This window comes from Lycorma delicatula, chromosome 9, assembly GCF_047948215.1.
Source record: "Lycorma delicatula isolate Av1 chromosome 9, ASM4794821v1, whole genome shotgun sequence".
Classification (NCBI taxonomy): domain Eukaryota; kingdom Metazoa; phylum Arthropoda; class Insecta; order Hemiptera; family Fulgoridae; genus Lycorma; species Lycorma delicatula.
Window position 1 is genome coordinate 89,878,451 of NC_134463.1, and position 144,179 is coordinate 90,022,629.

Consider the following 144,179-nt stretch of genomic DNA (forward strand, 5'->3'; position numbering starts at 1 on the left):
ATGTCAAGAAACATGGATAAAAATTTGGTCGCAATTGATCGAATACATTCTTGTTTATCCCGAACAAACTAACACCCTCTTCCTCTTGATATAATACTCGTAGTGTACAATATGTACTTGGCTCTTTATTTTTATTTTTCTATATTTTATTTTATCTCATAATATTCTCATTCTTAACCGTTACATTCGGTAATATTTTAATTGTGCTACAATAATATTAAAATCAATCGGCATTGTTTTTTTTATCACTTCGAAATAATGCGGTTAGCTTATAACAGTTGCTTCCAGATGACCGCCATGTTATAGCCACTGAAATATAGAAATACTGGAATGGGCACTGCCAATGTCCAACGTGAGCGGAAAACGAACGTGAGACAGATATATTTAGAGGTATAGTTTTCATTGTCGCATAGTGCAGCGCATGCGCATTGTACCTAACTTACCGTCCCTTCAGAAAGTGATTCCATAAAACTTAATTGTAGTTAATATTAAGTGATAAAATCTCATAATTCTATTTAATTAATAGAAAAATTTCAATGCTTATGAATATTAAATAAATGTTGAGTTAATCATTGTATCATATAAATGTTTTTATAAAATCTTTCTACAATAACTTGAATTATGAAAGATAACTTGTGATTTGTGATGAGAGTTCGTCACAAACTTTTTGAACGGACTGTTGACAAAGAGAGGTATACCTCTAAATCAGCTGTCTTTGTTGGCACGGATTTCTAACGCTAGTGCCCATTCCAGTATTTCTATATTTCAGTGGTTAATAGCGGGATTGTACTGTATTTATAAATTTTTTTTTTTTATTAACGTATTTCTTATTATTTTTTTTCTATATAAACTCTTTCACAAAGATCTCTGCTTTATTAGAACGTATGAATGTATATTTATAGAAAATCATCAAAAATATATTTAATAAATTTTAAGGATAGAGAAGCATTTTAACTATCTTGGTCAACTAATACTATTTTTTTATTTATTTAATAATTCTTTTATTATACTTTTAATTGTTTTAAGTAAATTTTTCGTGAATTAAATACGTAAATATATTTTAACGAAGCAGAAATCTTTGCGAAAGATTTAAACGTAAATAAAAATGAAAAACAATGAACAAACGATTATTTTTATAAATAATAATAATAAAAATATTTTTAATTTAATCAGTAAAATTTAACTAATGAATCAATCGATAGTATGACTAGTCGATTATTAGATCGCGTGGCAATAATAATCGAACACAAAATGCATTATTTATCTCATACAAATATAATCCATCCGTTTATAAATTTTACGTATAGATTTTTAAATTATATGGATATAACAAGGCTGGTTCTGTTTTGTTAAAAAAACAACAAAAAAACTGAACTGGCTAAGTTGTCAAGGCTGGGTTGAAGTTGTTTCAGCAACTTTGAATTCCCTCTACTCCACTCTTTACCGTAGTTTGCGAGTATAACTCCCGACCCGGTAAAATGTCGCACGACCTTCATCAGCCTCTAACAACAGCCTGTAACTTGACTAACTTGCTAGAGTTTTTGTGACGTCATTGCATTAAAGAACAGAGATCAGCACTTGTTATTTATATAGTTATTGCAATGAAACCTGTTATATACTTGAGCGCATTCTTTGTTTATTTGATTAAACTAAAAGCAGTAGCGGTTTTATTTTTATTATTTGCAAATTACTCAGCATCATACCCATGTAAATCAACTTATAGGATGATGTATAATATTTGGACGTTTTCACTATTAACAATTGCATTTATTGTAATATTAAGATATGAAGAGACTATAATGTAAGGAATATTTAGACAAAAGTTCAATTATATATGTATTTATTTCAATAATAAATACTGAAATATTTACTTTACGCTAACATTGAGACCCGTCATGAACTACTCTTATAAAACCAAGGAGAATACAGACGTAATCTACAAGATTAAAATTTTTATTGGAATCTTAAAAACTGAAACTGCGGGTTGTTTCTGATGCACGGTTACACACACAACTTAATTAAAAATATTTATCATTTTAATTAAATATAATATTTTTTTCGTTTATTTAATTCAATGATTCTAACTAAAGCGCACGCTCGCATACCGTATTTAATTTGCGTGGGTGTGGCGGTATTATCGGCAACGATCGGCACTAACTAAACTAATGTAATTTCATAACATACAAAGAACAAATTTCGCTTGCACGGTCGGCAGACTGGTGTAGCCGTGAGGTTTAACGCACCAGGAATTGAGTCAACCGGGTAATCGAGTTCGAGACACATCCAGATCGAGTCACTTTTTTACACTTTAAATTTTATTGATTTATTTAATTCTATCGCTCATCTGTGATGTCACAACATAGCGGACGATCAAAAGTATTTTTTGGGGTGGGGGTGCGATTTTGCAAAAACGTTTGTTTTTTTTAAATATTGTTATTTTTTATTTCCTAACTAATGTGTCTAAGAAAAATATCACCTTAATTAGACGAAATCTCGAGATACTGAGGATAACCTTACTCTACAGCCTTGACCTTTTAAGTGAAACTTTAACGTCATCAATGCCCCATATATAGAAGTAATCTAACCGAGTTTAATCAAATCAGTCCAGTAGTTCTGAAGATATAAGGTGATTTAAGAAGCCAACACCGAACACACGTACATACGAACATTAACATCTGGAAAATTTCCATCCGGCTTTTTTTGGATTTCTTAGGTGTCAAAACTTCAAGATCCGATGAAAACCTCATATACCCAAATTGGACCGATTACAATACTTTCCTTTCTAGAACTACAACGCTAGACGGGAAAGTAATACGATACTGTCATAAAATTCAATTATAATTTTTCCCTTTTTTTGTGACATCTGCAGCAGAAATAAGTCTTTTGACGAAAATTTAAAAAAAATATTCTTAAAAACACCACTAACTGATTTCTAGGCTAGCGTCATAATAATTATTAATAAATCAATATATTTAAATTAAATAAAAGAAAAAGTTAAAAAAATATTTTATGCAAAACAAAAAAATCCCTTTTGGCACACCGGACGGATGGAAGGCGTAATATGTGTAAGTACATGCAAATGAAGCGTTGCAAGTACAAGCGTCACACGGTTGCATGTACGAAACATTCATTAAGAATATTCGTAACATAACAAGCGTATTTAAGTTTTTCTTTTTATATTCAACACGCTTTCGTCTATTTCCTGTAAAGATGAATAGGATATCTGTTGACAAGGTATGGTAGAGAATTCACACATAGAACAGAGGCTTTCACAATTTTTTTTTTGTGAAAAACGCTTTCGCGTTATCATTGTCCGAAATATAATTTTAATATCATAAGTAATATTAAAAAAAAAACTTAACCGCAGCCAACATACCGACATTGAGGTAGATTACAACGGGACTAAGTAGGGGATAAAAAAGATTTCCACCTTAAAGTTAAAAAAATTTCAAATTTACTCAATACAACAATGGTTGCATGTGAAAAAAGTTTCACAGTTCAGCATATGACAAGCTCCCTCTTCTTACAATTCCAGCAGCATTTTGGTCCAGAGTTGGTCATATCAAAAATTGTTACAGACAAACGTTTTAGGTAATGTTTAGAGGACTAACGGACCTTTTTAAACCGATTCGATACTGTGCCTATTAAGGGAGATATGATTTTTTTTGTCTTCACCAGTTTGTTTAAAATTTAATTTTGATTGCGATAAAAAACAATCTATTTAACTTTTAAAAAAATAAGCAATTAAAATATTCCTCGGAAATAAGCCAGGAAGCCTTTTTTCAAATTGCGAAATTTAAATGAACGATAAAAGAAAAAAAATCCCTTTCGGCACGCTGGAAGGCGGAGGTAGATTTCACTGGTGCCAAGTAGGAGGATAAAAAAGATTTAGTACCTCAAAATTTTTAGGCCCTTATCCAAAGAAGAGTAGAAACTTTAAACGAATTCGATATTTTACGTAATAAGGAAGCTATAGAGATACTTTGTTTTCCGACAAAGCCCCCTATTTCACCAATGTTAAGTAGGGGATAAAAAATATTTCCACCTTAAAGTTAAAAAAAACTTTAAATTTACTCAATATGACAATGATTGCATGTGAAAAAAGTTTCACATGTTTAACTTACGACAAACTCCACCTTCTTACAATTTCAGCAACATTTTGATCATCCCTTGCCGTAAGGGTTGGTCATATTAAAAATTGTTTCATACAAAGGTTTTAGATAATGTATAGAAGACTAACGACCATTTTAAACCGATTTGATACTGTGCCTATTAAGGGAGGTATGATTTTTTTTACTTCGAAACCACATTTTTCCACCGCCTGAGCCAGTAGTTGGTGATATCTAAAAACTTTACTTAGATATGTTTTAGGCCTTTATTCAGGGAATAGTACGAACTTTAGACGAATTCAATATTTTACTTAATAAAAATGTTGTAGCGATATGTTCCAACCCCATGGTCTGATTTTGCCCATTAACGAACTCGACCGAGTTTTGGATCCTTATATTTTATGTATCAATTTGTAAGTGATTAGCGCAGAATTACGGCAGTTATCATGTTCACAAGAAAGTGAAATATATATATATATATATATATATATATATATATATATATATAAACTTTCTGACGGTGGTTTTGGGGTCTGCGGGATGTGAAACGCGAAAATAAGTCGAAATTTTCCGGAAGTCGAATGATGGTACCCATTACAATAGGTAGTTTTCTTATGAAATCTACCTAAAAGTTATTAAAATATGTTTATTACATATATGTCTAACAACAAAATCATTTGTATAATCTAGCAATCTATCACTTCAGAAATTTATTGTTTCCATTATTAATTTTTAATAAACGTATTACTTTCAAAGCTATGTAGTTACATTATATACCTACACAATACACTACATAAGGGAAAGTATGCTAATGCCGGTCAAATTCTTCATGAAGAAATTTTTGAAAATCTTGATGTTTCATGAAAACTTCCAACAAAAAAAAATTTAGATTGAAAAATTTCAGAAGCATAATGTATGTACATATATACTTATGTTGGCCTATTTTTTTTATAGATATCATCGGATGATGGATTGATATGAATTAAATTTTGCATGATGATTTCTGTGTTTGAAGGATTAATGCCTCACATATAGAAATTTAAAGTTTATCTCAATCGGTCAAAAGGGCAGAGAGGTAGGGGACTTTATGGGTTATATATCACAAAATTTTAATCAAACGATACATAAATTTTTCACTAATTTAATTCCTCTATGTATGTAGGTAAGTCATTTGCTGATGGTATTTGATCTTACTCAAACCCCTTTAAAGGGATGGAGGCTAAAAACTGTTTTTCTTTTCTTTTTTTTCAAGTCACTTTATTGTAATTATTAAATGATTATCAGTACATTAATACACAATGTATTACTTTGATATATTTTTATCGATACATTTTTATGAAATTTTGTAAGCTAACTTCTGAATACGAATCACTGTCATTTAATTTTGGTACAATTGGTCAAGATGATGGAGAGATATAGTCACCATTAATCCTGTACCTCAAATTGCTATTCAAAAAGTAAAATAGTTTTTTTTTTACAATCAATCATTATTTGAATATTTGCATACTTTAATATTCTACTTAATTTTTCTTCTATATTGTAGTCTGTCGAGCTGTCAGTAGTGTGAGTTGCAAACCAAAATATACCTATTCATGTTTTTTCCATTAATATATTTCAATATTTTCATGTCATTTTTAGTTTTTAGTTTTGTACTGATTGTTTTTATTAATTATTTTGGGATTTGGTTAAATATGACTTATTTTTTCTCAATATTTATAATGTTGGTCCTATTAATTTATAAAATTAACCATTTGTTCTATGTACAAGTATAATCACAATTATTACATTTTAAATTTATCTCCACACAACTTTACAACTTAACAAGACTATTATAAATTTATAGCTAGAGTATAGCTCTGTATGTAACCAAGATATGATCAGAAGATCATTTAGAACATTAAGAAATTTATTAAAAGTAGAAACTAAAGTAGTATAATAATCTTTGATATTAGCCAAAATAATACTGTCTGTACCAAAACAGTTCTGTTGTCTAACTTGATTAAAATGAACAGCTTACATCCCACTTTAGTATCCTAAAAAGTACTTTCTGAAGTTATCTCAAAGTATAATATTGTATATTTTATGGGAGCACTGATATTATATAATAATCTGAAGCTTGGTGATTGATTAAGATTCTTCAAAGAAAAACAATATACATTGTTGTAAATGTCACCAATTTGGTCATCCTATAAAATTTTATCGTTTTAAGAAGATCCCCAAAAATGTTTATACCTAAAAAAAATGAGTCTGGTTTATAAATTAATTTCCTCTAATACATAAATTCTATATTGAATAAAATAATACAACATGCAATAAACACTCATAAAACATTATAAAACATTCATTTCTTTACCGACTCATTCACAGAAACAAATAATTTTAAAATTATTGAATATTAAATGATTCATTTTCAAAATTTTACCGTTAAATTTACTGAACAACAAAATGAAATATCATAACACTAATATTACTAGTAGTTAAAGGAATATTAGACCTTGCTCATTTTATACTTTTTTTTTTCTGTTTAGCCTCCGGTAACTACCATTTAGATAATACTTCAGTGGATGATATGTATGAGTGTAAATGAAATGTAGTCTTGTACATTCTCAGTTCGACCATTCCTGAGATGTGTGGTTAATTGAAACCCAACCACCAAAGAACACCGGTATCCATGATCTAGTATTCAAATCCGAGTAAAAATAACTGGCTTTACTAGGACTTGAATGCTGGAACTCTCAGCTTCCAAATCAGCTGATTTGGGAAGACGCGTTCACCATTAGACCAACCCGGTGGATTTGTTCATTTTATACTGACTTCACCAAATCAAAGTCTAAATGAAATTTAATAAATAATATAAAAATGAGAGTATAATGGGGGTAGGTAGAAAGGGCTTGTATGATTGCAATGACTGAATGCTAGCAATACCTAGATCACACTACAGGGATTGAAACTAAAAAAAGAAAAAAACAATATTTTGAAAGCTGTAGTATGAGCAGTCCCCATAGTACCCAAGGAAAGGTGTATAGGATCCCTTGTCAGTGCTGTTAGAGGAGTTGATGAAGACCACATATACAGACTGTCAGCAATGATGATGGCAGAAATTCTCTCTCCATTCTCCACAAGAATGATATGACTGAATCTAATATACTGTCATCCAAATGACTGATCTAATAATTTTTAAGCTCATATTCAGTCATTAGAATTAATTATCAACAAAATTATATAATAGCATTGTTTCTAACTTCAGTGGTTACTCATCTCACAATTATATAAAGAGACAATATCTTTTTCATTTGTCTCCTATAACCGTGAAAACTACTGAACCAATCATTACAAAATTTTTACTGCACCTTTCTTATAATCCCCTGAATATTTACCACAGTTCAAACCCCACCAATCTCACTCTTACATAAATCATTAAAAAACATAAAAATAAATAACCTAGATATTGTCTATTTCTTTTAAAACCTTCTCCTTAGCAAAGGTTGGCAGTCTATGTAGCCATCTTCGAACATGATGAATTTTACACTGAATAAGCCATACCATGTGAACTCAAAGGAATATCATTCACTATCTTTAATGCAGAGGTTTCTGTTGTCTTCTGCATCATAATGCCATTGACCATTTTTGACTCTTCCGCCTTTTGGGGCTATTTTCCGCTTCAAGGACAATAGAGTGCCCTAACCTCTACCCACTCTTCCCCACCCTCATAGAACCTGTTGGCTCTTGGTAGAGGGGATCTTCTGATTCCGGAAGAAACTCAGGCCTTTCATTCGTTTGCTGCCTGCATATAACAGCGTGTTATAAACAGCTGTTGTCCCTTCTCTGCCAAGGGGAGGTGAATGTCAGGATTTTATCATCATTGTGACTGAGGCTGTAAACCTCAGTTAGTGCCTTCCCAACCATGATGTTCATTATTCCTCGAAACAGTGCTTAAAATTTTGCCAGTTAGTTTAATTTTGTACTGACTGAATCTTCTACAGACAATTACAATATAAAAATCTAGTTTGCACTTAATTTTAATTTTAATTTTATTAATTCAGGTTTCTTGCCATTAGATGGAACTTATCATGAACTTAGATGGAACTTTTCAACATCTTCATTGTAGAAGGCAAGATATTTGTAGACTTTTGTTTTTTAGAGTCAAAGAGTATTTATTTATATGTACAGAGGTGCTTTAAGTGCGCAGGTATAGTCATAGGACAATGTTCTATAATCATCCTGCAGTTTGTGCACATTGTGGGGATGAGGACAAGTGAGATGAATGTTCAAAGAAGTCAGAGGATCCGACTTATGTGATTTGTAAATGTCTTTGGAAGAATCATAAGCACTCTGTGAATAACAAAGATTGTGGTTGTTATCTGAGAGCTCTCTATATGTATTATAATTCATTACTGTCAGATGGTTAAAGTTGGTCAATTATATGCACAGAGTGCTCATATTGTCCAGATTGAGGTAGGTGAAATTACGTTGTGTAGAGGGTTGGATGCTATTTTGCTGCAGCATCCATATACTCTGTTGGGTGATCTGCCAGTTTTTTCTCATTGGAAGAGGCTCTGAAAGTATGTAAGTATTACTGTGGCTCTGAAAGTATGTCTGCTGTTGTGTGCAGAAGAGAACTTGATTTTGTCTTTATTTGGCAGCTCTCAAACAGTCTGTGTGGATGTTCAGAACTTGCATCTATGTTGCAAGTTCATATTTTCATTATAGAGATCCTGCTGATCATTATATTGAAGTCTGGGATAAAATCCTAAGATTCTGTAACACTTAGTGCAATCCTTATTTGTGCAGACGTGAATGCTAAGTCACTGTTGTGGCGTAATGATTTCACCAGTGATGGTGGTGAATTAATAGAAGGCTTTTAAGCCCACCATGATCTACAGACATTTAATGTACATGGTGAGTTACCCACCTATGCAGGTATAGTAGATGGGCGGCGGCTATTTGGTGGAATGAATATCTACGTTACTGTTGGTAGGTTTATTGCTGCCAATGTTTGTAATTGCAAGGTAGTTGATTGCTCAAGTGACAATTGATTGATTGCTTATGAAATTGCTGGTGGCTTGAGTTAGTGCTACCGATGTAATGTTCCAGTTCAGCAGGGTCATTTCCTGCACAGGATGCGGACTGGAAAAAATTTGTTTACTTTCTTTTGGTTAGGCTTCGTGTTTTGGATCGGAGTCTAGAGGTCTTCGATTTAGAGGAGCTGACATTGGGTTTGCCAGCGGCTTTCATTGATCAGGGTTCAATTCCTTGTAGTTCCGTCGAGAGAGGCTCGCATCGTGGTGGAGTAGGGAATTAACAGCCTTAAAAAGGGTTGTCTGTCAATTACGGAGACCGTCTCAGTATGAGGGTGATCCGGAACGGCAAGGAGTCCTTGTTGATCTCATTATGGGGTGATCTCATTGGAGTGGATATGAGAGTTTTCACACGTGTATTTAATAAATTGTTGTTTGGAGGCTACTTCCCCGTGTGCTGGAAGAAAGGGATTGTGAAATTGTTGTTAAAGGTGGCAACAAGGATCCCGCTGTTAGTTCGTCGTATAGGCCTCAGAAATTACTTCCTTTACATCTAATGCACTTTTGATTACAATCAGAACATGTATTTTGCTATTCAAGTAAGCGCCAAAATAACGCGATAGAAGAGTACAGCACCAGAATAATGATGAAGACTACCATCTGTAGTTGAAAATGTCTAGACATAGATAAAAATCTTAATACCATAAATTTGTTCTATCATTTTTCCATTACAGAGAAAAAATGTAATAATAAATAGTTTACGAATTTTTCTCCAATTATTTGAACCTTGTCGTCTTCTTGCTTACTCCCATGTAGGCTTTTGTGTTAAGAATAGTTAAAGAAATCTTATTTTGACAGTAGTTTTTTAATTTTAAAATATGATAAATTGATTCTCTTTAATACATAAATGTATATATTTCCTCTAAACCATATTCATTTTCTAAATTTAATATTTCTGTTGTGGCATTTCTAGAAATTGACATCAGTTTACGACACGTGATTATAACGATAAGTTCGGTTAGGATAAGATTTTTAGGTTATGTTTTTGTCGTGGTTCCTTTACCTCTTGCGTAGTTAAGTAACTAAGAAATTTCAATAAGAAATGGCTGATGAAGATTTTGGCGCTATAATTAACTGTTTCAACAATTCTCTACCTACGAAGAAGATAACTATTTGTAGTGAGAAAAGACTAAGTGATGTTCTGACTAAAATCCTTGATATTTCATATTCCTTCTCAGATGATACTATTCTTGATAAACTTTACTTACATTTATCTGGAAAATCAGGAAAAGGTTTGAAATATTTTTTTATTAAAAATTAAATAATGTTTGTTTATTTATTTTGTGTAAAATTTCTTTTGGATTTCTAACTGGTTGAAAATTCACGAAACTCGTGTAAGTCGAGTGTTTTAGCAGCATTGTTTAGCAGTTATAAAATTATACGTTTAGGTAGTGTTTGATTATTGCCTGTATAGATAAATGTTAAAACCATCTTATAAAGTGGATTGAGTATTGTAAGTTAAAAATGTTTCTAAACAAATTAATTCAGAAAATCAAGATAGCGTACTTTTTGCTTTATCTAGTAAGAAAAAAACGAAAAGGTGGGATAGTCCATATTTTGAATTGACATTAACTAAGTATAGGTAAGTCATTTATAGAATTAGAGATAATTGCAATACATAGTAAGTATATTAGGAATAGTCATTACTACTACCTGCCTTTATTTAAAAGGTATTTTTCCAAATTAAGGGTGCATAGTTAAATTTCAAAAATATATATTTAAACATCTTAATAATGCAGTCCAACATTACATTAGCTCAATGCTTTTTGTATAATTGTTTACTATAAATACGTATTTGTTCAATGATTCGATAAAGGCCTATGTTTTTTAAATCTGGCAGATCTCCCCTATAAATCTTTTTTTTCTTTAAAGATATTAATTTAATTTAAAAGATCTGCTAAAAGCAAGACTTATAGACTGTTTTTCATGTAAATGGCGTGTCTGCAGATCTTAACTATTTGGGATATAATGTTACTTTATTAAAGGTAATCTCAGTAATTACTTGATCAATTTTAATTTAGTTAATACTTTAATATACCATAGTAGATATGCTTAGGATCATGGAAACACAAACCCTAAATGTCAGAAGCAGGTTTGACAGCAGGTGACCCGTCTGTACCTATACATTTGAAAACTACTGCTGTAAAACATATCCCAGTGATTTTTTATCTTACTTAACATTCGTGTTATTTTATGAAGATGTATTAGTTTAAACACCAGTATCATCTTTCATGATATTACTGTTCAGAAAACAGTACAGTTAAGCATGCAGTCACTGCATCCATCATTCTGTGCAATGATTGTGACCAGAAATATGACTTTTGCTTTGTATTATCTTGATATGAATCAAAGTTGCCTTTATAGAATGGCATAACAGTAGAATCACAACTTTAATATTTAATTTCTGAAGTTTCAGAAAACAAGTTCTTTACTTTTGGAATTGATATTAATATTTTACCACTTAAAAGAAGATAGATCCTGGTCAATAACATTATGTACTTAAAAAACTTATTTATCTTGGGTAGTAAATCATTGTTCAAATTCATCCACATATTTCTGTGTATCAAATTAAAGAGGTCATTTTGAGGTGTAGTGGACAATTATTTCAAGATTAGTATTAAATAAATCATTTACTTTTTTTTGTTATCAGTCATTTTACTGGTTTGATGTTCTCCATTATTTCTGTTCTGTGTTAATCTTTTAATATCATCAAAATTATTTTTATTTTATGTCTGCAGGTGTCTGTTTTATATATTCCAAATTTCATCTTGTATAATTTTTTGTCGGTTATATATTCATTGTTACAAAATTATTTGCCTTTTATGATTAATCCACCACATAAGTTGGAAAATTTATGCTGTAGGATATGAAATTGAAATTTTATAGCATATGAAAAATATCATTCAAACCTAGATGAAAGGCTTATATGCTATCACTCCATGGAGATTGACTTTATGTCTTAATGTAGAAACTAATTTATTTTTACAAAATTCCACTGAAGATTTCTCTCCTCACTTATTCATCACGAGATCTAATCATTTTAAACTTTAGTCAGCTCACCTAATTTTCAACATCTTCCTGTAAAACACACGTATTTCAAGGGCCTCATTTTTGTTACTGTCTGTTTTAACTACCACAAAGCATTACATGTTTTAGAGATATCTTTTTAATTTTTAGATAAATATTATTTCTTTTTTTATTAAAGCTCTCCGTGCTTGTGCCATTTATTCTTATTTATTTCCCGACTGAATTTGTCTTGTTACTAGGAATTTCTTATAACTCAATTTTGATTTTGTTTAAAAGAATGATATCTGTGAACCTTTTTTTTTTTATTCTTTCTCACTGGATTATATCTCCGTGCTAAGATTTGTCCTTCAATTCCTGCTTCTTTATTTCTTTCTGGTGTACAAGTTGAAAAACAATGAAGACAGATTATATCTCTGTATCACACCTTTCAGGGCAGGGCTTGTCTTTCTTCTACTTTGATAACCGCTTACAATTCTTGTAGATATTGTATGTCTTCTTTTATTTAAGTTCATTTCTGTTTTAGTACATTATTCTGTTCTAAATTATCAAATTTTTTCTGTAGATCTACAAATGCCATGCAGGGGGATTTATGGTTCTCAAGCTTGCCTTATATCTAATGTTTGTGAGTTATTCTCTAGTTTCATAAAATTTACATACCATTGTGCATAGTGTATACAGTCCTGCTTCTCTTAAGCAATATGTTAATCTTGTTTTTGTTTAAAATTTTAAAACTCTATCAAATTTAGATCTCAAAACTGAGTCTTGTCTGATATAATTAATGATTATTTTTCTTCCTTCAACCCTTCTCTTTATTTTTCCCATTGAGTAGTTCCTCTTTGTATGTTTGTCTCCTTTTTTTATTCTACTTAACAGTAATGTTCCATCCATACCTTAGTAGTAATAAATGTAGTAATACATTTTAGACTTTTTCTCATTGTTATTTCGTTTTTTGTACGCTACATACGTCTTTACAGTTTTATAGCAGTAATATTTTTTTCTGCTTTACTGCATCTCTGTATCAACCAATTTTCATTTGCTACTTTGCACTTTCTATTCTATTAAAGTGCTTAGAAATTCAGTTTCCTAGTTTCTTCATCTATAGAATTTTTATCTTTTCTATTAACTGTGGAAATTTCCACCTATAGTCTCTACTTGTTCATTAATTAGTTATTAAGGTTTCATTTGGTATTGATGGATTTATTAATAGCTAAGTAAAATTAAATAATTTTATTGTTTATTATTAAGTTGTCACTTTTTAATTAAGTTTATATTTTCCTGTTTAATGTATAGTTTGTTTTCCAGATGAATTTATCAATCGAGATGAATTACTGATTTCTTGGTTATCAACTGTAATTGCAAAATGGCATAATATTAAGAAAACAATCAGGACATTTGCATTAAAAATTGGAGGAGTGGTTACCAGTTCTCCATGTGGTTTGAGACGAATGATTGCTTCTAAATTGTTAACAAGTATCTGTGAACTGGCTAGAAATGATGAAAATGATTTATCTGTTAATTTAGCTTTTGTTGAAATGTTGTGTGAAGTTGTTAAACATGTAGAAGGTTGTAGATGGTTTCTTAAATCAGGTATAAATCTTAAATTTATTTTTTAATTTGTTGAAAATAAATATAATTAATGAAATTGTTGGTACTTGAAGATGGGAGAAGCGAGAGGTTTTCTTTGCTTTATTCTGTGAAGTATAGTTTACTGATGAAAGAAGCGAGTGTAAGCTTTAATAAATTTATTAAATTGGGTGGAATGCTATTTATCCAGATTGACCTTTGTAAAACTGAATCTGATTAATTGGAAAATTAAAAAAGGTTTATCATATGTACATAAATGGTTGTATCATCCAGTTCATTGCAATAGACAAACATTCATATAATTTTTGTGTGATGACCTTGGATTCAAGTTGTTTAGCTTTTAACTGATCATCTTTTCATATGGCCTCTATGATCTCACAGTTTAAGAGTGTGGTCTCTTTGATTGTCAATCAGCATAATATTTAATCTGTAATTTCCAATTGTGTTACCATCAGCCAACAATGTTACACATTATTTTGACATTTTGTAGCCTGGAGCTGTCTTTGACAGGAAATTAAAATTTTCCCAAGAAAAGCTTTCCATAGAACGCCTGTTTAGACATTATAAGCGGGGTTTATCATAATCTTTCAAAACATCAAATTGTTGAATAAATTCATATGCTACTGGAATGTTTACTGATAATTTTTCTCCTTAAATTTCAAGGTGCTGAATTTCATGACAGTTTAAAATTTCAAAGCCACTCTGTACTTGCTTAAAAAATTTCATCTCCATTTAAATTTCTTATTAAAATAACAGATTTTTCTACTAGAATTGGTGTAGACATTGGTTCTCCAAGGAATTGCTTTTGAACAAACCACTAGAAAAGAGCCTGACCATCTCTTTGATGCTTTTGACATTGTCTTCCTGGAAAGATTTTGTTCTTTTTCAAGTAGCGATATGTAATTCATAATGTTGATTCCATTTTTCTTAAAGAATGAAGCAGTTGATGCTCCTACAACCTATTCATTTGCTAAAGATTTACCTGATTCACCAAGTTTCTAAGACTTCTAGTTTTTCTTTGATTGATAATACAACTGGTTTTCATTTTGTTGCATTCACGATGTTGATAAATCTTATTGATATTAACATGTGTGTTAATAGCACTAAAATTAACTTAAATTAATTATACATATGGGACCCTTAAATGAGTGAATTTTTTCAGGTTTATCACTGTAGCCTTAAAATATCCCAGTGTTTAACTGTGTGATTTCATCGTGACATCATGATAATCATACAGCTTACTCTGTGTAAAATTATAAAGCTTAGATAAGGCAAAAATATATTAAAGATGTCATTTGTTTTAACTTACTGTGTATTCTCAGCAGAAAAAAACAAATATTATTACATTGTAATTCAATGCTTGATTCAATTATTATGTTTCTATCAGTCATTTCAGAAGTTAATTTTATAAGTTTAACACTGGCCTAAATTTACTTATGTTTTTGTGATATACAAATTACAAAAAAGTCAATTAAAAAGTTCAATAGAAATAACACTTCCTGTTGAAGAAAAGCTTTGTTTGAATGATAGTTTAGATTTTTTAAATAGGGTATTAATTTTTTTTTTAAATTGCCTAGTGCGGATCTGAGCACTAAATCCAGATGGTTTGACAACTAGAAAATCAACATGCTGAAAAAAATTATATTATATTCTTTTTCATTCTTTCCTTATATATTATTTTAAAAGTACTAATTTAAGGAACGAAAAATACATAGATTGTATAAAATCACCAAAAAAAAGAAAACTATTTTTACACCCTTTTCTTAGGTATTTGCAATTTAAACTCTGACAAAACAAAAATAATAGAAAACATTATTTTGGCTTTTAGCCCAGTCAAAGCTAGGCAAATCGAGTGAAATAAATCCTGGATTTTGAAAATTGGGAAGTTGTTCCTCGATACCTTAGTTTGAAAAGAACAAAAAGTCCAAGTGATAGGGGGTGAGCTCAAAGAGAGGGTCTTTAAAGGTGACTTTTTTAAGTTTTCGCTTATATCTCGGAAGCAATCTCTTATAGCAAAAAATTGAAGCTGACAAAATTTCCTACAAAAATGGTCCTATGCATTTTTTACATAGGACCAATAGTTTCAGAGTTATAGGGCTGAGAAAGTAACAATATTTCCAAAAATCATGATTTTTTCACATTTCATTGTTAAATAATATGCTTAATGGATATTGAATATTAACATTAGTAATGAAAATTATGCATTATTAAGAAACAGTTATGTTGCCAGGGTCATAATAATCAAACAGTCATCTCGGCAGGGTCTTTGGAGAGCTTCTTCATCCAGGCATTCGTTGTCTACTGGAGAGCTGTTGGTGCAAGCTCCCTGGCAGTTCCCACGTACTAGTGTAGTCGATTCTCGCTTTGTGACATCCACAATGCGTCCCACATCCTGACATACAATTAAAATAAATTGTGCTGAGGACAGAGGGAAGGACAGCAGGTTCCATGGTCATAAGGGCTGAAGATTTCCATTGATGGCTTTGTCCAACCCCATTCTGTAATTGATAGCTAGTTGCCCAAATAATTTTGAATTTGGAGATGTACTCTGTGAGAGTGCTGCTGGGCAGAGCCTCTTGTGAGTGGCAAGGATGGTAGGTCTGGCTTGACCTTAGTGGTTGACTTGAGGAAAGCCAAGTATCAGTGGTTGTTGAGATCTTGATCATGGGCATGGTACAGTGTGAGGAACATGTGCTCCCTGGTTTCAGTGACCTCCTGTGGTGTTGAAGAGGACTCCTAGAACTCTCTGGATATAGCTTTGAGGCTGCTGTCCCTGCTAAACAATCTGACGATCATTGAATATTCCTGAAGAACAATCAGGCTTTCCTGAAGATGGATGAGGTAGTGTCACACCCACCAAACCCATGAATGAATAGGATACTTTCAGCGAAGTCAAGTTTTTGCAACTCCAAGGAGGAATATGTACTGCTTTCCACTTTCCCTCTCCCTGGTTTGACGAACAGAATGTTGGTTTCCAGTGGAGCTAATGCTGTTAACAAGACCAGCAAATCTAGTCTTTGTCTGAGACAGCTACATTTTCATTGGATACTGCTTTTTCTACTCCACATCATACAATTGTGGTGCTTAGACATTGTTGTTCAGCAATTTTTTTGCTGTTGATGGTGTCTATGTAGCCATCAAATGCAACAGTGGAGTGTTCACTATAGTGTCTCTTTATTTAAGTCATATACTGGTTGAAGACAACAGAGAAAGTTGAGCCTGTCTTCCACTTAAAGCGCTGTAACGGAAAGCCACCATCGATCACATTTATGCTGAGCTTGAGATCCGAAGTGTTATCGTGAACTGGGAAAACTTCATATAAACCTTACTTCTTTGTCTTTCTCTCCTGCTGTCGTTGAAAAGAGCTAAGGGAAAAAGATACCAACTTGTAACACAGGAGGCCCTGTAGATCTTTGTCATCATTCTTGGAAATTGCAACTTGTTGGAATGTGAGAAGTGGATCCACAACCTCCACTACATTATTATTGATAGTGTTGCTCATGGAGGCCAAGCATAAGTGTTTTTTTCGAGTCTGTTTCATATCTCTGAAGTTTTGTCCTATCTCCTCTCTCATTGTGTTCTTTCAGTCTTCCAGGGCACTGTGGCAATTTACATCACAGTTTGCAACAATACCTGTTGCCAGGGATACCGGTACAGGTAGTTCTGTAAGGGAGGGTACTGAGCAAACTACTGAAAGAGCTTTTGCCTGTCTTCATCATCTCTTGTTTGCCGTGATGCACAGTAATCCACTTGCTGCTCTCCTGTTGAGAAGTGCAAACTAGCAAAATCTTCCAATGCAGAATGAATTGAAGTTGATGTGGGTGCCCCTTCAATCCACTTTGCCAACATAACATTAGTTATCACTTGCCTTATAAGCCCTCCATGGGTCTTATGGGTGCATTATAGTGATTTCTATAGTCATATTAGTCCAGGTTCCTGATCCAGGACAATCTGATCTTCTACTCACTACAAATTTTTTGGCAAAATGTTGGAAGTTGTGGGGATGGGAAGAGCATGCATATCCTGTAGATATAAATGGGCACATTTGGCATAGCGCAAGTGGCTACTTGCATGAAAGAAAGGTATCATTTGTTGGACAGAGAACAGGTGCAATTCCTAGTTCCTAGAATGTTTTGCTTAGACGAAATGTTTCATTAGGGCTGTCATGTAAAAATATTGAACCCACATGGCAGCAGTGAGTTCCTTCAAGGATAAAAGTGCATTTTTCATTTGTTGTTGGAGGAGGGCCAATTGAGCATTTTGCTTCATATCTTGGGTAAGCTTGTCATTTTTAGCTTTGTCAACAATTCTGTGATTTATCTCTTCTGTTCATCTGAGACCTCCAGACTGTTTAGAATAATTTTGCCAAAGACAATCTGTACAGCTGGTGCCCTTATACAGCTCTGCTAAAGCCATGGCCAGTTAGCGTTTTATGTACTGAATTTGCAGCAAAGACAGTACAAAACACTTCTTTCAGACCACTTCCAGACATTATGTGGCCAATACATCCCAAATACGATATTAGTAGGTGAAAGCCACCCAATCTTAATACGGCCCTTGATGTAAAGTGGCTGATCAAAAGTCACGTAGCAAGTCCTCATTCACTGCTGATGGCACTGGGTGGCTGCAAATTTCAGGATTGTGTAATTGTCTCTCTGGAGACTCTCCTTCATTCAGACCCCACATATAACCCTTACACTCAGGGATGCCCTCAATCCTGAGCCACTTACCAACGATCCATAAAACATCTGAGAATTTGGGAAAAGGAAAATCTGGAACAGGGTAGTGCTCATGTTCTCAACAACAGTAGCCTTCAGCCCAGTTTTACCATTGTTGTCATACATCTCCAGTGAAAGGATCCTTAATGTGCTAACTTCTTAAGCAGAGGGGGCTGTTCTCATCCTCAATCGGCCAAGCAGGAGGAAGCTTTCATACTGGGTGAGGCACTTGATACTGCCCATGCTGTGGAATGTTTTCAAGGTGTCCAATGTGCCAATGTTATAGTAAGAATTGTCAAAAATGTACTAGCTGATTATACCTGGTGGTATGGGTTGTTGAGGATTGTGAATGGCAATCTCAACATTTGAGCATCATTATATGAGGCAATGAAACTCAAATTTACTAGAAAGTTCACCAAGCTCTTAGCACCAAATTTCCGATGTATTAAGAAGGCAATATCATGCATGATAGCGGAAACAAAAGAAGGAGTGCGAACAGCAGTTATGATGGAATGGGAAAGATGCAGTTCTCTTCTCTTAGCGTTCACTTGATCCTGGGTCCTTGAACTTAAAAGTTTTTCCATGAAAACAGAGAGAGTAGAAGGGACCATCTGCTCTGCCCCATTGAGGAAACCATCACTTGCAGGGTAACGATTGGTGTCGTAAGCTTGACTCTGTGGATCTTCTGTATTATAGCTGCTGCAGTTCGAACCATTCTCAACATTCTTCTTCTGGAGTTGTTCCCCCTCGAACTGCTATCATATCATGATGCTTTCAAAATTTTGTGACCCACTTGCCGAAACCAAAGCACAGTCTTGTGCTGGGAGTGCAGCTGGGTGATTATTCAATGATCACTATATGTCTCCTTCAGTTTATCTTTGACTGTTTTCACCGATTGCTTTTCCTTGGTAATTGTGTCCATCACCTCATCTAGGAATACTGACAGTCATCTTTCTCATTGAGAAAAGTGAAAATCTCTTCCATAGCAGTTGCCACATAATCATTGGCAGGATGTCCTCTTTTTTCACCGGTTTAATGTTTCCTTGAAAAGAATGTTCTGCAACAGTTGTCAAATCGCCTAAGTTGCAACCAAATCACCGACATACTGATCCATCTTGATACTTGATCTTCCCATTCATCCTTGCGTTGAATGGCAGCATCCAAAACATTTTTCTTTAACTCTGTGCTGCGTACCTTGCAGACTGATGTTGGACAGGTTTTTCTTTTGTTTCTGATGATTCATCATTACCCAGCAAAAAAAAATTTGGCTCTGAAATCAAATTTAGGTGCACTGGAACAGCGAGAGCACACTTGTGAGGTTGTGGGCTCATTTCCCAAAAAAGCAGCATGGTGTTTGATCTGGTGTAATTTTTTTGACAAGAAGTGTGAACAACTTTATGGGTTTTGTTTTTGAATTGGTCTTCTTTACCATTTTTCCTTGAAATGCTGGCCCTCAGTAGCCCTTGCATTCCTCTTTCACTAACAATAGTACTATCACTCTTTAATAGTATAATCACAAATCAAACTCCTCTCGGCCATTGCTATTTCTTCAGGGCTCTGAAATGTAATAAGAATGAGCAATTAGGACTACATCATGAAAACAAGCTGTAACACGATAGTTGTGCAAACAGAGAAACAAGTGGGAACTTCTGGAAGAACAACAGCAAGAGTGTTAATCAATACTATCTTTTATCTTATCAGTTTCTCTTCTTTTTCCACTTTCATTGTCTTGGTACATGACAAGGCTGGCACAGTAAGTAGGTAGGCGAGTTCTTATTCTGCTCCTACTTTCTCTTCATCCTCAGGTCAAGACTGGTTTGGAAGAACTAAAAAGGTCCCCTCAACCCATAGGCCTTAAAAGGATCCGCGATGAGGCATCTTCTTGCATCCCAACACAGAGCAAAGGTGTCGCCAGGGGATAAATGGCGAAATTATAAATAGGAACAGCATTTTATTACTCTTACAGCTTAACCTATTATGCTGATCGCTAGCGCTCTTACGGTGGAAACATTAAAACCGTTTACATTAAAACCTATATCAGGCGATCTATGTCAGATCCATTAGTCTATGCCTCAACCCAAACCAGCCCCTCAACTCCTCTCGAGCAGCTGCCCTTGGAGGAATGTCTGACACCTCCCCATCCCTCTAGCCATTGGCCATTGTTCATCTCTTCAATCTAAAAGCTGCTAATTTGAATACTATTGACTATATCATTTTATTTGCATATTATGTATGAATGCATGCATTTAAAACCATTTACAATGAAGGAAAATGCAGTAAGTAGTAATAAAATGCAATAATAGTCTGAGTAAATATGAAAATTTCTGAAACTCATAGCTCCAAAACTGTTGGTCCTATATAAAAAATGTATTGAATCAGTTATTTAGGAAATTTTGCCAGCATCAATTTTTATGTATACAATTTTTGGTTACAAGTGACAGTTTCAGAGATATGAGTGAAAAACTAAAAAAATCATCTTTAAAGGGCCTTTATCGAGCTCACCCCCTCCCCAACCCACCAGGACCTTTTGCTTTCTTCAAACTTAGGTAACAAGGAACAACTGTGCCATTTGTAACATTTGATAAATATAATATTCAAAAATTATCAACGAGACCAAGATCAGGAAAGTATTAATCATATCAGAAAAATTAATCGCATTTCTGTAGTTGGTAAAAACGTACCGAATCCAGTAGAGACATTTTCAAAAGTCTGGGATTTATTTTTCTCAATTGGCCTTTTTGTGTCTAATTTGACTGGGTTATTTAAAAATAAATTACCTTTGTCTATAGGTATTATTATACCAAAACTATTCTTTCGCAGTAATAAACAGAAATTCAATGCAGTCATTCATAAAATTAAAATCTTCAAGAAAATATTTATTTTTCGCATAACAGCAAGTAGCAGACACACCATTGTGTCATTTAACAAAATTAAAATTAAATTGTATATGTTAATTACCCTCCTCTATGAATCATGAGACATTGCCGTTGGTGAGGGGGCTTGAGTGCTCAGGGATACAGAGTAGCTGGACCGAAGGTGCAACCATATCGGAGAGGTATCTGTTGAGAGCCAGACTAAGGAATGATTCCTGAAAGAGGGCAGCAGCTCTTTCAGTAGTTGTTAGGGGCGTGAGTCAGGACGACTTAAACGGCCGTATCAACATCACTCAGTCCTCTGAGTACTGCGCAGCTGAAAGCAATGGAAAACTACAGCTGCTTTTTTTCCAAGAAAATGTGGCTCTCTGCATTTTCATATAGAAATAATGGAGGCGCCTTCCTTGGTAAAATATTCCGGAGGTAAAATAGTCCCCCGTTCGGATCTCCGGGTGGGGACTACTAAGGAAGGGGTCACCAGAAAATTAAAAAATAACATTCTACGAGTCGGAGCGTGGAATGTTAGAAGCTTGAAAAAGGTTGGTAGGCTAGAAAATTTAAAAAGGGAAATGGGTAGGACAAATGTGGATATAGTAGGAATTAGTGAGGTTCGGTGGGAAGAGGAAGGCGACTTTTGGTCAGGTGATTTTAGAGTAATTAACTCAGCGTCAAATAATGGGCAGGCAGGAGTAGGTTTCGTGATGAACAAGAAGATAGGGAGGAGAGTGGAGTATTTCAAAATGCATAGCGATAGAATCATTGTAATAAGGATAAAATCAAAACCTAAACCGACAACGATTGTTAACGTCTATATGCCTACAAGCGCCCATGATGATGATGAGGTAGAGTGTGTATACGAAGAGATTGATGAAGCAATTAAACACGTAAAAGGAGATGAAAATTTAATAATAGTTGGAGATTGGAATGCAAGCATTGGAAAAGGCAAGGAAGAAAATATAGTGGGTGAATACGGGCTGGGCAAAAGGAATGAAAGAGGGGACCGACTTATAGAATTTTGCACGAAGTATAATTTAGTAATTGCCAACACCCAATTTAAAAATCATAATAGAAGAATATACACTTGGAAAAAGCCAGGCGATACTGGAAGGTATCAGATAGATTATATCATGGTTAAGCAAAGATTTAGAAATCAACTCGTTGACTGCAAAACTTACCCTGGAGCAGACATTGATAGCGACCATAATTTGGTGATAATGAAATGTAGATTGGGGTTTAAAAACCTGAAGAAAAGGTGTCAGATGAATCGGTGGTATTTAGAGAAGCTTGAGGAAGAGGAGGTAAAGAAGATTTTTGAGGAGGACATCGCAAGTGGTCTGAGTAAAAAAGATAAGGTAGAAAATGTAGAAGAAGAATGGGAGAATGTTAAAAAGGAAATTCTTAAATCAGCAGAAGCAAACTTAGGCGGAATAAAGAGAACCGGTAGAAAACCTTGGGTTTCAGACGATATATTGCAGCTGATGGATGAACGTAGAACATATAAGAATGCTAGTGATGAAGAAAGTAAAAGGAACTATCGGAAATTAAGAAATGCTATAAACAGGAAGTGCAAACTGGTGAAAGAAGAGTGGATTAAAGAAAAGTGTTCAGAAGTGGAAAGAGGAATGAACATTGGTAAAATAGACGGAGCATACAGGAAAGTTAAGGAAAATTTTGGGGTACATAAATTAAAATCTAATAATGTGTTAAACAAAGATGGTACACCAATATATAATACGAAAGGTAAAGTCGATAGATGGGTGGAATATATTGAAGAGTTATACGGAGGAAATGAATTAGAAAATGGTGTTATAGAGGAAGAAGAGGAAGTTGAGGAGGATGAAATGGGAGAAACAATACTAAGATCTGAATTTAAGAGAGCATTAAAAGATTTAAATTGCAGAAAGGCTCCTGGAATAGACGGAATACCTGTAGAATTACTGCGCAGTGCAGGTGAGGAAGCGATTGATAGATTATACAAACTGGTGTGTAATATTTATGAAAATGGGGAATTTCCATCAGACTTCAAAAAAAGTGTTATAGTTATGATACCAAAGAAAGCAGGGGCAGATAAATGTGAAGAATACAGAACAATTAGTTTAACTAGTCATGCATCAAAAATCTTAACTAGAATTTTATACAGAAGAATTGAGAGGAGAGTGGAAGAAGTGTTAGGAGAAGACCAATTTGGTTTCAGGAAAAGTATAGGGACAAGGGAAGCAATTTTAGGCCTCAGATTAGTAGTAGAAGGAAGATTAAAGAAAAACAAACCAACATACTTGGCGTTTATAGACCTAGAAAAGGCTTTCGATAACGTAGACTGGAATAAAATGTTCAGCATTTTAAAAAAATTAGGGTTCAAATACAGAGATAGAAGAACAATTGCTAACATGTACAGGAACCAAACAGCAACAATAACAATTGAAGAACATAAAAAAGAAGCCCTAATAAGAAAGGGAGTCCGACAAGGATGTTCCCTATCTCCGTTACTTTTTAATCTTTACATGGAACTAGCAGTTAATGATGTTAAAGAACAATTTCGATTCGGAGTAACAGTACAAGGTGAAAAGATAAAGATGCTACGATTTGCTGATGATATAGTAATTCTAGCCGAGAGTAAAAAGGATTTAGAAGAAACAATGAACGGCATAGATGAAGTCCTACGCAAGAACTATCGCATGAAAATAAACAAGAACAAAACAAAAGTAATGAAATGTAGTAGAAATAACAAAGATGGACCGCTGAATGTGAAAATAGGAGGAGAAAAGATTATGGAGGTAGAAGAATTTTGTTATTTGGGAAGTAAAATTACTAATGATGGACGAAGCAGGAGCGATATAAAATGCCGAATAGCACAAGCTAAACGAGCCTTCAGTAAGAAATATAATTTGTTTACATCAAAAATTAATTTAAATGTCAGGAAAAGATTTTTGAAAGTGTATGTTTGGAGTGTCGCTTTATATGGAAGTGAAACTTGGACAATCGGAGTATCTGAGAAGAAAAGATTAGAAGCTTTTGAAATGTGGTGCTATAGGAGAATGTTAAAAATCAGATGGGTGGATAAAGTGACAAATGAAGAGGTATTGCGGCTAATAGATGAAGAAAGAAGCATTTGGAAAAATATAGTTAAAAGAAGAGACAGACTTATAGGCCACATACTAAGGCATCCTGGAATAGTCGCTTTAATATTGGAAGGACAGGTAGAAGGGAAAAATTGTGTAGGCAGGCCACGTTTGGAGTATATAAAACAAATTGTTGGGGATGTAGGATGTAGAGGGTATACTGAAATGAAACGACTAGCACTAGATAGGGAATCTTGGAGAGCTGCATCAAACCAGTCAAATGACTGAAGAAAAAAAAAAAAAAAAAATGTTAATTACATTTTTACTGTTATAAATATCAGTTTGTACATTTAGATTTAAAAAGTCACAACACGTAAGTCTGTGGATTAAAAAAAAAATCAAAATTATTTTGGTAGTCTATAACTGATATAATTTAGTGAAGAATTAAGTGCAAACAATGGCAGTACAAATTTTATCTTTATTTGTCAGTGTTTGTAATAAATAATCTGTATTATTTTTTTCATTATGCAATGGTCATATTTAATACTGGAGCACATTGTTCTGTATGGCTGAATAAAACGTTTTTGATGAATTTATTATTTTTTTTTACTTTTTTTTAATAGCTTGACCAGATTTGTAAGTAGCTAAATTTCTTAATTTTATCATAAAATTATTTGTAACATTAAAAAAATCATTTATAAACAATCGCACAAAATAAAGATTTTTCTTAAGATTCTGCAGTCAGTGAAGTAATATATAAAGTAATATGAGATTTGGAATTGTACATTTAATATGTATACATTAATTAGTCTTATTGGATGACAGTATTTTTTGATAATATCAGCAATCATCCAACATTAATTGAAAATAACCAGTAATCGTAGTAGATTAGGATTGGGCTGACTGAACTGACATTTGTCCAAGTAATAATTAAATGAAATAATTTTTTTAAAAATGTTTTGGTAATCTAATAAAATTATTTAAGAGTAAAAATTTGTCTGTTTTAATCGCATATTTCATTCGTTTTTTTTTTTTTTTGTTAAAAACTTACGTTAAACTGTTCTGATAATTAATTAATAAAGGTATACTCTGTGGTATTATTACTTTTCTTTGATATCTCATCTAGAATTATTTAAATATTCCATAATTTGTATTTTTCTGATTTTTCTTTTTCATATCTTCACCTAACATACTGTTGTTATAAATAAAATTGTAGTATCTTGATCACTGCCGTGTTTCCATTATTTGTTGTTGCTTATTGATGTTAATCTAATCATAGAGTTGTGTTTTAGTTATTCTGGTTTGTCAGGCTTTTCATTTTTTGATACCACAGCTGTTATTTTCAAAATACAATAAATTGTAATAAGGTTATTGAACTGCCTACTTATACATATTTCATTTTTATCAAAAACTTGTTCTGTTTAGCAAATAACCGTAACATTGCATTATTTACAATGAATAAGTAAAACCAAATTCAGTACTTAAATGTGGAATAGTAAAAATAGAAATGCAAAATGGTTATGCATTTTAAATTTTTTATTGAAAATTGATTGTATTACTGGAAAAAATTATTATAAAAAATAGTTTAATTATATATTGGAATATAGTGTAAAAAAATGGATCTACTTTTTTATTACATTAAAAATTGGTTGTTGTGTATGATACAATTTGTGTCTTCTGTTGCAGTAAAAAATGTTAATATTTTATAAAAAGATATATACAACTCATTTTTTGATTAAATAATCATATTTTGCTTGTAATATATGATATTTTACACTAATTTATTTTTTTACAAAATTATGTCTGCTTATATTTGGTTTTTTCTTTTATTAGGTAGTTTCTGTTCTTAGATACTTTTTTTTATGTATTAATCAACCAGTTACGTTGATTTCTAGAAAAAATTATATCTAAATTTTTTAGGAAAAAAATTTTATTTATTTAAAATAAAACTTCAAGTATTTACTCACTAAAAGATACGATTTATGTTAAGATATATAGAGTTTCATTTTGTATGTTAAATTCATTATAAGAATTTATAAATATGTAATAAAAATTTAAGAAGATAATTTTTCTTCACCTATTCTCAAAAATATCATCTAACAAATTCCTAATATCTTATAAAACTGTTTTTGACAAATAAGACAAAATGTTTTTGACCAATTGTATTCCATTGGATACAAAAATGAACTGATTTAGAGTTTATTTTGAAGGATCAAGGAAAACTATAGTAAGGGCTTTGCAAAGTAAAAAATTATAAATTATAGATAAACATGGAAAGTGATGTAATCCATATTAATGTGTAAAAATATAACTTTTATACAAACTTTAATATAATAAAACATAGTGTAGTATTAAATTTAATATTGTAACATAACATGATGTAAGCTTTGCATAGTTAATAATAATAGTAATATTAACTATACAAAAAAAAAGTTTACAAAATAATAAACATATAACTCCTAAATAAATGTTTGCAGATATACTTTATTAAATGTTAAACAAAATATGTCAAAATTTCTGGTTTAATTAATAAGTTTTAATAGCTACTGTTTAAAAAGATAATTAAAGATTTCAAAGAAGAACATTTTTTTTTACACACTTAACATAATTTATATATCCTCAAAATTATAGACTTTAATCAGATATCAGCCTCATTAAAAAAAATACATTTTTATGAACATGATCAGGAATTAACCTTAACCATTTGGAAATGCAGAGATACCACACGCTTTTATTTTTTTATTAAAAATAGAAACTTAATCCATTATCATAATCATAGGCCCAATTATTTATTACAGTGTGTTATGTAAAATAGTTTTGTTGTCTGTTTTGATTCTCTGATCTGATAGAGTATTATTTATTTAGAGATTATAACTATTTTTATTTTCTTTAAGCAAATGTTATGTTATATTTAAATATAATGCATGGAAGCACCAACATTTTTATGTTACTAAGTTACTAAAAATCAGTCTATATGAATCATACATACCAAAACAAAAAAAAGATTTAATAAAGATTTTTACGTAAGATATGATTTTTGCTGTAAAATAAGGCACATTTGTTCTCCCTTTAAGCCTTACTGCTCAGTCAGTTAAAAAATATCAAATTAAATTTATGCTGTTATATCTAAAACAATTCTTAAAGTTTGCTTCTAGTTAATTACTTTAATTTGGAAACCGTAACCAAACGATGGCTTTATAAGATTTTCAGTATAACATTAGAAACTACACACTCATGAACTCCATATCTTTTTTACATTCGATCAGAGATTAATAAATGTCACTTATATATTTCAATAACTTTTTAATTTCTGTGCTTTGTGTAAAAAAAAATATACCTTTTAATACTTGTACATAATACATTATCTAAATAAAAGTGAACATAAAGTTTCAGAACAGTTTTCTACATGTTTATAGAAAATGTAATATTTCTATGTCTTCAGACAATTCATTGGTTCTGCCGTATAACTGCTTATAATCAAGCTAACTTTAGTGAACAAACACCAGAATTTTTCCTTCTGGGATTAAGCTCAAAGAAAAGAGGATAAGTTTGACTTTATAAGTAGGTAATATTACTTCCTCAGCTACCTAAAATGGTGAAACATTATTGGATGTGTGGTCAAAACTGAACAACTTCACATTTTTATAAGTATGGTGCTGCAAATAACTTGATTATAATAAGGTTTCATCTCAAGTTTATTAAAATTGGTTATCCAACTATATTGATTTATTTTGTACAATATTCTACAGATTCCATGTACTATACTCAACTGTATTAGGCCTATATAAATCAGCATCCTTTGTAGATAGTTAAACCTTGTAGCTTGTCGCACATCAGGAATGATAGAGCAGGATGTACTAACTTAAAAGCAAATAACAGAATAGTGGCTAGGTGTGTTGTAAAACCAACAATACTAAAAGGTCATTTGCACGATTGACATTAGACTGTCAGTCTTTCACATTGTAAAGCAAGTGTTATTCTTATTTACAAACTTTATACGTGAGCAATGTTAGTAATGAATTTTAAAGTGTACATGGTTTCAGCTTTATAGTCAGAAATGAAATTAAGAAAATGTTGCATATAAATTCCTATTTTTCTTTTCATGTGCCTTTCCTTTATAAAAACAAGTTATCTGGTATAAATTGCAGAGAAAGTTAATTTCTCTTCATCTCCAAAAAAAGTTCATCTTTTCACTTGATTGTTCAGTTGATGAAAACAAATATAAAAGTCATGACAAAAAATATGGAATTTTTTAAATTAATATACAATTTTATTTATCACAAAAAATTCAAAAATAGTTAATATTCCAATTATTTTTTAATAGTATTTTCATTATCATAACTTGAAAACTCTGTTACAATTCCAAGGAAATAATTTTTTCTTAATATCAAAACTGTATTAATAAAAGGAAAAAATATCAATATTTTTATTTCATGCCCTACTAGTGTAAAATGTAAGCAGATAATTAAATAATTGCTGCATTTTACAGATAAAATTTATAACCTGGGTTTGTTTATGTCATTAACAACAACAAATAAAAATGAATTATTGTTACTTTTAAAAATAAACATGACTTATTAAAACTTTTTTTGAATGCATAAAACTATGTAGTAATAAAGGAATTATTTAAAATAAAAATTAACATCATATATTATATACCAAAATAAGAATATAAAAATAATCAAATGTAATAACATAATGATGGAAAATACCTTAATTACAGTTTTTTTAAATCAATAAAAATATTAAATATCTTCTTATCTCATGAAAAGATAAATGGAAAGGAAAAATTATTCTTTTATAGAAAGTTGGGTTTGCTTAAAGTTTACATTATTTATGTACTTTACCTTTACTTGTTAAGTGTATTTTTTTCTATCTGAAGTGTTTACAAATGGTTGACATACGATAAAGGAAACTAAAAATCAAGTGCTTCTTTTTATCTTAAAATTAATACTCTTATAAATGAAAGATAAAAATACTTCTCTAAAAGTGAAACATAAATCATTAAGTAATATTATTATTAAAATAAAAACTTAAATTAAAAAAAAAAAAAACTTTCTTGTCTAGATGGGTAAGTATAAAGTATTTCCCTTCTATAGCTGTAGAGGGAAAGTATTGTAATCAGTACAGTTTGGACATGTGCAGTTTTTACTGGATCTTGATGTTTTGACACCTAAGGAACCCAAAAAACCAGATGGAAATTTTCTGGATGTTAATGGTTGTATGTACATGTATTCAGTGTTTGCTTCTAAATCACCTTATATGTCCCTGTGGGACTTGAAGGTGATTTTATGAATTGTGCCACTTGCAGTACTTGATCAGTACTATAGGTAGCATACAAAAACTTGGTAATGTACTTGAAATAATAAAATTTTAAGAAAATATACTATAGCTTGTTTTAATAGTAAATGCGCTATGTAAATGAAAAGTACTGAAGGTAAAACAATTTTTTTTAATTCCAATCACTTCTTTAAAAAAAAAAGTATTAGTTTACAAGAGATTATAGTTTTATTAAAAAAGGAATAAATAAATCAGAAATAAAATTGATTAAATAAATAAATTTTTAATAAACAAAAAAAAAAATCAATTTTTAAATAAATTGATAAATCAAAACTCTTATCGACCCAATTTCATTTATATGTAATACATATTACATTTCCAAAAATAATACAATTCTTTTGATTATTAATTGTTTAATAAATGAAGTAAGAGTTTTGTATCAAATTTTTCAATTTTTCGCTTATATGGAACGCCTAAACATTGTTTATTATCTATTATTGTATATCTATTGTCTGTGACATATATTTAACATTTAATTTTTTTTTAAACAAAATTCTAACTTATAACAGATTTTGATAATGGAAATGTAGTGTCTTACCTTTTTTGATATCAGTACCACTTTGTTAAACAGTTTTATATTACAGAAATTTTTGTTTTTTGAATAGAAGAAATGATATCTGTGAGCTCTTACCGTACGGTTTACAATTTCATTGTAATTTTTTTGGATTTCATCTACTTTAATTGCAAGCTGTTAGTTCACATTTTTCCTGCATGTGAAGTTTAGTTGGTTGCACTGTAGATTGGTGTTGATCATAGTGCTGTCCTGATTATGCCCATATACAATGCTAATTTGGCCATGCTGTAAATGACAATTGATGTTTATAAATAAGACTTGTTATATTGATTATATAAATAAATTCTAATGTAATATTAATTATATTTCATTTTACATTTAATTAATTTACAGAATATTTAACAGTATTAACAGTATATTAATTATATTTTAAATACATTTCATATTAAATATATATATATATATATATATTTAATTTAATTTTTTAATTCACTTTCTATGTATAATTTATTAAAAAAAATTTTTTATAACCTTTTGATACATCTTAGTATTTTCTGAACCGTGATAGCTTGCATCATATGATGGAATGTACATGGAAAAATGGAGGTTTCAATTTTCTTTGATGAGAAAAGAGTAAAACATTGATTTACCCTGAGCCATTTAACTAAATATAGATGAAATTTAATCCTTAAGCCTAGCCTTAGCTTAATTTATTAAGCCAATGCAAGTTGGCTTGCTGTTGGAGAAGGATAAAAATGACAAATACATTTTGTGTAATGAAAAGTAATTAAAGAAAACTGTATAACTTATTGATCAATGACTATATAATAGTGAAAATAGCTTTAATATAAAGAAAAATGCATAAAAAGCTGGTATTACCAGTTAGTGTATGTTTTTTTAGTGAATGAAAAGTTGCAATCTTTCATAAAAAAACTATACCGTTATAATGAATTACATCCGTTTCTTTGTTTTCATGTTTTTTTTTCTTTTTCACTACTACTTCTTTGGCGGATATTCACTTGATTCCCAAACAGAAGTCTTTATAGTCGTTATCAGTTTAACAAAAGGTATAGAGTGATTACCCAATTAAAATTCTTACAAATACAGAGTGTATCGCGAACTTCTCCTCGAACATTCATAACCTATTCTACTTGTGAAAATACTAGAAAAAATTCATGTAAACATATGTTCTAAAATGTTTCATTACAGCTAGTGAAAGATTTCATTTGGATTTCAGTTACCCTGGTGAAATGTGGTTGTATTGAGATTTTTAGGATGCTAATTAAGAGACAAAACTAGTGATTTCTTATGATTTTGACCTGAAAGATCGAATAAAATAGGTCCCAGAACTGTTACAGTAGTTGAGAACTGAGAGAACTTTTACAGAGCTGTACAGTAGTTTTAACCAACAAATTGGGATAAAAAAAACCCTGTTTTTTGTGTTTGACGTACAGTAACTTTATTAAATGGGTAATAAACACTTAAAACTTTAGAATAAACAAAACTTGTAGAGAATTTATTCGGAACAGAATGGTGATAGATAAGTTGAATAAAACAAAAAAGTTAGAAAAATTTGAATTTTATTTAAAAACAGTATGCTAGAACAAAGTGGTATGCATTATACGAAGCAGCTTATATAATAAATAACACTGATTAGCTGCTTTTTTTTATGGCTGTCCTTAAGTTGCTCAACTTCATCCATGAATTCCTAAATGAGAATGTACTTTTTATACAATATTTTTTCTCCATCCCTAGAGACAGAATTCTAAAGGTGTTAGATTAGGCAATCAGGTGGCCAAGAATGTGAATCTTCACAACTGATTCAAATTGGAGGGTTCTAAGGAAAATGATGATTTAAACGAGTGGAAACAACTCAAGAGAAGTGGGGAGGTGTACCATCATGCTGGATACTTTGTGTCTTATTGCTAAAGGAAGATCTTCAAGCAGCTGTGACAATTCTTGAAAAAAATGCAAGTAGACCTCAACATTTAAACGGCCAGTTAGTATGAATGGTCCAAACAGCTGATTGTGAAGAAGGCCACACCATACATTTATGTTTGTTTTTTTTATGCTAATCTTTTAAATAATTTTTTTTATGCTAAATCGATGTGAAAATTGTCTTCCGCCATTCCATGAGGATTTACTTCTACCCATGTATGCTCATTGCGTTTGATATCACGTCGAGTGAAATTTGCCTCATTGGTAATGAAACTGCATCGATAATAATTTCATCAATAACAGCATTGTTGTTGACACCATCTCGAATGAAATTTGCCTCATTGGTAAGCAAAACATAATTGTTGAGTTGTCAATTTGTATTTCACTAGTTGCAGAACTCAAGCGAAGCAGATCATCTTCTGATTGTAGATGTTGAACTGGCTGTAAGACTTAAGATGATAAGGATAAGACTTGTTTTGTTTAAGTCTCCAAACCACAAATGTGAAATTCCAATCTGCTTAGAAAGATGTTTTGTAGTGATGCCTGGATTACACTGAACTGCATTGATAATAATTTCATTAATAACAACATTTTGTTGGACAGATCATATATTTAGCTGGTATGAATAGTAGTAGTGAACCAAGATTGTGAAAAGTCGTGCTAATTGTTTTGGATTTGAAATCCTGCGATTCAGAAAACATATTTCATATTCTACTGCAGCAGCTGTAACATAACTATTACACACACCCAAAATGAATACCATAGTAGCATATTCCTCTGTTGTAAATAAGTATGGCATTAATGCAATGGCAAGTCAATCATGTTCAAACTAAAATTCAAAGAAAACCTTTGCTAATGACAGCACAGTTCACAGTATTCAATATACTTAATGTACCTTACAGAATAATTTAAGCACTAATAGAGTATTGTCGTTGATCAGTTGTTATTTTATTGCCAACTTTGAAGTAATAATTTTTCAAACAATTTATTGTATTTCTGCTATTAGTAAGATAATTATTATCTAAATTTTGATTTTATTTTACAGTTGTGTAATTTCAAAACTTCAAAAAAAAATTTTTTTAACAGCTTTTGACAGTAAATTTTATTTTTACAGAATTTTCACATGACCAAAAATGTATTTGGATTTTATTTACATTAAATAAGTCCTTTGTGACAAATGTAGTAATGTACTGTTTCTAAATAAAATTTTATTCAACATATCTTATAAAACATTTTGTTCAGAATTAAATTTTCTGCAACTTTTAATTGAAAGTTTTGTGTGTTTATTACCCATTTAACCAAGTTGTTCATCAAACATAAAAAATACGGTTTTTTAGTTCAATTTGTGTTCACCCCAGATTTCTCATATATGAAACTACTTCATATATGGTTCTGGGTCCTAATTTCAGTACAACCTCATTTCACCAGAGTAGCTGAAATCTCAATGAAATCTTTCAGTAGCCATAACTTGCAAACGAAGCATTTTAAGATATGTTTATATGTACTTTTTACATTATTTTCACAGCTAGAATAGGTTATGAAAGTCCCGGGAGAACTTCATGATAACATCTGTATATTATTTATATACATTTTGAATATCATGTAATTTACAAAATAAATAGATTATATGTCACAAACAATAATCTTTATTCTATATTGAAACTAATGGAAAAATTATGAAAAACTTAGAATTGATTATTGCTCGAGAGATACAATTACAGAATCAGTAATAAATTTTATACAAAGATTATTTACAATTTATCTGCTACTTACCAAAGGAAACTAACTTGTCATTTTAACAGTGAATAATAAATAACCTAGCTCCCAGTTAACAATGAATTCACAACACAACTTCTTTGATTTTTAGCTAGTATACTCTTGATTTATCGTGCACCATGTACACCTCAAGCCTTTTGGTTATCCTGATGTAATAGCATTACAAGAACTCATCTCCTTGTTCACTAGTGCATAATAATTTCAAAACAATACCTGTTGTCCCAGCTATTATTTTATTTTCTATATGTCTCTTGATTTCAAACTTTCTATTCTGTTCTAGAAATTCTTTCCATTGATCCTCTTTGGTGTTGTATCTCGAATTTTTCTCTTTTTTTATTTATTTGTCGTTACTCTTCTTTATTCTTTCTCTTTCTCTCTCACTTTCCATCTCTAGAGACTTCACTACAATTACAATGGAACCACATAGCCTATGTTATTCCTAAACATATATATCCCATCCTAAAAAAAATAGAGATTGGCCCTCTGTAATACCAGTTTAACATATATTCTAAAAGTATTTCGTATCATAGAATGTTGTACTTTTTAGAATTTTATTACCTAAATGCCACCTGCTAAAGGAAAATTTCATTATATTAGAATGTAAATGTGCAATATTCTTTCACTTGTTGATTACTATCCTCACCACTGTTAATGAAATATGATTAATTTGTTTTTAAAAATATTCTGTGTTTGTGTTTTTAAATGTCTTGTATAAATTTATTTCAAAATTATTTATCCAATCTTAGCAAAACATTTGGAGGTTTGGAAAACAAAAGTTAATGACTATTTTAATTGAAAATCTTTTGAATCGCCTTACATTTTGCAACACTAATCTGGTTATTGAGATAGGTGTCACTGATTTGTTTAAAATAAAAAATCTCAGCCATATAAATTTGCGTTAGTCAAGGTTAGGTTTATTTTATTGCCTACACAGACTAGCATAAGGTGCAGCCATTGTTTCTATTTATTTATTTATCTTATGGATATACTTTTATTTATGTTTGTATTCACTTTTTAAATTTCAGTTCTCAGAAACTGAGAGTTATTATTGTGACCTAATTATTTTTCCCATTTTCACCTTGTAACTGAAAATAAGAAAAAATCTTGAATGATATTTGTACTCTTAACTTTCTTTCTCTCTCTCTCTCTCTCTCTCTTTCACACATACATACACACAGACACTCACATATATTTATGTAATATTTGTAACTCTGTGTCATTACTCATGTGATTTCACTCCTTTTAGACAACTTCTATCTAAGCTATCAAATACTTACACTTAACAAGTGCTCTATATATTATGTCGAATCCATGTAATAGTACTTAAAATGTGAATCAGTTTCAGTAGGGTTTTTTTTTTATAAATTTTTATTCATTCGAGTTACTTTAACCCATTTAAGGTGGTGTTAAATGATTTTCGAAGCAACAGTAGTTTACTTCTTGTACTTTAATGGTAAGAAATGTATTAAAACATTTTTTGTTTCAATAAATAAATTAAATAGAATGACTACATTTTATTGTATAAAAAAATTATATTTTAAAAATTTAAGTGTATAATTTCAAATTGGAATTTCTACTGTTATAACTGCCACTGGTTGATATCTCTTATCAGAACTGCTTCTAGCAGCCGTACGAAACTTTTGCTCATTAAACTTTACTATAGACAATAACATTTACAAAAATGGTATTTTTTTTTTTAATTGGGACTGATGCCACTACATTAATTATGAAGATTTTACTTAATCATTTATGTAGTAAAATTGATTTTATTGTTATAAACTTTATTTTAGTTCTCATGCATTGTTTTTCATTTGCTAAAATAGTATGGTTTTGTACTGTATAAGTAATTTGTAGTAACATCTGTTGCAATAGAATTGAATATTTGTTTACCTAAAAAAAATTATTTTTGCTATTAGAATTTAACCACTAATCTATATGTTAGGTTGAAAGTTATCAATTTGTATAAACCTTATTAATTTACTCCTTTAGATTGTGCATTTCACATTATATTTAAAAATCCTTTTACTTTCAATGTAATATATACAAACTTTAGCATATATCATTTCTATCATGCATAAGAAAATATTTTTCTACCTTAATTATTTGACTGCAGATAACCAAAATTACATAAAATAAATCCTCGTAAAATTTAGTAACTGCTGTAATTGTACAATATGTCACATCAAGATTGAGTAGTATGCTTCGTACTCCATGGATAACAAAAAGGAAACAGGCTATAAAATTTGCTTCTACAAATTAAGAGAAATGATAGTAAAATCGATTTGAACAGCATTACAAAGTATGAAATTAGTTAAAAAAAATTACACACTTATAATCAATTGTGTTAGTTGTACCTTACTAAAATATACATAATAAATGATAATTCTTAGCAATTTTTATTTTAATTTAGAAGGTATTAATGGCAATAATATAAGCATATAATATTTTTTCATATATTAAATAAAAATGTAGAAATTTCAGTTTTTTTTTGAGATTACAATTAGTTATTTTTTTGATTGGTTTTCTTAAATCAGTTGCTGAGAATATCTTTTAAGTTGAGTAATTTATTAAAAAATGAGGTAGAAGCGTAATAAAACCCTTTCTAATGTGGAAGTTTTATGTAAAAATTGTTCTGGTATCAGGTTTGATGGAGGTGGTCTTTTTTTTAAGGAATATATGATTATTTGTAAAATCCATTCAAAACTTTTTTGCGTAGGGAAGTATTTTCATCTGTTATAAACAGATTCATCAGTATTGTTTATTCAAGGCATGCTTTTTTAAGTACTGTTCTGATATGAAAAATAACAAGAACATGTTTTTTTGAAAATATTTACATTCACCTGAAAGCCTGGATCTTAATCTACAGTTCTACATAATTTCCACCTACATTAAGGCCCTTGTTTTTTCATGTGATCAGCTTCTGCATTCAAGCTTCATAGAAATCTGTTGCCAGAGACAATAACCTTAATGGCTGTTTTGATATTGTCATTGTCATCATGATGCCGACCGCCGAGGTGCTGGTTTAAATGCAGAAGGAACAAAGAAGTAGTCACTGGGCACAAGACAGGACTATAGAGTGAGTTTATCAATTTGTTTCTAGCCAAATGACGGGATGAACCATTTGTGGTTTAACATTGTCATGGAGCAGGATGATTCCCATCCTAAGCGTGCCACACCTTCTGTTTTGGATTACACAACAGTTTAGTCAAGGTTTCACAATGTCTGCATTTATTGTTTCATTCCAAGGCAAAAAATCAACAAGCATGGCCCCTGAGATGTTGAGTGTCTCTTCATTACTTGGACTGTTGTTTTACTCCGGTGTAATGTGAGACACCTATGTCTCATCACCAGTAAAAATTTATAATTGAAGGTTTTAGAAAAAGTTTCATTACTGTATCGTAAGAAAATTCAAAGCAATGGGTAACATTTGTTTTTGTGCAACTCGGTCAGCATTTTTGGTACTCAGCATAAGCATAACTTTTGATAATTTAAGTGTACCAACACTATTTCCTATAGAACGCGTGAAATTAGAGGATATTTGTTATCATAAATCGTCGATTCTCACAGACTTTTCCATTAACTCTCTGTACCAGATTATCAGTAATGATAAACAGTCGCCCACTTCGTGCCAGATTATGTACAATTGTGTGGTCCTCTTTAAATGATGTCGTAACCTGTTTTCTTACCATTCCATCGAATGTAGCATTATCTCTCTAAACTTCAGTAATCTGTCTATGAATTTCAGCTGCTTTTGTACCGCTTGCTTTAAGAAATGAATTGCAGAATGTATTTCTCAGTTGGCAACACTGTCTTTTGTCACAGGCATTTTAACACCTACAGACGCCGCCATATAATGGCGTCTGTTGCAAGCCAGTAGATGTAGTGTCTCAGTGTACATGTGCAAAATGATGATAGCCATGTTACAAAACATGGACATGTATCAAAACAATACTAACTTAAAAAACATATCTCATACGTATGGAATTGGGGCTTATATTACTACAAGTAATTCAATAATAGTTTTATATTTACTTTTTTTGTAACATGCATCCTTTTAACCTGCAACCCAACTGAACCCAATAAATATCCTCTCAACCATCCAGTTGCTGTCCATAAGTTGAGTTTGTAATTTTTCAACAATAAAATTTTAATTTTTCATTTATGCCTATTTACTTTTCTTTTACAGAATTATGGGATCATATTTTAAAACAACATTACTTAAGTCAAAGCATTTATGTCACTAGAAAGACAAAAGAGTTAATTGTAAAGTTTATAACAGCACTCCAGAAAATTGAATTAGAATCATGTTGGGCTATGATTGATGCTATTATTGCTCCTTTAAATGTTGAAAAATATAAAGAAGATATTCCATCAAGACAAGAAATGTTAATGTCGATACAAAATTTGATTGAGCCAGATGATAAGCTCGATGTTAGTAGATATATAATACGTAATTATGAAGAATATGCTGAAAATCCTTTAAGTCAATCCACAGAATCATCAGATTATGATATAAATAGGGAGAAAGAAATCCTAACAGTGCAGTTACTTTGTTCTTTGTTTGAATCGTTAGTAGAAGATGATTTTTCTGCGTTTGATATAAATATCATTTTTAAAAATTATAATCTATATTTGTGGTCTTGGGAAACATTACATGATGAAGCTAAGGATTCTAAGGTCAGTCTAATCTTTTTGTTGCTAATTGCAATTTGTAATTTTTTTATTAAGTGAATAATTACAAATTCACTAGAATTATTTTACATAATACTAGTCTACATTACTTATTACACTATAAGGAGAGTAACATATTCAGCATTCCACCTGTGTAAAATATGTAAGCTTGTTTATACCCACCGTGTATTTTCTGAATCAGTTGTGTTCTGAAGGAAAAAAAAGCTTGATCTTTAAAATCACTTTGGTAGTTAAATTTGCATTTTAACATTAATATTAATCCTTCCTTATATTATTGAAACGTCTCTTTATATTATTAAGAAAAAAACCATAAAAAGTCATATATGTACTCATTTGTTAATGTATTCAAAATTTACCTTATTTTTCACATTCGCATCATAAAAATTAAAACTAAAATCATTTTGTGAATCATAGATCTCATCCATGGGTCATTGCTTTTTTTTATGGAACTTTTATTGCAGGATTTGCCTGTGATCTCAATGAGTCACTGTCATTGCCTGAGAGATCTAAATGCTCTCAGATCACATGAATACTATTTTTTTTATTTGGAAATATATTACTAAAAAAAAACTTCTTTGTGAAATTGAAAACCCTTGTGAAATCTTTACACTACAACTTGAAATCTCTCCAGAAAGGATGTGCATTCAAATTTTTAAAGCCCATCATTCTAGAGTTTTTGACATTTCTCACTTTACTTACTGGAAATTTTCCGATATTCATAAAAAAATAGGATTTGACCTTATTTTTTTATTACTGAATAACAAGAAAAATGATTACTCTCTCTTCACCAGATAAGAAAGAATGCTGCAAGATAGTTTAACCAATTCAGTTGCATAACTTTATACCATCACCAAAAATGAAGTAGCTATAAAACTAAATAAAAATACACTTTTTATGCAGTGATATAAAAAGGAAGAAAAGGAGACTATATAGAATAGTTTTAACCAAAATTGAAAAAAACAAAATAAGGTGGGTGCAAAATATTCATCATATAAAAATTAATTTGCCATTGTCATTATTTATTTATATTCAGTAGAGCTGCTTACAAGAATAGCTTATAAGACGAAAAATCATTTTTCGATTAATATAATAAATTATAAAAAAAAAAATTAAAGAGTTATTCCGTCAACCAGTAATAAAACAATATCAGTGATTATAACTCTCATTAATATCCAGATATTAATAAGTAATTCTCAAATCAATTGCTATATGAAATAATTCAACAAATATATTATAGAAACAAGATAATTATTAAACATTAAATAATACAAATAGCTATATAATACGAGGCATGTTTTTTAAATAAGGCCATTTTGATATAAAAACTGAAATAAGCAAAATAGAAAAAACGTTATTATAACAAAATAAACTTACATACACACATGCACGTGCATACACACACACACACACACACAATTTGCCATTCACTGCAATATACTTTTGGTATCGGTTTACTAGCTTCATTATTCATTTACTGAAGAATTCTCCCATCTGTGTTTTAAACCAACTAATTATTCTGTTTAGCAGTTCCTCATCATCTTCAAACTTTTGCAATGCAAGCTTTGTTTTAAATGGAGAAAAGGGTAATAATCTTGGTGTAAGATCTGTACAGTAAGGCAGATGTTTGAAGATTTCCCAACAAAATTGTTGCAATTGTTCAGTGGTTTTGTTTGCTTTGCAAACAAATTCGCTTTCACGGATTTTTGCATTTGCATTTTCAGTCAGTTTGACATGACAGTTGGGTGAGCACTGTTTCTTCGTCATGAACATTTGTGCTTTCTCCACAAAACAAACAACACCATTGGTGAACTTTACCTTTGCACATAACACTGGGTCTGTAAACATTGAAAATTTCTCAATGAATATCAGCAGTAGATTTGTTTTTTGCCAATAGATAACAAATCACTAGGATTATTTATTGTAGCATTCATTTCAGCCAGGCTATAAACAGCAACTAACGTGAGTAACATTAACCTATTGTTGCAAACAGGTATTCATTGATATAAATAAACATGCTATAGTAGTGCCATCAATTTCCACACCACATCTAATGGCAGAAAATTGATAACGGTCCTTATTTAAAAACACACCTTGAACGTTTTAAGGCTGCAATATTATATATAAAGCATCTGTATTACAATTCCTGTACTTTAAATAAATCATCATCTTCGTACTCCCCTTGTGCTCAAAATATTTGTTGTTTATATTGCTAGATAGCAAATCTCATCTCTCAATTGGATTTTCGACAACCATCTCAATCACCTTATTCCTAATTGCATCTAAAAATTTTATAAGTTTTTCTGTTTTGAATAGTAAGTAAAAACAAAACAGAAGGTGGAAAATGTTTTAAAATACTTCTAAATTTCATTAATCACATAGCATGTGAGCAAGTAATCTAAAGAAAAAAGTGCACCACATGTAATGTAAGGCTAATAAGTATCCAACTGTAAAATACTATTATAAAAACTACTGAAAGAAGCAATGGAGAGGATCTCTCTAGGTATCTTGCACTTAAAAAAGAATGGACCAATGCCACAGATTTTTATTAGAAAGTAATTCGGGGTGAATTACTTTGAATTAATTTAATTCAAGAGTCAATGAGTTCTAGACAATCAGTCATCTCCAGGAGATGCTAACTGGGAAAAAAAATTATATGTAGTTTTATATTTCTTTTGCAGATGCAAAAGAAGTTTGTACAAACAAAACATTTTATACAAGAGAACAGAATATTTTCACTTGTGCATCCTAGGAGTTTACTTTATACTTGCTAAGTAGGCCTAAGGTAGTTACTTTTATATGGATTTGAATACTAGATCGTGAATACATCGATATTCACGATCTGTTCTTTGGTGGTTGGGTTTCAATTAACCACACTTCTCAGAAATATTCAAATTAAGCCTGTACAAGATTACATTTCTTTTAAATTCATACATAACTGTAAATGTTATATAATACAGAACTAGGAAAATGAGACAAATAGGAATTTGTTATTTCAAGTAGCAATGTGACAAAGTTTTTTATTTTATTCTGCAACTTTGATAGAAAACTTGAGTGTTCAGTGCACTAAAAGATCCTCAAACTGAAAGGCAATGTGTATTTCATTATTATACAACTTGTATTTCTGGAAATTCTGAATTAAAAGAGGTAGTCTAAGAAACTAACAAGTAAAAATCAATCAGATTATTTAATATTCATTAATATCTTAGAGGCTCCAATTTCTTCAAATACAAGGAAGTGGACTTCCTTCCACTCGCTTGCTGGTATTTGAACATGTACACATTTCTTTCGCTAGGTTTGTATAAAAACATCCAATGTCTACCTTTGTAATGGGTCCTTGCACACATCTTCAGATGAAGCAGTAAATAAATATTTACCTTTTTATCTGGAGAAAAATTTATTAATAGCTGAGTAAACTGAGTCATCGGTTTTCAGCATCATTATATTTCTTTTGCTTTATTCTCGCAGTTTAAAACTTTCTCACTCGCTCTCTGTAATCCAAGTTCTTAGTTGTTCCATGGTTTGACATTATGTTTATCACGATGAATTAATTGAAGTTTGTGATCATTTCCATTCAGGTCAATTTCTTGAAGGTTTGTAAAACAAGAAGTGGAAACGCAGGACACAAATTGGCTATTAAATAAAAAAAATTGTGGTAGAGATGGAATTTTGGATAATAAATTATTATGATCTAATTCAGAAATATCAAAATTTGGAAGAAGTATAAATTATACATATACTACAATAAGAGAAGGAATTTGAGTTTGCATGGATTCACCAGATGTCTTAAACTAGGAAGACACTCCATAGAGTCAAAAAAACAGTCATTTTAATAATAAATTTGTGTTGACTTTGAAGATGACTCTCCTGAAACCATAAAGTAGTGATGATCTCCCTACTTAGATATTAACAGCTTTGAGTCATATTATTAAAACTTATTAATAAAAAACTATCATTTTAATAATAAATTTGTGTTGGCTTTGAAGATTACTCTCCTGAAAGCATAAACTAGTGATCTCCCTACCTAGGTATTGACAGCTTTGAGTCATATTTTTAAAACTTATTAATATATTGTTAATTCTCCTTTTTCCTTCTTAATTGTATGTTCATGATTTCTTTGTTAATAGATGATTAGCAGTTTATCATTATTGATTGTATATATCATTTTTTCAACATTACCAAGAAATGAATCCAGAAAGGTTGCTGAAACTGATCTTATCGATACGTTAAAAAGTTTGTTGTTCCTCATTCAATCATTAGCTTATAAGAGACAGTATCTTACTGTTAATAGTATTTGTGCATCTAGTCAAAAACTTTGTAGTAAATTATTATCGAATCCATCATACCTTTGTAAAGAAGATGGTATTACATATAATTTCCAGACACAATTGCTTTTTTTTATGGTGAGTATAATGGTGACTAAACTTTTATCTAATATTCACTTAAATATATTTTTTGATATATTTTTATTATAATTTATAATAATTTTCTTATTCACAGAGGCAGGCTATTTGTATTTTGTCAGATATAGATTTACCGGAATGCTTTGTAATTACCTAAATTAGCAAGACCAATTTAATTTAAAATGCCTTTTCAGTTTTTACATTTATTCATTGTTTTTAGTTCTTTCACCCCTTTGGAGTTTCTAGTTCCTAACTACTTTTTTTTAAAAATATGATAATTTTTTTTTTTAATTAATAAAGAATGGATATCAATATTTTACATACAACAGTAGTAACTATGTAACTGTGAAAGGTTTCTTAGATATATTCCCATTATTAGGACCTTGGTGTGATTTCTTCTAAGTTATTCATAATTAGTTGTGATAGATATTTTAGTAGAATTTATTAAATTAAAAAACTTAATTTAAAAAATCACAAAAATTATATTAGCTTGTGTAACAATTTTTCTGTTGCAAAGATTACATAATAGTTACAAAGATAAACATTTTTGATAGTATTTAAAATATACATATTCATTATGCTATGTTTATGTTAAACATGGTATTCAAGACCAAAACAGCATCCCTTCAGATTAATTCAAGATGTACATTGTAGACCAACAATGCAAAATTAAAATGGTACTTCTTGTGATGGAATATTGTTTTGTGTTTTGTTTTGTTGATGATACTTTCTATATGTTTATTCTATTTAATGCATAAGTCTATTATGAACCAAGATACCTACTTCAATTTGATTGATTTGTTTCATCAGTTTTCATTAGTCATTTGGTAGATGTCTCGGTATGATAAGCATATCTGATGTTACAAATCTCAGTAGCAAATTAAAAATATTTTCTTAATTAGTAATCATTGAAAGGTTAATGCTTATCAACCAATTAGATATTTCTATATCTTACATACAAAATTAAACATACAAATTAACTCCATATTACAATCACGTATAGTTCAGCCATGTTGTCAGCATAACCTATTATTTTAGCTGCTATCTCTCTGGAGAAATTGTTATTCATAAAAACCAAGAAGGGAAGTTATGGTTCTTAGATAGTTCTCCAGATTGTTTGCTATGGAGAAAATATTTATCATCAAATATACAATTTTTTTTGCGATCAGATAAGTAAAACTTCATTATTGTAGATGTCTTTGTAATCTGGAGAACTCCTTAATAAACAATACATAATTGAAAATATTCAGTCGCTTTGATTAAACCAATGAATATACCAGACACTTGATTTGAATTTTATTATGCAGCAAGATATATTTTGCCAAGAATCTTTGTGTGGATTACCTTTAAATATTCAAAATGTTAAGAGGAAAAGATTATTCCATTAAAATTGAATTTTTTTCTTATTATCTTTAAACAATGTTCTTGTTCAAAAACTAAATATGAACTCTTCAACTTATTAATGTTCTTAATTGTGATATTTCCCTCCTATTTTTAGCTTTTTTACCTATATTTCCAGCGACTGCACTGGATACTTTTCAGGTAGTTGAAAAAAAATGCTTTTTTAAAGTAAAAATAAATTAAAATTTTGTCTATGCATCATAAACAGGGGCATACAAAAGTAAACTGTATAAACTTAGGAATTGAAATAATGTTACTTCCTTGACAAAGATTTATCAGATTACACATATTTAATCATTGCAAATATGGCTTTAGTTTGGTGTATTACAATCAGAAAATGTGTCATTATTATTTTTTTTTCACAAAGAAATACAATAATCTTTATAGACTGGATTTTGATAGACTTTAAATGTGCTCCTCTAAAGAAATTTCTATGATCGTACAATTAGAAGAGTAAGCACAGAGTTCATTCGCAACTTCAGTCAACAGTGTTACTGGTATGCCTTTTTTTATAAACTTAATGCAATGATAATTCTATATGTATGTTTTCTTTCATCAGATATGTTGTTGTGTAATATTATTATGAGCATGGTTTTCCAAAATGTTGAGTTTAAAAATATACAGTATAGGTTTTCACACCTGTATAAATTTTCATTTTTTGTTTTTATTTTTTCATTATTTTTTAATGTTTCAGGCATTACCGATATATATATTTATAAAAATGGCACGGATATCACATACAGATATTTCTGATAAGTTTGCTGATAAAATATTTACTGTTACAAGTATGTCTGTGAAACGTGTTTGTTATCAATACAGAGATACATTACGTATGTGCCCTCAATGTTATAATATAGAACAATTACTTCGATGTTCGATTCATACTCTAATTGGAATATTAGAATATGTGCATAAGGTATGTTAAGTCAGTGTTTAGAATTTAAAATATTACCTTCTAACTACTTCATTTAATTTTTTTTATGTGTATATGAGTAACTGGAATTTTTTTTTGGAGCAGACGTGTTCATTATTAATTACAAATATTAGTAAAGTTAATTTATTGTGAAATATTTATTAATATGTTTAAACAGTAATGGATCTAAATAGACTTAGTTTTTAGATTTAAAGATTATCATGTCCTGAACAGTTAACACAAAAAGCCTTTAAGACTGAATTTCATCAAGCAGAAGCTGTAGTTATACACCTCAGTCAAGGCTTTCTACATATTCTGTTTATCAAGTACAAATCATTTAATAAAACATATATATTCTTGTAGGAGATCGTTCAGGTTCCTGTCTCATTTTGTTTAAACTGAGGTCATTGGGTAGTGAAACAGCCTGTCAAATTTAAAAAAACTCTAAAGGTATTTTAATAATTGATTTCTCTGTCATTTATAATCTCTTAAAAGAATTATTGTTTAACAGCAGTTTTAACCCTTCGCAGGCAGAAACCCATATATGGGCTACCTGTACTTACGCTGGAGGGCGGAAACCTGTATATGAGTCTCTGAATGTGACCGGCTATTTGTCTTCACGTAGTTACATATAAATTCCAAGAGATGGCAGGAGATGTTCTTTCAATCATTTTGAGGTGGGAATTCCTGATACAATGTGATTGGGAACCATTTTACTTCAGTTATCAGATGAGTTCAATGACTGTGCATATGTAAAAGATGCGTGCATTATTTTTTTCATGTTTTTCGCTTATTTTTAAGTAATTTGTTTGCAAACTGTTCCTTACAAAACTTCATTTTTGGCTAACTTTGTTTGAATTCAAACATAATATTAGAGTCAAAAATTCAGAAGGAAATTAATAAAAATATTTATATTATTATTATAATAAATCATATTATATTATTCCCTGCCTACTACTACTACTTCTTCAAAATTGCTATTGTTATTATATTACTATCACTGTTACTGATTAGTGGCAGAATTCAGCAAAAACACAAGGTATATTATGTTTTTGAACATGAATGCATGTTGTAAGTAACTAACTAAATAGATTTTGCTTGAACTTTTTTTTTTTGAAAATGTCTTCCGCCCACAGCCATAAAACATCGCTGCCTGCGAAGGGTAAACTGATGTCAAGATAGCTCTGAAGGCTGGCTTGATTTCAATAAACGGTCCTAACATTCCTTTCTTACCAAAAGGTGATTCTTATTATTCTCAATTCTGGAATACTGAACACTCTTGTGAATTTTACTCATCATCAAAGTGATCAGTCGATGTTGATAACGTAAAATTATTTAAGTATTGTCTGACTATCCAAAAATGTGGTAAGCATTTATTCAACATTTCATCTCCAGACAGAGATGAGAAAGGTAGTTTTGGATGAAATTTTCACAGTTTTTCATTTAACCTTTACGATTAAATTAAACTTATTATTAAATGGACAATAAAGTATGAGTGTTGACTGCTGATTTCTTATTAAAAGCAGTTCTTCTTCAGTATATTTGAAATAGATTTAAAATGATTTATTAAAAAATAAAAAGAATTATATTTTATCTAAATTTTACAACGTTACGAATATACGTCCATTTGTCATTGGAACACCAATTTTGTTAGTTTTAAAGTGAAATCATAGGTCATCAAACACTTAATTTTTATTTTGTTGCTTAAAACTGTGGATAAAAATATTGAAATGTCATCTGCCATAATAGTCATATAATTTTTTGTCTTGTAGAAAGTGTAATAGGGTTGGCATTTACCATGTGCCACATGAATCACTGTGTTCCCATGCATTAATTTCAAGAAACTTATGTGATGAATTACATTATCTAAAATTAAATGACAAAAACATTTTAAACTATGTGGTATGAAATGCATGTCAAATAATTTTTTTTTACCACATCTGACTTAAAAAGGTAATAAGTGAAGAAATAAAGCACTGAGTGCATATATTACATAGCACACCAAGTGAATCCTTTGACCTTTCAGATGTAACAGCATCAGTAAAAAAATCATTCCACAACATGTTGAAAAGAGCAGAGAATGTTTAGTGTAACCATATTGACAATTTTCAGTCCTGAAAGACCTTCAACTATCTCTATATACCAGGTGTGTAAATATGAAACCAGAATTTTTGTGTAGAAAGTGCACATTTATTGTATGAAAATGATAAAAAAATATTTTATTCGAACTATTGTCCATCGCTAGCTATACATTTTTCCCATCTCTCTGACAATTTATGAATGGCATGCCAAAATAACTGTTGCTCTTTTGAGACAAACCAGTCATCGTGCCATTCGTACATTTTCTTAAGAAGTGAAGCGTTGCTCAGCAAGTTCATCTCCCATTGATGCAAATAAATAGTAGTCGGATGGAGCCAAGTCTGGTGAGTAAGCCGCATGCTAAATTATTTCCCAACTGAGTGCCTCAATTGTTCACTTGACCTGTTTTGTGTGTGTGATGGTGCATTGTCATGAAGCAAAATCACTTGAGTTGCCTTTTTTGATATTCTGATCGTTTTTCACGCAATGCCTGATTCAAATTAATCATTTGTTGTTGGTAGTGTTCAACGGTTTTCCCAGGTTTTAGCAGCTCATAATAGATCACACCTTTTGGTTCACTTGTTCTTACCCATGATCTTTTATGATTAGGATTCTCAAAATATATCCACTTTTCATCATCTGTCACAATTCAATGGAAAAATGACTTTCTTTTGTACCTGGCAAACAGCATTTCGCAAGTGGTTTTTCGGTTTTCTTGCTGTCTTTCATTCAGTTCATGTGGAACCCATTTTCCCATCTTCTAGATCTTTCCTATGGCTTTCAAACTTATGGAGATGGCTTCTCATGTTACATTTAATTGATCCACAAGTTGTTGCATTTGAGCATCATCCTCATCCAACAGTGCTTGCAATTCGCTGTCTTCAAACTTTTTCGGCGGTCTTCCATGTTCTTCGTTTCTCATGTCAAAATCTTCACTCAAAGCAGTGTGATTTACCAAGAGAGCATGTTCACTGTAAGCTTCGACAAGCATTCAGTGCGATTCTGCAGCAGTTTTCTTTAAATGATAACAGAAAATCAGTGCTGTCCACAAATTGTAGTTTGTAGGTACAAAACAACAAGTTTAACGCTAATTAAAACTATGCTGTTGTATGAAACTTGTATTGCTGTGAGTTGAAAGTCTTTGTCAGCTGTCAAAGAAAGAAAATGGCACCAATGATGCAGTTTGACAGTAATTACATGACAGCTAGGGCCATCTATGGGAAAATTCCATTTTCATACATTCACACCTCTTATATATATATATTAAAATCATTGTCATAGTGTTCAAGAGCTTCCTAAGTTTAGCCTCCTAATTAATATTGCTTTTTCTGCTATCACCATTACCATGATCAAGATCACTCATTTTAGCCATTTTAGTGGGTGGAAGGGGGAGCTCTCTTTCCATTGTTCTCTATCTATTAAGATTATGGCCACCATTATTTTCAAGACACCATCATATCAGCTGTATAAAACAAGAAATTATGCTAATTAGTATTACAAAAAGAAGACAAAAATCATTTACTATCAACTAGTGAAAAGTTTTAGATAATAGAATGTTTAAAAGTAAAAGCAAAAGATTACCTATCTAGTCAATTTAGGTATTAAAAAAAAAGGTGTTTACAGAAAAAAGGAAAAAAATTAAGAGTAGTCAAGAATGCTTCTTGAAGAAGCTAATGAATAAATTAAAAAAAAAAAAAAATGAAAATCTACTACAGAAAAGAAACAAAAGACAAAGCTGAAAATTTGGATCTCAAGAACTTCTAAAAAAAAAAGAATGAAAGATAAGTGAAGGACATCTCTTTAAAATAAAAAGAAAGTAGAAAAATCTGTTGAAGAATAACTCTTGATAAAGGACAAAGATAGCAGATAATTTGGAAAGGGTGATTAAATTTTAGTTTTATTTAAGTAGGTGATAAGGTAAAAAATCTAGGTGAGGAATGCCTTAATAAGAGATATGAAAATTTGCCTCTAGAGTGCCTTATATTTTACGAATAAACACCTTTTTTTTTTTTTTTTTTTGTTACACTCAGTTTAATATAGTATTAGTGGTCTAGAGCTAAGTACTACAAAATCAGAATAGAGAAGCTATATTAAAAAAAAAAAAAAATGAAAATGAATTAAAAAATTTGAATTCCTTATTGAAATTCCCATGCACAAGCATCAAGCTTTAGTGGTGAATCACTTATAAAAAAAATAAAAGAAGATATTTCAAAAAGTACAAATTACCCATAATCTTATGCAAACTTTACAATTTTACATTTTCAGGATCAAGTAATTGTGGTGTTTCAAAGTTTAATGCATTTATTTAAGAAGTTTGTCCCTGATGAATGCATGAATGATGAGATGACTACAATTGAATCATTTGAACTTATTCAAAAATATCCAAACTTATTGATGGATGTACTAAATGGCATTGAAATCACAATAAAAAATTATGATATTTCATGGTCTGAAAGTCTTGAAACATCTTGCCTTTCAGCTTTGCTAATATCATTACTGTACATCTCTGATCTTACTGTACCGGTAAGTTTTTCATTTTTTTTACTTTTAATTATATATTTTTTCCTGTATTAAATTTTGTATATTAGATGCCATAAAAATCCTGGATTAAATGATCCAACATTACTCTCAAATCACATTTGGCTATTGCATAAGAATTTCAAGTATTCCATCCATGCTTACCAGAGAAAGTGAGGAAAGAAGCAGTTTCTTATTGGTTTCTTTGTTGAGCCAAATATACAGTTGGATATCAACATGCCAATGCTATAAAAATACTGGTGATATTCACTTTTACAATTGACACCTTCATTCTATTCAACACAACTAATGTATAGTGAACACCATTACATTTAGAGAAAGCAATCACGATTGGTATTTCTTATACCTCAGGTGCTTTATATGCATTACAGTCATACGGAAGATTGATCCAGGTGTGTAAAGTAACAGATTAATGTGCTCCTTAACTCAGCAGGGAATATGTATTAATACATACTGCATATATATATATCTACATACTAATCTGCATGAATACATCTGCTACATATTTTAAACTTACAAGTTGACTTCCTTTAAGAAGTCATTTTGACTTGAATAGAATTGCTGAGGAAATAGGAGATGTTCTAATTTATTTTTTGTTTATAGATTATAATACTTTTAGAAGCTGTTAAATTTTTTCAAATTATTTACTATTTTAAGTATAAAGAGATAAATTTTTGTTTTGAACGATTTTTCCTTTCAAACCATCTGAATTTCTTTTTTTTAATATAAAAAATTTGGATGTAAAGAAGAATTGATAAAGAACTTTTATATATATATATATATATATATATATATATAAATATTGTAGTAGAGATATGCTGGTTGAAGCACAAACTTTAATGTTGAACTATTGAACTGTGAATTGTGGGTCTCAGTGCCCTGGCGGCACTGTTTTGGTAGGTGCAATGGGATGCTCTTATAATATCTCTGCAAACAATCATCCGATTTTCAAAATTCTAGCAGGGTATTTGTTAATAGATTGAAGGCTAACTTTTTCATGCATAAGGAACACTCTCGTTCTAACAAATCATGGTTATTCATAAATGTATATATATATATATATATATATATATATATATATATATAAAGTTTGCTTGTTATCATATAACATGAAAACCAACCGACCAATTACTTTCAAATTTGCAGGATAGATTCGTGTTGTCCCAGGGAATGTTTTAAGCTGTCAACTGAGACCCTAGCACCCTTGAAGGTTAAAATATTAAAAATCATTATTTCTTTACTTCCAAGGAGGGTGAATTTGTGAATTAAAGATATTCTTTAAGGAAAAGAGATTAATCCTTTTACTTAATTGTTATATTTCTGCTACCATGGCAAAGAAATGAGTTGTCAATTCTTTGTTGTCAAAAGTGTGTGTACTTTAGTTACCATGGTTGTCTTTTGTAATTTAGTTTCTAAAGCCTAAATACTATAATTATTATCAATAATTATTCTCACAACCATGAGGATAATGTATAAGTGCACGAGTCCAGGAGTTGGAGCCTTTTGGGTAGATGGGAATTGTGACCGAAGCAAGCTCTGTGGGTGTCGAGGGCACCAGTTCCCATGGGAAATTGAGAATGGCAGTGAAGTGAACTCTGCAGCCATGGGGTAGACTGCATGGCCTCAGGAGGCCCCGAGGAGTCTTTGAGTTGGCTCCAGGATTTGTCTGGGCTGACCTGAACCCCAAAGATACAGGTTCTGGTTAGACAGGCCGGCTAGTATGTATATAAAATCATTTAAGACTCCATTGTACATTTTGATTTTTGATTTTGCAAAGATTTTCTTTTTACTGGTCCTTTGATGGTTTTGAATCAGATAATTTCTAGTTAGAATTGTTGACAAGTAATGGAGAATTATTGTTACACTTTTGACTCTGAAGATATTTATTACCACGTAATCTGATAAGCGTGTCAGCTAAGAAATGGTTCTCCTTAGCATGGGGCTGTTTTCCATGCAATATTGTAAGGTGCTGGAAGTTTTTAGTGTTTTCAAGATCTAATTATATTGTAATGTGATTATGAAACAAAACGCATAAAAAATAAAATTTATTTTGAATGTAGACAAATCTTGATATTATTTCATTAACTAAGTTTATAGTTTACTTCTGATAAAATTGTACAATGTAAATTTAACCTTGTAGCCATTGTAAACTTATTGAAAATAGAATTGAAAATTCATGTAGTGGCACAGCATAAAGATAAATGTAACAACTATTTGATTACAGTATACTTACAGCATTTTATATAAAATATTCTGTTTCTGTTGCTTAATGGTTTTTTTAATCACTCTGAAACAAGCACCAATTTTCTACACACAGTTGCCAAACAGGTATGATTTATTTACTACATGTCCTAACAACTACATTTATGAATACCCATGATTGTAATAGCATCAATATTATGCCAGTTTGTAGGTTTGGATTTTTATGTACAATAATCAGGTCAGTAGTATTAAAACAATGTTTTTTAATTATTCTAAAGTTTTTAATCCAAATTATATTAATTTTATAATAAAAATTACACTGATAGATTATAATTATTTTATTATATATAAATGCTGTAAAATTACTTTGTGATGTTAATAATCAGAGTTTATTACTGTATTCACAAAGTACCCCTCAAGATATCTAAAATTAATAATTTGTAGTGAAACTCAGAATAAATGTTATGACCATCTATATTTTTTTTGAACACTATTAATTTAAATATTTTTTATTTCAACCCTTGTTAAATGTAAGAAAATTTTACAGCATTTATATATAATAAAATAATTATAATCTATCAGTGTAATTTTTATTATAAAATTAATATAATTTGGATTAAAAACTTTAGAATAATTTTAAAAAGTAGTAAGGAGGTTATTGTTGGTTGTCTTAGAAACACAACATATGTTTTATAGTTTTTATTATTTGTTAAAATCATCTGATTTATATCTTTAAACTACATAAAAATATTTTAAAATACTTATTTTAAATATTTTATTTCTTTGAATATTGTTTTATTGGTTTATAATTAAAATTCTTTAAAAAAATTATATTAATTGTAATTTTTATTTATTTTAATTAATTTTTAAGGAATTATTTGTTGTTATCAATTAATGACTGTCTCAAAAAGTTTTTTTCAAATAATAAAAAAATTAAAGAACCTTAACTTAGTTATAAAATTGCCATAGTAACTGTATGCATACATCAGACATGTTTTATTTTATTCCTAACCGTACAAAATTTTTTTGACAGTTTTTCTCAAATTTTTCACATCAGTATTATAACAGAACTATTATGTTTCTAATACAGTTATATATTTAGATTATTTTTCTAATAAAAATATATTAAGATGGATATCAAGAAAAAGTTGCATCATTTGAGCAATGGTAATAATCAGCATACTGGTGTAAATGATGTAAGCGAGTCAAAATCAAAATCGGTGAAAACACAAACTGAAGAATCTAGTTTGTATTCTATTTTTAGTTCGTGCGATAGAAAAAAAATTAATTTAAGTAATGAAGATATAAAACAATGTTATAATCAAAGTATGTGGAAAACAGATTGTGTTTCATTGTGTCCAGTATGTAGTCGTACTTTAATACCGCCACCGTATACTCAAAACACTAATCAGTTATATCAGTTTCCAGTGCCGTGGTGTTCACCGTGTGCTCCTTATAATAACTATATGCCTATGGGGATACCACCTTTTATATCTATACCAGTGATACCAAATGTTTTACCGTGCAACATGATGAATCAGAATTATCATGATCTTGAAGTTAAGATGTCTGGAACAAGTTTAAATAGTAAAGTTCACAATCTTTCTCAACAAACTTCAAATATTAGTTTCTCAAACGGTGGTGAGAGTAGTAATAATTCTAGCTTTACACCTACGAAAGGTGATAAAAGTAAATTAAAAACATGCATTCGAAGTGAACCAGATGTCACAAAAAAAGATATAGAATTAGAATCCATAAGATTGCTAAATAGTACATTTAATAATAATCCAAAAAGAAATCGTTATAAATCTGATCCGTCAATACCATCATCTACCAAAGTTAAAATGAGTTGCAATAACAGTAGTAATAAACAAAATCATGATAGCGGTGTGAAAAGTAATTATTTATTGAATAAAAATAATGATCTTAAATGTGATAAAGGCGATAGTAATAGTATTTTTAATGCTACAAATAAAGAATTTTTTAAAAGTCCTATTTATAAATATGCTGATATAAGAATTCATGAATTGTCATCTAGTTTAAAAGATATTAAAGATAATATTCATAAACTTTCTAGCAAAGCTTCAGAATTACATATTAGCGATTCTAGTATCTCTAGTGATGATAATTTAAAAAAATATTTTAAAAGTATATATACTGAAGTAAGAGATAAAGACGTGCCTTCTTTGTCTAATGAGTTAGCCGCTAAATTTGCTAAAATGAAAGCAGCTACTGCTAGCAGTTCATGTAATAATAATGATAGTAATTCAGTTGTTGATGAAGCATCATTATGTAGTTCACGAAGAGACGTATTTGATGATATGTACTCAAATTATCAAGATAAAAGTGGTTCAGAACGGGATAAGATGTCTGATGCGTTTGATGAAACAAATTCAATGAAGCGTACAGTACCACTTCATGATATTTCTAATGTGCTTAACCAAAATTTTGATGAAGACTGTTCTTTACAAAATATACCAGTTAAAATTAAGTCAGATATGTTATCAAATAATAAAGCAAGAACAAAAATTAGAAATAACAATAAAATATCTGCACATAGTAGTTCACCTACTTTTATGTCGAACCTAAATAATTCAAAAAGCAATGATGAGAAGACTATTGCACAAAATGGTAAAGTAAAATCTGGTTTTAGTAAGCCATTTGTAAACATTTCATTTAATTCAAATTACGATTCAGGTAGTGATGAAGAAAATTCTATAATGAGCTGTTCACCACGAACAAATGAAAGCAATGAAAAAATTAATGAGTCGTTTGTTTTAAATGAAAAAAATGATCATAATATAAGTAAATATTTAAATGTTCGATCTAATGAATTCAACAACTATGATGATATGATTGGAGGTATAGATGATGATGACTGTAATGATAATGATAATAGAAATAATAACAATAATGATAGTAATAATAAAAATAATAATGAAGTAACATTTCCTATAAGAAGTCAGAAAACACAAAAACAGCAGCAGCAGCAGCAACAACAACAACAACCACCACAACAAAGTACTAAACATATTGAAAATTGGTTAGGTAAAACTGTTGTTGAAATTAATTCACAACAGCATTCACAACAACAGTATCAACAGCAACAACATTCTTCTGGTAAACGACAGTCACAATATGCAACATTAAATAATCTAGAAGTACTGTCTAAAATATCTGAAGAAGAAGAAGAAGAGAAGTTTAGTTCATCTTCAATTGCTGATAGTGATGAAATGGATAAACCATTTGATATCAGTAAATATTGCATCAGTAATAATAATGCTAATAATAATAATGATAATAATAGTAGCAATATCAGTACTTCGATTAGAAAGATGTCCATACCAAATAATTACTTTATAAATGAAAAATGTTTCCAGGATGTATCAAAGTTAAAAACTAGAGTTAATAATGAATTAGAAAAGTCACTAGACCTTGAAGAGAAGTGCGGTGAAACATGGATTCATTAAAAAAAAAGAAGATAGCTATGTTTTAAAAGTGTTTAATGTATGTGACTGTTTAATTGATAATACTGTTGTACTCATTTTCAGCTATTCATAAATGTCATTTATAATACTGTCTATTGATATTGATTATTTAATTAAGATTATGTCCCCTGTTGATAGTTTTTTAATATCACTTTATATTTCAAATATCTCGTCAGATATATTGTCAAATTCTGTTGTCAGTTTTATATAATATATAAAGGAGGTTTCCTAAATTGATTTCCAATTAGCTGGCATAAAAAAAAATTACACACTAAAATATTATTATATATACCCTTATATTAGCATTACTTTTCTACTTTCTGGTAATTATACAGTAATATCAGTTCTTACAGACCATCCAACTCCACCACAAGGATACCTAACTGGTTATTAACTGCATCAGTGACTTCTATTTAATTTCAAAGCACTAGGTGGGCATCCAGACCACAAAATTTGAAAACATTTTATGTCAGTTCCAGTTGGGAAAAATATAAAAATTCTAAAAATTGAACTGTTCTAGTAGGCTTTGTGTGATTAAAGAAATCATGCATTTTATGCACAGAGCATATTGTACTACTTATTATGGTTTGGGTTTTTAAATGATAGCTTCTTAAATGTTTATCTAAACTTAACATTGTTATAATATCTGATTTCATGACTTTGTGGTAATAAAATACTATAGCCATCATTATTTAGTTAACAATTTAACCTGTTTTGCTCTACTCTATATTTTGATTATATATATCAAAATATGTGTGCGCGCATGTGTGTGTGTGTGTGTGTGTGTGTGTGTGTGTGTGTGTGTGTGTGTGTGTGTGTGTGTGTGTGTGTGTGTGTGTGTGTGTATGCATATGCAATAATCTTGATTAAAATGAACCTTTTAAGATGAAAAAAAGGTGTCGCTTTTAATATATTTTGTATAATAAAGAAATTCTTACTGAAATTTGACATTTCTTTCTTTATTTTGTTTATTGTTAGTCATGCATATCTTTCCAGTTTTCACAGTTATGTTTGTATATTAATGCTACTTTTGTTGTTTAAATGCTATTTATAGGATTTTTAATTAGTTTTGTGGTGTTATATTTTCATTAATTTTGTTCTATAAAGCATTGTAATCAAAGATACAATATTTTTGTTATGTAATGCATTTTATAATGTTTTGTGATATATATATCACAAAGATATATATTATTATATATAATATATATTATATATATATATATATATATATATGTGTGTGTGTGTGTGTGTGTGTGTGTGTGTGTGACAATATATGTACGAGGGTAAATCAAATATAAATGGGATTTTTGTTCCTGAGTGTCTACGGTGGGTAGGACTGGGCCTGTGCTTCTAGTATGCTTGGGTGGGGTCATTAGGAGTGGGGAGAGCCGGCCATTCCACACTCCCAATCAATTCGTAAGTAACGCTTACAATGTCGGAGCAACAGGTATATCCCTCCACTGTGCAGTGAATAATGATAAAATTTCTTGCTCGTGAAGAGTTCTTTAAGCGACGGAAATTTCCTGGTGATTGACTGCATAGTTTAGGGACCAAACATTGTCAAGGACTCATGTGTTTGCCTGGCATAAAGAACAAGAAAATCAGAACAAGTGGAAAATCAGGAACATGATTGACATCCTTGAAGACAATCGACATGTGAGAGTATAAAAAATGACAGAATAGGCTGGAATAAGTTATGGGAACTGTCAAGTGATCATCACAAATGATCTACAGTAATGTATAGTGTGTGCCAGATGGGTTTTCTCGCCTTTTGATCACAGATCAGAAGTTGAGATGTTGGAGATTGTCTGTCAGAGGCTTACAGCGAGGTTTGTGAAAGAGGGTGATGAATTTTTAGAGTTTGATTGTCACCTCCGACGAAATGTGGGTCCACCACAGTCAAAACAAGCCAGTATGGAGTGGCGGAGAAAGGGGAAGGCAGCCCCAGTGAAAGCAAATACTAAGACTGTCAGTTGGCAAGGTTCTTTAATCTGTTTTTTCCAGTCAGCGAGGCATTTTGCTCATTGATCTTTTGCATGAGTGATGCATATCCAGTGCTGCTTACTACTGCGAGCTGTTGATTGAGGAGAGGGTTGCATATCACTGCAAAAGACAAGACCAATTGATTTGAGAGGCCATCCTCCATGACAACGCCAGGCCCCTTACTGCAGCTCTAACGGTCTCAAAGCTAGAAGAAATGCACTGGACTCAACTTGATCATCCTCTCTACAGCCCAGACTTATTGTCCTGCGGTTTTCATTTGTTTGGGGATCATTTAAAGAAGTTGTAGGAGGGCAACGATTTGAAGATGAGGGCAATGATTTGAAGATAAGGGCATGGATGGATTCATGCAGAATTGGCTCTTGACACAACCAGCTTCATTCTACGATGTTGCGATAAAAACCTTTGCTTCTCGCTGGAAATATGTATTTCTAAAGCAGGAAACTATGTAGAAAAATAAATTGTCTTTTATTTAAAAAAATTTTTTTTTTTTTTAAATAAAATCTCATAGTATATTTGATTTACCCTTGTATTTAATGTTAAAAAAAAATTGCAAACTTTTAGTGTTTGGAATACTTATTATCACTTAGTAAAAAAAACCAATCCAGGTAGAAGATAAAAAATAACAAATCTTTTCTTCTCTTAAGGTTACATCATTTGGCATACAGGTTGAGTTTATTGGTTTAGTTAAAATAAATTAAGCTATTATTGTTTTTATACAGTTATATAGAATCTTTTTTTTTTTTTTATGAATAATTCACCATAGAAATTTTGTAACGTGTAAAATATTCCCTGTCTGAAGGGGATTTGAATCCTGGATTTTCGAATGAATGATAGAGACACTACCATTACACCACAGAAATTGGCAGGCACCTTTTGTTTGTGGTGGTCAGGTTATTTGCTCAAGGAAAACATTTAACAATTTTGTTTAACTATGCTTGATGAAAAAAGTGAATTTAACTTTTCTGAAAGACAAAAAGCCTGATTTTGAAATGAAAACCAAAAGTAGAAGAAATATATCCGCTATTTTACATAAAAATTTCATTTGTGGATACTGTGTAGCTAAGGCTTAAAACACAAAATTCCTTCAAAAACAATTATCCATATCTGATAAATTTTATTGTAAAATCTGTTAGTCTCAAAAATGGGGCCAAAAATATGTAATTTTTTATTATGAACTGCTGAAAAACTAAATTATTCTGGTTTAGATCCAAGATTCAGTAGATGTAGTTGATTAGTATTTCCCATTGTCTCACAGTTTGTACTTGACCCAAAATTTTGATTTCAGTATATTATTAAAGAATTGTAACATAGAACTCTGATAATCAAAAGTTGATGGGATAATAACTATGAATTATCCAACAAATTGGATAAACAAGTTGCAAGTTATGGATACACTAGTGCAGATTTTAATAAAAAATACTCATCATAAAAGAAAAATTAGGTAGGAAGAAATCCAGGATTGTTGAAAAGGAATAGATAACCCAAGAAGTGCTAGATTAAATGGAAGGAAGAAGAAAATATTAGATTGCAAGAAGAGCAGAAAAGGATATACAGAATAGTTAATAATGAATTAAGAAGAGAAGCAGATGACTGAGAGAGAAATGAGATGAACAAGAAATTGTTGAAAGAAGAAAGATTTACTCTAATGAACAGAATCACAATATCTTGTTAAAATTTAAAAGTCACAGAATTATAATTAAAATGATTATAGAAAAAAGTAAGGGTTATAATAAGTGAATGTCTAGAGATTCTAGTAGGATAGAAAGATAAAATGTAAATATCTAATAATATAAACTTTTTAACAACCAAATCTTTGTAATAAAAATTTTGTTGGTTGTGTTTGCAACCATCTTCAGAGATGTTATTGATGGATTATTTTTTAGGTAGACTTTCAAATGACTTTTAAACCCACCGGGTTGGTTTGTTGGTTAACTTGTCATCACAAATCAGCTGATTTTGAAGTCAAGAGTTCTAAGGTTCAAATCCTAGAAAAGGCAGTTACTTTTATATGGATTTAAATACTAGATTGTGGATGCCGCTGTTCTTTGGTTGTTTGCTTTCAATTAACCAAACATCTCAGAATTGCAGAATTGGTCAACCTGAGACTGAACAACACTACACTTCATTTGCATTCATACATATCATCCTCATTCAACCTCTGAAGTAATAACACCTTACAGTGGTTCCGGAAGCTAAAACAGAAAGAGAAAGACTTTTAAACATACTGTGTTGGGTATGAGTTTTGTTTGTTCATTCATCTAGTATATCCTTGTTCCATGTTTCTCTGATCGTGGCAGAGACTTAATTGAAAGTTTCATTGCACAGCATAATTTTGAGGTCTTTAATGTTGCAAACCTGTTGACCACTTACATCGGTATGGTTGACAGGCGAAGGGCCTTTTGAGGTACAAATATTGACATTACCATTGATAGGGACATCCCTGACAGGATCCTTGACTGGTCTGTGGTCAACAACTTTTCTAGTGATTGATTGATATTTTTTTAAATAGCGGATAAGCTGCGTGATGGCCATGAGGGACACTTTCCTGTTTACCAGGGGCGCTATGTGGGTCCACATCAGATTTTTTGCTAGTACAATGAAACATGTTTACTGATCTTTATAAAAATGTTGTAGTTTAGTTCCTTGATATTAGGTAGTACATGTTGTTTTTCATAAAGTTATGCATTTTAAAGTGGTTTCTGCTTATTTTTCTTTGATTGGTGGGGATATGATAAGTTGAAGTAGAGTAATTCTACACACACCTTTAGTGAGGTAATTTCTTTGACTGATTCACTACTTTGACAGACTGAACTTATGATCTCTGATAACATACCTCTTCCCATCTACTGCTGATATAATACTCCATTCCTGGTCTATTTCTCAGCAGCTACATGTTAAGATACCGCAATTTTACTTATGCAACTAATATTTTGTATTCAAGACCCCTTTTACTGTATATCATCACACCTTTCTCAGTCTACTGTTAAATACTTAATCTTACTTAGATTGGTATACAGTTTTAAACAATTTAGTCTATTATATATTTATTTATAAATACCTGTTACTGAACAGACATCAGTCAGTGGTGTTTAGTGTCTGAAAACAGTTTTTGTGATGTTACTAATACAGTTAGATAATTTTGGCACTGCGTAAACCATCCATAAACAACACCAATTGAAAATTCCATTTTTTATTTTATTTAAACTTTCACTGACTAGTTCAGTTGCATTGTAGAACTCTCTTAAATTTAGTTCAAAATGAGCGAGGTCTGCTGTTTTCATAACTAAAGTTACAATTAAACTTAGTTTGAACTAGGAAAATTTAACTCTTTTTTTTTATGAATGTATTTTTTAAAAAAAATTATTTTCTTTTTTTAGTTAAATACAAAAGTATTAAGATTAATGCATCTGGCAATTTCAAATTTTCTACCACCAAATTTGGCATTGCTAGTTGAAAATTTTAAAGATTCAAGTTTAGAGCAGCTTGGACCTTTGTTAATGAGGAAATTACTGGATCTTCACTGGGAAGTAAGAGATTCTACATTGGAGGTCTTACAGACTTTATCTTTTTTATCAGCTCTTAGTAAGTAATATTTATATTAGTAATTTTTTTGTATGTTATTTTAATTTTATAATCTTTTAAAATAATATAGACTAATTTGTTTTGTTTATTATACCTACAAAAAATAGTCAAGATATTTTATTACTCAGTATTTAATAATTTTACTTTATTAATATTAGTTAAATAAGATGAAAAATATTCAGTCCCAATGTATTCATGGTGGAGAAAAAAAATCTTAGGAATAACCACCACAAACCCAACTTGCAAAGAAAGAAGTTAACTGTATTTAAAAAATTGAATTCTCTCATTCTACCTTTTTTCTTTACTCATATTTTTCAGTTTATTTGTAAAACTATTTACTCAGCTAGATTAAATCTGAACTTTCCATTTCTAGATTTATTTTTATTTATTTATTTTTTTTTTTACTTGTTTATTGATAAAAATTAGTAATATCATTTAGGAACATATCAAACTTTGAACTATGAATCATTGATACCTTGCCATTGGTGAGGGAACTTGATTGCTCAGTGATACAGAATAGCTAAACAGAAGATGCAACGATATCTGATATGTGTTGAGAGCCAGATTAAGGAATGATTCCTGAAAAAGAGGGCAGCAGCTCTTTCAGTAGTTGTTAAGGGTATAGGTCAGGAGGACTTAAAGGCCATATCAGCTTCACTCAATTTTCTAAGTACTGTGCATCTGAAAGCAATGCAAAACTAGGTGTTTTTTTTCCAAGAATATAGCTCTCTGCATTTTCATGTAACAAAGATGGAGGTGCAATCCTTGGTAAAACATTCCAGATGTAAACTAGTCCCCCATTTGGATCTCCAGGTGGGGACTACTAAGGAAGGGGTCATCAGAAAATGAAAAAAAAACATTCTATGAGTCAGAGCATGGAATGTCTGAAAAAGGTTGGTAGGTTAGAAAATTTAAAGAGGGAAATGGATAGGTTAAATGTAGATGTAGTAGGAATTAGCGAAATTCGGTGGGAAAAGGAAAACGACTTTTGGTCAGGTGATTTTAGAATAATTAACTCAGCGTCAAATAAAGAGCAGGCAGGAGTAGGTTTTGTAACAAACAAGAAGATAGGAAAGAGAGTAGAGTATTTCAAAAAGCTTACCAATAGAATCATTGTAATAAGGATAAAATCAAAACCTAAGTCAATGATTGTTAATGTCTATATGCTTGCAAGTGCACATGATGATGATGATGAGGTAGAGTGTGAATATGAAGAAATTGGCGAAGCAATTCAAAACATAAAAGGGAATGAAAATAGTTGAATTTTAATAATAGTTGGAAATTAGAATGCAAGCATCAGAAAAGGCAAGGAAGGAAATATTGTAGGGGAATATGGGCTGGGCGAAAGGAATGAAAGGGTACCAACTTGTGTACAAGTTGTGTACAAAGTATAATTTAGTAATTGCCAACGCCCAGTTTAAAAATCATAACAGAAGAATATACACATGGTAAAAGCCTGGTAATACTTATATCAGATAGTTTATGTCATAGCCTGGTCAGATAGATTATATCATGGTTAAACAAAGATTTAGAAATCAACTTGTCAGTTGCAAAGCGTATCCTGGAGCAGACATTAATAGTGACCATAATTTAGTGATAATGAAATGTAGATTGGGGTTTAAAAACCCTAAAGAAAAGGTGTCAGATGAATCAGTGGAATTTAGAGAAGCTTGAAAAAGAGGAGGTAAAGAAGAATTTTGAGGAGGGCATCACAAGAGGTCTGAGTAAAAACAATAAAGTAGAAAATGTTTAAAGAAGAATAGGAGAATGTTAAAAAGGAAATTCTTAAATCAGCAGAAGTGAACTTAGGCAGAACAAAGAGTATTGGTAGAAAACCTTGGATATCAGAGGATGTATTGCAGCTGACAGATGAACATAGAAAGTATAAGAATGCTAATGATGAAGAAGGTAAATGAAGTATCACACTTACTATAAACAAGAAGTGTAAAGTAGTGAAAGAAAAGTGTTCAGAAGTGGAAAGAGAAATGATTATTGGTAAAATAGATGGAGCATAAGGAAAGTTACATAAAACTTTGTGGTACGTAAATTAAAATCTCATAATGTGTTAAATGAAGATGGTACACTGATTTATAATACAAAAGAAAAGGTTGGTGGTGGATGGAATATATTGAAGAGTATGGAGGAAATGAATTAGAAACTGATGTTATGGAGTAAGTCAAAGAGGATTAAAAGGGAGATACAATACTGAGATCTGAATTTAATAGAGCATTAAAAGATTTGAATGTCAGAAAGGCTCCTGGGGTAGATGGGATACCTGCAGAATTACTGCGTAGTGCAGGTGAGGAAGCGATAGATTATACAAACTGATGTGTAATATTTACAAAAAAGGGGAAGTTCTGTAAGATTTCAAAAAGAGTGTTATTGTCATGATACCTAAAGAAAGCAGGAGCAGATAAATGTGAAGAATACAGAACAATTAGCTTAACTACTCGTGCATAAAAAATCTTAACTAGAATTCTGTACAGAAGAATGGATAGGAGAGTGGAAGAAGAGTTAGAAGACTAATTTGGTTTCAGGAAAAATATAGGGACAAGGGAAGCAATTTTAGTGCTCAGATTAGTAGTAGAAGGAAGATTAGAGTAAAACAAACAAACAAACATACATTACATTTATAAACTTAGAAAAGGCATTTGATAACTTAGACTGGAATAAAGTGTTCAGCATATTAAAAAAATTTAGTGTTTAACTATAGAGATAGAAGAAGAATTGCTAACATTTACAGCAACCAAACTACAACAGTAATAATTGAAGAACATAAGAAAGAAGCAGTAATAAAAAAGGGAGACTGACAAGGATGTTCCCTATCCCCATTACTTTTTAATCTTTACATAGAACTAGCAGTTAATGATGGTGAAGAACAATTTAGATCTGGAGTAACACTGCTAGGTGAAAAGATGAAGATACTATGATTTGTTGATGATATAGTAATTCTAGCTGAGAGTAAAAAATATTTACAAGAAACAATAAATGGGCATGGATGAAATCCTCCACAAGAACTACCACATGAAAATAATCAAAAACAAAATGAAAGTAATGAAAAATGAGGAAGAGAAAAGATTATGGAAATAGAAGAATTCAGTTATTTGGGAATTAGAATTACTAAAGATGGACAAAGCAGGAGCGATATAAAATGTCGAATAGCACAGGCGAAATGAGCTTTCAGTCAAAAATATAATTTGCTTACATCAAAAATTAATTTAAATATCAGAAAAACATTTTTGAAAGTATATGTTTAGAGCATAGCTGTATATGGAAGTGAAACTTGGATAATTATACTACCTGAGAAGAAAATATTACAAGCTTTTGAAATGTGGTGCTATAGGTGAATCTGAAAAATCAGAAAGATGGATAAAGTGGCAAATGTAGAGGTATTGCCACAAATCAGTGAAGAAAGAAATATTTGGAAAAATGTAGTTAAAAGAAGAGACACACTTACAGGCCACATATTAAGGCATCCTGGAATAGTTGCTTTAATACTAGAGGGACAGGTAGATGGGAAAAATTGTGCAGACAGGCAACGTTTGGGATATGTAAAACAAATTGTTAGGGATGTAGGATGTAGGGGGTATACCGAACTGAAACAATTGACACTAGATAGGGAATCTTTGAGAGTTGCATCAAACCAGTCAAATGACTGAAAACAAAAAAAAAACAATTAAACTTTCAACCACGCCTAAAATCAGTCCTTGATAAAAGGACAAAAATTTAACAAGTGATGTCATAAATGGAGTAACAATTTTGATCCTGTTTGGCGATCCTGGTTCATCAGTTACTGGGGGTTATGTTATATGCTGTTTCATTGTTTATTATTTCTGCAATCCATTGTTCTTGATGGGTCTTAATACACCTTTGTTTTATTTACCTCTTGTTTTGTATTTTTGTTTTGGCAAATTAACTATCTGTAGTTTGTGCAATGTGGTATAGCTGTTCTGTAACACTGAATGGCAGAACAAAATTTAAAGGCATTAATACATAAATTTAAGAGCACAATAAACCACCAAGTTTTTGGTCTGTATGGGGCAGTTAGTAGACCAAGTAAGAACGTACTTCTTTTTATCTCATTTTGTCTTGAAATAATTAAATTCTAAGCATATATCTTTGCTAAGAAAAAAATATATTGATTTATTAATATTAATTTATCTTAAATTAGGTATTTACTTTTAGTGTTTCTTTATTCTTTTTTTTTTTCAGTTTTTATTGGTTTATATATTGTTAAGTGAAAAAGGGTATATAAATAGAGTACTAAAATGAATTGTGTGATTAGTAGATGTTTACATTGAGTTATATATGTAATAACATTACTTCTGCATTTATTTATTATTTTTATTTTTTCCAGAATTCCCTGCTTTTCAGAATTTACTGTTGGAATCAAATTTTCCATCAGCTATTATTAGCATGGTTGAATGTGACGAAGAAAGTTATGTAAGAGCATCTGCTATCATTTGCTTACAAAAAATGGTTCAAGTAAAACGTCTTTGGGAAGAAGCATTATTTGACAAAAACTTAGTGGTATTTTATTGTTTATTGTTATTAGAAATTAATTAATAATTCTGTTATGCAGATAATTATTCCAACAAAATTCTGAATGTATTTTGAGAAATCTTATTTTTAGTTATTAATACTATATTTGTATTTTATAAGTAAGATTTTCTATGTTTGATCACACAGTATTTATGTTCTGTATTTTCTGATGGGATAGTTTGAATTTAGTCAATATTTGATAAGAATATCAGGCTAAGAATTGATTGCTTTATCTTTTGTGCTGCAAAGGTTTGATCATTCCATATAGCAAGTGATTTTTAATTTTGCAATTAATATTTAAGAAGAGATCGGTTCAGGTCCCATATTTTTATGTCATATGTTTCAAGAGATATATGAGTATTTCTGTGGTATGAAATATATTTTTAATATAATAAATATCTGCAGTTTAACTTTGTTAAAGTTGTTATAAGTGCATTAGAATTTAATGTTTTTATTCAGGCTATTCCATTAGATAATAAGATGTAACGTTTATTGTAACATAAGTTATAACAAAACGTATTGTCTAAAACTATTTGCATTGGATCTTAAGTAGCTTATTTATTGTATGGACAGATACTGATATTTTTATTTAATCATTATTATACCACATGTCATATCATTTATATTTTATGTTTTAAAAAGTCATTTATGTTTGAAAAATAACACCAATTTGTTATTTCAGATTTGTATTAGTCGGTCCAATTTTAACAATAATGTCCAAAAGCAGACTAGATATTTAATATCAGTAAAGTAATTGTTTGCCCTGCACATACTTATTTAAACCAATGAGTACAGAATAAACCAAATGATTTGCCACAGCCAACCTTTTTTATATATAGTGATATACGAGGGTAAGTCAATTATTATCTGCAATTTAGTTATATTTTTGTTTATGTTGGTAGTACTGTCGTGTTGCATAGGTGACACATGTGTGGTTTAATTATTGTTATGTCTGTGCAAGTTTGATGCTGCTAGGTTAGTTCCATTATCGCTGCCTTGCCATTAACCATGGCTGCTCTGCTTTCTGTTTGCATCAAAAAAGAGCAATGTTCAGTGATCTGTTTTTTGTGGTCGGAAGGTTTATCAGGGGCTGAAATTCATCAAAGACTTTCAGTACAGTTCAGGAACAGTGTGTTGCTGCAACAGAGTGTCTACGAATGGATTGAAAAATTCATAAATGGTCACATAAGTACTACGCACGACGAAGGAGCCGGACGACCGTTTACCACCACAAATAAGGAAAACATTGAGCGTGCACGTGACATGGTTTTCTTAGACAAATGAGGAACTATCGATGAAGTGGCACATCCTCTCCAAGTTAGTCACGGTTCTGCCTACGAAATCATCCACAACAGACTTGGGTTTCATAAAGTCCCAAAACAACTCACACAGTTACATAAGCAAACGCACTTGGACATCTGCCAAAAACATTTGGATCGCTATGGTAACGAACAGGACATCATCTTAGATAGAATCATCACTGGTGACGAAACATGGATCCATTATTATGAGCCGGAGAGTAAACGACAAGAGTATGGAATGGAAACATCCAAATTCGCCCTGCAGAAAATAGTTCAAGATCCAACCATCCGCAGGAAAACTGATGCTTATGGTTTTTTGGGACCAACAAGGCCCAGTACTGGAACATTATGAGGAAAGGGGCACGACAATAAACAGTCTGCATTACAGCAAGATGCTTACTGCCAAGCTGACACCTGCAATTCGAAGCAAACGCCAAGGACTGCTGTCGAAAGTTATTGTGTTGTTGCACGACAATGGCCATTCACATACTGCTGCCCACACTCCTGAAACGCTCCAGAAACTCAACTTTGAAGTACTGGCTCGTCCTCCGTATAGTCCTGATCTTGCCCCTTCTGACTAGCACTTGTTTGGTCCACTGAAAGAGGCGTTAAGGCGATTTACCTCGGACGAAACAGTGAAACAAGTGGTGCATTCCTGGCTTGCAGCTCAACCGAAAACCTTCTTTTATGAGGGAAACAGGAAGCTTGTGCAACCATGGACCAAGTGTGTTGAAATGCAAGGGGACTATTTTGAAAAATTATGTGTATTGCAATACACATAATAGTTTCCTATTTGTATTGCAATAAAATTTATTACTACATTGTGGATGATAATTTACTTTCCCTCGTGTATATCTATATATATATATATATATATTTTTTTTTTTTTTTTGAACATGAAATGTTTATGATTTGATTTTTAATGGTATTTTAATATTAATATTATTATATGCTATTTCCTTAATGGATTTTGTATTACAAAATCCATTAATGATAATGAAACCATTAATACAATAATAATTACAGATCTGTTATAAACATTATTTTTCACAAATAATATTTTTGTGTTCTTAATTTTATATTCTATATAGTTAAATTGTAATTAATCAGTAAATTAACATTCACTTGATATTTCTGTATCCATCAATCCTATTATGAATAGTATGTTTAAAATCATACAATATTTCTAGGCCTCTTTGGATTGGTTTTCTACAGTTAACAGTTTTTATAAATTTGTGACTGAATGTGTAGTTTAAAGATTGTTTACATTTTATCTATCTAATTTTTAGGAAAAGATGTTAGAATGCTTGAAGACGGAACCAGAAGGGATTGTAAGAAAAGAAGCTGCATGTTTAATTACTGCCATATACATTAATCATGAACTATGGTATTTTTATTACTACCTTTTTTTTAGTATAGTTTGCTTAGTAATTTTTATTGCTAAATATGAAGGATGACTGAAGAGTTTGCACAGTCGCACAGTGGTTGTGCAAAACATTGTTCATTGTTGTTTACTTGCTGCCATTTTGCAGCTATTATAATAAACTTGCCAAATCTCTCTATATTCTGTTTATTCATTCTTTATCAGAAGTCACTGTCCCATGGTATGGAAGTTTTTTGTGCCTGCTATTTCAAACCATGTGCAGTAATTGAATGTACAACAGAAAAAGTGAACCCTAGTTACATTCATTGTCACTTACAAGTCATTTACAGTGACTAAATAAGTCAAACTTAAATAAGTTAATCTAGTCAAACTCTTGATTAAATAAGTGAGCAAAAAACTGTTACCTGCATCAAGAGCTGGTAAGTTAAATATTGAAAATGAACCACACAATGATTACCAGTTCTTATGACCAGTGAGAAGCAATGAAAGAAGCTGTTTGAATTGATTGATCTGCACCCAGCTAGGCATATTAAAAGATCAAATTGGTTTATCACAAAATCTGTTCAAGTACAAACTGACAAAGAGAAGGTAAAATGACTGTCTGAAAATATTATAAATATTGACAGTGTAAAATACTGCAAGGTGGGATGAACATGTGTTCTGCATGGTACAAAAAGACATTAAAGTACTTTAGAAGATATGTTCAGGGTTCCACTATCCCAGTAATCTTGCAACTCAGTACTATCAGACACACATTGCACACCACTACTAAGGCTCTTGTGAAGTTAAAATTCCAATGCATTCCATACAATCTATACTCACTCAAATCCTGTGATTTTTCACTAATTACTGAATTTAAAGAGGTATCTTAAGGGCATTAATTTTGCTACAGATGAAGTGAAAGCTGTGGTGAGATCTTGGATCAAGGTAAGACCCCTGGAAATCTTCCTTGACAAGGCAAGAAAATTTTTTTACTATTACAAGAAAAGTGTAGCTGTAAATGATGACAGTATTGGAAAATAGAAATAGGTTCCTGTTAGTCAATAAAATAGTTTCATGGCTTTTACTTCCATTTAAATATATATTTGTGTTTGCAAGTTATTAAAAAATGTACATTTCTGCTCAGCTGCTCCTCATATTTAGTAAAAAATGTAAATAGATTTTGTTTTTTTAACTATTTATTTGTAAAAATATTTATGTGTATATTTTAAACTACCGAATTTCCATTTTATTTTATTGATTATCAATATTAATAAATTACCATAAATCAAGTCATAAGACTAGGTGATTAGTATTATGCAGCATAGCAACATACTGTATTACCTTACCAGAAGCAGTATAATAAATTTGGTTTATCATGTGTCCTTTCTGCATTTTTGACCCTAAAAATTTTATTTTGCAGTTTTTAAAGTTCTAATAACATTTATCTAAAAATATTTGAAGTAAACTTTTTTCTTCTTACTCAAATAAGTTAATCAAAATAATTAGCCAACTTTATTTATTTTATATTCTGTAATTGTCATTTATCATTTAATGAAAACTTATCTTTATAGTTTATTTTTAAAGTTTCATTGAATGAATCATCATGATAGAATTATAATCCTAGTGAATATTAATAGATGCAAAAAATTGAATTCAGTAAATGTATGGTTGAGTTTTTGCTTTGGCAGTTGCATAGTTGCTAATAAATGTAGTAGCCTGTTCTGCTGAATGTAAATGGCATATAGAATGCATTATTTCACATCAGAAAGGGGTCATTAACTGTCATAGTCTTTCTTATAGCTGTGATTGATGCACGTTAAACATCTGAGATGCAAAAGACACCACATCAGTTGTTTTCTTATAGTTGTTTATTTTATAGTTAGTCAGTTAATCAGTGTGTGGTGAGCAGATTGAAATTGTTCACTCGAGTCTGAATATCACCTCCATTTTGGTGAGCTTGGGTTACTAGTATTCAACCATATATTTGGCTTGATAAAGAAGGAAACCACTTAACCCTTTTAGTAAGACTTGCATGAAATTTTGTGTTTTTTGAGAATGGAGAATGACTGTCATTTTTGGAAACTACTTGTTACTCATGTCAGGTAACATATGACTACTATGATTGTAATACTTGACTATACACTTTTTCATGTTTACATGTTTTTCATGTTTGTATTTTTCAGTGGTTCTACTTTTCTTTAAATATTACTTATTTATATTTGTTCCTCTTTGAAACCAGACAACAGAAATATTTTCACATAATGCCAGCACAATACTTTAACCAAAGTGAATTCACTTTATTATGCTATCATTGCCAACCCATTTAAAAGCCCTTCCCATGAATTAATTTAAAAGATTTCTTTTACAAAATCAGTATTATTATCTGGATCAGTTTTTAAATAATGTTTATAAAAAAGGGATTTTTTCTGCATCTTTGATTAATGTACAGAGTGGTACACAAAATTATCCAACATTTGTTTTGGCAATTATTGTGTAGGTAAATGTGTTTTATGTTGGCAAAATGACAGCACTTCATGAATATTAGTTTCTTCTCTTTTTGAGTGTGCTATTTGTGTTTCATTCCAAAATGACTGAAAAGGAATACTGACTGTTGAACAACACGTAAAGACTGTGTTAATTTTTAATGAAACAAAAAGTGTGATGCTTACACAAAGATAGTTTCGTGCACGTTTTCAAATTCGGTGGTCACCCTCATTTAAAACAATATGTAGACTTTAAAAATTTAATAGTGGTGGTTCAGTATTTGATAGTAAGCTCAAAACAGCCTACTAATGTTCATTCTCCACAGAATTTTGACGCTGTCAGAGCAGTGTTGCTGAGGAGCACTGGCAAATCAACAAGAAAAGCAGCAGCACAACTTTGGATTTCTAGGCGATCAGTACAGTGAATTTTAAAAACTGATTTGCATTTGTATCTACAAAATAACAGTGTTGCCTAGATTAATGGTTGACAACAAACATCAAAGAATGGCATTCACTGAATGGGCTGTAAACCAAGACATTAAACAGAGTTTGGTTGTCAGATGAGGAACATTTTCACCTGGAAGGGGTTGTTAATAAATTGTTGCATTTTTTGGGCTTCCAAAAATCCATACGTGCTTCATGAAAAGGTGCATCTCGCTCCAAGAATTATGGCACAGACCACTATCTCACATCATGGGGTAATAGGACCATTCATTTTTGAACAGACAGTGAACAGTGGACATTATCTAAACTTGATGCGTAATAATTTTGTTCCTCAGTTTTTGCAAAAGAGTTTCAGTTAAAAAATGAGTGGTTCATGCTGAATGGATCCAGCATGAACCACTCGTGGTTGAATCCAGGCCACACACAGCTGTTTCAGATTTCTGCATGAAACTTTTAATACAAATGTCATTTCAAACCGATTTCCAATTGTTTTCCATGGACGGAACTTGCCGTCGAACAGTCTTGATTTGAATCGTGATTATTTTATTTGGAGATTTCTAAACGAAAAGATTTTCCTTAAATATCCTCGTACAGTGATGGAACTGCGAGTGAGTACTGATCATCGAGGCGTGCAACAAGATAATCGAGGATTTGTGTCATAAAGTTATTAACAACATAGGAGTTCGTGTTGAAGTTACTAGATATGATGGTAGTCATATTGAACATGTGATAAGCAGAAAATAATCTCCAGGTATATAGTAAACATGTATTTTACTTTTTTATATTGTGATTCAAATTAATAATATATTTTAACAATACCAAATGTTGGATCATTTCATGCGCCACTCTTTATCTTTATAAATAATAAGATTCATTTTTAAATAAAAAAAAAACTGAAAAATACAAATAAACTTTATTACTTTTGTCTAAAAACTACATTTATTTACTACTTTACATAACTCCCTTCATCTTCAACACATTTTTCATAGTGTTTATCAGATTTTTCATTCCCCTTCAAGAAAAGTTGGCAGTGAATTAAACCGTGCAGTAATGCCATTTTTCAATTCATCGTCATTTTCAGTTGCCTCTGTCTGATTTGCCACTTGTGGTCAGGCATTGTCATTCAAAGTCCTGTAGGATAGCATCCTTGTTGATTGTTTTTTTATAGCTCTTCTGAGAATTTGTATCGTTTTGCAATATGGCATTTACAGTAGTTCTCCAATCACTAGGTTTGGCAAGCAAGACACCCTTTTTATCCCAAAAAACAGTAACCACAAGCTTCTTTACCAAATGTTCTTGTTTGAACTTGGTCTCTGAAATGTATGTTACCATCAAACCAACCATTACTTATCTCGATGTTTGTATAAGAGATTCAGGTTTCATTTGTGGCAACCATCCAACTAAAGAATTCTGTACTGTCATTTTTATAACTGCAAAATTTCATGTGCTGCTGCAAGACCTTTTTCCTTGTGTATGTCTGTGGATATCTTTAGCACACAATATTTTTATAGCCCAATTTTGTCAGTTAAAACTACTTCATAAATCAAAGATGAGGAAACATCACAGACAATTGTGACACAGTGAAGCACCGGTTTTCTCGCTTTGGCTTTTTCAGTCAAATCTTCTATCACCAACAGCCAGTCGCTACATTCTTAATCATGAATGTTCATTCTTCTTGAAATGAACAGCAACACCATCTTACATCACTCATAATATTCAGCACATATTACAAACTTGCGTGTGAATTTCAGTCACGAGATTGTTTTTGCCACCACAAAACAGATTACTCATTGTACTTCACACTCAGAATAACAAATTGCAGCTTTCATTATAAACATGAATATAAACAACTAATAACAGAATGACTGAACTATTTTCACTAACAGCTGACTGTCAATTTAAATAACCAAATGCAATCTGTTTATTGGCAGCAAATTCTTAGTTAATGAACCTTACTTTAAAAACATGCTTGATATCTAATGTATTTATAAATTTGAATGAAATCTTTATTTAACTAGATTAATTTTTTTTTATTTCAGTTCTGAGATTTTACAAACAAGAGTTCATGAACAATTACTTAAATCAGCAACATGTGATTTACATTGGGAAGTTAAAATTAATGCGTTAACATTTTGGGATTCTGTTATTGATCATGAAACTGCTAATCAAGGAATGATTGATGGTGATTTTCCAGCTGTTACATTTTCAAAATCATCACGGAAGATAGTTACATTAACACCACCTGAAATAAAAAAGAGGTTAAAATTGGTTCTTGATGAATTACAAAGAAATGGTTGTCTTCAGGTATGTTGAATCTATAAAAACATCTTTAAAATCTATTCATATTGTTTTGCAACAATTATAAATTGTAGAAACCATTTAAGAATTCTTTATATTATGATTTGCATTATTTTTCCTTGACTACATTAAAAGTATGCTACATCCACTGCTGGAAATCAAAGCAGTTGTTTTCAGTTGATCTATAACTGATAGGTAGTAGCAATACTAATATATATATTTTATGCAGGTAACTCTTAGAGCTCATTATTACGATGTTTATTGTATCATGTACAAGTTTTAATAAAACATTTTTTATAGTTTGGCTATTTATATAAGAAAAACAGCAAATAGTGACCAGTTACATTTCCAGTAGTAGTAGGGAAATATAATACATAACTATTAAAAAAAATAAGAAACATCGTTATCAAATCCACTAATAAATTAATAGTGTAACTGTGATAAAACAGTACACAGATATTCTTATACTTGGATGAAATATTTTTTTTAATTTATTACACCAGAAATTGTTTATAGTATAGATATGATTTTAATTACAATTATTTTTACATCATACTTTTTAAGGTTTAAATATTTGTAAGGTGCATACTTGGATTGTAAAACTTGTGGAGTTAATTATTTTTTTGTAATACTCTATACAGATGGATGTATAGAGTACACACTAACTTATTATTTTATCTATATCTGAATTTTTAAAAAAATTATTATTTTTTTTTTTTATCAAAAAAGAATTTCTTTATATTAATGTTGTACAAAACAGCATTTTAAGAGATTGGATTTATGTAAGATACCAAGAAATACAGTTAAAAAACTGAATTTTTCTATTGAATACAGTAGTAAGCCCTTGTTTAGTTTTATTAAGTTCCAGAAAAGATTGACTTCAATTCGCCCAGGTTTGCCTTTTAGAAAAGTGGGGATGTTATTAAAATATGCCATTGTATATCAATGAAGCAAAAAGTGTATATCATATTCATGTTGTTTATTACAAAAGTATTTAAGTATTTTTATAGTGAAGTAGTAGGATCTTTATTATTGGTCTGAAGGTTTTGGGATCAAATCTCAGTCAGACTTGGCATTTTCCATATGTTACAATTATTTCATGTCACATTCTCATGGATAATCCTTGTTCATGCGGTGAATTAATCATACAACAAAATAAATAATAAACAGTTCTTGGTTTTTCTTCTTTCTCTGATTTCACTAGCTTTTGTTTTTTAATTCCTTTTCAATTTGAAGGTAGAAGAACTTCATCTGTTTTTGGAATTAAATTTACAAAAACCAGTTATTAAAATATTTCATCTCATCAGGAAATGTTATAAACAGATTTTGAACATTTGTGTAGCGGAATGTAATTTATGAATGTTTTGGTTATGTGTAGTTAAAATATGTTTACATATTTGTGTTTGTGAACATGATTATTTTAAAAAACAATGAGTAAATCTATTTATGAATTTTTAGGTATTATGGACAGCATTAAATGATACAAGTGATTTAGAAGTTGCTAGAAAGTCTGTGACAATTATATCAAAATTATTACAGCTTTTACAACAATATGGTGTTGTAGAGGAAACTTGTGGAAGAGCAACAACTTTACCTGCTTTATCTGTTACTAGCATTGGGCATTCTGAAAACAACAAAAATGAAAAAGTTCTGAAGAATATCTGTATTGAGGAAGATTATAGTTGTAACAGCATAAAAGATATGGTGAGAACTTATTATTATAACACATCTTACACATCCTCTAAATCTTATTTAAATGTCTATAAAATTGAGTTTTAAAATTGAATTTAATTTTGCACATAAAAGGTCTGTTCAGAAAATAACTGAACATTTTTAATTACGTGCCAACAGAGATATTTAGTGATGTGTGGTTGGCAGCTTTGTGTTCTGCATAACCTCCTCTATTACCACATGTTCTTGGGTTGTTGATATCTCATTTAGTTTTATGTTATTGTTATTTGAGTGCAATGTGTTTAAGTGTTAGTAGCAATTTTTGTAATTTGCAATTTTAGGAGCAACAATACAACATAAAACTTTGCATAAAAGTGGAGAAAACTTTCACAGAAACATTTCAACTTTTGAAACAAGCTTACAAAGAGATGATGCTGTAGGTCATACGCATTGTTACAAATGGTTTTCATGATTTAAAAGTGGTCATCAGTTAATTGAAGATGACCCTTGACCAGGAAGGCCTTCGACTTCAACTGATGACACCCATGTTCAGAAAATCAATGATCTGGTACATACAAATCACTGATTGACTGTCAGAGAACTTGCAGAAAAGGTTAGCATCCCAATTGGATCATGCCATGATATTTTGACTGAAAAATTGACAACGCATCAAGTTGCAACAAAGTTTGTTCCTCGTTTGATGGCCAAAGAGCACAAAGAACATAGAATGGATGTTTGTTGATGATGGGAGATGAGACAAAAGTTCAATCATCACAATAGATTGGCAATGGACCTCCATGCCCAAGAAAGCATGTCAGTCTCGATCCAATGTCAAAATGAAGCTCTTCAATTTTAATGGAATTGTGCATTTTGAATTCTTGCTTCAAGATGAAACAGTGAACTGTGAATATTATCAAGGCATTTTACAATGGTTACGTGAAGAAATCCGCACAGAAGAGACCAGAGTTGTGGCAAGACAACTCATGGTTCCTTCACCACAACCATGCACCCTCAGTTTTGTCAAAACTGCACCCTCAAGTTTTGTTCCAAAATTAGATGACTGTCCTTCCTCAGCCTCCCTACTCACCAGACCTGACTCCTTGTGATTTTATCTTATTTCCAAAATTAAAATCTGTGATGAAAGGATGCCGTTTTGTCTATTGATGACATTAAAGCAAATTCATCATGGACCTTAAAGGCCATTTCAAATGAAGCTATCCTGGACTGCTTCGCAAAGTAGAAATACCACCGGAAAAAGTGTGTGATTAGGAAGAGAAGTATTTTGAAGGGGACAAGAACCAATTAAATCTGTAAAATTAATAATAAAGATTAAAAAAGTTAAGTTCGGTGTTTTTCTGAACAAATCTCGTAAATAGCATGATGCCTAAAATTAAAATTTGAAGTTTGGATACATTCCTTGAGTGGGTAAATGTATCTCTGTACTAATTTATTTTTATTGAACATGTCAAGTACTTTGTAATTTTTAGTTTATAAAATATATGTGTTAGATTTTTAGAAATAGGAGATCTGGATTTTTTTGCATGTATATGTTGGAGGAGGGGAAATCTGTAGCTGAAAAGATATATTAAGAAGTTTCTTATGTCTGTTACATGTTAAGAACTACTGTTACATACCTTCTGTTTGATTTAAACTTTGTATATTATTATGTGTGGCACTAGAGTATTGGTGAGAGTTTATAATGGTTGTAACTGGTCTACCTTTTTATTTCTGTTCAGTATTTTCCTTTATTTCATGTATAACTGTAGAAAAAATGACACATTCAAAGATAATAATAATAATTCCTTATTTAAATGAGAAAAAATTAAATTTTTGTTCATATGAAAGATGTGAAAAGAGGCTTTGTTTGACATTTTATCTTATAAAGAATTAATGTGTTATTTTATAAGATAATTTATAAGTGCTACTTAAATCTTTTTTTCCTAAAAATTGTTACATATGCTTATTGTACTGAAGTTATTTTTATGCTTATACTTTTATAGAGTGCTGCAGATGATGTTATTACATCGATAATGAATTCTCAAGATATTGAACTACTTTCATCTGTCTATTGTAAAGATGACAAAATTGTTGTACATGAAGATAGCAAAGAATCATATATAGAATTTGTTACTGTCAATGAATTTATTGAAAGAGTGTCTACATTAAATTTGGAAAGTATTATTAAAGTAAGGAGTGACTGGTTGAAGGCTTCTGATGATTTAGACTCTCTCATTGATGATATATTAGCCGTAGTTAAAAACGATTTTGATGTTAGTCTTGATAATAATGTCAATGCAATGGATTGCTATTAGGTATTATTAATATTACTACAATAATAGTAACGATGATATCAGTGGTAACTCATCAGTTGCAGCTTGCAAATTTCTTACAAAGGAAAGGCTGCGAGTCAAGAAAGTTTTATTTGTTTGTTTTGTATATTACTATATACCTTCAATATGTATATATGTATACAATCAAGTAGCTAACGAACATTCTCATTTATGTCAATCAGTTTATATTATGTTTTGTTGTATTTTAGTGTATGATGACATAAATATTCTGTTTAAGTGTTTGATTACACCTTGTTTGTTACTGAAAGTTTTCTGAGATGAGTGTAAAGTAGAATTATGCTTAATTTTTTTTTAAGGGAGTATAGGTTGTTTAGCTGTAAAAGAAAACATCACACTACTGATATAGTTTTAATACGTTAGAAAATAAACACAAAGTATCCTCCAGCCGTGAAACTGCTAACTAGTGATTATTGTTTATTAGAAAGTGGTGAAACTCGTAGAAAGAGATTATTATTATTATTTTGATTACTTACTGTCCATTCAGCAACGTGGCACTGAATTTTTAATTAACTGAAGTTTTGTTTTTTGCATTAGAGATAATATAATGCATTCAAATGAAACAACTAAAGATAACTACTGATCGATTCTATTCATCAAATAAGGCATTCACTTGTTACAGCTCCAGATTTCATGCATTTATTTGCTTATGTGATTATTTGAAAATGTAATTGTGTAAACAATCTTAATTATTTGAAAATTATCTGTGAGTTTTATAACCCTAATGTATAACTTATTTTTTGTTTGTATTTATTGTTAAAATTGTTGTTGAAATTCTTCAATACAGTGTATAGTTTTCAGAAAATTAATAACAAATCTGTTAACAGTAATTGTAAAATATTTGCAACCATTTTGAAACAACATAGTGTAGAACTCTGGTTAACTGGAATAATGTGTACAGACTTTCTTTATGTGTAAGCTGAACTTTTAGAAAATTGATCTCCAAGTTAGGTTACAGGTTAAATACACTGAAACATGATAAAATTACATCTAACTTTAATGCTAAGTAATCCTGTACCATTCTCAGTCTACTCATTAAGCTATTTTGATTGGTTTTTTTCAGTAATTTACTTCTTGTTAAAGTTTGAAAACTAGAGAAAATGCATATGGAAGAATAGAAAGCATATTCAATCCCAGTTAATTGTGGCTTTTCAGCCAATTCCATATTTCTATATAGTTATGTGGAAATGCAGCTATGTGTTTTGTGTATTTATCTATATAAAAATATAATATTGTAGTTTGGGTTTTGCCAAGCTAGGTAAGATTCTTTGGTTGTAATATTTGAACTAAGTGAAAAAACAATATTATTTCACTATCCAACGTACTAGATGGTATTGTACTTTTATTTTTTTATATATGTACAAATTTGTAAAATAAATTTTTTTTATTAGGTAATATAGTACTGTTATAATGTGTCTTAACATTATCATATCTCATTCCTGTATCTTAAGTAAATAATTTTGTTTAATTTTATTAATATTTAATAGAATTTATATTTGAATTAAATAAGCTGTATTTCTTTGTTATCTGTTTTTATAATACTATTATCTGTAGTAGTTGTCTCTATTGTATTTTTATTTGTGTAAAAATTTGTTTCTGTGATGTCCTGTATAGTTATTATTTCATTTAAATAAAAACTTCAGTATATTTTTTAAGGTAGGTTTTCTTTTCTTTTACATTTATGTTTTACCTTTTACTAAACTATTTTTCATTCATTAATTCGGATAAAATTTTATAACATTTTAAACAAAATTTTAAACCAAAATTTTAAACATTCAATTAATTTTTATCGTATAATCAATGTTTTTGTTATCATTCGGATGTCATAATAACTTTGCTTATTTTAATGTTTATTTGTCATAACACTTTTAGATTGCAATTTTTTTCCTTCTTCCTTGTTGACACAGAAAACAGGAAATATAGAGATCAAGTGGATTGTAACTGCGTACTGGATGGATATTTGTCTGGTTAACAGTGATATAGTCATCCTCAAGAAAGAAGGAAAAATCTGCAGATTGTTGAAAGCGTTACTTAATTGGTCAATAAAATAGAATTGGAAAACTTTGTATGAAGACATAGAAGATTGTTGCATTTACACTAGAATAAATTAAACAATGAGAAATTTCAAGAAATTGCAAAATTCTGCACTTCAGAATCAGTTGCTGCTGAAACATAAGTTGAAGAAACACCAAATATAAAAATTATAGATTAGTTTGTTCGTAAAAACCTCAATTACAACCCAGTTTAAAGCAAATAATAGAATTTTAGAGTTGTTTTCTTGCCACCAAGAATTGCTAGAAGAAGAAGAAAACAAAAGAAAAATTGATTACTTCATATAATTATTTTTAGTAGAGCCCAAACTATCAGCCTGTAAGTTTTATATTTTACCAAAAGATTTAATTTTATTATATACAAATTCATTAATTGTTTGTATTTTTTTTTTTTATGTTTACTTCTTATAGCCATTTTTATAAGTGGTATGAAATTGTACATTTTTTAAGATTAGTTTTTGATAAACAGTGACTCAATTCGTTGTTTTTCTATTTCAGCATTTCCAAGAAAATAAATGTATTTAATATGTACTCTCAAAAAAGAAGAGATTCAATAAACAAAAGGGAATTATGTAAAAAAAAAAAAAACTATCTTTCATAGCACTGTTTGATTACATAACATAACTTAAAAGCTAAACTTCTTATTGTTGTAGTTTAATTATTGGCATATTGAGCAAACTTAATACAAAGCAAAGAGATCTGAATTGAAATTAGATTAAGGAAATCACTTTATATTGGTCAATTTTGACAACAATTGTAGTTTTTAATCTTTTAAGTTAAATTTTCATAATTCATAAATAATTATTTCATTTCCTCCAAATTACATATTTTCTTGTCTGTAGAGGTTACGTTTAGTGAACATGTTTTACACTTTGGTTCCAGCATACATGACTTTTTTCTCGGACAACAACGATCCGTGTTGAAAGCCGAGAAGGTTTCTTAAGTTTCATAACTCATGCAAACAAATTACTTTACAGCACATAATAGTAATTTGTTTACATCATGTCGGAAATAAGTATCTGAGCCAATTCATAGTTAACAAAAGACACATACATGTGTTTAATAGATGATATACATGTCTCAGTATTTACCTGGAAAAATCAAGCGAAACAATGTTAAACCTTGATCAAAGGCATATGAGAAAATATAAAAAAGTAGGTTAAAACCCGTATCAGTTAACTGAATTTAAACAATGTATATAAAATATTAGCAAATTAAACATTTAAAAATTCTAATAAATCAACTCAAACGTCATTAACAAAATAAATATTGCTTTTGTGGGAAAAATCTTTTAAAATCTGTGTGGTGAAGTGGAATTGTCTTGGCCTTTCATCTGGAGGTGCCGGGTGCAAATTCCAGTCAGGCATGGCTTTATTCATACACTACTTCCATTTCTATATCCCACACACAAGTTTTTAGCCGATGTGATGATATCATATTAGTGATTTATGAAAAATGGATGAAAGCATAAGATCCTTTCTCATAAGTATTTTTTTAATAATAAGTATGTGTGTCTGCCCTGTTCTTTCATAAAGTTTCTGTTTTGTGCATTAATACATTTTTTCTAAATTGTATTAATGCACCTTTTTAAAAGTATCTATAGTTCTCTAGCTTAGACCTAAAAGCCTTCTTCTGTAAGATAACCAACTCTCTGCTATAGAATAGGAAGAGTATTATAGGTTTAGGATAAGACTTAAAATGTAAGTTCAACATTTAACTCTCCCTGTAATTAGTATTGAATCACCACCAGAAGGTAGTACTAAAAAATTGTATCTGAATCTTTGATAAGATTCAATGCAAATATTGTTCTTTGTACTGCTGTTGTGATAATCTTAACAGAAAATTTGCCGATGTTAGCTTCATTTTCATATAATTTTACGTTAATTCCAAAAAAGGTTTTCATCTTTGCCAATACTAAGATGAATTTGTTGCAAGAAATTTTGATATCCTTTTATTATATCTTCGTTTTTATTTTTTTCACACAAAATCAATAGTTTGCATTACAGTTTAAACAATTTTTTTCTTACATACAGCATTGTCATCAGCATAGTAACACTATAACTGTATCCGTATAGTTTTTTTGGGAAAATCATTCATGAATAGCCCTTGACCTGTTACTGAACCAAAAAACCTCTTTTTTTATTGGGATTAGGTTTTACCTCACAAGGCTTGTCATTTCTTGTGGCGTGATTAACTTCCACCATTTGACTACTTTCATCCAAGTAGAGCTTTGTTCTACTGACTCACAGGACTTACAGCTTGAAGATAATTAAATTGTGGTCTTAGATCTACTAAAGTTAAAGAATGAGACTAGTATTGATGTTCTCCTGGTTTCAAATGGTACTGCTGTTGATCACTCAGTATTCCATACTATTTCAAGCAGACAGAATTATCAACAAAATGAAAATGTAAAATATTTGAGAATTTAATATTTGTACTTTGCATAAGCATAAGTGAAAGATACATCTGGAGTAATAGTTGGCTTGTGATTTCTTTTCTAGAATGTATTATTAATTAATTTAGCAGTATCCTGTACAAATATTCTTGAAGTTTTACCATCTGAAAATCAAAAGTATAGTTAAATGAAAACAATTTTTTGTATATTAACAAATTATTAAGCGTTTCGTACTAATTAAAAATGTACATTTTATTTCAACTGTTATACAATTTTAGGATTAAAAAATTCCAGCAGCAAGTATGAGTATATACATATGTATGCATGTATATTGATATTCTTTATGCTTGATATAGGCAGACTAAATGGACCGATCTGTATGAAATTTGGAACAATAATTTATAAATATACTAGTGGACCCAGCAATGCTTTGCTATTGCTAAATCTAAGTGTAAGAATTAAATTTTGTATTTATTTGACAAATTATATTACGAAAATATTAAAATATACAATATGGATTCACTATCAATTTTCTTTCTTTATTATACCCCCAAAATGTGTACCAAAGTCAAAGATCACCAATCTCATTACTATATAAATCATTAAAAAAAAGTACATAAATAAATAACCTAAAACTTCTTTTACTAAATTTAATGTCATACATATCAAGAGATATCATCAAAATCATCATCTATATCGATTGGTGTTTATATCTTTTTAAATTTTAAATGTATCTTACAAATGGTTTTCAACACACAGAACTAATTACATGTAAACACTTCCAGGAGAAATCATAATAAATTGTGAAATTTTCAGCAAAATCAGGTAAGTAGTTTTTGAGTTATTAGGACACAAACAAAACAAAAATTATCTTTTATTTATATAGATGGGGCATTAATGACATTTAGTTTTGTTAAGAGATGTACAGATATCATGAGTCCTGTATTTCAAAATTTTACTCAAAAGTGGTCATATTTTTTAATAATAATAATTTAATGCCCCGTAGATTTAATTTAAAAATGGCTCTTAGAATTTATTTTGTCATTTAAAGTCCATAAGGACTAGGAGCAAAAAAGTTTTTTCTTCAGTCTTTATAAACATTTTTTCATTTTTGTAAAAATCTCTATTTGGCTGAAATAAGTCATATATTTAAAAAATTTACGTGATTTTATTTTGAAGTTAATCAATTAAGAGGGATAATATATATACGTAGGATTAATTATTTAATTCTGTGTTTTTAAGTATTTAAATGAAATATCCATGATTTAATTTCAGCACTCTTGAATAGTATTATTTAATGGTATATTATATGAAGTTGCAATGGAATCATAGAGTGTAGTGTAACCTGCTTTTGTTGTGAAATCCTTTTTCAAAAATGATAACAGATTTGTAATTATTAAGCTTGGAATTTGAAGACAGTTCAGTATTCATCATATATTCTGTTCCACCAGTCTTTCTTTTTAAGTTTTTGGTTAAAAGTTTTGAAGTTACTGTTATACATTAAATACAGAACATATTCATGCTTATTTGTTATTGTTATACTGTATGAATATATATAAATCAAATGTATTCAAATTAATAGATGAAAAATGTCTCGGTTGATACATTCAAATTTGTCCTTGCCAATCTTTTCACTAAAAAAAATTTAACACTGAAACATGACTGTACATAAATTATTTTTTACATTTGTTAGCTTGCAAATATTCATTTAGTTTAACCGATTTTAATGGTTTATTTTGTTGTTGCTATCATATAACTACGTTTTACTACAAGTGATATTTACTGTATTGCATTATATTCTCTGTTTATTTACATTTAGCTATAGAAATATTTTTTCTTGATCCCAATGGTAGTCATCTTTAGTCGATCACCCTGTTTAATTAACTGTGTAATTAAGAATATGTATACACCACTTCACTGAGAAGGCATGAATTCATCATCAATAGTATATATTTTTTATAAAAACAATTTGCTTTTTTTAATTTTGTCACCACATAAATTTAACCAAGAATCTGAAATTTGTATCTTTGAAGTACATAGATTATACAATTTTATTTAAACATTGTAAATAAAAAACAAAAAAAACATATTTTACTACTTATTCCTTGTTCTTAAGTGGTAATATATTCATAAATTAAAGTTTCTTATTTTTATGATATGTTTATCATTCTACTGATTGTACAATCTCAAAGGACTACGTAAAAGCCAATAATTATAATTCTTTGTCTTCCATTCTCTCCTCTTTCATTTTTCAGACTGCTGGCTAATTTCTGACAATAACGTTCAAAAGTAGAGGGAAAAAGAAAAAAGGAAATTATATAGGTAGGAGTAAGGTTAGGGCATGATATTACCTAAAATGGGTGAGGGGAGTCAAATGATCTTACTGGTTGGATTACAAAATCCATTAAGTGGAATGATAAATAAGTATCTTACCACTACCTGAATAAAAATATGTTATTTCATATAGTGGTAGATAATATGTCATTAAATGTGAAGTATATCTAAATATATATGTCAGATTTATAGGTTTTTGTATACTTGAATAGTTATTATTTTCTACAAATATAGTGATTTTTATAACATTTTTAATTAAAATATTAGAAAAATGCAATTTATTTTTATGCTATGAAACAAAATATTTCTGTCCTTGTTTATCTTTTAATGAGTACTTACAGTTATACAGGCCCATCTTTGTGCACTCAAGGGTGTTCACTGTACCATATCTCCTTAACTCATATTATATTCACCACTACCTTGACGCTTCTCTTTTACCTGTTGGCTTTTTAGTGTTTAAAAACAAAATTAATATACTATAGTATGTGCACATTTTAAATTACAGTTTTAAATATACATAAACAATTTTGTTTTTTAATACGTTTATTTCAGATATATTTTCATTAATTGTATGATTAATTTTTCTTAAGTGTTTAGCACATTGTGTAATGGATATTAAGTTTTGTTTCAGAAAATCAAATTTAATATGTACAGGTTATAAATGGAATTTAATTAGTGCCCCATTTGTTTTCTGATAGCTAAATTAGAATAAAACATTTTTAGGTGGCCTGTGAGTCTCACTCTAAAATGGTATAGTCATTTTCAGGGCAAAGAAGTATTAACTATATATATAAATAAACTTGAAAGAATGTTAAACAATTAATATGATAATTATAATACAAATAATTGATTCTAACATTTCAAACAAACCAATTTTATATCTTCATAAATATATTTCTTGACTTAACAAAATGAAAACATTTATTGCTAATGGTCTTACCATTTCCATATGCTTCTTGCTGAAATACTAAGCTTTTATACAACTACTAGACAAAACTAGTGTGGTACGTGTAACCAATTGGTGCTATTGCACCATTGTATAAACAAAAGATATTGATTTCCTTCAGAATTTTATTTCTTAATTATTCAATTATTTTTGTTTCATCTCTTTATGATGATTGTTGCAGGAAATCATATCTTTCTCAAACAGTTATTCCCAGTTCAAATGAAAGCTAATTATTGATGTTTTTATCAGTAAACTGTTAATTATGCATTCACAGGATGTACTCTTCATCCTTTCTCACATACAAATAATTCTTAGAATCTGAATACATAGTTTTTAAAAATATATTTTATATTTTCTTGATAACAATTATGATAACTAATTTTATTAACAATCATATTTTTTTAATTTTTATTACAATATTTTATAACTGATAAAATATAATTTGTGCAAAATATAATTATTTAGAAGAAATCATTTTTTTTTAATACAACTGATCTTTTTAATTTGAAATATTTTTTTACATTTTGTTCAGATCATGATTTTCTATAAGTTCACTGTCAATCATTCCACTAACCAAAATAATTTAATTAATTAACGTTATTTATGAAAGACTACTTTAATATAAAATATGATTTAAAAAGTATACAAAAAGTTGTCATTTATTATATTTGAAACGGTGCCTGTTGATAAATATAAGGTATTGATTTCCTGCAGAACTCCATTTCTTGTCTGTCTTGATCATTCAAATATTTTTATTTTATCTCTATGTATTTAAAAGAATTGCAATTTGTAATTTCAGATTAGAGTTCATTGTTAAACCTTCTTAAAAAAAGGTGTTATTTAAGTTGTATAGTCATGAATCACAAGTAGTTTTCCATTATTTTTGTTTTATTTTTTTTTTTTAGTAGAGTTGTATTATACTCGCAGACTATTAGATGAAATTATTGGGTGTGTCTACTTTAAATTCACACATTAAAAGTTAGTGTTATTAACAAAAATTATTATTTTTGTTATTATGTATTTTGTTTCAAAAAGATTACAATGAATTATTTAAATATTGATGGCAGGAACATCATCAATAATAACATTTTTTTTTATTCGTTGTACTCCTTTTTTTCATAGATTTATAAATTAAAAAATTATAAGTAATTGAATGGAATTTATATTTTGATAATAATATGCTAAAAATTTACACTCAATGTACCAAGCCTATAAGCCTGTTACCTATTCTGTCAAAAATATTTGAGAAGCTATTTCTTTGGTGACAGAGCCTAGTGTAGAACAAGGATATATTTTTTCCTGCTATCAGTTTGGCTTCCGAAGTGTCATTCTACTATTGACATCATACATAGGATTGGGGTTGTTAATTCATCAGATGCTTGGAAAAGAGGAAATATTACTCAGTGGCCGTTATGGATATCCAACAAGCCTTCAACAAGTTCTGGTCTGCTGAAAACAAGCCTGCTCAACCATTTTTCTTAGTTCTGCGAGGCTATCTGGATTGACATTTTTCTCAGGTTAAGTATAATGAGGTAACCCACCGGGTTGGTCTAGTGGTGAACGCGTCTTCCCAAATCAGCTGATTTGGAAGTCGAGAGTTCCAGCGTTCAAGTCCTAGTAAAGCCAGCTATTTTTACACCAACTTGAATACTAGATCGTGGATGCCGGTGTTCTTTGGTGGTTGGGTTTCAATTAACCACACATCTCAGGTATGGTCGAACTGAGAATGTACAAGACACTTCATTCACACTCATACATATCATCCTCTGAATTATTATCTAAACGGTAGTTACCGGAGGCTAAACTGGAAAAAGAAAGAAAGTATAATGAGGTATTGTGTGGGTTCTTTTACACTTGAGTCGGGTGTTCCTCAGCTCAGCTTTTGGATCTGTTTCTGTTTTCACTGCGGACCTTCCGACTTCGCACCATGTCACTGTTGCTACAATTACCATGTACATTGCAATTCTGGCTTTCAGTTATGAAATCGATGACAAAATCAAATCATGTAACATATACAATAAAGTAAAAACTGCCCACGGATCCACCTATACAATGTTTACATCTACATGGTGGTTGTGTCTGCATCTGGATCGTCATTTAACGTGGAGGATTCATGTGAGGGGGAAAAGAAAACAATTGAAGCTTAAAGAGCTATACACAGTTGCCAGGCAGGAGATCGCAGTTGTCGTTATCCAAATTATTCAGAAATTCCAAAACAAAGTAGTGAGAAGCATAACAAAGGAACCGTGGTTTGAGACGAATAGCGAGATTCATGAGTAGCTGGATTTACTGTGCATTTGTAAAGAAATCCAAAGGTTTGTTTCAAAATACAAATTAAGGCTAAACAACCATATGAATTATATAGCTGTGAACTTTCTAAACAATAGTGAGATGTTAGGTGGCTGAAACAACTGGCTGTATTGGATCTGAAGACTGAGATACTTGGGGTGGAACTTCATCCCTTGAGGGTTGTGCATAATCTCAATTTTTTTGGAGATCTAGTTGATTATGCTGGTTTTACTGTTTCCATTCATTTTTTCTGTTTTCTTGTATTAATTGTAGTACTGCTTTTTTAATATTGTTATATTTATTTTTTATTGTGTATTCATAGTTCTGTTCTTTGGACTTAATCACTATAAATGCTTTCTTACAAGCACTATATATGACTTTCGTATGTGTTTCACAGAAGAGTTTTGACCCACAGAAGGGTTTTGATGTTATAAATAAACATGGCATAGTTGTTAAGGATTTTATGACAAATAAAATTACCAAAGTTTGACATAATTTACAAATGAAAACAAATTTTTTCGTATGAGCATTTTATTTAAACAATACTAATTGGTACACCCCTCAATGTTCATAATTCAAGTCTTTCAGAAGTCTTATGTTCACACTGAATTTTCATACCCAGGAGAGTCGTCATTCTTTTGTACCAGATGATAATCCTTTTTTAAATATATCTGCTGCCTGTTTTTCAGATGGAATGTAGTAAAATATAAGTCTTCCTTCTTTCACCATTGTTAAGGTATGAAATCAAGTTTACTTTTTATTTATTCTTGTAAGAGTCCTGAAACTCTGTAATTTTCTTCTTTTTCACAGAATAGATAGTGTTGTCATGAATTGTTCAGTTCAGTTTAGATTGAGAACATATTCATTCATAATGTAGAATCCTATCATTAACAGTCATTTTTTTATTTTTCAATTCAAAGATGGTATAATTCTATGCAGCATAGTTTATATCCAAAATGTGTGTTAAATTTTCATACAGGAAATTACAGGGCACAGGGCTTCTAAACATTCTACTCATTTAAGGGTTGTGGAAATAAATATCAATCAACCTTAAAATATGTTTTTTACATTCCTTTAAAGAATGAATTTTGTGTGATGTATTAGCCATGCAAATGAGCATGACAAGCTTTGTGTAAAAATCTTCTTCACATAATAGTATCTAGTTTTCATTTATTGTGGAACAACAGGTTATTTGTAAGTTTAGTAGCATTCTGTCTATTAAGAGAGTTGACTTTAAATTGACATCAATTGCACCAACTTCCTTTAACAAGATGTCAAGCCAAACCAACCGTTTGGTTGCCTCTGGTGCAACAACATACTCAGCTTCCATAGAAGAAAGTGATACACATCTCAGCAATTTACTTTTCCACACAACTGGCCCACTACAATATTTAAGTAGAGTTTCACTATTCGATCTTCTAGTGATAGTCACCAGCTATGCATGCTGTGATTTGTCTATTGGTTGTTTTATTATATCTAATGCCATCATCAGGATTAGATTTCAAATACCTGAAAATTCTTTTAACCAAATTAAAAAGGGCGTTTGTTGGTTATTTTGCTCTAGATGCGATGTTCAAGGTAAAATTTATTTATTTATTAAAATTATATAGCTTCAGGCACTTTCTTGTGCCTGAAGCTAAATAATTTTAATCTTCCAGCCATTTCCCAGCAATGTTCATAATTGGAGATGAGACGAATGTTTCCAGGTTCCTAACCAGGTTCAATTAGTAAAAATAAAGGTTACAATTACTAAACTCATATTTTTGTAGAATTATCTTTGCATATACTGATTGGTCGATCTTTATAAATTTGTCTGTTTCAGTCATTTTTAACCCAAGATAATTTTCTACTTTATGTGATTTTAATTCAGATTTAGAATTTAACTTTGTGATAAGGCTCATGCTCTTCAAAGAAGGACCCAAAATGAGACTGTCATCAACATGAAAAACTATAATGATTCATACAAGAATCTGCCTTGCTTTCTTCTGACCACACTGCTGTAAGAAATTTTTTAGGCACTTTATGTCATCAATTTGGAGCTTGTTTAAGGCAATACAAACTTTTTAGTAGTGTGCATAGCTTTTGTGTTTCATGCTCAAATTCTTGAGCTTGTTCAATGCTCAAATTCTTGAGCTTGTTGCATGAACATATTCTCATTTAGTTGTTCATTGAGGAAAGCAGTCTTCACATCTTACCACTGTGTTCCATTCCTTTTGCAATGAATAAGCTAAAAGTGTTGTGACTGCCTCTAAGTAGGAAACAGCTATTGAAATGTAAAAATAATCAATCTGTGGACATTGACTATAGGCCCTAGTAACAAGTCTTGGTTCATATGTAATGATGTCATTTTTGAATCAAGTCTTGACAGCATACGCCCATTAATTAACCATCATTCAGACAATCTAGACGTTTCTCCTCTAGCTGTCATGTTAGATTCTGATGAAGAGAATTTATTTCCTCACCCATCGCTTTCTTCCATTTAGAAGTCACATAGCCTTTTGATAATTTGAAGGTATTTCATGGAGGCCATTTTTTTCTATTATGTTGAGTCACGGTCAATTTATATAGACTTCAGTCTTGAAGCAGTTTATAATGATCATAGGAAATTAACATTTTTATTTATAGACACACATATAGGAAGGAAAAGGTATTCCTGAGGTCAGGAGAGTGAAAACCCAACAAAGTTCCAGAATCTGAGAGCAACGTGGAACCATAGATCTGTGCCAACTGCTCAGCTGAGGTTCCATCGGCCGATGGCTCATAGAATAGCTATGCCAGAGAGAATTGGGTGGGCCATAGACTCATTCAGTTCACTAAACTTGCCAGGACCGGATGGAATTTATATGATCCTGTTACAAAAAGGAAGAAGGACTCCTTATTGGCCCATTCACAAAGCTATGTAGGGTGAGCTTAACTTTAAGTTACATTTCCTCAGAGCCTGTTGGGGAATCAGAGTAGTTTTCATACCACAGGCAGGCAGAATCATCTACACATCACCAAAATATTTTAGATTGTCAAATGTAACCTTGTTTCTACTACAAGCAGTGGAACAGCTGGTAGGTAGTTATATTTGAGACTAGGTACTAAAAGGAATAATTCCTTTATAAGGACTAACATGCCTACAGGGCAGGATACTCCACAGAAATGCTAATCAGACCTGTTAGCTTGATTGAGCCTTAACTCAGAGCAAGGAGTTTTGTGTTAGGCACCTTCCTCGACACAGAAGGAGCTTCAAACTATATGACCGAAGAGACGGTAAGACCAGCGCTACTGGATAGAGGTGTACCCTCTTCACTGATCGAATGGATATGCTGAGAAACTGGTTGCTGACAGTGTCAAAGGGATCGCCCACAATTACAGGCTGTCACATTGGATTGCTTGCAAGGAGGGATGTTATTATTCCTCTTATGATACTTGGTGATGAATGGCCTACTCGCAAAACTGGCATTGGAAGGGTAGCATGCTGTGGGTTACGCGGATGATATACTTACCATAGTGTGTGGACCACACTTGAGTGTGCTACAAAGCTTAGTGCAGAGAGTTCTAAGACTGATGAGTGACTGGTGTAGGGCTGTTGGTCTTGCAGTAAACCCGAGCAAGGCAAGAATGAACACCTTTACTAGGAACTATAAGTATGCCAATGTTTGCGACATCAATCTGGGAAGAATAATACTCAAATACAAGGACTGGTAAATATCTAGGTATTATACCCAACAAGCAAGTTCTTGAAAAGAACACCTAGAAAACAAACTCAATCAACTCTGTGGTAAACAAGAAGACCCATTGGCGCAAATTGTAGTCTAAAGCCAAACACGATAAAATGGATCTACAACATATATGTGAATTAACCACATAATTCAGAAATGGTCAATCTGAGACTGTACAAGACTTCACTTCATTTATATTCATACATATCATCCTCATTCATCCTCTTAAGAAATCCCTTATGATGATACTGGAGGCTAAACAGAAAAAGAAAAGTTGGCCTATGCGGCTGTCAACTTGTGGAGCAGAACATTACGGATCACAGTATCAAAACGGCTGGAAAAAACCAGTAGACTCATACTTAGAGGAATTACTGGTGCAAATAGAAAACACATCTACAATGGCGCTTGGTGACCTCAGGGACGTAACGCCCTTATGTCTAACCCTCAGGATGAAGAGAAACTTTGGCAAATAAAAGGCATGGTAATCTGTATTTTCCAGACTGCCAAAGGAACATAAAATACAAGCATCCTGCTCATGAACAGGACTGAAGAAACATATTTGTATGATAATAAATACAGAAGCCTCCCTTCGCGCCTGGACTGGGAAAACGGCCAGACAGATCTTTCCGCATTCAGGACATCTGGTATACTGATGGCTCCTGTAGTGAGGGGGCCAGAGGGCACTGAAGTATAACACAGGAGAAACATCAAAGATTTCACCATTCCAAGTGGAAACCTAACTACCATCTTTCAGACTGAGTTTATGGCTATAACCCAATGTGCACACAAGGCTCTGGATCCGTGTGTTATGCGCATCTGCATACGTATGCTCGGATAGTAGAGGCTTCTTACAGGCCCTACAAGCATATAGTACAAAATCCAAGCTATTATTGGAATGTCACAGGGTGCTCAATAAGCTAGCTTGGAACAAACTGTTAGAACTATTATGGGTCCTGCATATTCTAGAATCTGAGATAATGTAATAACGAACAACTGGCCACATTTGGAACCAGTAGTAGGACATAAAAATCTGTCCAGAAAGCCATTAGAAACTGGATCAGAGAGAAACATCACAAAGAGTGGGGAAATGCCGACCGCTGTCGCAAGCTAAAACACTCGTAAGAAATAAATGAATAAAAGCAAATCTCTGCAACTGTATAAGCTCAGTAGAAGATATGCGAGAAGTCACACATATATAAACATATTAGACGGAGAGACACGCTATTATAAGCACATCTCAGGACTAGAAAATAGTCCACAACATGGCTTTTACTCGGGAGAGAATGAGACTTTGGCTTATATTCTCTGCCACTATCCAGTCCTAGCTGCTAGGAGGATATGTTGTTATAATGCTAACTGAGGACGAAATAATCGATAAATATGCGGTATGGATCCTGCTATTCTGACAATCTTATTAATCCTAACGCGTATTCCGCAAAAGGGGAAGCCAAGGGAATTTTCCAGGCTACAGGCCCCATCTTCGGGGAGGAGCTAACCTCATACAGTAATAATAAGAAATAATACTTCGGTAGCAAAACAAGAAAAACAGTCACAAGAACATGGCCGAGTAATGAAAAAGAAGGAGATTAAAACAAAAATCACCAAAAGAACGAGAAAATGAAAGCTAATGTAACTGTGATTTTATTAATATTGAAATAATATTTTTAATATTATTAAAAATCTTCAAACTTATAAATCGTCAAAAATCATTCTCATGTGGCAAAAGAAAAGTAGTATTTTAATCTACTCTAATGTGTACGTTGCAAACTAGTCAACAATAAGCAACCTTCCCCACGGCCCACGGCAATGAGATGAGAATGATACGTATGACAAGTAGATGAGATGTAGTCGTTTATAGATTCAGACCGACCATTCCTGAGATATGTGATTAATTAAACCCCAACCAACAAAGTACGCTGGTATTCACTGTCTAGCATTCAAATCCGAGTAAACGTAATTTTTATTAGGATTTGAACCTCAGAACCTTCGATTTCGAAAATCAGCTGTTAATCAACCGATTTGCGACGACAAGTTAACCGGTAGACCAGTCCATCGGGCTAGTGTATATTTGTATACATATAAAAAAGTAACAATTCAAATAAATCACTACATAGATATTAGAAATAAATATAAATATGCAGAAAAAATACTTAATCACAAATATTTTATTTTTTAAATCTTCAGGTAGAACAACCAATTTAAAATATTACAGTATTATTATATAAAACAAAAATAAATATAAAAAATAATACAGCGTTTCAATTCAAATGTGAAGCTTAATCAATTGCTACTAAATCACATAACCTACTTAATCATATGATCAACAATATTGGACTGGTCGATTACAATGATAGACCGGTTAATACCCCTCATTTATCTTATTACCCAACCAAACTGGAAATTTAATAATAAAAAATAATAATCTTATACCTAAATAGCCATTCTTTTAGAAAACAATATTTAATCCTATTTAGTAATCTTTCATCATACTATTCAAATTAGATAAAGTACAATATTATCCCAGCATACAACCCATTTAAACCATTAATATCCGATCTGTTAATAGAACTTTTTCATTTGATGATATGAATCATTTCAAGAACCGTGGGCTCCTGATTACAACTGATTATTGGTCTCATTGGATAACCTTCTTTTTCCTGTTTAGCCTCCAGGAATCACCGCCAGTTATTACTGCAGAGAATGAATGAGGATAATATGTATGAAGTGTAGTCTTGTACAGTTTCAGGTCGACCATTTCTGAGATGTGTGGTTAATTGAAACCAGACCATCAAAGAAGGGCACAAGGCAAGCCAGAACAAGAGGTCAGGGATGCCGTTTATAATATCTGGCAGGAAAGAAGGTCGCAGGAAGCTGTGGGTCGACGGACGAGAACCCTCATCCCCAACATCAAGCCATGGTTGTCGAGAAGATTTGGTGAGGTTGATCATCACCTATCGCAGTTTTTTACAGGACATGGTTCCTTCAATAACTACCTGCACAAAATAGGCAAGAGAGAAGAGCCAATTTGCAACTACTGCAACGAGATAGATGATGCTGAGCACACCTTTAATGAGTGCAATAGGTGGGACACACTTAGACATAGTAAGGCACTCACAGGTATAACTCCAGAGACAACAATAAACTACATGCTAAGAAGCGAGTCAAACTGGAATAATTTTGCTAGTTTTGTTAGACAAGTTGTTCTACAGAAATACTCCGACGAGAGAAGACAAGGTGTTGGCTAGAATAGGACTGGGTGGACAGCCTTGCTGGTGAGGTCCAGCATGCTGCGGTGTGTTGGCACTGATGAGCCACCAAGGACTCCACGGGTAACAGTCAGGCAACAGCACACTGAATACTGAAGGGACCCGGTACCGCGTCGCGGCGAACTGGGTCTGGCGTGGTGTAATAATGTGGTGTATTAGTATTGCCCTTTTGGGTCCCCAAGGGGGCAATATTGATAAAGAACTCTCAAAAAGAGCTAACCGGTAGGCCGACCTGCCTTGCCGGTATATAGCCGGTAGGTGGGGAGGTGGGTGAGTTTAAAGACACTCCTCTGGGCGGCGTAATACCAACAAGTCGGTCCGGCCCAGGGGAGCTGAGAGAAAAAAAAAGAAAAAAAAAGAAGACCATCAAAGAACACCGGTATCCACGATCTAGTATTCAAATCCGTATAAAAGTAACTGCCTTTACTAGGATTTGAAACCGACTAAAACTCCTATCTCACCGTACCCCCCACCCGGAGTCGGATCAGCATTTAAGCACTTACTCAGCTCCGGGGGTGCCTGTAATCACCAAGGAGGTGGCGCACCAGTCCCGGTTATACCGTTCCCGGCCGCCCGAACCGCTGGCCGGGTCTCGGTCTTTTCCGTTCAAGGGGTCCGGAGTTCCACCGCTTCATCGTCGCCGCCCATCCAGGCAAGCCTAGACGAACCGACAACTCCACGGAGGGCTGTCCCAACCCCCTCGCTCCTTTCTTTTTTCCCGATATTTGGTGTTAATCTTCACCCCTAGCTTCATCTTCCTTCGTCTTGCCTGCGATGATCCAGCGGATCTGGGCAGAAGTCGATTATCGGCTGGATATTTGCAGAGTGACCAACAGAGCTCATACTGAAACATTCTAAGCTATGTAAAAAAAACTTTTTGAGTCGGTAAATTGTTAAATATTCGTTTGATTATCTCTAGTAGTTTCTGATACGATTTTTATTAAATCGCTTTAACCTTTTTCGGTGACTGTATTGTCGATACAGTGCTTAAAGTAACCCGTGTGAATAATCTACGCTTTAGGAGAGCTAAAAACCGTTTTAAAACCTGATTAACTTCAATTCTTATTTCTATTACTGTAGTTCTACAGTAATAAATATATAGTACGTTAAGGGTGTTTAGGTATGTGTAATCTAGTAAAAAAAATCTAACCGGCGGGCTGACCTGCCTTGCCGGACGTACAGCTGATGGGCGGAAAGGCCCGTTAATGATAAAGGACACTCCCCTAGGCTGAGTTATACTTAGCTGTGGGTCCGGCTCAGGGGAAGAGGAAAAAGTAGTGTAATCATTTTTTTGCTAAGTAGTTTATATGGTGCAACAGATGTACTAACTGATAATGTACATTTCTGAAAGGGAAAGCTGTTGCCTATTATGACTGATATTTATTGCTGCTAATTGGAATGTACTCGTCTTATTTCAGTTCTGCCTTTAATAAATTACTCTGCATTTATAATTATAAATTAATTATTTTTAATCTTTACAGAATTACAGTGTTGTATTTATTGAAGTATTCTTTGAATAAATGTAAAAAACAATTAAATCCAACTAAATGTCTGTTGGCTGGATTTAAGATAGAGGTAATTTAACAATTTATAATATATTAATTACATACTGTAAAAGAGTTGTTTAAGTTAATTTTTAAAATAAAAGATTTTATACTAAATGTTGTGCAAAACTATTTTACAAGCTGTATACAGAATGCAGAAATTTATTGTTAGATATACAGTACAAAAAGGCATTAAAAATATATGATATTCTTGGGTGGTCCGTACGCATGTTGTCCGCAGAATTAATATATACTGGACTGTTATTCTAGGTTAAAAGTTGCCTAAAGATTAATTTCGTCTGAATGAATGACGGCTTTAAAAAATAATAATCTTTATCTCAGTAGAGGTCATCGCATTCATTTTTATTTCTCTACGATTCATTATGTTTTTTTATACTGTTTATCTGTCTTGCCGAGTAAAGAACGGATTCAAATATTTCTCACACTCCAAATATTTTGATCTCATACCGCGTCCATTACTAATGTTAAGTACGTATATCCTTCCGTTATTTTTCTATATACCTTGAAGTAATTTATGCAACAAAAACCGCTTGCTGTGACGTCCTTTCAGATTTCAGGACAATACCATCACGCTTATGATTTCTAACTACGCGTGTCGTAGTTTGTCTCTCCGTATATTTAAAAACCGGTTCCATTCCCCAGTTATTTTTTTTAAAAATGATAAGTTTTATCATACAATTTTTTGAAAAAAAAATCAAATTATCTTGTTAATAATTATCCTATTTGTAAATATTTTCATTTTCCTTTGCATGTTTTATAAAAAGGTGCATTGATGAAATTATTGTATTGTTTTAAGTGTATTTATGCTGGTGTACTTTTTTTTCTAATTGAAAATAAGGCGATCCTTTCCGTTAACAGGTAGCATTTCTAGAACTGTAGGCTTTATTCCAGTATATTCTTGTTAAAAATGCCTGTTTCTCAACGCGATCGCCAGCGGGAAGTATTTTACGTTCAACTCTTTTTACGTCTGTACATTTTTTTTTTCTTAATCTTGAGTAAAGTTTTTTTAATCTTATGCGATTCAGATCAAAGGGGGACACGACAAATATATGAATTTATGTTGCACAATCGATTTAATAAAATAATACATAATGTTGTAGATTCTATTTTTGCTTAGTAAATAATACATGTACACAGCACGTCTCTAAAAGAATCATCCGACTTTAAAATTTCATAACTATTTAGCTTTTAATCCGTTTTGATGGAGCAAAATACTGTTAGAAGAAGGATCTCTCGAGTTTCACGTGATTGCCGCTAGGTAGCATCAGAACTTCGTTCACTTTAGTGTTAGAATCTTGACACCACAACAGAAGCTATTCGCGCAGTGTGAGTCCGTAATTACTGTTCAGCGTGATTTCCGTTGCGAATACGATGCTGAGCCTGCTACCGTTCAGAGCATTAGGCTATGGTATAGAAAATTTAAAAATACGGGTTGTCTGTCTAAGGGGAAGTCAAGTGGTCGACCCCGTGTGTAAGTCGAAGATGTGGAGCGCATATATCAGAGTTTTTCATGTAGCAACCAAACATTCTCAGCACGTCTTATCTGACGTGTTTTGCGGCATCTTTTGCTTATGAAACCGTACAGGATTCATTTACTGCAAGTTCTTTATAAAGATGACAAACAACGACGCGTGGAATTTTGTGAATTCGTCTTTAATAAATGGCAGAAGATGACAATTTTGTAGCACGCTTAGTGTTTAGTGACGAGGCCATTTTTTATTTAAGTGGAAAGGTAAACCGCCACATTGTTAGAACGTGGGGTATGAAGAAGCCACGTGAATTTGTACAGGATGTCAAAGACTCTCTCAAAGTTAATGCTCTTTGTACAATTTCTCGGGAATGAGTGTATGGTCTTTTTTTCTTAGAGAATACTGTTACGGGATCAACGTATCTCGATATGCTTGTAAACTGGCTTTTCCCTTATTTCGTAAGATTTCATTTTCCAGCAGAACGGAGACCACCTCAGCGGAATCTGTATGTTCGAGAATTTTTTAATGATAGGATTCCTCAACGATGGATCGGCAGTATGAGACTTCACGATTCTGCTTTACATCACTAGAAATCTAAGATTGCCAGATCTCACTTGTGGGGTTTTGCTAAATTTTTACTTGTGGGGTTTGGTAAAAGGTTCCGTCTATATGCCTTGCCTTCCAGCTGCGGTGGTCGAACTGCGGAACCGCATAACAGCAGCCGTGGCAGTAGTAGTGTGAATAGAGAAACGCTAGCTGAGGTGTGAGACGAATTCGAGTTGGTTCCGGTTTTGAATTTCAGTCAGGGGTATGATTTTTTATGATAGAAAAATCTATATTCCCATGAACAAGCTTTCTAAGTTTATGTAATGAATAAATTATAAAAAAATATGCAAATGCCAAAAACTATTTTTCCACAAAAAGGGTGGCCTACTAAATATTTTATTTTATTTACTAGCCGGCCCGTCTAGCCAGAACCTGGACCCTCGGGACTCAGGCCAGCCCAGGCGGAGCAACTTAGGGACTCCCGAGGCCTCCCGGAGTCAAGAGGCTTACCCCATTGCCGCAGAGCTCGCTTTGCTCGCCATTCCCAATTTGCCAGGGGACCGGTGCCCTGGACACCCTCAGAGCTCCCTTCAGTCGCCATTCCCATCTACCAGAGAGATCCACCTCCTTGACCCTCAAACTGTAAACGTTTATATACATTTCCGAATAACCGTGATCTGTTAAATCGAGAGTGTACCTGATATATGCAGAAGTTTGCTTCAACTTATTATCAAATACCCCGTTTGAATTTAAAAAATCGGATGATTGCGGAGATAACATAAGAGCATCCCATTGCACTTCCCAAAACAGCGCCCTAGCGGCATCCCGTTTGTTACCAGTTGATTGTGATGATCAGACTAGCCTTCCATGAGGTGCTCACATACCTCATCACTCTAGCCTCACATCCAGTCCCCGTGGGAAACCATTGTTTTTAAATAGAATTTTTTTAAATTTATTTAATATTTTATTTAACATAAATTTAATTCTATTATTTTGGTAATATTATTCATTCGATTGATTCGAATCATTCAGTTCAAACTTAATAATACAGACTGATACAGTGATAGATAGATACACACTGTGATAGAGACTCACAGTTAACAGTTCTTTAATTCAATTCATTAAAAGTTTGTACTTCAAACGGCAAATCTCCACTACTAAATCTACATATAGAGTGATTCAGGAGGAGAGGGCAATACTTTGACAACTCATCCTAGAGGCTAAAAATAAGAAAAAAGTTCATATAAACATAGGTCCGAAAACGCTTCGTTAGCGAGTTATACAGAGTGAAAGATTTCGCCCGAGTTTCAGTTCCTGCTGGTAAATTAAGGCTTTCTGAAATTCTGGAAAGGTCAATTAAGGGGCAAATTCAATTGTTTCTTATGGTTTTTGAGCTGGGAAATCGAAAAAAGAGGTCCCAGAACTGTATCTCTCTTAGTTTCTATCCCATGTAAAACGCCAAAAATAGGGTCAAAAACACATTTTTTTAACATGTAAATTTGTATTACATCTAGAAATTAATTTTGTAGAAGCAAGCACCAATTCAAAAAAGTGTCTAAGTGATTAATTATTTGTACGAAATTATTTCTTACTTTTTAGCATATTTTGATGTCGGTTCCATTTTTTAAAAAAATAATTATAATTTTTTTTTATTAAAGTATGGCTAAGTATGGCAATCAAAATTTGATTGCCATACTTAGCCGGCTTCAAAGGTATATATATTGGGTAAATCCTGTGCGACCACGAAAAGGATATAGCTGCTCGTCAATCGTTAAATTCTCCGTAGGCTTATACATCTGAGATAAATTTGCATTGAAAATTGTCCACAGATCACGAATTGGAGCTGCCTTATCTTTTTTTTTGCGTTGACTGCGAGTACTACTGTCATCAATAATTAATCTTAACTGGTTTGTGCTGTCTTTTGTGTTTCTACAGCAATTTTATTTTCCTATAATTACTCAGATACTCAATAACGATGCTGACTTATCAAAATAAACAAAAAGGAAACGATTTCTATAACTGAAATATCCAAAACGAATATAACATTAAGCGGGTACCCGGGTGCGAAACAACGTCGGTAAAGTTGAGTATGAACATAAGGGTTATTTGATTCAGTGTACTGACGAATCGTACTGATATCAACATAACCTAAGCTCGTCTAATTAATGTTAAATATACAACTTATTAATTAACTTATGCTCGCTTCGCTTGCTAACCTCGTCTAATTATACAGATTATGTTGATATCGTACGAATTCAGTACAGTGGTTGTGAAATTCCGAAAACGTACGGATATCACCTAAAAAACTTAAATGTTAAAATACTAATAAGGCTGATGATGGAAGAAGATATATATATATATATATATATATATATATACATAATCGAAGACTTGACAGATGTCAAGAAAGATGGAAAATTTATTTTTTTCTAAGGCCGTGTAGCAACAACTCTATGAATCTGTTCGATGGTACTACAATCGGCTCGAAATCCACACCAGTAACCAAGTATTCTTTAAAAAAAAAAACAAATGGTTTTTATATTTTATGTAATAGTTTTTCAAAAAACGTTTGAAAGGACAGGAAGAAATTAAGGAACAGGAATCATTCCTGAGTAGTTTACCATTTGGTAGTTTACCAGATTTGGAATCTAGAATGATTTCTACTAATTTTCCATAGATCCGGGAGTTTTGGGGTAATTATTACAATATACTACATCGAGTAATTAAATCGTACCCGGATATTTTTTAAGATTTATGTTTTTATTAATGATTTCGGAAATTCCACTAATTGAAGATTTTAATAGAGAAGATATTAGAAATTATTTGTATTAGAAGGAAATTGTGAAGCCTCTTCGGTTTTTTCTTTGTGGTTCTTGTCCGATCGACATTTGAAAGCTTAAAGGGTGGAATGATAAGTCTCTTTTTTCGGTTTAGCCTCCGGTAATTACCTCACAGATAATACTTTACAGGATCAATGAAGGTGATATGTATGAGTGTAAATGAAGTGTAGTCTTGTACATTCTCAGTTCGACCATTCCTGAGATGTGTGGTTAATTGAAACCCAACCACCAAAGAACACCGGTATCCATGATCTAGTATTCAAATCCGTGTAAAAATAACTGGCTTTACAAGGACTTGAACGCTGGAACTCTCGGCTTCCAAATCAGCTGATTTGGGAAGACTATACGCATAGTATTAAGGATACTCTGTATAATTACCAATACAAATAATTAATACCGCGAGAATAAGGTTATTTCAAAGAAAAAACTTTCCAAGTTTAGTCTATAATATTTATAATAATCAGCTGTCCAAAAATCTTTTATGCAACCTTTTGTTGTGGTCACTTTTCATCGCTCTTCTGGTGCTCTTCTATTTGACTACACACTCGATGGATCTGCACTAAGGCGTCATCTATCTATGACTTGGGATTACTCTTTTGCACAATCTCAACTCCCTAGATCACATCGTTGTTATTACTAGCAAGGCTGGTCGAGCCCTGAGTCTTCTTATCAGAACATCCAAAATGGGTCTGAATGGGTCAAAATGGAGGGTATGAAGATTGTTTACGCTGCTCCTGTCAGATCAGTTCTGAAGTTTGAAAGTATTTTTGGTTTCCTCATCAGCTTGGACACGTACAGCGTCTCTAGAGGATACAGGACAGATTTTTTCATGTTGTTGGGGGTCAGGTTTGGCTTTGATTACCGGTCCGTGCCACTGAATGTCATGGAGGACGTGTTGTTGGAACCATTGCTTAGGAGACGAGGGCTGCATGATGTTATATTTCTCCGTAAAGTTCTTGTCGGCGAAGTGGACTGTCCTGAACTACTTAAACTGCTTAATTTCAGAATTCCTTGCCGGATTCGATCATCATAGCTGTTCAGCTATCGTGTGTGTTCTACCAGTTACCAGTTAGGTAGTACTATTCCACTACTTCACAAGCTTGGCAACAAGGTCTCTCTGCTCCATAACTTCTTTTATGATAGTGTTTATCACGTAAGAAAAGTATTTAAATCCTTATAATGTGTTATTATGCCCTGTTTTCTTTGTGAATTTATTTATTTTTTCTGATTTATTATCTATATCTCATCCTTGTTTTGTTGTGCGGTTGCTTTTCCTATTACTATTATTGTTGTATTGTACTGTTATATTGTATCTTTTGTCCCTTGGCGTATGCCGTTGATAAATATATAAATAAGTAAAAAAATAAATAAAATCTTTTTTTTAAATCGGATGTTATTTTTATTTTTTTTAATTTTTAAAATGCAACAGAAATTAAAAATTTGCATCTTCTATGAAAGTGTTTTGTTTAAAATTTTATTAAATTCTTTGATTCTAGACTAAGCTTATAAATTTTTGCTTTTTTTATTTATTTATTTTTTTTGTTTATTTTATAAACTTTAGTTACTCTTTTTAATACCAGATACAGACTTTTTTTCAGTCAGATTGGATCACATCATATCCCGCTAACCAGAATAAATCAACCCACCGGATTAGTCTAGTAGTGAACTCGTCATCGGAATTCAACTGATTTCGAATTCGAGAGTTCTAAGGTTCAAATCCTAGTAAAATCAGTTACTTTTATACGGATTTGAATACTAGATCGTGGATACCCGGTGTTCTTTGTGGTTTACTCTTTTTTATCTGTTTAGCCTCCGGAACCTTCGTAAGGTATTACTTCAGACGATGAATGAGGATATGTATGAATATAAATGAAGTACAGTATTGCATAGTCTCAGGAATGGTCGATCTGAGACTGCACGATTACACTTTTTTTACATTCATACATTCCTCATTCATCCTTTGAATTACCTTACGGTAGTTCCCGAGGCTAAAACACAAAAGAAGCCAGAACAAATCATTTGAATTTTGGTACGGCAAGTCACTAATTATAATTTTTTTTCTCGTAGTTATAATTTATAAATTCTTTGTAGCTTGATAAATTAATAAATAAAACATCTAACAGATGATAACTTTCAATTAAATACTTTTGAGAACTGGGGCAACCCTTATATTTTGAGGAAAAGCCTTTTAAATTGTGAAATTTTTTTCGACGGAGGAGGGGAAACCCTTTTTAGGCACCATATTATCTTGAACCCCTTGTTCTATATAATAAATTAATTTGTCTTAATAAAATTTTCATAATTAGAATTAATATTACAGTATCAATTAATGGAATAGTAATAATAATAATAATAATAATAATAATAATAATAATAATAATAATAATAATAACAATAAATAAATCTCTGTGGAGGAGTGGTAGCGTCTCAGCCTTTTATCCGGAGATCCTGGGTTTGAATCCCGGTAAGATACGGCATTTCTCATACGCTGCAAACTTCCATAAAGCAAAATGATCAAAGAAGTTGGTGGTCCGTCATATCAAAAAAATTAAAATAAAGTACAACGAAAGGAGCTAAAAAAAAAAAAAAAAATAAAATAAAAAAATCTTAAAATTTAATAGTGGAAGAAATAAAAAGAAAAAAGGTGACGTGTTAGATGAGACATAAAATATTAGCGCTCCGCTGGTAGAATAATATAACTATTATTATTATTACCACGTGGTTCCGATCCAACAGTGAGCATTACACCACAATCACCTTTATTCGGTGATGCGTGTAATAAAATGTAAATTATACGTATTTCATTTAGTATAGACGCCCAAAATAAAACGTGACGTTACTGATCGTCTCTGTTATTTCCTCGTCAATTCTTTTGGCCATACTAAAGTTACTCAATGTGGACACGTAATTTCTTCCTAAATTTTTTTTGTGCTCGGTTACAATTTAATTCCTCTTACTTTTACTGCATAGTTATTCAAAGAAATCATTATTTTTTTTTTACCATCTGTGTTAAATTGTGATAGCGACTGAATGACATATATTGTTAATTATTTTTATTTATTAATCTATGAATTCTGTTCATTCTATTATCTTTTATTCTTTGAAATTATAAATAATTATTATAATTACATAAGAAATTATGAATTAAACTGGATGCATAATTACAGAAATTGTGTTACAAAAGAAAACTTATTCTTATTCTCTGAAAGTTGTCGGCTAATATTCTTTTTGTTTTAAACCACAAGTTACATTATTAAAACATATTTTAGTATTAAAATTGTTACTCATAACAAAACCAACTGACAAATCAGATGTTTATTAAACTAAACATATATACCTGTAATTATTGTTAGTACAATAATTTCGCATGACAAATAGGTTATTGTAGAATTTTTGTATATTGTGCTTTCAGTTCTAATCACCTATTTAATTATTTATTATAAAGATACAAAAATGGGCTGTCATATTACTGTTTGGGGTCCATAAGTTTTAATCATGTTGAACGATATTTGATTAATTAAAAAGTTTAATTGTGTGTTCATTGCCACCCCACCCCCACCCATCCGTATACTTCACCTTGAAACACGTTAGATCATTTATTTATTTATTTATTTGCGGTTGTTTCTTTTTTCTGTTTTTCTATCTGCCCAGTACTTCTTCATTCTTTATGATATCTCTTTCCTTCGTTCTTCAGAAATTTCAGCTCTGTTGTTGTTGCGTATTGACGCGCCTTGGAATCTTTTATTTTTATCTTTAATATTCCCTTTACAATTTCTCTTTCTCTATCTGCCCAGTACTACTTCATTCTTTATGATATATCTTTCCTTCGTTCTTCAGAAATTTCAGCTCTGTTGTTCTTGCGTATTGACGCTTCTTGGAATCTTTTATTTTTATCTTTAATATTCTCTTTACAATTTCTCTTTCTCTTATAACTGTTCAGTTTTTTTAGGTCTTCTTGAAATTGTGTAAACCATTTACCTTTAATGTTTTTACTTTGGAAGAAATCAAAACTTTGTTTAATCAGTGTACTGTTATTCATTCTAAATAAACGGGAGTAAAATGCAATTCGTTTTTTCGTTATCGTGCCTAATAGTTTTTTAATGTTAGCATAAAGTTTGTTATTTGAAATTAATTTTACCTGATTATTTTGAAATTTAGGACCTAAAATTTTTTTGGTAATTTACCTTTTCTATTTTTTCTAGATTTTCTAGGAGATCTTACTTGCACAGTCTTAAAGTTTCTGCCGCATAGAATGCTTTCGACTTTATCACAGTTTTAGTGTCGAAATTTTGAGTTCCATAATAAAAATTGTTTGTTATATATATTTTTCGTTAGTTGGAAAGCTAATTCCATTTTATTAGATGTAACTGTTTACGCATTTTTATCTAAAGAATTCCAAATGATCCGTTTTCTGAGATACTTGAAATTATCCACTTTCTCAATTTTTTTATTATTTATACTAAGGAAATTCGAGCAGTTTTTATGATTAGTAAAAAATTTAGTTTTCTCAAACGCGATTTTTAGCCCTATTTTAGCAACTTATTTTTCTAATTCTTTAAATTATTGTTCAGTTTCTTTCCAGTTTTCATATCATCAGTGAAAGCTAAATAGCTAATATTTGATCCTTTAGTTCCCAGCCTTATTCCACTATTTTTTTCGGTTCTCTAACTACCTTTTCAAGAGCATAGTTAAGTAGTGGAGGAAGTCCATTTTCTTGTCTTACGCCGGTTTCAACGGGAAAAGGATCAGATAATTCTCCCAGACATTTTATTTCAGAGTATGTGTTAGTTACTGTTGCTTTGATTAAGTTAGTCGTTTTGTTATCTAAGCATAATTCTGTTAATTTTGAAAAAAGTGATGTTCTATCTACCGAATCATAAGCTTTTTGAAAATCAATAAAGGTTATAATACATTTTCTATCGTGACATTTACAATATTCCATAATATTTGTTCATTAAAATATTTATTCATATTTATGAATATTAAAAAAAGATATCATTCTAAAAATAATAACAATACTCACCAGATAACAGAATCATTTTCACGTGATTCAACGTAATGTTTCAGCTTAAAGAATTTTTTATTTTTATTTTTATCATTATTTTTCTTTCAATTATTTTATCTAGGATTAATTTCATTTTCAATCTTATCATTGTGTTATTGTACTGTATTTATGGTTCTGATTTATTTAATCTGTATGTACGTATATATAATCTTGTCACTAGCTGAAATTTTAGTACTGCAAAACTTGTATCGTGTAATTATTTTTTAAATTCACTTGGAAATCCATACTTGACCGTTATTCAATAAATGGTTAGTTTATTATTTTGCTCATTGAAAAATAACGGATGGTAACCTCCAATACAGTTATTACTATAGGGGGTACCTAGTTTACAAGATTATGTAATAATTGTTCACTTTTATTATTTTATATTGTTTGGTTGTATGTCTACTAAGCTTATGTATTAAGAATTTATAACTGTAAATAATTTTATTTTCATTTGTAATCTGTTTATTTTATGGAATAAAGATTATTATAAGAAAGGGCCATATTTTGCTTCCGTTACCATTTTTAATAAATTATTGATCCTAATCTATTTACCGATTTATTTAAAATAAAATTGAAAAATTTTCTTAAAAAAATAATTATATTCTTTCAGTGAGTTTTTTAAACAATACTAACTTGAAAAAAGTAAAAAGTCTTGATTTTCTTAAATTTCCATATTTAATACTTATATAAATATATTCTATTTTTTTAACATTAATATTGAAAAATTAATTTATTAATATTTCAAATTATTTAAATGGATGTTAACCACGTATATTCTTTATTTTATAATTAATTTTTTTTTTTTGTAATGCTGTTTTAATAGTTCTACCCACGGTTTCTGTAAATATATCTATGAAAATGTTGGGGCGGTCTCTTTTCTTATTCGTGGTGTACGATATCAATCCACTCCTAACGAGATCTGTATAATGTATTATTATTCACCAACCAGACTAAATGATTTATTTATTGCTATTTACTGAAACAGAAAATGTTGTTACACTAAATATAATTTTTTTCTTTGAGTATGGAAGCATTGCTCCTGTAGTTGTTTAAAAATAGTTTACTTACCGTGAGTCGTTATTTTGAAACGAATATTTTTCTTTTGTTTAATAATTTCGCGTGTACATTTAAAGAAAATCAGAACTTTTGTATTTTTTATTTGAAATAGTATTGTTTAATTTTTTTTGGGGCGGCTAAACACGTTTTCGCGTTATCATCACCCGGACACGATGTATATGTTGTATTAAAACAAAGATATATCACATTTTATATCTTTTTTTTTTTTTTTGTCTTCAGTCATTTGACTGGTTTGATGCAGCTCTCCAAGATTCCCTATCTAGTGCTAGTCGTTTCATTTCAGTATACCCTCTACATCCTACATCCCTAACAATTTGTTTTACATATTCCAAACGTGGCCTGCCTACACAATTTTTCCCTTCTACCTGTCCTTCCAAAATTAAAGCGACTATTCCAGGATGCCTTAGTATGTGGCCTATAAGTCTGTCTCTTCTTTTAACTATATTTTTCCAAATGCTTCTTTCTTCATCTATTTGCCGCAATACCTCCTCATTTGTCACTTTATCCACCCATCTGATTTTTAACATTCTCCTATAGCACCACATTTCAAAAGCTTTAATTTTATATCTAAATTAAAGTAATAAAATTACCATCTGCTTTAGACAAATGCGATGAATATTTGTAACGTTCTACAGTAATTCAAATACTTGAATATAAATGGCCGGCTCTAAGAAATCGTAAAACATAAGATAGCAACATTTCATTATCCCGTAGAATAATTTGCATGTTAGCCCCTAGATTAAACTTGCGACGAATGCCGCATAAGAGATACGATCCACAAAGATATGGTACACTGTTAGTCGGCAATCACAGCGAGCACAAAGGGATACATCTGTTTGCGTCATCACTTATCCATGAGTGAGCCTATTGTGCCATATTCGTAAACAGCAGATAATAACCTCTTCTCGAGGGTTATTTCGGCAGGATGAGCTCCAAGGTGACACAATGTTCTTAATAGGGTGAAATTTATTGTTCGTGGTAGCATTCCATTCATTTTGTCGCTCATCATGAACCACCCTCTTCAGGAAACAGACAAGATCGTTCGAGGCGAGGCTATTGGGGAAAAGAGGATGGAAACAAGCCTCCTTTTCCGAACTATCAGCGCGTTCATTGTCTGAAATCCAAATATGGCTGGAGACCCAGCAGAAGCTCACAGTTGTATTACGGTGGTTCCTTTGCGAAAAAACACGCTGAATCCTCGCAAATTACAAGGTGTCTGGCGTATACGTCCTTAATCCCTTGTAAGGCACTCGTGGAATAAGAGCAAACTAGTACATATCAAAAGTTGGGCTAATCATATTTAAGACCTAATTAACAGCAAACAGCTCGGTGATAAAATACTGGCGATGCTGGGGAGGCCAAACATGTATATTCTCTTGCCAACCACAAAAAACGCCCACATTTTTAGACCCAATTCTTTCAGAGCAACAGTTTGGTCAGCACGGCACTTTAAATTCTAAGTGATCTTAAGTATGCAGGTTTCAGAATAGTCGGCCTCATCTTAAAAATGGTACTTACAGCTGGAAAAAAGTATTTTTCACGGTTCTTTGCATTACTCAACAAACACCATGAGGACACCTCTTAGTGATGAAAAAATGAGAAACGAATTAGTTTTTAAACAACATAATCTAAACTATGTTGTTTAAAAAGTGTATTTACAGCTTTTATCTCTTGAGTGTATATATACAGATTGTTCTCACAGGAGACTCTGACAAAGCTATATACAGTTGTTCATGTTACTGTAAGCCATTAAAAAGGTCACCATCATGAAACGGTGAAAGATTTCAAAATGGCATTGGTGTTATGTTCATTCCAGGTATAAAAATCCTTTATTATGCAAAATTTCAGCAAAATCGGTTGAGTAGTTTTTGGGTAAAATAATAATAGACTAAAAGAAAACCCACTAGATTTATATATACGTAAAAAAATTATATATACGGTGTTCATATAGCAATTACTTATGATTGTAATATATATTAAAATGGAATTTTCTTCTTTAATATGTTACGTTAACTGACTAAAACATCTGCTATAACTCACAAATATTATTATTGATTAGAGTGAATAATAATGTCCATTTTTACATAACCCTAAGAAATATGTTTATATATGTATATATATAATAAATAATATATATTATTTTTTTTTAATTCATATTGGTTTTTTTTTTATTTTAATAATTAACTACAGTAGGAAAAAACTGGAATAAAATGTTGATACTTAACTAATAAGTACATTCGTTACTGGAATATAATAATAATAATAAAGAAGAAAATAATAAAATTGTGAGAGGTAAGATAGAACAATGTAACCCATCCTTTGAAGTGCATGCATGACTCTTAATATTTCCAAAGAAGATTTTCGACAATGTAGTAAAGCTGTCGGTCCTTACTAAACAAGGATGTCACGTGCAGCAGAGTCACGAAGGAATTTCCTACATACAAAAGTACAACTAGAGTTTCAATTTAATTTAAAAATCTTATAATGTCAAGGTGATAGCTATTTATTATAGAAATTAGCTTCTGAACAAATTTTGCATTTGTTTTTGTTAAGAAGAAATTTTGTTTAGACTTTTTTATAACACAATAAAATTGAACGATTATGTTTTGTTTTTTAAAAAATAATACTAGACGATTAATTATGTTAGTTATTTTTTCTTTTAACATTACGTTATAACATAATACTTTAAATTTCTACTGAACTCTATAACATTTTTAACATAAATAAATGAATCTATAAAATTTAAAATTAAACTATTTGTCAGTATTATTCAATGATTTAAATAACATTATAGATGACACCGTTTTTTTCCAGTTTAATATAACGCATTGTTTCTAATAAAAAAGTGTAAATTAATTTCTTTCTTTATAATATCTTTCTCTAATAGATAAGCTGGAATACTGCGCTCATCCACTCACTTCACAAAAAAGGATCCAAAATAACTACAGGAGAATTTCATTCTTAGAAGTTACATACAAAATTGTATCTAAAGCTCTTACTAATCGTACCTAACCTCAACTGGGTGAATATCAGGGTGGAGTTAGGAAAAATAGATCTTGCGCAGAGCAAATCTTTAATCTCAAAAATATTGTGCAATATTGTAAATCTCAAAGTAGACCATATGTTATAACTTTTATTGATTTTCCAAAAGTATACGATTCGATAGATAAGAACATCACTTTTTCAACATTAACATAATTAGATTTTGATAACAAAACCGCAAACTAAACAAAACAACAGTAACTAACACATACTCTGAAATAAAATTTCTGGGAGAGTTATCAGATCCTTTTCCCGTTGAAACCGGCGTAAGACAAGGAAATGGACTTCCTCCATTACTTTTTAACTGTACTCTTAAAAATGTAGTTAGAGAACGGAACAAAAATAGTGGAATAAGACTGGGAAATAAAGGACCAAAGATTAACTATATTTAGCTTTTGTTGATGATATGGCATTATTAGCTAAAAACTCTTTCTTTTTCCTGTTTAGCTTCCGGTAACTACCGTTTAGATAATACTTCAGAGGATGAATGAGGATTTATGTATGAGTGTAAATGAAGTGCAAGTCTTGTACATTTTCAGTTCGACCATTCCTGAGATGTGTGGTTAATTGAAACCCAACCACCAAAGAACACCGGTATCCACGATCTAGCATTCAAATCCATGTTAAAATAACTGGCTTTACTAGGACTTGAACGCTGGAACTCTCGGCTTCCAAATCAGCTGATTTGGGAAGACGCGTTCACCACTAGACTAATCCGGTGGGTCAGGAATGGTCGACCTGAGACTGTACAAGACTACACTTCATTTACATTCAAACATATCATACTTATTCATCCTCTGAAGTAATACGGTGGTTCCGGAGGCTAAACAGAAAAAGATAAAGACAGTTGTTATATCATTAAATATTTTGTTTTTAAATTATTATACTATTAAATATTATGAAACTAATAACAAGTAAACACTGCCGGAACAAATAACAAAAAATTGATAAATTTTCAGCGAAATCGGTTTAGTAGTGTTTGAGTTATTAGGGCACACACAAAACGAAGTTTGTCTTTTATTTATATAGATAGATTAGCACTGCAATTGGCTACATTTATCCCAGTATTAGTATTATAGTTTTTATAACTTACATTTGTAAAAAAAAACGGATTCAAGTTAATAATCTACATTGTGTTTTTTTTTAATATTATACCATCATATGTTAGCGTAAAAGATGATACGTTGTGATTTGTTGTAAATATTATTTGTTTACAAAAAAGAATCGACTGTTTACCACAAGAAAGAAGGAGTAAAAGTATTGTATTTATTCGGATAAGGTGAATGAACTAACAAAAATTCCAGTATGAAGTACATAACATACATCGTAAGTTAATGTCACGTTTCTGGAATCATGTCAGTTATGAACTACAACACTTTTATTTCTTTTTACGAATTTATTCTTTTTTTTTACGTTCGTGATTCATTTATTATGTTATAAAAAAATAACATCCGCTACCTTTTCTGTTAATATATTTTACCCATAAATGATTTGATATATAGTTTTAAAAAATAATTTTTTTTTTTTACATTCCACAGCGATAAGTTTTTGATGATATTTTAGAAGAATTTTTGTGAATCTTTTTCGTTTCATTTCACCGGATATCTAAAATTTATAAACTCACTAAACTCGTTTTTTGTATTTCTTTTTAGATACTGATTACAGTTATTTAGGTCACTGTTGATATACCGTATATTTTATTTGTTTATTTTTTTGGTTTTTTACTTTTGTATATCATAAATATTTTTATTATTTCCATAATCTTTCAAATATTGAACATCAACAATTGAATTTTTTATAATTCAAAAGATTGAAGCGTATACTTTTGTTTGAGCAAGTGGATTTACCGGCCTACCTGGCGCGAATGGTAGCTTCTCGGCTTTTCACCGTCCCGAGTTCGAATCACGGTCAGGCATGATATTTTAACACGCTACAAAATAATTTCATTTCATCCTCTGAAGCAATACCTAACGGTAGTCACGGAGGTTAAAAAAAAAGTAAAAAAGTAAATTTGACCACCGGGTTGGTCTAATGGTGAACTCGTCTTCCCAAATCAGCTGATTTCAAAGTCGGGTGTTCTAAGGTTCAAATCCTAGTAAAGGGAGTTACTTTTATACGGATTTGAACACTAGATCGTGGATACCGGTGTTCTTTGGTGGTTGGGTTTCAATTAACCACATATCTCAGGAATGGTCGACCTGAGACTGTACAAGATTACACTTCATTTACATTCGTATATATCATCCTCATACATCCTCTAAAGTAATACCTTACGGTGGTTCCAGAGGCTAAACAGAAAAGAGAGAGAAGTAACATCCAAAAAAAACGAACAATTTATCTATATTTAATGAAATATATCAGCTGAATTAGATTTCGACCAGATTGTTACCGAGTCTAAATCGAGTTTTTAAAGTATACCAGGGGAGAGAAGCCTCCTTCTTATTTACAAATAGTTTTTACAGTTTCATCTTTCAAATACTATTTTATTGTTAATAAGCTCATACCTTGATTTTTATAAAACTTTAAACAACTTTTGTCTAAAATATTTTTTGATGCGTTTAACACCATTGGAATCTCTTTTTACAGTAAAGCGTAGACTAAATATAAGGCGAGGCTAAAAAAAATCGTAAACTACCTACAGTACGTTCGGAAAGTTACTGTGCACTGGAATTATGGAAGATAATTCCAGAAAGAGGATAATGAAGAAAGTTTGATTCGTTCACCAAAGACATTTTATAAGAAAGTCATGACTTGTTAGTTGTGTGCGCTGTGGCGCCATTTTTTTGGAACCAATCGTGATTGTTTTCCACTTCTGTTAACTGACTAATGAAGTTTGTTAAAACAGCATAATAACGATCACTATTAACTGTATTTTCAAAAAAGATTGGACCAACAATATGCGTTTTACTCACACCGACCCAGACTCCAATTTTCGCTTCGTATAAAGATTGATCATGTAATTCATTGGGTTAGTCGATCACGGTCGTGTATTTTGTGAATTTATATAGCCTTCCAGATGAAACCAGGCTTCATCTGTTTGAAAAAACGTAATGTCGAGGATACCTACGGAATTTTGTTCAATAAAATGTTTAAACCATTGAAAATAATTTAGTCTTTTGGCACGATCTGTAGGTTTCAGTTCTTGGATGTACATTACTCTGTAGGGGAAAGGTTTCACTTCTTTTCTTGCATCTTTATTTGCGGTAGTAATTTCGATATCCTCTGCTGTGCTAAATTAGGCATTGACTTTGATGGACCTTCGGCCATAGCATCCGAAATATCAAGCAGCTTCTATTCGTTTGGTTTAGGTGGCCTTCCACCTCCTTCAGTCATCGTCTTCAACGGAGCCTGTTACCTGAAATTTCTCGATAAGTTTTCAAACTGCATTGCGATAAGGATCAAGAATATTTGGAAACTATTCAGAAAACTTGTGCTTCACTAAATTAGTATACTTGTCACTTTCACAAAAGACTTGTTCAACGAGGAAAATGTGTTTCTCTATCGAAAGTATCATTACTTTTCTCGATTTCGATAAACGAAACAACACGAAACGAAGCACTTTCAATCACAACTCAGTAACTGACAACTTCGTATATTACTGAACAACGCCCAACGAACCCACTGGGCAACCGACCTAACGCCGAAAGAACAGAATGCACCACATTATTCTAAAGTGTACTGCACAGTGACTTTCCGAACGCGCTGTATAAGAAAGGTTAAGTAAAATATTTATTACATACTAAAAGGAAATAAATGAAGGGCCCTTATTACTATTGATTGACTAGTTTTTATTGACTATAGGTTTTTTGATATTTTCAGCTAATTTTTAGAAAATTTCGTACGATACTTCTCAATATAGCTTACTGATGTCATTAATTTTTGTTACAACTCAAACAGTTAGAAAAATACGATGACCACGGGTCCCGTGATACAAAATCTTTCTGTAAGAGAAGAATAATTTTTTCCGTAATTCTTTACGTGCATACTTCAATTTTCCGCCTAAGTATTTTCTTCTAATTTCCGTGGTGGAGTTTTAGCGCCTCAGCCTTTCATCCGGAGATCCCGGGTTCGAATCCCGGTCAGGCATGACATTTATTCGCATTATCATCGCCCGGGTCAAAAAGTAACAAAAACCCCTTCTTGGATATTAAAATATTAATAAAATAAGGTTAAAACTAAAATGAAAATTAAGATTGATAATAAGATTAAAACTAAAGTAATAAAAGAAACGTAACCATTTGGGTAATATACGTAATACGAATAACAAAATGAAATTTATAATTTAAGTATATTGATTCTTCTTAGTACTAACAACAGCCGGTCTAGTACATTCTTTTCAATTCCTAGGATGCGACGTATGTCCCTCAGCAATTTAAATCTACGGCGTAAGGCCGCATAACATATGCAGTCCACCAGGATGTGGCGCACAGTCAAGCGGCAGTCGCACGGTACGCATAGTGCCGTAAATTACTCTGGCATGTCCTAATCGCAATCGGCACAGGTCCACTTCTTCTCGAACAATTTTTCTACATGAAGAGTCGTATGGTAACACCATATCTTTGATGTGACCGAGTTCATTATCCGTTTTAGCAGTCCAGTCATCTTGTCACCTTCTTCAAAGTGTACGAAGTGTGTGAGAAAAGTAATGAGATTGGTAACACTGCGAGCGATCTGGCAACGCTGTGTCTACCAGTCTGTGCTAGACCGGTTTGTTCATCCCTCCCACATGCTCAGTACGAGTTTCAACTTCGTTCAGCCAACACATTATTTTTGACAGCGCCATCAGTGAAGTTGTGTTTTTGTTGTGTGTTACCGAAATGAAGCATCGGAATTCAGAGCAACGTTGTACTATCAAGTTTTGTGTTAAACTCGGGGAATCCGTGAGTGTGACCTTTGAAAAGTTGAAATAGGCCTATGGGAAACATTGTTTATCAAGAGCACAAGTTTTCCGCTGGCACAAATCATTTTTGGAAGGCCGAGAACACGTTGAAGATCAACCTCGCTCAGGGAGACCTTCAACTTTAAAATTTGACGAAAACGTTGAATGTGTGTGAGTTCTTGTGAGATCAGACCGTCGTTTAACATTAAGGATGATAAGTGAACAATTAAATTTAAACGCTTTCACCGTACATCAAATTTTGACAGAGGATTTGGACATGCGAAAGTTTGTGTGAAATCGGTGCCGAAAAACCTCACGACGGAACAGAAGGACAATCGAAGAAACATGTGCGTTGATCTTCTTGAGAGGATTGACAATGACCAAGATCGTGTGATCACAGGTGATGAATTATGGATATTTCAGTTCGATCCTGAAACAAAGCGGTAAAGCGAAGAGTAGTACACTCCGTCATCTCCTCAACCGAAAAAAAGTTCGAATGAGCAAATCAAAGATCAAAGCCATGCCGATTTGCTTTTTTGACAGTAGAGGTACCGTGCGTAAAGAATTTGTTCCTCCAGGACAAACTGTCAACCAAGTGTTTTACAAAGGTGTCCTTGAAAGGCTCAGGAAAAGAGCGAGCGATTCGCATGAGACCAGACATCGCAGACAAGTGAATGCTTCATCGGGACGCTGCCCCGTGTCACACGGCCATTTCCATCATGGAATTTTTGACCTCAAAACACATTCCTACGGTTCCTCAACCCCCCCCCCCCCCTATTCACCTGATGTGAGTCATTGTGACTTTTTCCTGTTCCTAAAATTGAAACGTGTCTTCGGTTTCCTTCTCTGTATGAAATTTGTAGAAATGTGTAAAGCGTAAAAAATAATAACGTTGGACACCCATGGATGAAAAAGGGAATTCCCGAGATGTCATGTAACCTCAATATTGCAACGGGATTGGCTATTAATCCCGTATTCCTATCTCCGTATATCTTTTATTGGTTTTTCTGTTCAAATTCGGAAAATTTTTGACTAGATCGATTACCACAACTAAAATTATCGATTACTTCATGTGGAAGAAGTAAAAACTGTACACTGTATATAAAAATAATAATTCAAAGTATATAAAATTAAAATTAAAGCAACAATAAAATTATTATAAATAATGTTTCATAGCAACAGCTCAAAACGTATAACTTAAAATAAAATTCATATTTAGTTATGAGAGCTTGTTGCTGGGTGGTTGTGCCATACAAGCGTGGCACACCAATGGGTGGCTGGGCACCAGTTGAGACACTGGGCTCATCGAGCCTCGACTCCGAACAGAGGACGCCTTTGGGTGACGAGCAGCATGTTTCCAGAGTGACGAGAGCACTAGATGTTGCTTGCCAGCAGTGGGCGACTTGTGTTAGATGAAAAGCCGTTCCTTTCTTCGGTCATTTCTCAGCTTGGTTCGAACACTAGAAAATTTCCAATCGACTGTCTCGTTTTACTTAGGTATACCCATTTAGGGTATACACATTTTTTAGGTATACCCTTACATCCCACATCCCTAACATTTTCTTTTATATATTCCAAACGTTCCCTGCCACCACAATATTAACCTTTTACCTATCTCTTCCATATAAAAGGGACTATTCCAGGATGCCTTAATATGTGACCTATAAATCTTTTTTTTCCAAATCCTTCTTTATTTATATCATTCTCGTATAGCCCCAAGTTTCAAAATCTAATCCTTCCTTTTCTTTTTTAAACCATGTCTGTCTTTTTATGTTTCGCTAATCATCCAATGGCAAGGAATACCGCACCATTAATCTGGAAACCTGTTGCTTATCAATGGGTGACAAGCTCTCAATTGGTGATTTATATTTTGTTAAATAAGACAAGATGTTTAAAACGATCGGTGAAAAAATATCGAACCTTTGTCACGGATTAACCTAAGATTGGATGACCTATAAAACCACTATATCAATATGATATTAACAGATCAAAATTAACTTTAATTAAATTTGTCAAATCATTTGACATTTGACATTACTAGTGTTAAGTTGTAGAAAAAAAAATTTTCAACGTCACTTTGAAAAATTTCAAAATGGCGGTTGTCTTAAATATCTTTGTAATTATTTGTTTTATCAAAATTTTAATTATTACAAAGCATTTTATTTTGAATGAAATGATACCTAATTTGTAAAAATCGGTTGATAAACAATCGACTTATTGCAGACAATTAACTCGACAGTACCGTAATGAGAGGTGATAATTTTTTCCCTGGTTTTATTTCCTCCACAAAATGTAATAAAAAATGATTAATAGTAAATGAATAAAAATTAGGTTACCGCCGGGTTAAATATTTTTAATATTTCGCTTGTTTTTGAACGATTTTTACGAAATGTGGTATAATTTTTTTCAAAATAAAATTCTTAATAAAATTTGTTATACAAAAAAAAATCGATCAAACGAATAACTAACTACAAATATATTGAAGATTAAACAATTAAGATAGCCGCCATTTTGAAATCTTTGAAGGTGACATTTTCAATTTTTTTTTCTTGTATAAAAGACACGAGTCGTAGATTTAAATTAAATTCAATTAAAGTACTGTTTGTGTGTGTATAGGCGCGCGCGCACGTGTCTGTGTGTGTCTGTCTGTCTCTCTATGTCTCTGTCTGCCTGTCCGCCTGTCCGCCTGTCTATGTCTATCTGTCTGTCTGTGTCTATATGTCACTCTCTCTCTGTCTATCTTTCCCTCTCTCTCGCTCTCTCTCTCTCTCTCTCTCTCTCTCGCTCTCTCACTCACTCACTCACTCACTCTCTCTCACTCTCTCTCTCTCTCTCTCACTCTCTCTCGCTCTCTCTCTCTCTCACTCTCTCTCTCTCTCGCTCTCTCTCTCTCTGTGTGTGTGTGTGTGTGTGTGCCTGCCTGCCTGCCTGCCTGCCAATGTGATATACATAAGAACGAATCAATTTTAATTTTACAGTACAAAATTACAGAATATTTTTCTGTCATGTTTCGATCTGTTTGTTTTTAATAAATTAAAGTTTCTTGAACTTTTCTTCATGTTCAGTTTACGTTACATAGAAAGATTTTCTCAGAATTAAATTCTTTGACAAGTTTTTTTGCAGAACTTTATTTGATAAAGCTATTTTACACAAAACTTTAAAAATTGTGTTTTGTGACATCAAATTTTTGAAATACAGTTTTGGGACCTGTTTTTTTCAGGTAAAGAAACCATATGACACCATCAAATTTAAGTTCCAAGAATTTCAGTACGGCTTCATTTTGCCCTAAGAGTAGACATTTTTCGCAAGCTTTTACTTTAAAATGAAGAGTTCCCGTAATTATGTTTGTATAAATTATTTTCTTCATTTTCACGTTTACAATTTGTCTTGAATCCTGAAATCCTGATCATCTGACATCTCTTCGTGAAACATCTGTATATTTTTATTTTTATATGTAACATGATATGATCATCCTGTGGCAGGACTCTTGTACCAAATCCCTCTCCACTTTCTCTATTCTCACCTAAACATTCAATTTTCTGCAGTAAGTATATATATATATATATTATAAATATGAATTTATGAATGCAAATTATGTAATTGTAATAATGAAATCAACAGAACGAGGTCCTCCTAGGATTTGTATTTTAGGAAGGATATGGTGGTTAATTTTATCCGATTAGCATTTGAATTATTAGGCTTACGATACAGTCACCGGATAGTTAAAATAATTCTGGGAAAGGTCCATAGTCAGCCTCTACCACCAACTGATCACACCGAGAAAGGTATTAAAGCTCTGCCAAATCCCCACCCTCAACTTGAAACGAAAATCAGAATCCCGCCGATATAGAACACTAAATGGGGAAAAAATTATCATAAATTTAAGGATAATTATGGATAATAAAACATAATGATCTAACTCGAACGAAGAAAAGGCTAATGATTCAACATAAAGCCTTTCAATACAGGAGGACCCATCTCACTCTCTATCCTCCTTTACATTGGAACATTTTACCCTTGTGTGTGTTAAATATTTTCTTTATGTACAAAACAAAAAAATAAAGACTTATTTAGAGCTATAAAGCCCTCTCTTAGACTTAACTTATTAGTAAAATAGAGATACAAAAATATAATTCTTAAGTAAAATAAAATCTTTATTGATATTCAATACGTGTTATCGTTGAATGCTTCGACGGCAAGTGCCACCTTAAAATCGTATAATAGCCCAAAAAAGGGCTGTTTGCGGTTTTTGGAGTAATGGCCCGGAAAAGAGCCGTTTTTGGGTTTTGCAAGGTAGCCCTAAGTAGTTGAGTTGTCGGGTCCGGAAGCTGGTCGGGAACTTGCGGCTCGTCGGTTGGAATCGGACCGAGCTTCCCCTCAGCGGCAATTGGGTACTCACTACAACATGGCAGTGGTGGATTAACGGACCTGTCTAAATATTGCAGTAGCTGCGTGTATAACAAAAACATTTTTGTTTTATTCCAGTTATAAAATATGACAAAATTTTTGAGTAAAAAACTGTTCTTTAAAAAAATTAAAAATAAATTTCTATAAATAGTTGTAGATTGAACATTTTTCGAAAACAACAATTTTTAAACACTGTTCTTTATTTAAATAACTAAAGAAATATTATTTTAAAGTACAGGACGTATTTAAATTAAAAAGTTTCACGTAATTTTTTTACGCTTACCTAGATGAATTTATAAAATGTTGAAATCACCGTCTTTTGTAAAGATACGTAAAGAATAGTTACTATATGAAAAATAATAAATCTTAGATTATGTGCTAATTATGAATATTACGTACATTTTAAAATAACGAAACGCTAACAGATTGTGTAAATAATAATGTAGTTATTAGTGTGTGCTAATTATCAACAATAAATCACTTTTAAACTGAAAGTTAGTAAATTTTCTTGTTTCTTATCTTATCAGTAGTTTAATGATAAGTTACAAACACGTTATTTCAATTATTTTATATCAGTAGAATATTTACGCAAAAATACATAGGATTTAATTCCATAAAGGTTTTTTTCAGTTGTACATATATGAAATAAAAGTACTGTTACTTGAGATTTTTAGTTCGTAGTAGGAGCATCGGTATTAAATTGATTGAAACTTTTGTCTTAGATTACAACTTTTTTGGTAAAATTCATCTCCTCATTTAAATTTATGAAGATTTCCTCATTATCAATGTTTTTTCTCGCAATTTCATCTCACTTTTCCTTCGGGAATGGTTTTTTTTTTTAGGGCAAAAAACGCTTTCGCGTTATCATCGCTCTGTATCTTTGGGAATGTCTTTGAAAATTAACTGATTATAAGAAAAATTAAACCTTAGTCTAGATAAAAAACGACCCACTGAGTTATAACCGTTTTAATTTTGTATTAAATGGAAATTACAGCGGTTTTGACAGTTATTGCCAAAATAAAGAAAATAAAATTCCCTTCTAAATAATTTTAATGCATTACTAAACGGCTGAAATAAACCAATAAAATCAATCTGATTTGGACACCTACGAAATTGAATATATCCTACGTCCAAAAAAAGTAAAAAAGCAACACCTAAAACAATAAAAATAAATAAAAAATACAACTAAAAAAATATATATATATATATTAATAACTATAAAAATTATATTATTAAATTCTAAATTTAAAGCATTTAAATCTGCCAATAGATCTGCAATTAACAGATTTACTTTCTTTAATTTTGTTTAAGATCAGTTCATTATTTTATTTTCCCGTCTGACGCTATAGTTTTAGAAGGGAAAGTATTGTAATCAGTCTAATTTGGGTAAATGCGGTTTTCAGCGGATCTTTACGTTTTGACACCTAAGGAACCCAAAAAACCGGATGAAAATTTTTCGGATGTTCAGTGTCGCCCTATATCTTCAGAACTGCTGGATCGATTTTGACCAAACTTGGTCACATTACGTATATATAGGGCATTGGTTTATACATGGACTATTGATGCCATTAAATTTTCAACTTAAAAGTCAAGGGGTGAGGCTGTAGAGCAAGGTTACCCTCAGTATCTCGATATTTCGCGTAATTAAGGTCTTATTTTTCTTAGGCACGTTTGTAAACAATTAAAAAATAATATTTAAAAAAAACTTTTGCAAAATCGCACACCCCACCCCAAAAAATGCTCTAAATAAACCAGTGGCTAAGTGGATTATCTGTGTCAATAGTACCCCCTCTCACCACAAGGAGCACTAGTATAACATTGATGTACAGTTGCTGTAGTCGCCTGCTATGTTGTGACGTCACAGATGAACGATAAATTAATAATATTTAAGCGTAAAAAAGTATTTGAAGTGGCCGCTAGTACCGCCACAACCGCGCGAATGAAATACCGTATGCACGCGCGCTTTATTAATAGAATTAAATAAAGAAAAAAGTATTATACTTAAATAAAATTATAAATATTTTAAACTAGGTTGTGTTATATGTGTGGATAAGCCGTGCATCAGAAAAAAGCCGTGACGAAAGTCCTATAACTGTGTTGTCAGCTTTTTTTATTTGTTTATTTTGCCTTAACAATTTTATTTTACAGTAAAAGTAAAATATGAGGTTTTACCATTATTATAATCAAATTACAGAAATTATTTCAAGTTTCAGAAATTATTTCGTAGATAGTGAGCGTTTATAAAAAAAAAAAAAATTATATATCCAGATATCGTAACGAATTGATATTTTAACATAGCAAACATTTTAAAACAGATATTTCAAAATACATTGATGTCTATAAGAGTTAACTAGTATTTATCAAAAACTCAAAAGTTATTTTCTAAACTTTTTTATTGATTCCAACGATATTCGGACCACGAGGATAAATTAAGTACAGTTTCGGGTCTGCGTAAACTGCAGCGTGCTTCATAAGACATTAGTCTTTAATAATGAGCTATCATTACGAACAACGAATATTTTTCTTTTAGAAATATAATATCTGAGGGGTATTTTATTAAGAGCCTATAAAAACATATCTAACTACAAAATAAATTTTTTGTAATGCCGAAATTAAAACGGTTTAAATTAAATATACATTTTAGTATTAATTTAGATTACAATGGCAACTGTACTTTAAACTAGTAAATTATATACTCTAGCATATTTAGGTTAGGTGTTACAAGTACAATTTATTTGAAATAGTAATATAATTTTATTTATTAGAGCTTACATTTTGTTGCATGTTCATTCGAATTAAAGTTAATTTTGTATTAAGTTAATTTTTGTATTGAAAGTTAACATTACAGTGAAGCATCGATAAATAAGTAAAACATTATGTATTACTATAGTTCTACTGACATAATTATAATAATGATGCATCTATTAACATTAATCTTTATATAAAGTAAACATAGTCTACGGTCATTTGAATAATAGACCTGAAAAGAAAAATTAAGTAAGTTGGATCTTGGTATCTGAAGAAGGCTAATATCTCCTGAATAGGTCGACTACGAAAAGAGCAGTTTGGTCTATTACTACCCGAAGCTGACAGCAACAACGCCTGGATTAGCACGAGAATCAAAATCTAGGGTATTTTTAAAAGAACCATTCTGGCATGCTATCAGGCGGTCGTAGACGGATACCTGTCCGGGGTCAGGAGACAACATAGCTTCTTCTTTTCCTTATTTTTTCAGAATGTTGTTTTCGTCTCTTCATTAAAGGAGTTCTGCCCTAGCCGAATAGGTAAACTTTTTATATAGCTGCCTCATTGGTTGTCTCTGCACAAGTATTGGTCGAATAGTGATCATCTGACTAGTTACTATGACGCCCCCTGCTAACGATTGGTTAAAATAATATATATCATAATTTTTCTTTCGTTGGGGAAGGGAAGGGGAAGGGGACCTTTTATAGGCATAAAAGGTTTATACCCCATAATAGTGTGGGACTCTTCCTTGCGGGATTACCCACTAAAACCTCCTCTCCCTCTATAACATGGGATGCCGGGCCCAACATACGATCATAGCACCCCAAGTGTCTTGTTTCCACTGCACCTCCATTATTGGCCACAAACCTCGAACTTGAATGATTTTATTTTTAACCTCGACGTTGGAAGTGGGTGTAGAAAAACGGTATTGATTCTTTAAATAAATTGTCTTTATGATCTTGCAACTATAATTACTTTTATTGTAATTGTAGATATATTCATATCTATAACATTATTAACTTTATGTTAATTTATTGTATTAATATTTATTGTAAATTAATGTAATTTCATGTAATGAGACTTGTAATAGACTCGTAGAAGACTGGATGAGGACTGACTGAATGGAATGGAATGGAATGGAATGCAAAGTTGGCAGGAGTCTATTACTCCCTACTTTATCGCAGAACCTGGACAGAGTCCCTTGCTGCTGGATCTTTCTAATCGGGCTTGTTTTTTAAAAGGGTTATTTTTTTAATCTCGGATCTAATTTTTCAAGTTTTGTCTATTATTATTTTAGTGAATTTAAGACGGATTTAATTGCATTCCAATCCGTTGTTAAACCAGCGTTATCGAACCCATTTCATGGGCCGACCGCGGAAGGCTAGGCTTATAAAGCCTGTCCTCCCGACGTAATTCCCCTTCAGACCGTCCACTGAAGTCCTTTCGGTGCTAACTCTTTAATAGGCTAGCAGGAATACGCCACAACGGGGCACTAGCTATAAGGAGGGAGCAATGTGTCCCCTTTTCCGGAGGAGTCGCAATTGCTGGGTTATTTTATCTTACTGTAAGTTTAACTTACAGATGGTGATACCTATTCGCGATCGCGGTTTTGGGGCGGCGATTTTCTGGAAAGAAGTAAACAGTAATTATTCTTTCCACGTAATTATTAACCTTCAGACACGCGTGTGTCTGAGAAGGGGTTGGGGGGACCGCGTGGCCGCAGTGAAGAAACCATTTGTTTTTGTGGTGGCTGTTGGCATCTGCAACAAAAGAAGCAGAACACACACACGAGAAAAAAAAAAAAATTTAATTTTTACTTTCCTTTCGACTGGCAGGATGAGACGGCACGACGCGTCGTTCCACATCCACGTTTCTCCCGTTTCTGAAACAAGAGAAACAGAACAAAACACACGCGAGAAAAAGAAAAAAAAAAAAAAAAAAAAAAAAACCGCGTTTTTTCTTTTTTTTTTTTTTTTTTAGACCGCGTTTTTGTTTTATGCGCGACTTACCGTATTTGAAGTCTTCAAACTATATAACTCGCGAAAAAAAAAACTATTCACTCGCGACCCCGGAAACGCGTCTGACGCACTATTCCGTTTATGGCTCATGCGATATGGAGGCCCCTAAGCCTGGTTTGTCGATTTTCGGCTACCGCACCGCACCATCACGGTGGTTCGTCCAGTACGGCGTGAGGCCGCTTGACTGAATGAAGTAAGGACCATGCTTATATACGGTATACGGAGTTGCTGAATTGTCAGGAGCCGAGTGCTTCCGAAAGGAGCCGAGTGAAATGTAAAGAGCTGAGTGATGCCGACAGGAGCCGAGTGCATCCGTAAGGAGCTGTGTGAACTGTACGAAGCCGAGTGTGAATCCGACCGAAGCCGAAGATCTTTAAATTTTAAAAATCCTAATTTAAATGAACATTAATGTATGTTATTAATAGTGAATTTTAAATAATATGAATGAAACCTAAGTCTATACACCTGGATCCTGCCCCAAGCGAGACAGAAGTAATTATTCACCTATGGACATCTTCCGCCAACTTTTTTCGGATGATTTTAACTAATTCCGTGGACACCGCATGCCACGATTAATCGATCTGTAGCATAGGTCCAATGGTACTCTCCGGAGTAAGCACGCCGAATTTTCTTCTGCATGCTTCCCGATGCTGCAGGAACAGATCGTACACAGACACCGTGTATTCTGCGGTATCCTTCTCCCCGCAATAATCCCATTCCGTGAAGGATCTCGTCCGCGCGCACAGGTATGCCTTAAAACAAAAAGTGACCGATAAGAAACGGGATCAAATCGTAATCCGGTTCTATTTATTAATAAAAAACGGGCTTTAAAACCGAGTTTTCCTCAGTTTTCTAGAAATGTAAATGACACCTTTCTCACTGTTTAATGAATTTTTTAATGGTTAAAATAAGACAGGGTTTAATTTTGTACATATTATAATAGGCTAACCCGACGGGTTAATCTAATGATTAAACTCGTCATCGCAAAATCAGCTGATTTTCAAAGTCGAGGTTCGAGTCCTTGTAAAGACAGTTGCTTTTAAATGGATTTGAATACTAGATTGTGAATACCGGTATTCTTTGATGATTGGATTTCAATTAACCACACGTCTCAGGAATGGTCGACCTGAGTCAGTTCAAGAGTACACATTTACCAGTATATTTATACTTACACGCTAAAGTGCGTACAGATACCTTGGCAACTCTGCAGAGTACTGTTGACATAATGTCACTGTTCTGTTACTTTTTAACCTGATATTACATAAATATTAATTTAGGTGGCTATTGTCGTTAGCTAAACTATATCTATTTAATATAAATATATAAATTGTAAAATCTGGTACTACCAAATTACATTAAAAAATCATATCTAATTATTTTTTTATTACATAAAAATCAAATATATATATATATATTTATATGCTTAAGAAGAAAAATTATTTCCTTGTATGAGGTGTACTTATTACAAAAACGGTTGCATAATGAAATGCCGTCTTATTAATATTCCATTAGTATTCGTATGACTGCACTAGTAGCCACGAATCCATAATTATTTATCATACATGGATACTATTATAAATTACAATGAAATATTGTATCCATTGTAGATTGCTTAACTTTCCTCTCACACTTTTCTCAGTTGTAGAATGGGTATTTGTACTGTTAATTTACATTAGTAAACCAAGCGTAAATATTGACTTTCAGTTATTATTTTAAACTTCCTTCAAATCGTTTTATTTTCTAGAATGCCCCTCCCTGATTTGTTTTAGATAGGTATTAAAAACCACGTCTTTATAAAGAGATATAGTCTTAAATAAGGTTTTATTAATTTTTGAATAATTGTTTTTTTCTTAAAGACCTTACATCTTTATTTATGTAAATTAAATGTCAAGAAAGAAATCTAAAGTCATATTAAATAAAGAAAATGGACGCCACTCAACTTCTCTGATAGACAATACCTGTTATCGGCAACTAATACAAATCTCTTCTTGTGCAGAGATTATAGGGCCAGACCCAGGATACTCCCCCCACTCATTCCTGCTTGATCTCTGAAATGATTTTCACAAAATGAATTGAAAGTATTAAGCGTTGGGAGGGTGATAACAGCTTCTGAATTTCATAGCATTATTATAATTAAAAATGATTCAAAGGATTTATGATTAAAAAAAAAAAACTTAGAATCAAACCTTCTTTTTATTTAAATAATATGTATACTCGGAAATTTTTATAATATATCCTAGTAATGAGATTAGAGACAAAAGATTCAGCTACAAAAGACATTATTCCAAGCTCTGCAGTATTAAGATAATGCTCCTTACATCATACATGATTCAGGGAAGCACTGCTAATTTTCCAGTAACGGAACGATTGATTGTATTTTAGCAGATCGCAAGAATATGGTCCACAGTCAGGCCGCTGGCTAAATGGCAATTTTATGAAAAATGCACGTTCATTTCGATGTTTAAAAAAATAAGAAGCAAAGCTTATCTTTATCATAACAAATGTTTTACTTTTTTCGTTAATTTAATTTTTTAACGATTTATTTTGTCACCGTTTGCCAACGTATATGCAAAAGCAAGGACTATTTTTGTGAGGTTTGAGTTTTATAAATAAAATATAAAAAAAAAAATAAAAGTGAAGTGCGAGTTGGAAATCAAACAAAACGATTTTTAATATCCACAAAAACATTTAGTACATGAACATTTGAATAATTTAATGCTTGAAACATCAGAGTACAAAATGTTTTATTCATTAAAATAATCCAATTTTGATAGGTCCACATGTTCATGTAGTTACACAAACTTAGTCAATGGATTCAAAGTGATTGTTTTTGCTTATCTTGTTCGGGTATCGTCTGCGATCCGGTGTTTTCGAAGTGTTTTTACGCATGGCTTTTTCTGTTTATTAGATTTAAACAAACAGGTCACTGACTCGCAGCACTTGCTCAGTATTGTAGGATATGTTCAAGCAATAGCAGTGTTCTTTGTCACACATTTAAGGAAGTGATAATAACTTTCATTAAGACATATTATAACAATGAATACTTATTATTAACATAAAACGTAGGCCAGACTTTAAAACAAATTATATGTGAAAGGGCAATTTTTAATTTCTCCCAAAAAGTAGAACGATCCAACCCACCAAGTTGGTCTAATGGTAAACTCATCATCGGAAATCAGCTGATTTCGAAGTCGAGAGTTCTAACTTTAATGCAGATTTGAGTACTAGATTGTGGATACCGGTGTTCTTTGGTGGTTGGATTTCAATTAACCACACATCTCAGGATGGTCGACCTGAAACTGTACAAAACTGCATTTCATCATCCTCATTCATCCTCTGTAGTAATACCTTACAGTGGTTCCGAAGGAACCACTGTATTGTCTAAAAAGATGTAGTGAACGATCTACACTATATTACAGATCATGAAAGAAAAGCCTACATCTGAAAAATTATTTCTTAAGACTACTAGGTGAAGATTGATAATTATAAAGTTGTATATTGTATTAATTTTTTTCTTTTCTACGTCATTCTTCTGAGTGGTAATCTATTTGAAGAAAATCCATAGACTTAAGAAAACTTAATAATAACCTTATTTACTCATTATTGAAAAATTATGTGATTTTCGTCTACGCATCGATTTATATTAAAGTATTAAAATTATAATTAATTAAATTACCATTTACTCTAACAAAATAACTGATACATTTTAGGGACTAATGTTTAAAGCTTCTCAAGGAAGGGTTTAATATCGTCAAGCAAATAAGTTAACGATTTTAATGAGAATTATTAAACAAATCATCGTTTATTCTCATTCATTAATTTCTTTTCAAGGCTGTATTTACGGTTATAATTTTTCTTATCCTTTCTAACGATCTGTATAGAGACGTAAGTTATGTATTGAAAAATGTACGCGCATGCACACGTAACCTTTTTTGTAAGACTTTAATTATGACACCTAAGTCGTTAATCAGTCGTAAACAGCGCGTGAAGGCATGGCGTATGCGGTTGATTCATTTGTTTCTCATCAATTTGTTTTTAAAATATAATAGGTATTTTTAATATGTTATTAGGTCTATCTAACGGCACGCTGTCTAAAATTTGAGTCGTGTTTTGTTTGCATCATCGTGTTTAACCTATTATGATCACGACTTTTTTATAACAGAATTAATGATTTCAAAACATTTTTATGCTCTTTGTATAGGTTATAGGTTAACAAAGATGTTTTTTCCTCTTCATTGAATGAATAACGGTGAATTATTGTTTTGATCATGTTTGTATATAAATTATACTCGAATAAATTTATCCAGCATAATAGATAGACTAATATTTATATATTTAAATAAAATTTATCTGAACCCCAGATAATTTGTTAATATCCGTTAAAGAAATAACATTGAGTTATTTTTACGCATAAATGCAAACATAATGTTAGGGGTATTGAGTGATTAATATCCCCCAGATCAGCTATTGCAGATGTCGTGAAACGTTACATGACTCAAATACATTTAATAACAGGATTCTGCTGTTTATATTACCAGAAAACTGGCTGTTAGAAGCTATGGCGCATTAATGCAAACATTCTGCCACAAAGGTGACAGAATGTTTGCATCTCTATCCTTCATCTGGAAATATAGGTTTCAAATCCCATTAAGTGTGACATCTTTAATTTTATATCAATTATTATATTTTAAGATAACAAACCTTCAAGTTTCTTAAAAGCAAACCTTTTCTTAAATGTTGATTTTTGTTATATGTAAGTTTCAACACTAGCCTTTCATCCAAATTTAATGGCTTAAAATAAAATGCATTTAATGTATAATATATTACACATAATAACATTATTATTCTGTACACACAATCTCAGAAAAAATAATATTTTATGTGAACACAAATAATACTTTTTAGCCTGAAAACTGCAATAGTTTATCTATTATCAATTACTTTTCCTGAGAATTTTAGAAAATAATTCCAATATTATGTTTTATATGGACTTATTTATCTAGAGATTATCTAAAGAGATAATACTCGTACATTAGGTTATGAAAATTTATAAGATATTTAACTGGAAAATATATAAATAGATATCAAAAAAAAATATCTTTCAACTGCCTGATTCATTGTTCAACCTTCCATAATAAAATTGTAATTAATTAAAAATTCTTATCCATAAATACTCTATTAATCTAATAAGAATGTTTTAACTTAAGTGATTATTATTTTAAATGTTTCTTGTAAAAAAGCACCTGTACTAAATTGCAAATATACATTTGAAAATAGGCTGTACTTTGTAAAGCCAAACTAGCACGTGGAAATATAGTTTTGAAGTACTCCACTCTTTTCTCCTCACCTTGCAGTGGTACTTACAACTATATACTAACCTAGCATAAAAGTTATGCATAATTTTGCTTTATTCATGAAGTTATTTACTCTAACTGTTGTTTTAATTAGTTTATCAAATCAAAATAATGAATTACTGCTTTTTTCATATAAAAAATTTACCAATCTCCATAAATTTATTTATAAGATGTCAATTTTAGACGGGAAAGGCATTAACAAACAAGGGTAATAAAATATAAACACTACTTCAAATTATGAGTACTTGTACGTATGTGCCAGTTAGACTTGTACAACCCATAATGCTCTAGTCCAAGCACTGAGTTGTACCAGGATGATGTGGATGGATGAGATATGCAGGTATATTTCATACTAACAGCATTTTATTATTATAATTTTTTAAATTGCAAAAATTTTATACTATAAAAACTAATCGACTTTTGATTAATGATTAATAAAGAAAACTGTAGTAATACATTAACGATATAAACGCAACCCCTCCCTCCACCAATGCAGTGTTGTCACATTTAATTCCTACCAACCAATTTGAGCTTGATCTCGTACAGTGTTTCTTTCATAATTATTTCTCATCACCAAAAAAGCAGATTGGAAGTAACTGTAATTGGGTATCAATTTGTAGTTGCCGAAGTGAATAAATAAATTGCATAATCTGACATCAACCATAAGTAAGTATACAAGAGAGTGAATTTAACTTTCATGCTTTTCAAAGGAATTTTAAACTACCAAATAGTTTCAAACACTCATCAAATTAAAACACATCTCAGAAATCCAGATTAAAATTTAACAAAAATACAGTAATGAAAATGAAACACACCTTAACTTACACATTATGTCTACTACATATCCACTGAAAGCATAAATGTCTGTTTATTATAAAGGAGGAAGAATAAAAATTTTTAAGGTGGAATACACTAACCTGGAAATATCTGCAGTTATTTAATTTTTTTCAGTCATTAATCATTGATGCCATTCTCTGTTTCTTTCTATTTTGAGCTAGTATCTAAACCTTAACATTTTTACTACATCCTACACCAACTCAATAATGTTTTATATATTTCTCCAACTGGTTTTCCAGCTACTGCCTAGCCTGATGTGTGTGTACATTCAATGCAATTACTGCTTGATGGCCTGACATAGCTGCAGGTGTAGTGCAATGTAAGTGTAAATGTAGTTTAGGAACAGAATCAGGTCGACCTTTCCTGAGGTAACTACCAAAAAAATATATTTGACATACTTGTATATTATAGTTTTTTATTATATATATATTTAATAGTGGATACAGCTTTTTATTACTATATACAGTTTTTATCGTCTGACAGTTTTCTAACTCCATATTTACAAAATGCGAATGTGTTATTATAAAAACCTATCAGTCTAGTTCATCTCTTTACACGATTTGCTAAAAAAATACTCTCTTCTATCATTCTTCTTAAGACCTCGTTATTTCATATTTTATCAACCCACCCAATTTTCTAAATCCTCTTGTATCACCACATTACAAACAGGCTTTTTTCTTTTTTTATGAATTAATTGAATACAGAAGCTTTGAAGCATATAAGTGTGAACGTAGAAATGAAATTTTGTAGTGTATAGAAAATGCCATACCTACCAGGATTTGAACCTGGGACCCTTGGATGATGGGAGATAGCTTCAATTGAGCTTCAGCCTGTATTTGGCAGAGTGAATAAATAAGTATGTAATCCATTCACAATAAAACATTTTTATGAATATCTTTGTAATTGTTAGTACTATATTTTATAACAGCAGATTTCTTTTTTTTATGTAAGTTTTAGTTTATTGTTCCACCCAGATTTTGATTACAATCTTCTTCAAACATTTTGTAATCTTACTACCTAGATAATAAATGTTTCTTTAATAATTTTTATATCGATTTTTTCATGTGTTTTTAAGAAAATTATGATCTCCCTAATAATGTTTTATCATATTTAAAAGCTAAAATTAATTTAGAAAATTTAGAATTTTAATTATTTTTCTACTATTAATTAAAAGTATTTATAAATGAGCTAAAGGTATATTTGTATTAACTTTAAATGCTTTTGTATTCTTTTTAAATTGTCAACTGATTCTGTTTTATTCTATTCACAGATAACAATTACATGTAAATAAATATTCAAAAAATGGTATTCAATAAAAACTGATAACTTATTGTTATTTAGATATGATGTATTATTTGTAAAATAACAAGAGAAATGTAAATATATTAATCCTACATTTTTGTGGCCTTGGTAATAATAAGTATTCACTTAATGATAAATACGATTAATTACAAAAAAGGGAGGTAGTTGCTACTGGCTGCAATCAGCCTGTATTTGGCAGAGTAATAAATGAATAATTTCATCCATCTACTGTATAACTAGATAATAACAAAGAAATCTAACTCAGGTAATTTTTTTTTTTTGGCAAAATTATTCTGTATTATCAGTCTAAAACACTCATTGAATTAAGTCACATTTTTCAAATTTTTACTTTCCAGTTGCTTAGTTATATTCTGTAAAACTAAATAGCAATTATATAAGTGAAAGAGTGAAAGTGTGTTAACTGGATCAAATTTTGTGTATCAGGGAGATTTTGCAGATCTTGATTATTTTATATATATGTACATTTCTTGAATTTTTTTTTTTTTTTTTTTTTTTTTTTTTAGCTGGTGATAACACCTCCTAGTGTAAGATGTAAAGTGGTAGAAGAAGGAACAGGTGACAGACACTAAACACTATATATAATCATGAGGCTGTCAATCCTTCACTTAAATCTAGTTTCATACAGTACCTCTGGAGGTTCCACCTGAGACCCAGTACAAAAAGTTGTGGAAGGAGGCATTAAGAGACGAAATTGGTCTTGTACCTAAAGAGGAGCTCCATAGGTACATCAACTGCCGTACAGTTCTTGGCAGGTACTTAATTAACATAGTACTAGAAAGGAAAGAAGTCAAATTAAAATGGTAAGGTGGGGATGTGCAGATAGTGATAAGTGTGATTATGGGGAGATGCTTGTACACATGAGGAACTGCTGGTACTAAGTATCAAAGCAGTCAGAGCTGCTAAGTACTTGAAGTTGAGAATATAATGGTGTTTTTTATTCCTGGACACTGAAAGTAAAGTAAGTATCATTACTTACTTCTCAGCATTTGATTTCTAGGTAAGTAGGATCATTTGAGGTAGGGAAATATGGACTTTATGGGTCCAGTATCTCAAAATTTTGTTCTAAGGGTAGGTAAAATTTGTTAGATAATTTAATATCACTTAGGTAGCTAAGGTACTTTCTTGTAGGGTGTATTATTATTCAAACCCTCTTTTAATGGGTGGGGGTAAAATATATATATATATATATATATATATATATTTGGACGAAATGATTCCGGAACCGATTTAAACTTTCTCCATACTTAAAATCTCAATTAAAAAAAATCGGTTTGCGCCTCCATGTTGGTTCGTCTGGATAACCAGTTAGAAACGTGGAGATTTCTACTGGTGAACTAAATCGGAATCACCTCTCTGGATCACATCCAGAGTTGTAACTCGGGAATTTATTCCCACCGAAGGCTGACTTGCCTTTGAAAGTCAAATATGGAAGGTCTTTTAAGAAAAAATCCACCGTCTGGTAAATACCAGAGAAGGCTGCACTCGGATCCGGTGGGCAGCTGCTTAAAAGATAACAATGAATTGGAGCGTTTGGAAACACCCAAAAACAACACAACTTCAAAATTGAGGATAAGACACAAGCAAATAAACTACATTGCCACTCACAACATTAATTCTCTAACTCAACCCGGCAAACTAAAAACTCTAACAGACATAATGGACAAACAAAATATCCTAATCGCAGGACTTCAAGAAATGAGAAACACCGATCGAGAGCCATTTGAATCTCAGGGTTACAGAATTTACAAAGGAATCCCCGGGAAACGTGTGATGAAGAATTGCCCACAGTTCGGAACAGGATTTGCAATCAATCTTAAAATAATTGACTCAGTCGTAGAATTTAAGTCTTACTCCCCCAGGATTTCAACCTTAACCCTAAAATCAGCCAATAAATTCTACACCATAATAAATGTCCATGCTCCCACCAATGACAAAAACAATCTTAAAAAATATAGAGAAGAGATGGACAAATTCTGGGAACTTCTTGACCAAACTGCAAACAACATAAATAAGACCCACACAAAGATTTTAATAGGGGACTTTAATGCCCAACTTGGTAAAGAACGAAGATATCGTGATATTATCGGAAAATGGCCTGCCCAAAAGAAAACTAACAAGAACGGCCAAAGACTTGTCGAATTTTGCAGAAACCATAATATGATCTCAAAATCCACCTATTTTATGAGAAAACCAAACAAATTGAAGACTTGGAAACACCCAGATTGGAAAAAAGGAGAATGGCAACTGGATCATGTTTGCATGGACCGGAATTATCACAACGAGATTTATAATGTAAAAGTCTTGAGAGGAACAGATACTGGATCGGACCATTACTTAATTAAAGTTAAAATAAAATTCACCCCGCATAAAAAGAAAAAATCCCAACCTAAAAACAAAAGAGCTTATGATCCACATAAATTAATAAACAATGCCATCTTTGAAGAAACAACAAAAAAAATCAAATTAACTAATAATTTAAAAGAACTGACATCCCAACTGAAAGAAATAGCTGAAGAACTAGCCCCTATAAACCCAAGAAAAAAACACCAATGGTGGAATGAAGAATGTGACAAAGCAGTCAAAGACCGACACCGGGCTTGGATCAACCACCAAACCCAGAAAACTGAAGAATCTAACCATGAATTCACCAAACAAAGGAAAATAACTCAGAAAATTATAAGAGGAACCAAACGACAAGCCCAAAAACTTGATTCAGCAAATAGAAGAAAGTTCCAAGAAAACTAATTTCCGAGACTATTATAAAATTTTTGGTCAGGCTCTTCAAAGATATGAACCACCCACCCTTATGCTGAGAGGAAAAAAAGGAAATATGGCCCACACCAATAAAGAAAATGCTGAAATTTTGGCAGAAACCTTCAATAGACTCCTCAACTGTGACGACCCCCCAGAGCTTTTTGAGATTGACACTGAAACTCCAGTTAAAACTTTACCAGTAAATATCAACCCGCCAACAATTCAAGAAGTTCTCGCAGCCTTAAATGAAATAAAAAACTACAAAGCAAGCGGAGAAGACCAGCTTTTCGCAGAACTCTGGAAACACTCATCAGTTTATTCAGTCAAAACTTCCCTACATGTATGCCTTGTGAAAATATGGAACGAAGAAAAACTTCCAGAACACTGGACCACAGCCCTCATCCATCCATTACATAAAAAAGGGGATAAAACTAATCCTGAAAACTACAGAGGCATATCTCTCCTGGATTGCACATACAAAATCCTGTCGAGAATCATATACAACCGATGCAAAGACCAACTTGAACTGGAACTTGGGGAATACCAAGGGGGATTTAGGCCATGGAGAGGTTGCCCGGAGCAAATAATATCCTTAAAACTTATGATGGACTTATATAAAAGACGGAAAAAACAACTAATAATCACCTTCGTCGACTTTAAAAGGGCCTATGATTGTATACACCGACCATCCATGCTGAATATTCTGAGAAACCTGGGCCTTCACCCTAAACTCGTAAACATGATAAAATTAACTTTAACCAATACCCAGTCCAGAGTGAAATTCAGAGGTGAACTCTCTCAACCCTTCTACATAAAAACTGGATTGAGGCAAGGAGACGGCCTCTCACCACTCCTTTTTAACTGCGCCCTTGAATTTGTCATGAGAAAATGGTATGAAATAAATCCCAAAAATATAAAAATGGGTACTAAGAAAAACTCCATCACACTAAATTGCCTAGGATTTGCAGATGACCTCGCTCTTTTAGCAAATAATATTCAAGAAGCCAAAACACAAATCATGAGCCTTCAAAACCTAGCACAAAAGATAGGGCTTCATATCTCTTTCGAAAAAACTGAACTAATGGCCATAGATCCTCTGGTAATAGAGCACATTACGGTAAACAATCAGAAAATTAAAATAGTAAAACAATTTAAATATCTAGGGGAAATAATAACTTATAATTTAAATGAAAAAGTAACATGGCAAAACAGGACAAATAAAATGATTAAATCCCAAAAATTAACTTGGTCAACATATAACAAAAAATGCCTTTCTGCTAAAACAAAACTTAAACATTATAAAACTGTAGTACAGCCAGAAGTCACCTACGGAAGCGAGACACTTTTCAAAATCACTCAGAAAAACCGAATTGAAAAAATTCTGAAAATAGAGAGGAGAATTGTCAGAACGTGTATCAATAAAAAACACCAAAAAGAAGGCCAATGGTGGATTGTGCCAAATGAGGTGGTGTATCGAGAAATAGAGCCTGTTACTGATACTATGCGGAAAAAAAGAATCTCTTTCTTCGGTCATCTCATAAGGACACCGCAAACAAGACTGTCAAGAAATATCATTGAAAAGCTCTGGTTCCAAAAGCTAGAAGTAGGATGGATCAAAGAAATTAGAGAAGATATGAAAGAATTGGGAATTTCCCTGACCGACCTACAGAATAAAACTGGAAAAATTACAAAGCTAAAAGATAAAAGCATTAGATTTAAACAAAAGACAGACAAACGACAAAATACAATGAAGAGGGTGTTTACGGATGAAGAAAAGAAAGCAAGATCTGAACGGATGAAGAAATATTGGGCAGCTCGAAAGAGTAAAATAACACGCTTTTCTCAGAAAAGATCCAACTAAAATTGACTTAAGTGGTCCCATGTTGGCCGTAAAAGCATAATAATAATATATATATATTTTTTTTTTTTTGTTTCTGGGCTTAAGGTCATATATTCTTCTATTTATTAGATGATTCTATTACATTAGTATATTAATTTATTTATGTATTTGAGGAAATTCATTCAGGTATGGCAGATAAGAAACATTTCTTCCATCAGTTAATTTGCTTTATATCTGTAGAAAATATTAACTGATTTTTATTGAACTTTGTACTGTGACATCTGAATACAGATCATTTATGACATTTCATTTGGGTTACAATTTATTTAGAGGATGGGGATATATGATCATCATGCTACTTTCACCTCATAACTTCTAGAAAGTTATTACTCTTTTCTGGCTTTCTTATTTATTCTTTTTTTAGAATAAAACTTCATAAAAATCCACTATAAAAAAGAGACCAAATTATCAGTCTGTTAATGACACTGTTATCAGTCTGTTCGAATGACAGTATATCTTAAATGTAAATAAACAATCGGTCTGTTTATTATTTGCTGAGTTGAAGCAGTGTGTACATATCATATTGTTTCGTTACAAGAAAGAAGGATGTAATTATGTTGCTTACATACTACATATTTCAGCCTTTCTTAAGATTGTGGCACATTTAAAGAATCAGTCAGAGTTACCTTTTATGAGAGTAATGATGTTCACTATAAGCCAGTCCTACGGTCAAGAGAATGAAGGTATAATTTGTAAGATTATAGTTATCTACATTTCAGAAAAGTTAAAAATATAAATATAATTATTGCTACAGCATATTTGAGTCACTGAAGAAGGCAGCAAGAAACTATTTCTCACTTTCCCTAGCAGGACTGGCATAGTATGCTTGTGTTTTTTAGATTGATTTTGTTATTTTTTTGGGAATGTGTCATCTATAATCATTATAGTAGTGGTATTTAACTTACATTATGAAGGAGAAAAAAGAAATAATAATTTTATTGGTGGAATTCCCTTGCCAATAATCAGGGTAATATGATTAAGTAATAAATATATACTATAATTAAATCGTCTAATAATTAAAACTATCCTTAGTTTAATAGAAATGTAATAGTACTGTAAGATCAAATTTAAAGGAAATGAAAGTCCTTAGTGTCAAGATGCTGTAATAGAATACAAAATTAAAATAATTATTTTTGTCTATGACAGAAGATAAAAATTACTCACTTCTTAGATTAATGTTTTTGTGTCTTTCCTTCATTTTTTCTCATACTGTAAAGCTTATTAATTGCTAAAAAAAAAACAAAAAAAAAACTATGAATTCTAGTTTAAAATATTCAGGTATTTCTATAAATATTATTGAAGCAAATTTTACCAAGAATTGATGCTAACTTCAAATCAATAGTTTCTAAAGAAAGGCTAGTTTAAACATTGCTCAGAAGTATGATTTCTTTAATTGGAGCTTCTGTTTCATGAAAACAAGACTGTTGCATCAAAACAATTATGTTATCTCAATTACCTGGTAGTTCTTTTGTTAGTTACTAGACTATAATACAAAAACTACTAAAGAATTTGTGGGGTAAATTTAATTTAATTTATTAGTTGAATCAAGAAATTCACAAGGTACATTGCTCCTTAATGAAAAAAATATTAATAAAGCAAATATATAACTAGAAAGATTCACTACGACTTTTTTTTTATGGGAACCATGTTACTGATTAAATTACAGAGGGAGAATTTTAGTGAAAATGTTCAAGGAGTTAAAATTAAGGGTTTATTGATTAAATTAAAGATGTAAATACTCCATTAAACCCCATACTTACATCCTTTAATTATTACTAATCTATTCATCAATATGCAGACTCAAGAAGTCATCAACAAACTAAACTAATCAATAAAACAATGAACATACCACAGAACATCTAATTTAAACTGTAATCATAATTCAAGTAATAGCAGAACAAAATTATTTCATGTACAATAAATATTATAATCAGTCAGGGCTATTGTTGGATTTACCCATTTCTAATTTACAGGTTGAAATATTTTTACATTTCAAAACAAACACATATTACATAATAAAACACATCAACAAAGTATAAAACTGGAATCGCTTTATCTTTACAAATCTTTATCTTCTTGTACAAAAGAAACGTTAAAACGATATCATATATCTGAGGATTCATAAAAAATTACACCCCAATTTAAATTCAATTGCAAAATATGGAGGGTAAATGAAGAATATTCTTGATTTCATATATTAATATTAGATGACAAGTAAATGTTTAAAATTTACAGAAAATTTCCTGTAACTGTTTGTTTGCAACAGTATCATGGAAGAACCAACTAACCGATTGCTTTCAAATTTTCAGGATACATTTGTGTTGTTCCAGAGAAAATTTTAAGCCATAGACTGAGGCCCCAAACCCTTTATGAAGTTGTGAATTAAAGGAAAAAAAAAATTTTAACTTTTACTTCATTAAATTTGTGTCATCAAGGCAAACAGATATGTAATGAAGTAAAATGACTAATTTTTTGATCTTTTATGAATGTTTGTAAATTATTTAATATTTTCACGACTACGAGGATAAAGAAAGCATCGGAGTTCAGAGGGCTCCACTCCTGGTTAGACGGTCGGTCGGCCGAAGCGAGATCTGACCGGATAGTATGTACGAGGTGCGACAATAAAGTAATGAGACTAATTTTTCTTTGCAAGATGTGGCAACCCTGCAGCTTCCGTAGGCACACCATCTTTGACCTTGGTCTATAAGTTACTTCTAGTCCAAGCGGCACATTGATGCAACTGCTCAGTCGTGAGTTGTGCTGTAATAAGTGAACAAGTGTTTGTGTCTCTCGTCACAAATGAAACCACAAAATATTGCGCAACGGTATGCCATTTCTTTTTGCGTTAAATCGGGTGAAAACGCGAGGACAACTTATGGTAAGCTTCAGAAGGCTTTTGGAGAGGAGGTTATGTCAAGAGCTCAAGTTTTTCGGTGGCATAAAATTTTTAGTGAAAGCAGAACGAATTTTGAAGATGAAGACCGCAGTGGACGACCATCAACCTCACGGACAGATGTCAACTTGACCAGGGTGCGTGAAATCGTACGATCTGATCGAAGATTATCCGTGAAAATGATTGCTGAAGAACTCAACATCAATCGAGAAACGGTTCGTCTAATATTAACTGAAGATCTTGGTATGAGAAAGATTTGTGCAAAATTGGTCCCCAAAAATCTCACAACAGCGAGAAACACGGAAAAATGTGGCAGCCGATCTGGTAGAGCAAACGGAAATCAATCCAGATTTGTTGAGCCGTGTTATCACTGGTGATGAAGGTTGGTTTTTTCAATACGATCCAGAGACAAAACGCCAAAGTTCGCAATGGTGCTCAAAGGGATCACCCAGACAAAAAAAAAACTCGCATGTCAAAAGTGAAATGCATGCTTGTGTGCTTCTTTGATTCCAAGGGAATTGTTCATAAAGAGTGGGTGCCTCCTGGACAACAGTTAACCGATATTTCTACAAAGAAATTTTAGAAAGACTTCATAAACGAGTTCTTCGTGTCCGTGCCCACATTGCTGATAATTGGATTCTGCATCACGATAATGCGCCATCCCATACTGCTCTGTCAGTACATCAATTTTTAACCTCAAAACAAATTTCGGTACTACCACAGCCACCTTATTCACCATATATCGCTCCGTGCGACTTTTTTCTATTTCCAAGAGTCAAAATTGCGGTCAAGGGACACCATTTACAAACAACACAAGATGTCCAAAAAGCTGTGACGAGGGACACAAACACGTGTTCACTTATTACAGCACAACTCACGACTGAGCAGTTGCATCAATGTGCCGCTTGGACTAGACGTAGCTTATAGACCAAGGTCAAAGATGGTGTGCCTACGCAAGCTGCAGGGTTGCCATATCTTGCAAAGAAAAATCAGTCTCATTACTTTATTGTCGCACCTTATATTGCTGTCGTATGACATAAATCTAGTCTATCTACTGGGGCTTTTTACTGCTACGAATAGTCTGCAGGGGATGGTTTTTTTTATGAGAAACGAATGTACTCAAAATCGTCTTTCTTGTTTCCTTCTCATAACGAAAAACTTGTTGCCTTGCGATTTGTATGCGTTCGACTGATACAGTTTCCATTGCTATTGAGTAGATATGGCGTGGGAACCAATTAGTTAGCATAAGTAGTTGTTTACTTGAATCGCTAACCAGTTCCGCTTTTTTTGAGTAGATCCATGTGGGGACAGTTTTAGTTAGGTTCAGTATAAAGTCACACGACTGATATTAATAAGGTAATTGATTAATAATTCATTGGTTCGATCATTTGCTCCACCAGCGACAATCACATAAGCCAATGACTCCGTTATTATTACCCGTATAAAACTTCCAGTTTCAATTTGATTATTAGAATTTTGTTTTCTAAACAAAACCCGCACTATGAGAGGAAGATATTAGAATTCTACATTAAGAGAATGTTTTGTTTAAATAAATTTACCCTAATCAGTTGCATTCCAAAAAATTGAAGTTATTTTAATTATTCAATATGTGATTATTACTAATCGTATGCATGAAATGTCGGAAAGATTATTTACATCGCTAGGTTTGAGATAATTTCCCATAATTCCAACCAATGTTAAATTTTATGTAAACACATATTTTAATTAAAAAAATTTTAACGGATTTCTTAATTTGGTAAAATCGGGATGTGGAATGTGTATGCATCATTAATACTAATCATTTTTCGCTTGGGAAATTAAAAATAAAATTATTAACAGAATATAAAAATTATCCTAATAAACACTACAGAAGTTTCTTTTCTTCACAAAAAAGAATAATAAGCCGTGAGAAAACCCACAAAATTATAAATTATTTTTACTTTCGTCGTGCTTAAGTAATGTATATAATTCAATTCTTAATATATATATATATATATATAATATATATATTTTAGATAAAATTATAGGTTGCGCTTGTTTGTATGTCGTAGTATCACATGTTTGTACCATAATTTAGAGGTGTTATTTATTTTATCATACAATATAATTACGATTTTGTGGTTATATAGTAAACCGATTGTTTGCGTTTTGAATTGAATGGAATCGTGCATTTAATTGGACATATTACATTTTGTTTGGAGTGCCGTTGAATAATTTATTAATAAAATTGACAACCCTGTCATTTTTTTTTCTTTTGTGCGTTAGTGTGTTCGTTCGTACGTGTTTATATTACTGACAGAGAGGTGAATGCGCGGTTTGTATTTGTGTTGACTATGAAGTATTGATTATCCTCTTTCTCTCTCATCCTTAGTTTTAAAGTAGTAGTCGAGACAGCTCTTGATCTGGGATTCTAGGGAATTTTTTATTTTTTTATCTCTTCCATCCCTAATTTAATTATATAATATACTAAATAATTTTTTTGCGATTATGGCAGTTAGTTGCTGTATTAATTAGCCCAAATGGTTATTTTTTCCGTACGAAAAATGCCATGCCTAACCGGAATTCGAACATAGGACTTCCCGATTAAAGGCTACGACGCTACCACTCCGTTACAGAGAGATCGACGTATTAAATAATTATTATTGATTTTGCACCGCTTGAATAATTAACTCAGTTGTTTGAAATCTCATTACTTTAAAACAAATAAATCTTTATAATTACGTTAACTTTAAGAATAATAAACGAGACAAATTAATTCCTGTAAATTTATCTCTTTGCTATTGTAACTCCACTTTATTTAAATGTATGCTCGAGAATAAATACGTATTGATTACTCGTTCCACATTAACCTATTTCTTAAAATAGATACAGCCGAATTTAAAATAAATAATTAAGAGAATACACATATATTATATTTATCAAGTTTCGATTATTCATATCAAACCGGTAGAATATGCGGTCAGACTTACCAGTGATATCAAATTTATCGATTTATGTGGTAATATTCTATTCTGTAGATGTAATTTACTTTATTTTCAGTCGTGTTTGTAATTACTTGTATTTTTTTAATTTACATCATTGTCGACCTTTATGAACAAAAGATGACAAATTGTTCGTTTTTTAAACTGCTTTTAATGGTTTAAATTATAAACAAAATATAAACTTCTTGTAGTTGAATTCAGTTCACTTTCTTAAACAAGAGTTGTGCAAATCTATTTTTTTTTTAAATTAGGAAACAAATATTTTGATATTTTAAAATATTTATCTTCTATGTAAATGGTGAAGAGTTTTGCTTTACTTTATTAATTTTATTCATTGTATGTGGTTGGAGAATGATTTTTATTGCTTCCATTTATATTTATTAAATGGATCTACTCGTATAATGAAAAACCGTAAGCCTATACAGAAATCGAAGTTGCAACCGTCTGTGTACTGAGCAGAATGTTTGCTTGTATTACAGATTTTCAGAACAAGGGCCCGACTGATTTAATGAAGCGTTATACTACGACATCTTGTACTTCCTTTTGAAGTATAGAATGCAATAAAACATTACATCCAAGAAAGTGGTCGTAGAATTATAGAAATTTTATAACAAGAAATTATTTTTTTATTGTATTTACTCATTCAAAAATGTCCTAGAGAAAAATTTGTTGCACGTCAAAATTACTTTTTGTACTAAGTTGTTTTTATGATTATAAGAGTCTATAAAAACTGGCGTTTTTTCTGATTTCAATCGTTAATTGCCCCAGTTAGCTAAAAAGAATAATAATTAAATAATCACAGTTTCAACTACGCTTTAACTGAAAAAAATGAACATAAAAAATTTACATATTTTCGAAACCATAATGTTAAAATATTTCAAGAAAAGGCAACAATTTTTTCGCATAGTTAAGGATTATTTGTGAAAGTTTTTTTTTTTAATGAATGGTCAAATTCTGTTGTTAAAGTGGTTGTTAACTTATTTACGGCAGGTGGGTCTAGTCTTACCTCGGCTTTCATAGCTCGTGCGATAAGACGTTCTAAACGTTCCATCTGCTTTTAGCACAGCGGTACCAGCTGCTCCTCTCACCTGCCTAACTAAACAAAAAATAAGTTTATTTCAGGAGTACTGCGTTTTTATGTTGGTAACTGGAAATCAATGTTAAGCCAGATGAAATACTGGTCTTGAAACTTTTGCGAAAGATAATCACATTTCTGTTCCCCCTGAAGAAAACTGTAAAGAAAAACGGTAGTAAATACGTTAACAAATATCAGTACATTCCTACAACTATTTTGAGCTAGCTCAGACCTTATTTAAAATGTAAGTAATATGAGATAAACAATATTTTAAAGTGATTTTACGGACAATAATGCACTAGATTTTAATTATTCTGTCAATGTAAATTGTCATATTGCTTGTAAACATTAGTAGGAAGGATTTTGCTGAAAGGGAATTAAAATCACGGGTAGGGAAATTTTGTTTATGATATGTGAGAAAAACAATGTGTGCCGTCAGTTGGTGTCTTCGATGCAGACGATAATTTCGTGCCGCGCCAAAAATAGCAATCGGTCTATTTTGAACAGATTTGCTTAATTTCGTAATGGTGACTTGAACCCTGCCAGCCTGTAGTTGTTTCGAAAAATTACGTTATATAACGTAGTTAAATCTTAATAGAACTAATTGTCGTATGTTTGTTTTTAAAGTATACCGAAGTTATAGGAAGTGGATTACTACTAGTTTCTCA

The 144,179-nt window shown here is 31.5% G+C and overlaps 2 protein-coding genes across 4 annotated transcripts in view; both read left to right on the top strand.

Annotated features, from left to right (window-relative positions):
* Window positions 1–10,128: 10,128 nt before the first annotated feature.
* On the top strand, window positions 10,129–79,423 carry LOC142329811 (integrator complex assembly factor Brat1). Of its 3 annotated transcripts, none has more exons than XM_075374653.1 (12): window positions 10,129–10,419; window positions 13,517–13,801; window positions 38,203–38,693; window positions 42,833–43,108; window positions 45,204–45,425; window positions 49,767–50,024; window positions 61,111–61,315; window positions 65,673–65,845; window positions 68,448–68,545; window positions 73,491–73,755; window positions 75,208–75,453; window positions 77,421–79,423. In XM_075374653.1, the coding sequence occupies exons 1-12, from the start codon at window positions 10,230–10,232 to the stop codon at window positions 77,730–77,732; spliced, it is 3,021 nt and encodes a 1,006-aa protein (XP_075230768.1). In that variant the 5' UTR covers window positions 10,129–10,229; the 3' UTR covers window positions 77,733–79,423. The 3 variants fall into 3 exon arrangements, with proteins under 3 accessions (XP_075230768.1, XP_075230769.1, XP_075230770.1); XM_075374654.1 differs by lacking the exon at window positions 10,129–10,419 and adding an exon at window positions 10,566–10,769; XM_075374655.1 differs by lacking the exons at window positions 10,129–10,419; window positions 13,517–13,801 and adding an exon at window positions 35,319–35,469.
* A 64,522-nt stretch (window positions 79,424–143,945) lies between these two features.
* Window positions 143,946–144,179, top strand: part of LOC142330251 (uncharacterized) — a 17,588-nt gene continuing 17,354 nt past the window's right edge. Inside the window, exon 1 of the mRNA XM_075375423.1 lies at window positions 143,946–144,179. This exon is cut by the window's right edge and continues 79 nt beyond it. The gene's annotated coding sequence lies outside the window, so the exon portion shown is untranslated.

Coding starts and splice junctions, on each gene's coding strand:
- LOC142329811 (XM_075374653.1), top strand. CDS start 10,230: ATGGCTGATGAAGATTTTGGCGCTATAATTAACTGTTTCAACAATTCT. Junction 38,694..42,832: donor ATGAAGCTAAGGATTCTAAG/GTCAGTCTAATC, acceptor CTTTGTTAATAG/ATGATTAGCAGTTTATCATT. Junction 50,025..61,110: donor TCTCTGATCTTACTGTACCG/GTAAGTTTTTCA, acceptor TTCTTTTTTTAG/TTAAATACAAAAGTATTAAG.